The sequence below is a fragment of the Marmota monax genome, unplaced genomic scaffold (assembly GCF_021218885.2).
Source record: "Marmota monax isolate L192 unplaced genomic scaffold, Marmota_monax_Labrador192_F-V1.1 WCK01_AAM20220418_F8-fsc00051, whole genome shotgun sequence".
In the NCBI taxonomy this organism is placed as follows: Eukaryota; Metazoa; Chordata; class Mammalia; order Rodentia; family Sciuridae; genus Marmota; species Marmota monax.
In genome coordinates, this window is record NW_026695202.1 from 12705558 (window position 1) to 12830278 (window position 124721).

At 48.4% G+C, this 124721-nt stretch overlaps 3 protein-coding genes and 1 long non-coding RNA gene across 9 annotated transcripts in view; 2 read left to right on the forward strand and 2 right to left on the reverse strand.

The window, feature by feature from the left end:
- The first annotated feature begins 11476 nt into the window (after positions 1-11476).
- On the forward strand, positions 11477-64697 carry Zc3h7b (zinc finger CCCH-type containing 7B). Of its 4 annotated transcripts, none has more exons than XM_046429245.2 (23): positions 11477-11657; positions 32928-32986; positions 35376-35409; positions 35536-35733; positions 36767-36925; positions 40994-41074; positions 42097-42153; positions 44789-44831; positions 45399-45592; positions 45856-46177; positions 47129-47187; positions 47876-48035; positions 48493-48654; positions 50476-50681; positions 52035-52135; positions 53897-54078; positions 56811-56896; positions 60227-60360; positions 60516-60621; positions 60723-60831; positions 61101-61234; positions 61337-61500; positions 61884-64697. In XM_046429245.2, the coding sequence occupies exons 1-23, from the start codon at positions 11517-11519 to the stop codon at positions 62137-62139; spliced, it is 3147 nt and encodes a 1048-aa protein (XP_046285201.1). In that variant the 5' UTR covers positions 11477-11516; the 3' UTR covers positions 62140-64697. The 4 variants fall into 4 exon arrangements, with proteins under 4 accessions (XP_046285201.1, XP_046285202.1, XP_046285203.1 ...); XM_046429247.2 differs by having other exon boundaries at positions 11478-11657; positions 47936-48035; XM_046429248.2 differs by lacking the exon at positions 11477-11657 and adding an exon at positions 11746-12062.
- A 1426-nt stretch (positions 64698-66123) lies between these two features.
- LOC124083157 (uncharacterized) lies at positions 66124-69434 on the reverse strand. The gene is made up of 3 exons (XR_006848659.2): positions 68964-69434; positions 68621-68851; positions 66124-66352 (listed from the first exon to the last, which is right to left on the reverse strand). It is a non-coding gene; the product is annotated as an uncharacterized LOC124083157 (long non-coding RNA).
- A 306-nt stretch (positions 69435-69740) lies between these two features.
- Positions 69741-91861, forward strand: Tef (TEF transcription factor, PAR bZIP family member). Of its 3 annotated transcripts, none has more exons than XM_046429393.2 (4): positions 69741-69908; positions 81504-81821; positions 86765-86985; positions 88250-91861. In XM_046429393.2, exons 1-4 carry the CDS (start codon positions 69806-69808, stop codon positions 88463-88465), a joined length of 858 nt encoding a protein of 285 aa, XP_046285349.1. In that variant the 5' UTR covers positions 69741-69805; the 3' UTR covers positions 88466-91861. The 3 variants fall into 3 exon arrangements, with proteins under 3 accessions (XP_046285349.1, XP_046285347.1, XP_046285348.1); XM_046429391.2 differs by lacking the exon at positions 69741-69908 and adding an exon at positions 78126-78323; XM_046429392.2 differs by lacking the exon at positions 69741-69908 and adding an exon at positions 78576-78880.
- A 27510-nt stretch (positions 91862-119371) lies between these two features.
- Positions 119372-124721, reverse strand: part of Tob2 (transducer of ERBB2, 2) — a 12163-nt gene continuing 6813 nt past the window's right edge. The window contains exon 2 of the mRNA XM_046429510.2: positions 119372-123512. Coding sequence (XP_046285466.1) covers positions 122378-123415 — 1038 coding nt within the window. The 5' untranslated portion in view covers positions 123416-123512 and the 3' untranslated portion in view covers positions 119372-122377. The remainder of the gene's footprint in view (positions 123513-124721) is intronic.

Genomic DNA, 124721 nt, shown 5'->3' on the forward strand with positions numbered 1-124721 from the left:
CTAGCCGAGACCGCAGGGCGGTGTTTAGCCGGAGTGCCCAGAGACTACGGTTCCCGGCGGGCCTTGCGGCCGCCTAGCCACACCCTTCCGAAGAGGTCTGCGTTCCCGCTTGCACAACTTTATTGACAACGGCTGCTGCTACCTGAGAGGTGATGCTTGTTCTCTTCAGCAAGAAATAGGGATCCGTTTCCGGAAGGAAAAGACTCCCTTTCTTTGATCCCATGAAATTGAAAGGACATTGAAGGCTTCTACATAAGTAGCTGCAAATTACTTGACAATGAAAAAGGGGCAATAGTAACTCGATGCTGGAGAAACCCTGCGGACACCGCCATAACCAAGTGGTCCGCGAGAACTCAACAGCAGGAGAAACTGACATCCCTCGCAGCCTCCGGATGTAATCGACTGAGGACAGCAGGATCATCCACTCAGTAATGCATCAAATTAATCTGATGAGACGAGAAACCCAAGATGAGGGACATGCTTCGTAGTAACTGGTCTGTACCTGTTCTTTGTCTTCATGACAAAGAAAAACTGAAGAACTGTTGCTGATTAAAAGTGAAAAGTGAGCTGGGGTATAGCTCAAAGATAGAGCACTTGCCTAGCATGTGCAATACCCTAGGTTTGATCCCCAGCATCGCAGAATAAATAAATGAAATGTAAACTAAGCGCAATACGTGACCCTGGATATGAGTCTCCGTGGGGTGGGGGTTGCTATAAAGGACAATATTGAGACAATTAACAAAATTTGACTGTATATCAGATGACAGTATTACCCTGCAGTAATCAGTGACATAGCCGAAGGTCTACCTAACCCTAATCTTGCTTATTTTCGAGGGCTGTATGCCTGAAGGCCAGCACTTTCTCTTCCTGTAGGCTCATGAACCTCATTGGATCTAAGATGGCTGCCAGAGTGACAGCCAGACACCCTCTAACTTCGTTATAATTTCATATACATGTTAAACCACACACATGCCAGCACCATGACAGTTGACAATTACTAGGACAACAACCAATCGCAAAGAACCAGAAAAGGCTCAAAACAGAGCTGGTGCCTGAATTCCCAGGGAAAAAAATCTCTGCCCATTCCCAGAAAAGACATGAATATTTCTCCCCTTTGTTAGCCTATTCTTCTCCCTCATTTCTTTTACCCTATATCTATAACCTCCTAACTCCTAAGGAGTGGGAAGTTAATTTGAGAGGTTAGCTCCTGCTCCTATTCTTGGTCAATAATAATCATCTCCTGGGGCTGGGGATGTGGCTCAAGCAGTAGCATACTCTCCTGGCATGCGTGCAGCCTGGGTTCGATCCTCAGCACCACATACAAACAAAGATGTTGTGTCCACCGAAAACTAAAAAATAAAATGTTAAAAATTTAAAATAACCATCATCATCATCATCATCATCATCATCTCCTTCACTGCTCATTTAGTGCCTGAGATCTTGTTATTGGTTCCACAAAAATTCCCAGAAGGAAAGAAAACTCAGATGTTGGGGTCAAAAAATTCGTAATGATAATATTGTGTTGATGTTAAATTTATCTTGATTATGATACTGGCTGTATAAGTATGATGTAAAAAAAATGGGGGAGTCCATTTTCATCACATGGGACTCCTAAAATCCTTGGGGGACACCCAGCCAGTGTCTGCTGCAGAACCAATTGCTTGCTTGATGTGTGGGAGAAAACCCCCACACATCTGGAGTCACAGAAGTATTTTGTGTTGATTCTTCAGTGAGCAAATGGGAAAAGCACTTTGTTTTTTCCTCTATATCTCAACAAGATTGCTCTTGTTTTTAAGCAGGGAAATGCTTATATAAGTAGGGGAATGAAGTCTGCATTTTACCCTCAAATAGCTAAGAAAACAATGTGTGCATATACATACATGGAGAGATGCACAAATGTAGTCAAATATTAAATAAATCTGGGTGAAGAATATATGGGAGTTCTTTGAACATTGCAACTTTTCTGTAGGTTTGAATTGTTTAAAGTATAAAAATACAACAGCGGCCTGGGGATGTGGCTCAAGCGGTAGCACGCTCGCCTGGCATCGCCTGGCATCGCCTGGCAGCCTAGGTTCCATCCTCAGCACCACATACAAACAAAGATGTTGTGTCCGCTGAAAACTAAAAAATAAATATTAAAAAATTCTCTCTCCTCTCTCTCTCTCTCTCTAAAAAGAAAAAAAAATGTAATAGCTTTTCTTCTGTTTAGTTTTATTTTTTGAGGGTGCTAGGGATCTAACCTAGGGCCTTACTCATGCTAGTTACGCACTCTATCATTGAGTCACACCCCAACCCCTCTTCTGTTTTAATAAAGTACTTTGTTTATTTGGCATTGGGGATTGAACCCAGGACACTTTACATCCCAGCCCTCATTTTTTATTTTGAGTCATGGTCTCGCTAAGATACTGAGGCTGGCCTCAAACCCAAATATTCTGGCCTCATACTGAGTTGCTGGGATTACCGGTGTGTGCCAAACATGCCTGATTACAAAACACTTTTTAACCATTATATAAATAACATGTATTAACTATAAAGGGTCCAACCCATATAAAACAGGATAAAGATAAGTAAACACGGCCCTGAACTCTGGCTCCCAGAGTTAGTCGCTATCAACATATGCAGTCTTCTTTCCACAGTTACCTCTTACAACTCAGCCCACATTTGCCATTGCTTTACCTGCAACTCAGAGTTAAATAGGCATGGGCCAGATACTTTCATGCACAGCTAACTGAATATTTACAACCAGAAAAGAAGTGGCATCATAACCACCCCTCCCTCCCGCACAGAGAGGAGAAACGAGCTCCACAGGAAATGTAACCTTCCTATTCACACAACTTCTGAGAAGTGGGTCCTTTCCCCACCTTCCTTCTTTCTGCCTTCAAGGCCCATATCCAATGACACCTCATACAAGACCTTTGGTCATTGCTCTAGTAGAAATGAGTCACCCTTCCTCAGGTGTCCACAGTAAGCTGCAAACCCCACAACACTTGATCTGTATCCCTGAGGGTTTTTTCCATCAGAATTAGTATTTCTTTCTTTCTTTTTTTTTTTTTTTTTGGTACCAGGGATTTAGGGATTGAGAGTATCCAAAGGCACTTAACTACTGAGCCCACATCCCCAGTCTTTTTTATTTTTTCTTTAGAGACAGGGTCTTGCTAAGTTGCTTAGGGCCTCGCTAAGTTGCTGAGGCTGGCTTTGAACTCATGATCGTCCTGCCTCAGTCTCCTGATTATAGGGGAGCATCACTGCACCTGCCCAGAATTACTATTCTTTTTTTTTTAATATTTATTTTTTAGTTTTCGGCGGACACAACATCTTTGTTTGTATGTGGTGCTGAGGATCGAACCCTGGCCACACGCATGCCAGGAGAGCGCGCTACCACTTGAACCACATCCCCAGCCCCCTGAATTACTATTCTTGATGGCTCCCTCCCCAGCCAGGAAGGGTCTCTAGGGCAGGTACTTTATCTTTCCTTGCTTGTCATAGGTGCTTCAAGTTCCCTCATTTTTTAATGTCACCCTCACTAACTGAATATTTACAACCAGAAAGGAAGTGGGCATCATAACCACCCCTCCTTCACACACAGAGAGGAGAAAGGAGCTCCCTAGGAACTGTAACCTCCCTATTCACACAACTGCTGAGAGGTGGGTCCTCTCCCCACCTCACTGTGGAGAATTTGAATTCTAGTAATGGTCACTGATGTTTGCTTAAAATTAATCATCACCTGAGAAGGCTGAGATGCTTTGAAGTGAGCCTGATGCTATTCTTGTGCTGCTTCCAGCTAGGACCTGTTAGATCTATCTGGATTTTCCTTGGGGATGATCCTCAGGCACCCTTTTCCAGTGTTCATCCTCCTCCTTTTTCTTCTTCTTCTTCCTGGGGATTGAGCCCAAAGGGAGCTTAATCATTGAGCTACATCCCAGCCCATTTTATTTTTTATTTTGAGAAAGTTCTCATTTAGTTGCTGAAGGTCTTGCCAAATTGCTGAGACTGGCCTCCAACTTTCAATGCTCCTGCCTCAGCCTCCCAAGTCACTAGGATTACAGGAATGTGCCACCACACTCAACCCAGTATTATTTCTTAAGACTCCACTGAGTCCTGAGAATGAGACTTCCCAAAGGGAAGAGGAAGGTGGATGACGCAGGACATTTTAGAAGATCCTTCCTTTCCTCATCCAGCTAATGGATCATGGGATTTGCAGAACTGGAAGGGACACTTGTCATATCTCTCTCTCTCTCTCTCTCTCTCTCTCTCTCTCTCTCTCTCTCTCTCTCTCTCTCTCTTTCCTGCCCTTTCTCCAGCTTGCTTTCTTCCCAGTTCTCATCTGAGAGCTAGTCTGCCTTACCCAGAAGGGGAATCAGCCTTTGACTGAAGGATAGAGCATCCCAGGCCTCCCCTTTCCTCATTTCAACAGATGAAGAGCTGGGGCCCAGAGGGTCCAATGACCTGCCCAAATTACACAGTGATTTAGACAAGAGACAGTAGAAGCCAGGTCTCTGGGGCCTTTTAAACACACACATGCACACAAAGCAAGTCACCCTGTGAGTGTGAGCAGAGTATGGAAAGGACTGGTGAGGGTATGGTTTCCACGCCTTTTTCCCTTGTGAGGCTTTTACCCTTATTTCATTTTATTTGTTTATTTTTTTAAATGTTTTGGAGAGAAAAGCAGGCTGCCTTTGATTAATCTGGTTTACTTATGAGTGTTTTAAATTACTTATGAATGTTTTAAATTCCATTCTGGTGCCTGAAAGCAAACTTAATTGCCAATTGTAAATGGAATAAATAACAATATTTATCTTGGTTTCCTGAAAAACTACCAAGGCTGTAGACTTGCCATTTAGTCAGATCAAAAACAAATGGCTGAAATATGCCAGACACGTGAGGAATGTGGGAAGACATTCCCAAGACCCAACCAGAGAGATGGATCTGCAGGGGAGGCAGGAGAGTCTCCTCCAGGGTCACCTCCTTTCCTCTCAGAGGAGGCGGTGGCAACAACATCTGTGAAAGGCGCTCAAACCACATACACTCACTTCAGGCCCAGGACTCCTGATTAGAAAACAGTATTTTTTAACCTTAATGAATAACCATAATTAATTCATTCACTCCACAAAGAGTTACCAAAACATCTACATTCAAACAGGCACTGTGCCAGCTCTTTTGTTTTTTTAAACAATACCTTTATTTTTTATTTTTTTATGTGGTGCTGAGGATTGAACCTAGTACCTCACACATGGTAGGCAAGTACCTGCTGTGCCAGCTCTTGAGAATCCAATCATGACACAGAGAGAAAGAGATGGTATCAGGAAGGCATGGTGATACACACCTGTAATTCCAGCTACTTGGGAGGCTGAGGCAGGAGGAACACAGTTCAGCTGGTCAACTTAGTGAGACCCTGTCTCTACATAAAATTAAAAGAAAAGGGCTGGGGATGCGGCTTAGTGGCAGAGTGCTTGCCTTGCATATCCACAGCCATGGGTTTGAACTCCAGTACCACCAAAAATTTTTTTAAAAAAATGACTGATATTCATTTTTTAAATTAACATAAATTTTAAACAGCATAAAGGAGAAAATTAAAAATTACCTATGGGAACCTGGAGTGTGGCTCAGTGGCATAGCGCTTGCCTAGCATGTGCTAGGCACTGGCTTTGATTCTCAATACCACATAAAAAAAATAAATAAATAAGTTGCTGGGCGTACATGGCTATTCTTTTGATACCCCATTTTAATCCCAGCAGCTCAGGAGGCTGAGGCAGGAGAATTGCGAGTTCAAAGCCAGCCTCAGCAACTGCAATGCAGTAAGCAACTCAGTAAGACCCTGTCTCTAATAAAATACAAAATAGGGCTGGGGATGTGGCTCAGTGATCAAGTACTCCTGAGTTCAATTCCCAGTACCAACAAATAAATAAATATTGTTTCCATCTGCAGCTAAAAATATTTTTTAAAAATTACCTGTGGGGGCTGGGGATGTGGCTCAAGCGGTAGCGCGCTCACCTGGCATGCGTGCGGCCCGGGTTCGATCCTCAGCACCACATACAAACAAAGATGTTGTGTCCACCGAGAACTAAAATAAATAAATAAATAAATATTTAAAAAAAAAAAAAAAAAAATTACCTGTGGGTATTTTTTTTAATAACAAAAATGTTCTGTGGATGAATGACAGGAGAATGAATGGATGATAAATGAATAGATAGAAGAATATGTAATAAAGCAAATAGAGCGAAATGTTAACAGTGGTAAATAATCCAGAACATGTGGTGCGTCACTGTGCAGTGCTTTTGACTTGCTGTGTGTTTGAATATTTTCATAATAACACATTGAGGACAAATGAGATCATGTTTTATTGCCTACATTTCTTCCTTTGTATTGCAGTTGTCCATGACCAACCTCTTACACCCTTGAGGCTCATGGATTTTCCTTCTCTCTCTTTTTTTTAATGTCACCCTCATGTTTGAGAATCTGAATTTTATGGATTGGGTCCCAGAAAATAATTTATTTTTAAAATAATAATCACATGGGGCTGGGGTGGTGGCTCAGTGATAGAGCACTTGCCTGGCATGTTTGAGGCCCTGGGTTTGATCCTCAGCACCACATATAAATAAATAAAATAATAAAGGTATCGTGTCCATCTACAACTAAAAAAATTTTTTAATTGTTATAAAAAATTAATAATAATCACATGTATATCAATGCTTTGCATGTAACAGCTCACTGAATCTTTGTAGGGACCCCATATTAGTCAGGATTCTCCAGAGAAACAGAAACAATGAGATAGGTAGACAAATTTGTGTAAGGAATGGGTTCACAAGACCTTATCTTTTTTTTTTTTTTTTGTAATTGTAGATGGACAGCCTGACTTTATTTTATTTATTTATTTTATTTTTTATGCCATGCTAAGGATTGAACGCAGTGCCTCACACATGCTAGGCAAGTGCTCTGTCTCTGAATTGCACTCCCAGCCTCCTGACAAATCCTAAAATCTACATGCAGCAAAGCTGAAGAACTCAAGAGAGCTAATGGTTTTCCTCCAGACTGAAGGTGAGTAAACTCAAAGAAGAGTTAATGTTACACTTTGAGTCCAAAGGCAGGAAAAAAATATAACGTCCCAGCTCAAAGAAAAGAGGAAGAATTCCTTCTTATTCAGGGGAAAGCCAGCATTTTGTTCTATTCAGACCTCCCACTGACTGTCTGGATGAAGTCCACCCACTTTACAGAGGGCAATCAACTTTACTTAGTCTACCAATTTAAATGTTATACTCATCCAAAAAACACCCTCATGGAATTACCCAGAATAATGTTTTCTTGTTTGTTTGTTTGGTTTTGGAACCAGGGATTGAACTCAGGGGTACTCAACTACTGAGCCACATCCCAGCCCTATTTTGTGTTTTTTTATTTAGAGACAGGGTCTCACTGAGTTGCTTAATGCCTTGCAGTTGCTGAGGCTGGCTTTGAATTCGTTATCTTCCCATCTCAGCCTCCCAAGCTGCTGGGATTACAGGCATGCACCACCTCACCCAGCCCCAGAATAATGTTTGCCATTATTTGTTAAGTGGCACCCCATAGCCCAGTCAAGTTGACATTTAATATTACCATCACATGATCCTACGGGATGAGGACAGTTATATCAACAACAGCACACATCACATACACTCAGTCTATAGTAAACTGCAACCATCTGGGTTTGTGGAAATACATTCTATAATACCTGCATGATGACAAAATCACCCAGCAATACATTTCTCAGAATGTATCCTCATGATGAGGCAATACGTGGCTCTTCTGATGTTACCCCATTTTAGTTCAGGCTGCTATAACAAATGCCATAATCTGGGAGCTTGAAACAGCATAAACCTATTTCTCATGGATCTGGAGGCTGGAATTCCAAGATTGGGATGACAGCATGGTCAGGTTCTGCTTGGAAAGGGTTACCTTCCTCATTTACAGATGGCTATTTTCTTGCTGTATATGCTCCTGGCAAAAAGAGAGAGCTAGAGGTCATCTCTCTGGTGTTTCTTCTTCTTCTTTAATATTTATCTTTGTTTTAGGTGGACACAATCTCTTTATTTTATATTTATGTGGTGCTGAGGATCGAACCCAGTGCCTCATGCATGCTAGGTGAGCACTCTACCACTGAGCCATAACCCCAACCCTCTCTGGTGTTTCTTCTTAAAAAGACACTAATCCCATTGATGAAGGCTCTGCCCTCATGACCTAATTATCTCTCAAAGGTCCCATCTCCTAATACCATCACATTGGGATAAGGGTTTTAACATTTAGATTTGGGGGGATACATTCAGTCCACAGCACCCCAAATTTACACATGAGAGAAAAGGAACCTAAGCCTAAAATGCTGCATACATCTTCAGGGCCTTTCCCTAAACCTCAAGTTAAGATACCTTGCTGCAGGTACCGAAGGTGCTCACAGAAGAAGGGACACATGAATGATATACCTGTCAGTTCCTTCAGATCAGGAGCATGAGCCTCGGATTCCCATTCTCTAGCAACCCACTCCAATGACAAGTCCTTGGGGATAACTAGTGACAAATCCAGATCTAAGATGTCCACATTATGGTACAATGGTCCTGCCTTACATGTGAAAGGTCTGGGACTGAATCCAGCCTCTGCCTCTTAGATGCATGATCTTGACCAGGCCACTTAACTGCTTTATGTCTCTTGCTCACCTGAAAACAATTCCTGCCTACAGGCTTTTGAGAAGGTAAGAGAATCAACATATGCAAAGTCTTTGGCTCATAATAAACTGGTGGTGGCTGCTACTGACACTTCAGCTTTAATGTATGACACAGAGCCTTGCAGTCCAACATCAGAACTTTCTAGAAAATAACCTGTTGAGAGCCACAGCCGAGTCAGGATGGTGCCTGGCATTGCCAGAAGGAGTGGTTGAAAGGTGACGCCAGCGAGCCATTAAGATGATGATAATTAAGTTAAGCTGTGTATATTTGCTGTGACTGGATGATGCTGGATTGAAACAGGCTGTGTATTCAGTTGTATATAGACCCCTGCTGTCCAGCAATAGGGCGGCTCCTGCTGTCTTGTCGCCGGCTACTTTTGAGTTCTCAAAGAGTTCCCGTTGAGTTCCCGCGGAGCCCAGTGGAGGGGGAGAGTTCCTGGGGAGTATGCACGGAGGGCCGTGAGAGTTTGGGCAATAAAGGAGTTCCTGTTTGCACCTACAAGTGCCTCATGGCGGCTGGGTTATTTTGTGCCCAGCCAGGCTGCGGCAATAACCTACTGGTGCCAGGCCTTCCTCTCCAAAGCACCTCCATCTTTGACTGGGGTCTTGTAATAAAGGTCCCCTTTACCATCTTTGGCAGTCAGAACAGTTTAACAAATTGATGCCACACTGAAGAAATGAGGGGCTGGCATTCAGCTGAATCTCCCTTAAATGATGGACATTCCTCTTTTAACGATATGTGGTATTTCACCAGGAGCATGGGACTGAAGAATCTCCATATTTTTACCAGCTAATTCATTTGGGGTAAGATGTGGCAATCCAACTGGCTTCAGCATTTTCATCTATAAAATGAGAGTGCTTATAACAATGGTGGCTGATGTGATAGGCTGTCAAGAGTGTTCCACTGCAAATTTACACAGAGGGTGTGGAACTGACATCTATCTGGCCCTTACTGTGGACTAGTAATTGTACTACATACTTACCAGGCACTATTTCATTGTAACCAATCTTGAACAGCAAATTCTTGAAACAAACTTTATATTGATTCAGTGTTCTTATTCTTGTTTTACAAATGAGGAAATTGATACTGAAGGATTGCCTGGGGTCACCCAGCCGGCAAGTCACAGAGCTAGGGACTTGGTCTTCTTAATGGCACCTCGTTGACACCCTTACCACATCACCCAGCCACTCAAAGTCACCAGGCTTAGCTTGTCACTGCCTTTAGCCCATGATCCTTAATCTATCCCAGGTGGCACATGAACAGCAGTGATTTCTGAGGCCACTGCTTTTGTTTATGAGTATGTTCTCTTCCTGCTAGAGCCTCTTTTTGATTGTTAATCTCAGTGGTGAGGAGGAAGAAGGAAGTCACAGGGGAAAGAGTTTAAGAACTTCTAAAGGTGTGGTGCATTTTCTTCTCCAAGTCTCTCTTAAAGCAGAGGTGGTAGGAAGTGTCAGAGGCCATGCAAAGTACAGAGACTCTAGAGTCACAACTGTCACCTTGGACAAGCCAGTTAATCTCTGAGTTTCAGTTGCCCATCTGTAAAATAGGCGTGTTAAAACCAATGTTCTAGGATTCTTGTGAGAATTAAATAAGTCAACACAGCCTCATGTTCATGACCATCCTAGCATCTACCACTCCGTGTATTTAAATTTTATAATATGTCTCCCTGGGCTGGTAAATTTTATAATATGTCTCCCTGGGCTGGGAACGTAGTCCAGTGGTAAAGTACTTGCCCAGAGTGCATGAGAGGCCCTGGGTTCAATCTCCTGTACAGTCTAAATAAATAAAGAAACAAACAAATAAATTTTTAAAAATGTGTCCCACCATTGTATCCCTAGTTCCTCAGATCATGTCTGGCACAAATGTTGGTGGAAGAGATAACAGTTGTAAAGATAAAATCTGTGAAGCTCACAGCTGATCTGCAATAAATTAACATACACATAAACACTTGTGTGCATAAAATGAAGAAGTGGAAAGAGGAAGATTTGAGAGAACTCTCACCAGGATGTAGTTCCTACAGAAATTGACAGGGCCAGTAGTGGTTGTGTGGGATGAACTCTTATTTGGAATCAGAAACTCTGGATTCAAATCCCGCCTGACCATTACAGCTCTGAGGCAGTGCCTTGGGTGCTTATAGCTGATCTGATCTGACTGACTGGTCTGTCTGCTTTATCTCCCCCTACCTAGTGGGTCCTTTAAGTGGGCTCAAATCCCTCCTGGAAAGATTCCTGACAAGATGCTCTCCTTGGCCAAATTCTACTTAAGAAGCTTCCCTGAACTTTCCAGCTAGGCCTAGACTTTTGGACTCCGGTGTTTATCTCTGCATTGTCCAATTTTAGCAAGAATCCTGCCAAGTTAGTTTAGCTGATCATTCATCCTCCATGTCTGATCATTATCAATATCTAATCAGGTTCCTCCTCCACCACTATTCCCCCAGGTAATGTTGGATCACCCTGGTCTACCTTCATCAAGAATCCTGTTAAGTGGGTTTAGACAGAAACATCCCTTACTCTTCATGCTTCCTCTTAATAGTTTTCTATCTATTGACCCTCATCGTGCTCCTTCCCAGTTGCCCTTGCTGTGACAGGGGTTTAGCCCAGTATCTCTCCGCCATTGCAAGAGCCCTTTGCAGTGGTCCTTACACCCACCAGGAGGGCCCCCTTTGAATATAATCTGCCTGTCCTTCTTTAACAAGTGTCATTCATCCCCTCCCCCGCCCCCCTTTAACTTCCTGTGCATAAAACCCTAGCCAAATGAGATTCTGCTCGCTCTCTTAGTCCCGGTCCTCATCCAGGGAGCACAGGCAATCAGGGTCTTGGGGAACTATCCATGAAAGCACCTGGGAATCCGGGGCTTTTTACTCACATAGGGAAAGGTGGAGGCTCTGGATTTGTCCAGCATCAGCTCAGAAATGCAGAACTGCCCAAAGAAAACCCCCCAAAAGGAAGGGAGCGTTTAAAGAAAATAAAGGTGAATTCCAGGCATGAGCTTTACACGGGGGAGGGAGGCTCCCCACTCCCCACCCCTTTCTCCCAAGGTGCGCAGCCCGCGCCGCCCACCCCGGGCGCTACCAGGCGAGGAGCCTAGGAGCCGCGCTCTCTAGGACCCGAGAGGAAGAGCTGCAGGGAGACGGTGCCTCCAGTGGGTGCTGCCGCGAGCGGCCGGCCGAGGGGGCTGGAAATGAAAGTAAAGCGCTCCGGAGCCACATGGACGGAGCTGCCGGGGCGGCGGCGCCGGGAGCAGGATGCGGCCGCCCGTAATTAAATAGCATTTACTCTTATTATTACTAATAATAATAACGTAATCATACCTCTAGTCATAGCATACCATTTATCGGGCTCGGCGCAGGCCCGCGGGGAGCGCAGCCCGGCCGAGGTGAGTGCTTGGCGCGGCCGCAGCCCCGCGGGGCAGAGGCCGGGGCCGCGTCCCGGGAGGACCGCGCGCGGGGCTCGGGGCGCCGGGCCGGGCCGGGCCGGGGCGGAGGCGCGGGGAGCGGGGTCCAGGCCGGAGCCGCGCGCCGTCCATCTGGAAAGGGGGTTTTGGAAAAATAAAGAAAGAGCCCCTCATCCGCATTGACTCCTTTTTGGGGACCCCCCTGCCCGCCCCCGTATCCTGTCCCCAAAGTTTCAAAGTTATCGTGCGCCCAGGGCCACCTGCCGCTGGGGAGGTCCGGCCGCCCCTGCAGCCCCCAGGGGTGTCTTGGAATTTTCTTGGGGGGGGGGCTGTCCACTCGGGGTCTGCAGCTTTGGGGGTGTGCGGATGCTTTGCGGGTCCCCGCGCAGGAGGTCGAGGGCAGGTAGGGGCCCCTTCTCCTTTTGTGTTCGCCTTGGCTCCGCAGTGCCTGAAGTTGGAGGGGCCGTGGCGAGGGCCGGGTATCACGTCCGCCCCAGGGGCCACCCCTGTCGGCTGCGGCGGTCACGCGAGTCCGGGGATCCAGGGCCTGCGGCCGGGCCCTGGAAGAAGGGGCGTTAGGGAAGGGGGGCGCGGTCTGGGCCTGCTGGGCAGGAGGGCATTTCCGGTCGCAGGATCTGTCCCCCAGCTCAGGCCTGCGAGATGGCCGTCGCCGCCGGGCTGGCGGGGTGGGAGGGCAGTTCGTGGGGGCTGCAGGGTGTGGGGTCCGGCACCTGGGGGGCGCGCCGCGAGGCTGGGGGCCCTGGCAACGCTGAACAGACCTCAGGCACCCCCTTCTGCCCCCGGTGGGCTGGGGCTGTCCTGGGATTTTTGTTTCCAACTGTCTTCCCGTCCACATTGCCTGGTTCGGATTTTATACAGTGCCTGGTTTGGGGGTCCTCCAAAGAGACAGACAAAGCAGTTTTCCCGGTCCCGAGGTGGTGGGGGGATGGAATCATATACAAACCATTCACTCTGATAAAATAGGATGGCTGTGGTGCCTACCTGGTACCAACTGGGCAGACGGAGAGCTGGGGCTGCAAATGGAGTCTGGGGGTCTGAAGAAGGGGGCTGGGCCTGGAGTGAGGATCTGGGGCCCACAGCAAGGTGATCAGGGTATCATTTCCCCAGTTGCAAGCCAGCACTTTGGTTCCTAGGCACCAGACTTGGAACCCCAACTTCTTGCCATTTCCCTCAGTGCCTGCAGTTCATGTAGTCTGATGAAAATAGCAGAATGCAGATCCTTGAATTTTCACACAAATGCGATAATTATAGTACAGTTAGCAACTGTGTTGGACACAGACTCCTAGCAAAATCTTTCCTTCTACTACCAAGACGCCCCCACCCCCCAACCAACCAAACCCTTCCTGGTCTTCCCCACTTGTACCTCCCATAGAAGTTGGCTGTAAGCTACAAATAACACGGGGCCCAAACCTGGCACTTTTTTTTTTTTTTTTTAGAGAGAGAGAGAGAGAGAATTTTAATAATTATTTTCCAGTTTTCAGCGGACACAACATCTTTGTTTGTATGTGGTGCTGAGGATCGAACCCAGGCTGCACTCACTCCAGGCGAGAGCGATACCGCTTTGAGCCACATCCCCAGCCCCAAACCTGGCAGCTTTGAGACCAGAGGGCGCCTTGAGTTGGGAAGGAGAAACCTGTCTCCAGAAAAGATGAGATTTGAGGGTAGGAGAGGGATTTTGTGATACATGAGCTGGGATGGGGTTTATGCTGCAAGTACGGAGCTGTTGGGTTTTTGCTTAGGTTAGACAGTTCACAATTTGGTTTGTTGAATTATTTAGAGGCTAAGAAGTTGCTGGTCTCTTGAGTCTTAGGTATACAAAAATTGAGGTATCAGTAGTTTTGGGTTTGAGAAACTGAAAATAATTTTTTAAATGGCACTTTTTAGTTTGTAACAAAAGGGCTTTCACATGTTAGCTTACCTGTCCTCTGTAGAAATTATATCTGATAGACATTTTTTTTTTAAGAGAGAGAGAATTTTAATATTTATTTTTTAGTTTTCTGCAGACACAACCTCTTTGTTTGTATGTGGTGCTGAGGATCGAACCTGGGCCACACGCATGCCAGGAGAGCGCGCTACCGCTTGAGCCACATCCCCAGACCCCTGAAAGACATTTTTATTTATTTATTTATTTCTTTCTTTTTGAAAGACTTTTTTTTTTTTAATTTTTTTTTTTAATTTTTAATATTTATTTATTTTTAGTTATCGGCGGACATAACATCTTTGTTTGTATGTGGTGCTGAGGATCGAACCCGGGCCGCACACATGCCAGGCGAGCGCGCTACCGCTTGAGCCACATCCCCAGCTCCTTTGAAAGACATTTTTAAAAAAAATTTTTTAGTGGTAGATGGACACAAGACCTTTATTTTATTTATTTATTTATTTATTTTTATGTGATGCTGAGGATCAAACCTAGTGCCTCACACATGCTAGACAAGTGCTCTACCGCTGAGGCACAACCCCAGCCTCTGATAGACATTTTTTCAATCTTCCTTTTCCAGAAGAGAAACCTGAGTCTTAGATAATAGGGTGTCCTGCTTCCTAATTAGTTTTCTGACTCAGACCTTTGCCCAGAGTCCCGGGCTACCAAGCAAGTGCCTCTGGTGAGCTGCTGGGGGTCAGGTGTGGGGTTGAGCCATTTATAGTCTGGCTGGAAAGTGAGCCAATGAGAGAACCAAAAAGTGTTTAACTCTGAGGTCAGTGCACTGGGAGTAGAGAGAAGAGAGCTCAGGTTAACCTGAAAAAGTTAGGGAAGGCTTCCTGTAGGAAGCTGAATTTGAGTGTGAAAGAATGGGGAGGTTTGGCCAAGAAGAGCAAGGCAAGTCCTGAATTATTCCTGTGCAGCAAAGTTGATTTACATTCTAATTCTTACTGTAGTTTCAGAAGGGGTGGGCATTTTTATCTCCAGTCATTGAAGAAATTGAGGAACATAGAATTTGTGTGCCATCTTAAGGTCACTCTGCCAAATTTGAACACAGGCCCTCATGACTCTTGCATGTACTCCTATCCTCTATAGCCACCTTCATCTCAAAACAGAGATAAGAACAGGAACTGGGATGATCTGAACTGCTAAATGCAACAGGGCTCATGCTAAAAGATCAGCAGGTTCCCAAGGCCAGGGAATTCTACTGAACTAACTGTGTATCCCAGGCCCCTCAGAGCTGCCCAGCACAGAGGGCAGAAGAGGGTAGAGGGAGAACAGCCCTGAGTGTGGAAGTTCCTTAGTACCTGCTGGAGACTGGCTTGGACCCTGGAGGAGCCCTGGATGATTTACCCAAGCCTTCCGAGGACAGGAGCTGGGTCTGATTCACCCTCTGCCTCCAGTCCCAGTGGACATGCCAGGAGGACAAATCTAACCATTCTGTTGTCCAATTGAATTATATCCCAGTGTGGAGGAAGGTTTATTTTGCCTGGGGTTGAAGGTCTTCCTAGAAGAAGTGCCATTTGAACATTTGAAAGATAGGAATGAGGAAGGCCAGAGAAGGAGCATTCTAAGTAGAGACAGATGGACAAAGGCAGAGAAAAGGCCTGTGCAAAGAAGACACAGGCCACCTGGTACAGCCACAGTATAGGAAGAAGATGGGAGTTGCAGTTCAGGTCAGGCTCTGCCACTGAAGTCCCTTTGGTTCTCTGAGCCTTTCTGTTCTGAAAATGAGCCCTGAGATTTGTTGATGTTTGATGGTAACCCATGCCTGGAGACGGGAACAAGAAAACCAAATGAAGAGCCAGACACAGTGGCACATGCCTATAATCCCAGCAGCTTGGGAGGCTGAGGTAGGAGGATCGTGAGTTCAAAGCCAGCCTCAGTAACAGCGAGACACTAAGCAACTCAGTGAGACCCTGTCTCTAAATCAAATACAAAATAGGGCTGGGGATGTGGCTCAGGGGTCGAGTACCCCTGAGTTCAATCTGCAGTACCGCCTCCACCCCCAAAAAAAGAAAATCAAATGAAGGGAGCTAGAGGAATTTTACATTTTTTAATGAATCTAACAAATATTGGTCTAGCAATTCTCTACTGAGTAGGCCCAATTGTGAGTCCTAGATTAGTTTACTTAATCCTCATAACAGCCCTGTAGGTAGGCCCTATAATTATCCCCATTTTACTGATAAAGAAACTAAAGCACAGAGAGGTTAGATGACATTGCATAAGGAACAGAGAAGTGAAGCCGACCCAGGCAGCCTGGCTTTGGAGTTGGCTCCATGCAGGGCTAAGAAGGAAGAGGGGAGATGATAGGACCCGTGATGCAGGCCCAAGCATGGTTCAGACAGCAGAAGGTGGAGGTGTCCTCAGGAGGCTGGCTTCTGTGCAGCAGGAGGCCCAGCCTGGGCTGATGAAGTGACTACAGTGTCAGCTCCCTGGGGCCTCCACGGAAGCCAGCTCCTTTCATCACACTTAATGGTCCATAGAAAACGGGCTCCTTTTCCTTCCTCTGTCATCACCAGCCACAGGACTCCTTGCCGCCTTATTTATTTCCCCTGGTGAGTCTGTTTCTTTGCAAGCACCATGATGGCTTCTGCAGGTGTGCACTAGCACTGTTTCCCCAGCAAGCCGTGGGCGCCTGCAGGGAAGGAGGGATGCAGTGTTGCTGCCTCACTCCAGAACCATCTAGTTGACTTCAGTTCAGCATCAACTCCTGAGCCCCCAATGGGAGGCTGAGACATGATGGCAGCAATGACAGCAGCCACCATGACATTTAATGCCACCCTGTGCCAGCACAGTGCTTGGCACTTTCTTTGCTATCTCTTATTGAATCTGTTTCAAAACTCTTTGAGGCAGGAACAGTTATTATCAATCTCATTCTGAAGATGAGGAGAATGAGGTTCAGAGAGATTAAGGAACACACCCAAGGTCATACAGCTGTGGTAGAGCAGGGAGTTGGTTTAAGGTCTTACCAGCCATGCGGGAGTGATGCTAGCAAGTTACTTGTAGTCTCCACCAATCTGTTTTCCTCCCTCCCTCCTTCCCTCTCTACTTCTCTCTCTGTTTCTCTCTTTCTGGTATTGGGGATTGAACCCAGGATCTCACACATGCTAGCTAAGTGCTCTACCTCTGAGCTATGTCAGTAGCGCAGCCTGCTCTTTTCTTATCTGTCTGGAAATCCTTATTATTAGTAGCAGTGGTGGCAGTAGTAGTAGTAGTAATAGTAGTACTTGTGACTGAACCTAGGGATGCTTTACCACTGAGCTACATCCCAGACCTTTTTGTTGTTGTTGTTTTAATTGGTTGTAGATGACAGTAGAATGCATTTTGACTCATTCTACACATATAAGCACAATTTCTCAATCCTCTGGCTATACAGGGTACAGAGTCACTCCAGTAGTATAATCATACATGTATGTAGGGTAATAATACTCTATATACATGTCTCATTCTACCATCCTTCCCATCCCCACACCCCACCCTTCCCCTCACTCCCCTCCATCCCCAGACTTTTTAATTTTTTTTTTTTTTTTGTGATGCTGGGGATTGAACCCAGGGCCTTGTCCTTGCAAGGCAGGCACTCAACCAACTGAGCTATAAATATTTATATATACATGTACATACACACACACACACACACACACACACACACACACACACATATATATATATATATATATATATATATATATATATACACACATGTAATTCAGGGGTACTCAACCACTGAGCCACATCCCCAGCCGTATTTTGTATTTTATTTAGAGATAGTGTTTCACTGAGTAGATTAGTGCCTGGCTTTTGCTGAGGCTGGCTTTGAACTCTTTTTTTTTTTTTTTTTAAAGAGAGAGAGAGAGAGAACTTTAATATTTATTTTTTAGTTTTCGGCAGACACAACATCTTTGTTTGTATGTGGTGCTGAGGATCGAACCCGGGCCGCACGCATGCCACGCGAGCACGCTACCGCTTGAGCCACATCCCCAGCCCTGGCTTTGAACTCTTGATCCCCCTGCCTCAGCCTCCCAAGCCCCTGGGATTACAGGCTTGCACCACCACCAGGCCCAGCAGTAGGGTTATTTTTTAAATGTCTCAAATTAGCAACTCATCCTGTGGGTTGGGGAAGCTGGGGGTGGTGAGAGCCTGGGAGATGGGGGTTTGGACCTTTCCTGTACAAGTGGCCCCAGGTTGTAGGGAGGGTGAGGCAAGATTGTCAAAGTAAAAACCCTTTATAACCACATAACCACAGGAAGGAGGAGATTTTGCTTCGCTGCTGACTCTTAGTTTGATAGTGTGGCTGGGGGTGGTGGGGGTGGTGGGGGTGTGGGGTGTGTGTGTGGGGGGGAAGCCTGGGGCTGTTTCCTGAACTTTGGTTTCTGCCAAGCCAGCTGCAGAGAAAGCAACCTACAGGTTGCTGAGACCTTTGACATCTATTTAACATTCAGTCCTGAACCTGTGTTCCTGATGGAGCCTCTATTATAGGTGGCTTTGGGCCAGTCACTGTCCTGTCCAAGACTGTTCTGCAGACAGTAGTAGGGTCATGACACCTACCTTTGAAGTTATAGGGTAGGGCTTTTGAATCTCAGACCCTTCTCAAACCACTGTGTTTAAATGTATAAAGTGAAATACACGGGATTACAAAGGAAACTGGTTCTCTTCAACTAAAGCTGAATGTTTTTATCAATTCACTAAAAAAGATTTACCAGTGAGTCTAATGCAACTACCATAATTTTGAAGATTCACTGAGTATGAACATTTCATTGTCTGTAGTAATTGAAATGTGATAAGAACAGACCCCAGTGGTGACAGTCACCCCTATAGCTGCAGTGTATTACTTATTGCCTATGTTCGTAACTGGAGGGAATGCTCCATATCAGATAGGGGCTAATAGATGTTTTCCTATCCAAGTTTCCAGCCCCTGCTTCCTCCATTGAGAATCCTTAGTATAGATGCTCCTTGATGCTTGCAGGTCACCTGCAGAAGTGAGGTAAGACTCCTTCCTGACCTCTGGAGCAGAGGATCCTGGGTAGTTAGACATCCTCATAAGTATCATAGGGAAGGGATAAATGCAGACCAGGGTTGCTGACTAGGGTCAAGGATGAGGAAATTAAGCCTTTCCTGCTCTGAGAGAGCCATCAAGGGCCTGATGGGTCAAGAGCCATGCCAAGTATCTTTGGAGATATTGAAACCCCAGGCAGCATGTCTGCAGTCTTGATGGATGGCTGCTCTTTAATTAAACCTGGGCAGTGTGCACAGGAGAGGAGCACTGTTAGGTTGAGTGTGAGCCTCAGAGCCAACTGCCAGGGTGCAAGTACCAGCTCCAAAACTTGCTGTAATCCTGGCAGTAAGTTACTTCACCTCCTGTGCTTTGCTTTCCCCATCTACAAAATCAGTATATAATGGTTCTTTCTCTAATGGGATTTTGTGAGGATTAAATAATATTTAAAGCTCTTAGGGCAATGTATGGTAGGAGAAAGTACCTGTCAGTGATGACTGGTATCAGTATCTTCACTCTTGTCCTAGGATTCCTGGGCTACCCCTCAGAATAGGTTCCTGAGCACTGTTTCTCTGGGCTACTCAACTCTGAATCAGAAACAGCTTTTGTTTCCAAAGAGCTTATAGTTTAGAGGGAGATGGAGACTTGGGCATTGTGATTTCCAATAGCTAGATCAAGAACATTGGTTGTGGTGAGCATAGGATGCTGTGTTTGGGTAGGGTATGGGAAGGAAGCCTTCCTGGCAGAAGTGATACCTCAGCTGAGCTTTGAAGAAGCACTGGGTGTGGAGGATTTCCCACACAGAACAGGAAGCCAGGTGGTTGCTGGAGTGTGACATTCCTGGTGAGGCCAGGCCTGCCCTGCCTTGTTGCAGTCAGCTGCACAAGAACTTGGACTTTGTCCTCCTACTAGTGGTAGTGGTCTCACTGAATGTTCTATTTGTTTCTCTCTCTCTCTCTCTCTCTCTCTCTCTCTCTCTCTCTCTCTTTTGGTACTGGGGATTGAACTCAGGGGCACTCAACCACTGAGCCACATCCTCAGCCCTATTTTGTATTTTATTTAGAGACAGGGTCTCTCTGAGTTGTTTGGCACCTCTCTTTTGCTGAGGCAGGCTTTGAACTTGTGATCCTCCTGTCTTAGCCTCCGGAGCTACTGGGATTACAGGAATGTGCTCCTGCAGTACATATGCGGTACCAGGGATTGAATTCAAGGCTATACAAGCACTTTGCCACTGAGCTACGTCCCAGCCCCCTAATGGTGACATCTTATATAGCTGTTGTACATTATTAAAACCAGAAAATTGGCTGTATATGGTGGTGCATGTGTATAATCCCAGCAAATCAGGAGTCGGAGGCAGGAGAATTACAAATTTGAGGCCAGCCTGGGCAATTTAGCAAGATCCTGTCTCAAAATAAAAAATTAAAAGGTCTGGGGGGGGCTGGGGTTATGGCTCAGCGGTAGAGCGCTCACCTCACATATGTGAGGCCCTGGGTTCAATCCTCAGCACCACATAAAAATAAATAAATAAAATAAAGATATTGCATCCATCTATAACTAAAAAAAAAAAGAAATTAAATAAATAAAAGGTCTGGGGCTACAGCTGTAGCTCAATGGTAAAGGGTTACTGTTTTAATTCCCAGCACCACACACACACACACACACAGAGAGAGAGAGAGAGAGAGAGAGAGAGAGAGAGGTCTTGGTGCCTTACTGAAATAAAGAACTTATTTGGTCTTTACCTTTTTTTAGGAGCACATGCACGTGTGTGTATATGTGGAAGGATTTTGAGCAGGGGACCAACACTGGCATATTTGTTAGACGGTATCCCTGGCCCCTGAATGGCAGCAGATTGAAAGAGGCTTGTTGGAGGCTGTCAGCAAGAGAAATAAGGGCCTGTGAGCCATGATTGTGGAGTATAGGAGGGTCTCCAGAGTGGGGAAGAATTTAGGAAGTGACTGTGGAAGAAATTGGAGATTGACTGAGAATAGATAATGGACAGAGTGGGGGAATAATGGAGGAGGCAGAGGATGAGGGAAGATGCCTAGTTTAGTTTGGAATGTGTTTTGTGGGAGGAAGCCCAACCCAGCTAGGATGGGTACCAGGGAGGACTTTGTGGATGCAGAAGTGGGTCTTAAAGGATGAGTAAGAGTTGACTAGGTGTGTGTGGAGGAGGGCATTCCAGAGGCTGAGGGCCCAGGGTTAGGAAAAGCATGGAGATTATAGGTTGCCTGGGCATTGAACAGCCAGTCATGCTACCCAGGTGAGAGAGTTGGTCTGAAATACTGGGGAGGGGGTGAAGCTGGTGGAAGAAATGGATTTGTGAGTCATCAGCATGACTCAGGATATCATGAAATGCAGGAACTCATCTGGGGATAACACAGAGAACAGGATGGTTGTCCCTTAAATGGAAGCTTGGAGCTTCAGTCTTGAAACCTGGGCAGAGTGAGAAGAGCCCCATAGCAGAGACAGTGCAGGAACAGTCTGAGATGCGAGGAGGAGCCTGGAAGTGACAGGTGCAGCCAAGAGTCCAGGAAGAGTATAAAACTGCCCTTATGCTGGGTCGACCAACAAGGAGGTCGAGGTCCCTGGGTTGCCGGGGGGAGCTTGGGAAGCACCATGCAGTGGAGCAGGAGTGAAGATGTGGAGACAGTGTAGTCAGCTCTTTCATGAAGTGCAAATCAAGAAGGTGAGGAACATCTACGCACTATCCAGGAAGGGACCAGGGATAGGGGGAGGGAATTTGGGGGCATAGAATACCTGAGTGCAATGGCAGATGGAGGGATCTTGGAGCTGGGCCTGATTACTTAATGGGAGAGAGTAAAGGTGAAGGCTATGTGCGTGGGCTCTGGGGCCAGGATGCCAGGATTTGAATCTCAGCTCCACCATGTATCATCTCGGTGACCTTGGGCAGGTCACCTAATTTCTCTGTGCCTGATTCTTCCTCTGCAAAATGGGAATGATAATAGTGTCTCAGAGGGCTGATGTAGAGCCTTGAGGAAGTTATTATGTGCAAATTGATGGTGCAGCCCTTGATACATGGTAACCACCCAGCAGTTGCTAATATTACTCATTTTTGTTGGTGTCAGGTTTTCTCATTTACTTTTGGTACTGGAGATTGAACCCAGGGGTGCTTTACCACTGAACTACATCCTCAGACCCCACCTTTTTTTTTTTTTTTTTTTTTTTAAATTTTGAGACAGGGTGTCCAAGTTGCTTAAGGCCTTGCTAAGTTGCTGAGGTTGTACTCAAACTTGCAATCTTCCTGTCTCAGCCTCCCATGACTCTGGAATTACAGGTGTGTGCCTCTGCACCTGGCCCTCATCTGTTTATGCGATATTCATTCTTATAAAGTGGATGGTTGGATGAGTTGGTATTCATTCACTCATTTTACCACCCTTGACTGGGCATTTGCTCTGTGCCAAGCACAGAGCCTTGAGATTTTGAAAAGGCTGGCACAGACCTTCCTAGCCTAATGAAGATCTGAGTCTCTATAATTTTGTCATTTTCAAATCTCTCCCCAGTGCAGAAACAAATATGTTCCCTTTCCGATTCCCAGGTCAGTGGTTTTGTTTTCCCTCTTTCTCAGGAAGAACAACCCATTGACTTTTTGGCAGACCCTGTACTGGGTTTAAAATCAAGCACTATGGCTACGGGTTCCAACTTGGTCCCTGCGCTCCTGTGTTGGCCTCTAGTCAGTTGTCTTCTTTTGTGTTTCAAACAAGAATAATACTTACTCTGTGGGAAAACTCAACCATGAGGAAGGAAGCAGAAACAAAGTATCCCGTGCCACAGCTCCTTGTGCAGATCCCAGAGAGAACCAGATAAACTGCTTTCAAACCTTTTGGTTTGTTTTGTTTTTTGATACCAGGGACTGAACCCAGGAGTGCTTACCCACTGAGCTACATCTCCAAACCTTTTTATATTTTTTAATTTTGAGACAAGTCTTGCTGAATTACTTAGGGCCTTGGTAAGTTGATGAGGCTAACTTAGAACTCCTGATCCTCCTTCCTCAGCCTCCCAAACCGCTGGGATTACAGATGTGTGCCACCGTACCTGGCTCAAACTCAATCTGTAAACACACCATAATGTGAATATACAATATAAAATGTTCTGAAATCTGCTTGTGTTTTGCTGTCAGCCATGAATATAGGCATCACCATAAGCATACATATAGATTCAATAGCTACATTGTATTCCATGGTTGTGGTATGGGTATATTGCATTTTAATTAAGTTAATCCTTTACTGGTGGACATTAAGATTGCCTGTAGTGTTTCATTTGCTCTTAAAAGTAGTACATTCAGGGACTGGGGTTGTGGTTCAGTGGCAACGCACTTGCCTAGCATGTATGAGGCACTGGGTTCGATTCTCAGTACCATATACAAATAAATAAAATAAAGGTCCATCAACAACTAATATTTATTTTTTAGGTGTAGATGGACACAACACAATGCCTTTATTTTTATGTGATGCTGAGGAAAAAATATATATATATATATTTTTTTTAATATTTATTTTTTAGGTGTAGATGGACACAACACAATGCCACTTGCTGAGGATCGACCCTGGGTCCCGCCCATGCTAGGCGAGTGCTCTACCGCTGAGCCACAATCCCAGCCCAACAACTAAAAAATATTTTTTAAAAAAATAGTACATTCAGAGTTGTTGTGTACATTCATGTGGTTGTGGCTCAGTGGTTGAATGTTTGACTAGCATGTGTGAGGCACTGGGTTTGATTCTCAACACTGCATATAAATAAAATAAAAAATAATTAAAAAATAAAATAAATATCCATCAACAACAAAAAAAATACTTAAAAAAAAAAAAAAGGAATACATTCAGCTGGGTGCGGTGGCACATATCTGTAATCCTAGTTCCTCGGGAGGCAGAGACAGGAAGTTCAAAGCCAGCCTCAGCAAAAAGCGAGGTGCTAAGCAACTCAGTGAGACCCTGTCTCTAAATAGAATACAAAATAGGGCTGGGGATGTGGCTCAGTAGTCAAGTGTCACGAGTTCAATCCCTGGTAACCCCCCTCCCCCCAAAAAAAAGGATATTTGATAATTTGTAAGGATTTTGGGTGCAAGTAACAGAATTCCTACCTCAAAATAGGAATTCACAAAAGAAAAATGAGGGGGGACCGTCTCACGGGCAATTAATTTTTGGAGTCAGATTCGTCATTAAATACCTTTCGTCTTTCTGCTTTACCATCCCCAGAGTGTTTATCTTGTCAAATTTCTTTTCCCTGTCTTTGTCCTCTTTTTAAATTTAATTTAATTTTATTTTTTGCACTGTCCTGGGGAGTTCCACCCAGGACCCTGAGCATGCTAGGATAGCACTCTACCATTGAGCTACCTCCCAGACACTTGTGGCCCATTTTAAGCATGAAGAAAACCTTTTGGCTGACTTCTCCTTTCTCATTGGTCAGGATGATTTAATATGCCCTTGCCTAAGCCAATCTCTGATAAGAGAAAAGGACTGTTGTGATTGGCTGAGCTCAGTTAAACTTCTCCTGGGTGCCTAGGAGAGGAACAAGAGTGAAGTTTTGCCAGGAAGAAATAAGGGAAACTGGCTGTCTGCTGGGGAGGCAGCCAGCAGGATCTACCTTGCTTATTTTGGTAGAGGTCACCAAATTGCTTCACAAAAGTGGTTCCAGTTCATAGTCACAATGGAATTCCCGTTCCTTCACCTTCATCAGCCAGGCTTTCTTTGTAGTCTCCTGGGTGGAAGGGGGTGTCTTGTTTTAAGGGGTGGTTTTTTCATCATTGAGTCTGGATATCTTTTTTTTTTTTTCAGTTGTAATTGGACACAATACCACAATACTTGTATTTATTTTTGTGTGTGCCTCACACATGCTAAGCAAGTGCTCTACTTATGAGCTACAAACCCAGCCCTAGTCTGAGTATCTTTTATTAATGATCTGTGTTTTCTGGGAATATCCTACTGATGTTCTTTGCCTATCTTTCCAAATAATAATGACCATAAAATAACATTAATTAAATCCTTATCATGTGCCAGATACCTCATTTGTCACAACAACCCTATAAAGCAGATTTTTTTATAAGCAATATGATTTTATTTAGTTTGGGAACAACCTCCCCCCAAATAATGCCCAAACCCAAAGGTACATAAAAATGGACATTTTTGATATCAATATCCTTGCTTTTTTTTTTTTGGTGGTACTGGGATTGAACCCAAGGCCTTGTGCATGTGAGGCAAGGCAAGCACTCTACCAACTGAGCTATATCCCAAGCTTGTCCTTAGACTTGAGAGGAAGGAAGTAAGATACTGAGAAATAGAGTAACTTGTATATCATTAATATCTTTTGTGTGTGTGTGTGAATCCAGAGGTGCTTAACCACACTCCCAACTCTTTTTATTTTCAAAAGGGTTTCACAAAGTTGCTTAGGGCCTTATTAAGTTGCTGAGACTGGTCTTGAACATGTGATCCTCCTGCTGCAGCCTCCCAAGTACTGCAGATAGATAGATAGATAGATGGGAAACCTTGGAGCTGGACCAGGTGTGCACCTGGTTATGTAGTCACACACATTGAGAATTCTCTGCTTCACAGTTGTATTTCAAATGGGAAAGGCCCATTCAAGGCAGGTCTAGTATGAAATTCCTAAAGTTTAAGACCCTGTCATTGGGGTGAGACAGCTGCTCTGCCTGGCAGCAGGATCCTGGGTAGATCTGGGCTTAAGTTTCTTTCTTGGAAGTCCTAGATGGAGGTGCTGACTGACTTAGTTTCTGAGAAGGGCTCTCTTCTTGGTCTACAGACCTCACTCCATCCTCAAAAGGCCTTTCCCTGGTGTGTGCATGGGAGGTGAGACAGAAGGAAAGAGCAACCATGCTGATATCTCTTCTAAGGTCACTAATTCTGTTGGGCCAGGGGTCCACCCTTATGACCTCATTTAACTTTTTTTTTTAGAGAGAGAGAGAGAGAATTTTATATATGTATATATATATATATATATATATATTTTTTCAGCGGACACAACATCTTTGTGTTTTTTTTGTATGTGGTGTTGAGGATCAAACCCGGGCCGCACGCATGCCAGGCGAGCGCGCTACCGCTTGAGCCACATCCCCAGCCCCTCATTTAACTTTGATTACCTCCATTTGGGCCTTGTCTCCAAATGAAGTCACATTAGGGATTAGAGCTTCAGCACATAAATTTGGGGAGGACATAGACATTTAGACTATAGCATTAAAATTCATGCATGGAAAATACATTCATCTCATCCCAACAGCACCATCCCCTCAGTTTTTTTTTTTGTAGTACTGGGGATTGAACCTAGGGCACTCTAACACTGAGCTATATCCCCAGTCCTTTCTTTCTTTCTTTTTTTAATTTGAGACCGTCTTGCTAAGTTGCTGAGTAGTTGGCTTTCTAGGCGTGCACTACCGCCCTGACTCTTGTCTTCATGAGCTCTCTCCAGAATCCCCCTTCACATCTGTATTTCCACTGAACAGTCCCCTTCATGGCCATCTTAGGCTTTTTTAAGCGTGTACCTCAAAATGTCTCTACCTTCTGTCCTTCACCCAGCTCCCAACTACTTCTGCTTTTTTTAGTAGCAGTCCCCCCTTTTCAGTACTATTATCTATTAGTCTGTGAGATTACTATAACAAAATGCCCAATCAGGACCTCACCCTCATAATCTCATTTAACCTTAAATACATCCCGATAGGCCCTGTGTCCAGTGTGGATAGGGGTTAGGGCTTCAACCTAGGTACATGGGGGAAGACACAAACATCCAGTCCATAATACCATCTTTGATAAATTTCCTCCCAGAGGAAGAAAACTGAGGAGTGAAGGGTGTGGGGGGTTGGGTGCTTCCAGGGCTGGGGGGCAGTCTTGGCTGTTGTAGGTCAGGCTGTCTGGTGTCCAGCTCCCCAGTCTCTCTGAACCCAGGCTCCAGACTCACTGTGTGGCCCAGGGCAACTTTCCTAATCTCTTGGACTATTTTCCTGCTCAGGGTTGTTGTTGTGAGATCTAAATAAATCTCAGTTGGTTAGTGTTCACTTTTTTCTGCACTTTTCATTCAAAATCTACCTTAAAAGAGAAAGCCTATAGTCCTTGTCCCACCTACAAATCCTGCATATAATCTTCTCTGCTAATCTCTTGACTTTCCCATTTCCCATGTTCTCCACTGACTACTCCTATCTCCACAGTCTCCTTGCTCTTTAAATACATCAATCAGGTGCCTACCTCAGGACCCTTGCACCATTGTTCCCTGTCTAGAACACTTTCCCCCTGGATATTCAAAGGCCAAAGTGGCCATCCCTGATCACCCAGCAATTGTAACATCCTGTCAATCTCATATTTTTTCTTTGTTTGTGTCCTTGCTGTACTACATTGTATATTTATCCTGTGTGTCTTTCACCAGAACATATGTTCTTAAAGAGGTATTGTCAACTTTGTAAATTGCTAAATCCCCAGCCCTCTGAGGACATTTAAGGTAATCCTTAGTGCTTATTCCATGCCAGGAGTACATGGCTGGATGGATTGATGGACGCCTCCACTGAAGCTCTTTGTCCTGTCGTAGCTGTCCCACTGGTTGGCTTCTAGGGAAGGGATTTAGTGCCCAGATGAGGGCCGGAAGTGCCTGCTTGTGTTTAACAAGTGGATGGGATGACGTGGGTTCCCTCACTTGCCCTGGCTCACGCAGGTTACTGTCCTCATGGCCCCTCGTGGTTTTTCTTCCAGGCAGTGTGCTTTATTCCTATCTGTCCTCTGTCCCAGAGTCTGGTACTTTACAGGTGCTTGGCACTCACAGTTGTATTTGGGAGTCAGAAGTATCATATTTTTATGTAGGAGACTCCCTCCAAATCACACCATGGAGACATCTGCCTTCTGGGGTCAGGGGACAGGCAGTCAAAGAAACACAGGCTTGGTGTCAGGAGAATTTGTGAGATGTTCTGCTTCCCCCTGTGCCTTTGAGGAAGGATAGCATTAGAGTCTTCTGAGCTGAAACCACTTGTTCCACAGTGGCCCCATGGCTGGCTACATATCTTGTGATCTCCTTGAGATTTACTTTCCTCATCTATCAAATGTGGACCCAGCCCTCAGGGTCTTCAGTCAGACCTGGATGAAACATGGTACAGGACAGCAATTTCATAAACTCATATGTAGCTCACTAGTTGGTCTCCATTCTCTGGTACCAACAAACCAAATCCTATTAACCCTTCAAAGCCCAATTCAGATTTTCCCCATTTGGAGAACTTCTAATTAGTGACTTATCCTAGTCTATGGTTATGGAAGTCTGGTTTTGGGTAGAGCTGTTCAGGTACCTGTTCATGGCCAGGCAAGCCGTGGTGCACACCTGTATGTCCAGCAATTCAAGAGGCTGAGTGTTAGAAAACCCTTTCTTTATAGCTTCCCAGTTTTACTTACTTTTGATAGGTCTGACACAAATGTATATCTCCAGTTACATTAGAAGAATTATTACCTTTTCTTTCAAATGCCTATGTAGGACTGTGGTTTTGGTTATACTCTCCTTCCAGGTATTTAAGATCAAGTTGGTCAAAACTAACCTTTTTGGGGGGCTGGGATTGTGGCTCAATGGTAGAGCGCTCACCTAGTACATGCAAGGCCCTGGGTTCGATCCTCAGCCCCACATAAATAAATAAAATAAAGATATTGTGTCCAACTACAATTAAAAAAATAAATAAATATTAAAAAAAAAACTAACCTTTTTTCTTATCTATCGTTAAGAGTGAACTGAGATTCCTTAGAGATCACTCTTGGGAACCTGTGCGAAGCCTCTTGACTTCTTTTCTTGTCTTCCTCTATCAGTTGTGCCATCTGCCAGGAGGGGTCAGGGTCTTTCTGACTATGTGTGGCTTCCCTTGGAAGCATCAGGAACATTTCCTTCTCCAATGACCCTCCTCTTTGCAGAATGTGCACTGGTTGGCTTCCTGTTTTCTAGGGTCCTCTTGATCTCCCTGATTGGCAGATGGGATGACTCATGGGAGTTGCAAGGCCCAGAGAGGGGTCCTGTCATTCACTGGATCTTGGCTGACCCCAGAGGGCAAAGGCCAAATATTGGCTGTTTTTCTCCTTGGCCCTTTTACTTTTCTTACTTTAGTCTCCAATTTTTGGTTTGAAACATCCAGCAGGCCAGTTTTACCAGTCTTAAAGTGGGAGTCCCATGGGTGATGGCTTATTTTAAAATTTACTCAGGTTGTATCATTAGAAGGAATACTTTTTAAAAAAGTTTTTTTAACATTTATTTTTTAGTTGTCAGCGGACACAACATCTTTGTTTGTATGTGGTGCTGAGGATTGAACCTGGGTCGCATGCATGCCAAGCGAGTGCGCTACCTCTTGAGCCATATCCCCAGCCCCAATTTTACGTTCTTTTAAAATTTGATAATGCTACATGTCTTTTATAATTTACCCAAACCTTTACTTAGTTTTGTATTACATCCCTGGATTATTTTGAGATTTTAGTAATCTTTACAATAAAAATCTTTTTAACACAACTTTAAATAAACTTAAATTTAGCTTACTTTGGAGGCACCCTAACATGGAGTAGGGTGAGAGGCAGATTTATCTCAGGTAAGGTGGGGCCTTGACCAATAACACAATACAAGATTACATCTGAAACATGAATCAAACAAAAATTGAGAGTTCTTAACTTTCTTTATGTGTGAAAAAAAGTGGCAAAATGTTTCCATCTTTCATATTGTTAACCTTTAAATAAAATAGGCTGTTCTTGTTACTTGCCAAAAACATATTTAAATTTTCAGACTGGTATAAAGAGTAACACAAAATTTATATATCACTTATTGATGATAAGCTATTTTTACTCAATTACATTTACAAAATATTAAATATCAAATAAATCCTCAGCTAAACTTGTTATTTCTACTTAAGTCTGAGAGAGACTATAGCTACAGATAATTTTAGTTTGGAGAACACCAGCCTGGTAAAATGTTCTCATAAGCTTTATATTTTACTTGAAGGGCATGATTACATTGATGTCCTTATTAACCAAGTTTAATTGGTTAAATCCATAAGGTAGGGTTATAACCTAAAATAAAAGTTGTTTGTTTAACTGAAGTTGTACAAACCCTAATTCCTTTGAGCCTTAGCTTCCCTAAGTAATAAAACCTAACAGACACAAGAAAATTATTATTTTTTTTTATGGCGGTGCTGGGGATTGAAGCCAGGGCCTTGTGCATGCAAGGCAAGCACTCTACCAACTGAGCTATATCCCCAGCCCAAGAAAATTATCTTGATAGGTAAGAACAGATGAATGCTCAGACTTTGCTTTCTATTAGTACATAGAAATTCAAATAACTAACTGAAAGTGCTACTTATAGCCAATTTAGTCACATATGCAAACTTTTTGAGATATACGTTTCCTAAACTCCTGCAGCTCAGACATTCAACAACTGGTTTACATCCTTAGTTTTGTGCTCTTTCACCTTGGACTTAGGAACAAGAATATTTTACCATGCAAAAATGCTTTCTCATCCAGAAACATTTCTTTTACCTTGTAATTTAAAAAAATATATATTCTTACATCTGTAACTCTTTTAGTGTTGAAATTCACGAAGTCCTCGGCTGCCAGCAGTTTTCTTCTCTGTCCCCTCCAAGAAGACAGGCTAGCAAAAAGATAGGAGCAGCGGGGAGGGGGAGGTGGAGGTGACCTAAATGAAAGTTACAGAAAAATTTAGATTCAAAGATTAATAGGGCACAGTCAATTAGAAAATCATGGGCTAAGCCAATAGCTTTGGTACCTTCCCAATGCCTGTACAACATAGATTCCAATCATTAGCCCAACACTTAAAGTGTCTGTTCCATGTGGACTCTGATCAATGTCTTTACCTAGAAGCTCGAGGTCCCCAGACTAGTACACCTAAGTGGAAAAGGCTTTCAACACATCATGAGAGTCTGTCTCTTCAGTAAATGAGTAATGTTTACAGTGTTACACCTGTAATCCCAGCAGCTTGGGAGGCTGAGGCAGGAGGATTGTGAATTCTAAGTCAGCCTCAGCAATTTATAGAGGCCCTGTCTCTAAATAAAATATAAAAGTGGCTGCGGGGGGATGGGGGTTTGGCTCGGTGGTAGAGTGCTTGCCTAGCATGCATGAGGCACTGGGTTCAATCCTCAGCACCACATAAAAACAAATAAAGTCCATTGTCAACTAAAAAGAAAGTATTAAAACAAGAGGGGGTGCTGGGGATGTGGCTCAGTGGTTAATCGCCCCGGGGTTCAATCCCTGGTACCAAAAAAAAAAAAAAAAAAAAAGGAAAAGGAAATGACATACTTTACTCTTTACAGTACTTTAATCAAAACAGAGCTGAAACTTTTTGTTTGCATATAAAATTACATCTGTTAGAATTTTAATTCTTAGTAAACTTAGAAGGTTAAAACCTAGAAACGAGCAATCTTTTTTAAAAATTTTTTATAGCTGTAGATGGACACAATACCTTTATTTTATTTATTTATTTTTATGTGGTGCTGAGGATCAAACCCAGTGTTTCCCACGTGCTAGGCAAGCGCTCTACCACTGAGCTATAACCCCAGCCTGGTTTAGTCATTTTAAAGGCATCTTCATTCACTCTTAGCCAATCAGATTGACCCTTTTTGTTAAAGTTTTATGTAAGTCAGGCCTGCAGAGGCCTCTGCCCTTCTGCAGCTCCCCAACCAGTGCCAGGAGATTCTGTGGTGACTTCCAGAGCAAGGACTGACTGCGATCATCTGTGGCCCCCAGATTCCTGTATCAGAGGAGTGACTGCATAATGAGGTCACTTAAGGGATCATGAGGTGCTATAGGGAGGAGAGGCTTCGTAGGGGGAGGGAACTTCATGTGTAGGATGGGAAGGAGCCTGGAGGAACTGAGAGCAGAGGCTAGGAGGCAGGAAGAGTACCAAGTCCTGTGGTGGCTGAGGCCTGGAGCACAGGCCAGAGGGATGAGGGACTTATTTGGTAGACAGGGAAGCTGAGGACAGAGAGAATGACCAAGCAGCCAGGGCCATTGCTACTGCCTCCTCCTATCAGGACAGGACACGGCCTGTGTGTCTAACCCAAGGAGCACATGCAGAGTGTTTTGCAAGAGAGAGGACTAGTGTTGTGACATATTTCCCCACTATTGTTGCACCTGTCACCTTGTGAACTCTCATGCCAGTCAGTTCCCCTCTGGACACTGAGGCCCAAGGTCACACAGTGTGAATGCTGGGATCACACCCAGGCCTGTCTGAGTCCAGAGCCTTTACCCACAGCACCTCAAGGACAGTCAGACACATATTGGGCACGTGTCAGATGTCATAAATGGCAAGCACTGACTTCTCTGCCAGATGAGATGAGCACCCTCGCTGTCTGAATCAGGGGTCATCAGTGGTGTGTGGAAGGGCTGCTGGGGGTCGTGAGAGGAAGCATCTCCTGGGTTCAAGTGGGGCCTGAACCACCTTCAGCTCTTGGGTGAGGGGGGAGAAATGACACCTGGCTCATGGCATTGTTGAGATTCTTGTTCCAAGTGCTGGACCCAGTGTGGGTGGTCACTGATATAATCATTGCTCCTCACTTTGCATTTTCTGTGTTGCTTCTCACTGGGAGCAACACAGACTGCTTAGTTGGATGGTAAAATAAGGTTGTTCCTGTGACCTTGAGGGTATGCTGGGAAGCACTGTTGCCCAAGCCGTGTGTGGTGATCTCCATACAGCCTCCGTCACAGAGGACACCATGCATGCTCGGAGCCCAGGACCCACAGGGATGCAGGGTGACAGCTGGTCTGCTTCAGATGATCCGTGTAGACCCTGAGGTTGGCCTCACCCTTGAGACCCCCTTCCCAGCTGCAAAGTGGGGCCAGCGGAATGAGAGAGTGCCCACTTATGGCTGGCACGATGGGGTGGGGGGGCGACAGTGACCAGGCCCCTGCCTCAGACTGATGTGCTGTGCTCTCTTCCCCAGAGACTGATGGAGAGGCAGAAACGGAAGGCGGACATCGAGAAGGGGCTACAGTTCATTCAGTAAGTGTGCCACAGGTGGTGGGCAGGGCAGGTCCTCAGGAAGCCACACCCTCTCCTGCTTTCCTGTTTCCTGCTGGCTGAGCCCCTGTGGGTCAGGCTCCTGTGTATATTGGGGTGTGGAGAGGTGGGTGAGCTGGGTAGGGGCTGGCCAGGCAGAGGCCACAGCTCCACAGGTAGGAGGTCCCTGTGCCTTGCTACCTGCCGGTCTTGTCCAGTATATTACTCCACCCTCACCCTCCACATCACACACACACACACACACACACACACACACACACACCGTGAATTCTCTTGCACACCTGCATGCATCTTCTAACAAATCAATAGTCCCTATTTTTTGAGCTCTTACTGTCTCTCTGTACTGGGCCCTGTATATCTCTCCATCATCTTTTTAATCTTCACAACAGCCCAGTAAAGTAGGTCACTTTATTTCCATTTCTCAGATGAGAAAGTTGAGGCTTAGCTGTGTGTGGTAGTACATACCCAGTGGCGTGGGAGGCTGAGGCAGTAGGATTGCAAGTTCAAGGCCATCCCAGCAACAGCAAGGCACTAAACAACTTAGTGAGACGCTGTCTCTAAATAAAATACAAAATAGGGGCTGGGGATGTGGCTCAGTGGTCAAGTGCCCTTGAGTTCAATCCCCAGCTCCCCACTGCCAAAAAAGAAAAAGAAAGAAAGAAAAAAGAAAAAGAAAGAAAGAAAGCTGAGGCTTAGAGAGGCTAAAAAACTTATTTAAGGTTACACAGTTATTGAGTGACAGCGTTCAAAGCCAGGTCTGGCTGACTTCAAAACCCATGTTTTTCCATTAAATGTCCCTAGCACCCAAGTGCCATTGTTGTTTTTTCATTTTTTTCTTTGTATGAAAAGTATTTTTACTAACCTTTTTATTTTGTCTCCATTAAATAGATCCTCAGGGGCATATTTATTATGACAATAATGAAGCATATTTGGGGCCCCTCACTTACATGGGCCTTTCCTGAGGCCTTGGAGACACTCACACCCTAGCAATTCTATGTTCAAAATTTCCTATTCTTTTTCTTAAGTAGAGTTCCCTGTGAAACTGGAATTTGCCTCTGTAAACCCTTATAGACTCCCGGGTTTTGTTCCCTCACCTGAATTTACAAAGTACTCCCTGCCTTTTCTTACCCACATTGGCACCACAAACTAGGCCCCTTTTCAAGTAGTCACTCCATGTTGCTCTCATACAGTGAGGTTTATGTCAACACCATGCATCACTTCTCCTAGATCCTTCCCCAGGGGACCCTTTGTGTCTCGCCGCCTCGGGCCGTTGGTAATGCGTCCTGCAGCTGAGGGGCTCAGGCTGTCCTGTCCTCACACTTGAGCATCAGAGCAGCTGCCTCTGCTTTACTCATCACCTAGGCAGGTCTTGCATTTGGGGAAGCAACTGTTTGATTTTCAAGAAGTGCTCAGATTTATTCAGAGTCTGGTCTGGCGAACAAGGTGAGCTTTGCAACTACTGTTTTTCGTCTTGTAAGCCAGGCGTAGTGGCACACACCTATGATCCTACAACTTGGGAGGCTGAGGCAAGAAGATAGCAAGTTCAAAGGCAGCCTCAAGAATGTAGTGAGGTCCTATTTCAAAATTTAAAAAGAGAGAGAGGGCAGAGAATGTAGCTCAGTGATCGTGTCCCTGGGTTCAACCTTAGAATCCTGTGCCTTTAACCTCAGTCACTGATTTCTGTAGAGCTTATCGGTGTCCCAGTTCTCTGCTTCCTGTATGGTTTCCTGTCCCCCGTCTTGGCCTCTTGAGGCATGGCTTACAGGCCACACAGTAGGACCTGCTCCTGTTACAGTCTGTCCCACTGGCTTTGCCCCATTCTCTGACAGTTTTCACACATATGTATTCCATGTGTTTAGCAAGGGGCCTAAGGTAGATTCCCCACCTTCTGTGTGAGCCCCTGTGCTATCCCCTCCTCCAGGCCTTGAGCTGCAGCCCTGGCCCTGCCTTGGCCAGACTGCTGTTTCTCCTCTTGCCCTTTCCAGGGTGGGGGCCTCCTATGCCCAGCCTTGGCTCTGCCACCCATGTAGCATGGAGAGACTTGGAACCTGTGCTCTCTTATTAGGAGAGGGCTGGTTTCAGGCAGAGGACAGCCGCTGAGCCAGACCCGCTGCTGGCACTGGTCTGCTCTTTCTCAGCATCTATACTTGGGAGAGCCTGGCTGTTGGGCCCTGGGGAAAATGCAAGTCCTTCCATCAGAGTCCACCAACCTGCATGCTGTCCCCTCACCCCAGCCCACAAAGTACTGAGGTCCAAGTTGGAGGGGCCCTCTCCTGGTATGACCTGATGCTTATAGTTCTAGCTCTGGGGCCTCCATGAGTCTGAGACCCCTGGGCTCACACAGACCTGTGTCCCTCTCTTTATCTGCTAGGTCAACACTACCCCTAAAGCAAGAAGAGTATGAGGTGAGTGTCAGCTGCTGGGTTGGATGAAGGTGAAGGGCGAGCCCATCCAGGGAAGGGGGTTGGGGGCTGGGGCCAGGGCTGCATGGAGAAGAGCCCCTGAGTTCCCTGTGCACCCTGCCCTGACAGGCCTTCCTGCTCAAGCTGGTGCAGAATCTGTTTGCTGAGGGCAATGACCTGTTTCGAGAGAAGGACTATAAGCAGGCCCTGGTGCAGTACATGGAGGGACTGAACGTGGCTGACTACGCTGCCTCTGACCAGGTGGCCCTGCCCCAGGAGCTGCTGTGCAAGCTGCATGTGAACAGGGCTGCCTGCTACTTCACCATGGTGAGTCCGACTCCCCCGCCCTCTCTCCCGCTGCTCACCATGTCCCCCCGGATGCCCCCTCCAGGTAGTCCTGCACCCAGTGAGTACGAAGGCCTGGGGCTGGCCTCCTTTGTCTCCTCCTGTCTGACTCTTACTCTCTATTCCTGAGGCTCTCAGTCCCAGCTGCACAACAGACTCACCTGGAGAACTTTAAAAAACAGATAAGCCAGGTGGCCTATAGTTCCTGCTACTCCGGAGGCTGAGACAGGAGGATTGCTTGAGCCCAGGGATTCAGGATCAGCCTGTGCAAGTTCAGGCAAGACCCCATCTCCAAAAAAAAAAAAAGGAATATGGATACAAAATAAAGAGTTCTTAAAACATGGTACTGATGCCCTAGCCCTGCCCCAAATGAATTGAGTTAGAATCTCGAGGTGACATTGGACATTGGTGGGAGTCTAACTTGCCCCACTTCTCCCTCCCAGCCTCCTCGCTCTCCCCAAGCTCCTCCTTAGAGCTCCAGCCTCCTCCTCTTCCCTATCCCACTCCTACTCTGGCTCAGCTGCTGTTCAGGTCCTGTAGGAAGCTCTGCTGCAGACATGCAGAGGGTGAGACCTCTGCAATCCAGCCAGCTTTTCTAGATGGTGCATCTCTGGATGCCTAAGGATTTGGCCCTCTGCACGCTTCTTTGTGCAGAGCTGCCCTAGGATTTCACTTCTCAGAGGTGCCACTCCTCCGCACTTGATGATTTAAACTGAAGACAGATGTGCAAATATGTGGGGGAGGACCAGGCTCAGCACTGCACAACCTGCAGCTGTCCCTGCAGTGTCCTGCCAGTGCCCACTGCAGCCTGCCAGTTGCACCCACAAATGCCCCTACTCATTGTCTGATTGTGGCCTTTTCCCTGGGACCTCTCAAGCCCTGCTCCTGAGCCCAGCCCTGCCCCTGCTCCTGCTCTGCAGTGAAGGAACGCTGTTGTTCAGCCCTAGATGGGGTTAGGAGCCTGGGACAGAGTGCGCAGGTGCTGACTAATGGGTCCCCCACTCCTCTCCCACAGGGCCTGTATGAGAAAGCACTGGAGGACAGCGAGAAGGCACTGCTCCTGGATAGCGAGAGCATCCGGGCGCTGTTCCGCAAGGCGCGCTCCCTCAATGAGCTGGGACGCCACAAGGAGGCCTACGAGTGCAGCAGCCGGTGCTCCCTGGCCCTGCCACACGTGAGTCCCGACTCCAAAGCCTCTGCTCTGGCCCTCAGGTAGGCCAAGCTTCCACATCTTACTGAGCCTCGGTTTCCTCTGTGACATGGAGTTGCAGACACTGATAGGAATGCTGGCCATCATCTCTGAGCTCTGATTATGTGCCAGGCACTACGAAAACTGCATTATGGGTATTAACTCACCACATCCACGCAACAACCCTGTGAGGAAGATGCTCTTATGGTCCTCCCACTTATTATTATTATTTTTTTACTGGGAATTGAACTGAAGGCACTTTAGCACTGAACTACATTCCCAGCCCTTTTTACTGTTTATTTTGAGACAGGGTTTTGCTAAGTAGCTTATTATACCCATTTTAAAGGTGAAGTGACAGAGACACAGAAAGAAAGTATCATTCCTGAAATCACAACAACCAATGGGTGGCTGAGCTGAGATTTGGACCCTAGCAGTCTGTGGGTTGTGGTTTTTTTTTTTTTGTTTGTTTGTTTGTTTTTGTTTTTTTAATTTAAAATTTTTTTAGTTATAGAGGGACACAATATCTTTATTTTGTTTATTTTTATGTGGTGCTGAGGTTCGAACCCAGTGCCTCACATGTGCGAGGCAAGCATTCTGTCACTGAGCCACAATTCCAGCCCCCAGCAGTCTGGTTTTTGAGTCTGTGCTTTTGACCTCTACTGTGATGACTAGAGGGGTGCCTTATGTGCTGGTCCTGGTTGTCAGCACTCAGGAAAACAGCAATGGGAAATGGCCAGTAACGAGCCTGTGAGATGGCCCCACCCACAGTCAGCTGGACACATGTCCCCTCCCCACTCATCCATTAACAGTATTCAGGCATAGATCTATGTGCTTCAAGGACTCACAGTCCACTGGTGACAAATTAAAATAGCACTTGGGTCTAGGCCTGGTTCTGCCTTGTCTCCCAGTGTGCCCTTGGACAGAGCACTTTTTTTTCTTGTTTTTTTGGTACTGGAGATTGAACCCAGGGGCACTTAACAACTGAGCTACAATCCCAGCCCATTTTTGTGTTTTATTTAGAGTCAGGTCTCACTAAATTACTTAGGACCTCACTAAGTTGCTGAAGCTGGCTTTGAACTCATGATCCTCCTGTCTCAGCTTTCCGAGCTGCTGGGTCTACAGGTGTGCACCATCACGCCCAGCTGGACATTGCTTGCCACACCTCTGTATCAATATAATGCCCTTCGTACTTTATCCCTGACATAGTGACTGTTGAAAAGCTTAGAAAATGGAAGATGCTGCCCAGGAAGGGGGAGAGGGCAGGAAAGCTCCCTGAAAGAGGTGGGGTGTGAGCAGGGCCTGAAGAAGGCAGGCAGTGTGCGTGGTGGGAGAGGATGGCAGTGCTGGATGGGTGGCTGGGGTTGGGTTTATTCTTGGGTCTTCTACTCTTAGCTGTGTCTTCTTGGCCATGACTTAGCCTCCAGAAGCCTTGGTTTACACTCCTGTAAAATGGGACTAACAACATATAATGCATCATAGGGATGTGCTGAGGCTAGAATTAGCAGATCATACACCAGGACATCTACTGTTGTGCACCAGGAGATGTTATTATACATAATGCTTCCCTGATTCTGCTTAGTTCACTATTAAGAATGTTTCTTAGGCTGGGGATGTAGCTCAGTGGAAGAGTGTTTGCCTAGTTTGTGTCAGGCCCTGGTCTCAATCCCAGTAGGGCAAAAGAAAAAAAGAATGTTTCTTTGTGACAATAATCCCCTGATCCCCATAGCATTTTTTTTTTCTTAGAGAGAGAGAGAGAATTTTAATATTTATTTTTTAGTTCTTGGCGGACACAACATCTTTGTTTTTGTATGTGGTGCTGAGGATTGAACCCGGGCCAGACGCATGCCAGGCGAGCACGCTACTGCTTGAGCCACATCCCCAGCCCCCCCCCCCCCATAGCATTTTGTAGTGTCTATAGCAGACCCACAGCTAGGTCTTGTGGGGAGCTCACTTCTGACAGGGGCAGGGCAGGTCCAACCTACAGATAAAGAAGCCCCAGTGAGGGTTAGGAAATTGCCTACAGAAGTACCCCAACCTGGGATTCTTTATTTTGCATTAGGGAATTCCCCGCTTTTATGGTATTTACTGGGCAAATACTGAGCCCCTGTATCATGATGGGCATTGGGACTAGAGGTGGCTCAGATCCAGGACTTGACCACCAGGAGCTTGTCAGCAAGATAGGGAAAGGGGCAAGCTCACACAGTGACGCAGCACCCCTGGCCCTGCTGTGGCCTAGAGCACAGTGCATAGTAACCCATTTCTTTATTGACTGATTGATCTCCACTATTGTTCTGGATACTCTATGAGGCCTGTCTGCCCTGTGTACTGTGGTGCTGCTTATGGCTGGCACACAGTGCATATTTGGTGATACAGCCTGCAGGGGAGGGAGGAGCAGGTATGTTTGTCCATCACTCACCATGACCAGGTGCTGTTCAGAACTTCACATTCCCTTGCTCCTTGGGGCCTCACAGGAACCCTATGTGTGAAACACATGTCGTTTAGCAAGGGTTATAAGAAACTGTCTAGGACAGAAGCAAGTTGTAGAATAATTGGTTTATGATTCCATTTACATTAAAAAAAAAGAAATAAAAGAAAGAAAGGAAGGAAGGAAGAAAGAAAAGGAAGAAAAAGGTCTGGATGCATGCACTCCTAGGGAAGATCTGCAGGGAAATGCAACAGACCCACAACACAGTTCCTTCTGGGGAGGAACCATAGTGAGGCTGAGTGAGCAAGAGTACTTGCACTCACTCTAACAGTCTACCTTCTGCAGTTCGCTCTTACTTACTGAATTTTAGAAATAAAAAGGTAAGGACTGGGACCAGGCATGGTGGTGTACACCTGTAATCCCAGCTACTTGGGAGGCTAATGCAGGAGGATTGCATGTTTGAGGCCAGCCTGAACAACTCGGCAAAACTCTGTCTCAAAGTAAAAAGACTGGGGATGCAGTTTAGTGGCAAAGGTTTCCTGGGCTCAACCTCCAATATCACCAAAAAAGAAGAAGAAGAAGAAAGACACATAACTCAGTGGCACTTGCCTAGCATCATGTATGAGACCCCTGGTTCCATTCTCAGCACCCCCCCCCAAAAAAAAAAAAGAAGAAGGAGAGAAAAAGGAGAGGACAAAGATAATATTAAAATTAAATTCAAATAGCATGGTTTGAGCTAGGCATGGTGGCACATGCCTATAATCCCAGTGACTCAGGAGGCTGAGGTAGGAGGATCACAAGTTCAAGGCCAGCCTCAGCAACTTAGCAAGGCCTAAACAACTTAACAAGACCCTGTCTCAAAATAAAAAATAAAAAGGAGTGGGGATGAGGGTCAGTGGTAAATCACCCCTGGTTTTAATCCCTAGTATTCACCCCTCTCCCCAAAATAAATAAATAAATAAATAAATAAAAATGGTTTGAGTGAAGCACAGTGGTGCACACCTGCAATCCTAGCAACTCAGGAGGCCGAGGCAAGAGAACCACACATTCCAGGCTAGGCTCAGCAACTTAGCAAGATCTTGTCTCTTTTTTCTTTTTTTTTCTGTAGTGCTGGGGATGGTGCTCTACCACTGATCCACATCCCCAGTCCAAGATCTTGTCTCAAAATAAAAAGGACTGCAGATATAGCTTTGTGATAAAGTGCCCCTAGGTTAAGTCCTCAGTGCAGAAAGAAAAAGAAGAAAAAAAAAACCCAACAGTCAGGTGTGGTGGTACAGCCTACTCAGGAAGCTGAGGCAAGACGATCATGGGAACCCAGGAGTTGGAGACCAGCCAGGCAACACAGCCAGACCCTGTCTCAAAGACAGAGGGATAATTAAAATAGAATACAATAAAATAAAAGCCAAATTACTCCTTTGCTCTCCCCCAAATAAAAGGGAATATAGAAATAAAAACCTGTGTTCAAGGTGGCTTAGAAAGCCAGCACCACCTCCCAGGGCCTCACTTTCTTGGCTGAGACATGCACTAGCCAGGATCCCCCTTTCATGGCTCCACGAGATGTCCAGCAGCACAACTCTGTGGGCCCAGGCAGCCTGACTCACTGGTGTCCTGTGTCTTGTCTCCTCCAGGATGAAAGTGTCACTCAACTGGGTCAGGAGCTGGCTCAGAAACTTGGGCTGCGAGTACGGAAGGCGTATAAGAGGCCCCAGGTAGGTGGGCTCTGGACCCTGGGGCAGGAGGTAGGGAGAGGGATACAGGAAGGATCAGGTACCACTGGAAAGGTGGGTGAGGTGGCCAGGGCTGGGTGAGGACAGAGCAAGTGACAGCAGGTGATCTTTCTTCCTATTGGCTGAAAGCCCTGGGATGAGTACCAGGACCTTGTGGAAGAGGGAAGAACAGCCACGGCCCTTAGCTCACCTTAGACACCAGCTGTTAAAATGTGCTCCCTGCCTGCCCTGGCTGACTTTAACCACCCTGGAGATGGCCTCAGTTGACACCGGTGTCCTTCTGCCTGTTTTCTCAAATAACCCCGTGTGGTGCCTGTCTGAGGTTCCAGGACCTGTTTGGCTTCTTCATATCCACATTGATTCATTTGGCATCTGCGTGTGCCAGGGTACTGCTGCACACAGGAGAGCAGATGGCTCTATAGTCTCTGCCATGACCTTGAGCAAGTCAGTTCATCTTTCTCCACCTTGTTTCCACATCTGGAAGACGGGGGTAATTGTGCCCACCTCAGGGGGAATGTTTGAGATGGCCCCTAGTTCAGGGCCTGAAACACAGCAGGAACTTGCATGTGTGTGTGTGGGGGGTCTTTGCCCAGGTTGAGGTTGGAAGAAGAAAACACTAAAACCCAGGTAGACAGGGCAGGCCTGGGGACAGGGAACCTCAGATAGCACTGCAGACCCAGCAGCCTGTGTCAGGGCTTCTCTGTTGCCCCGGCTGGCAGGATACTGAGCATCTTTCCAGAATTTTTTCTTTTTTTTTTTTTTGTACCAGGGATTGAACTCAGGGGCACTTGCACACTGAATCACATCCCCAACCCTATTTTGTATTTTATTTAGAGATAGGGTCTCACTGAGTTGCTTAGCGCCTCACCGTTGCTGAGGCTGACTTTGAACCCACAATCCTCCTGCCTCAGCCTCCCAAGCCGCTGGGATTACAGGCATGTGCCACCACGCCTGGCTCTTTCCAGAATCTTGATCTCTTCTCACCTCTCTCCAATCCCTAACAGGAATTGGAAACCTTTTCTCTGCTCAGTAATGGCACTGCAGCTGGCGTGGCAGATCAGGTAGGATGGGGCCAGGACGCCAAGTCTCTTCCCCACCCCTGTACCAAACTGTCTTGGTTCATTCTTTATGAGAGCTTTGGATTCCCTCTCTGGGGTATAGATGGCTTCAGGCAGTGTGATGCCCTGTTGGTCTGCAGCCACTTGGACCACAAATGGCACCATGCCTGATGGTAGACCCTTTAGCCCCTGTAAATGTTTCATCCATTCCTGCGACCTTTCTGAGGCCCCTCCCACATTCACAGGGATCGGGGCTGGTCAGTTATGAGGTCCATGATATGCCCAAGCAGAGTAGACTGCACCACAGAGAGGACCAGGTTAGCTGTGCCTCCATGTCTCTCTCTCTCTCTCTCTCTCTCTCTCTCTCTCTCTCTCACACACACACACACACACAAACACGCACACATACAGAGTGATCTGAGAACACACGAGGTTTGGTAGAGTCCCCGCGAAGATCCTGGTGCCCTGTAGGTTGTATAGACCCATGTGAGTGTGGTCTGCTAAGATCCCTGCTGGCTTCTCTAACATGGGAGTAGCATTCATTCCAAATCTGTCATTCCAACAGCACCTAGAAGTGGGGTAGCTGGGCTGTGCCCACAGGCAATTATTGGGATGAAGGAGATAAGCAAAGGCCCTATAAGGCCCAGCTCTTTGCTAGAGCTGTCCCTTAGAGTGTGGGGAACAAGGGGCAAGGATGACATGAGTTCTAGGAACAGAGGAACAAGGCAGTCTTGTTGGAGGCGTGTGTTACGATCTGATAAACACCGAGAAAGCATTTCCTGTGTGCCAATCACCATCTGAGCTCTTGTATATATCAAGCTAGTTCATCCCTAGAGCCAGGGAGCAGGTTTCAGACAGGTGGAGAAGAGGGAACAGCATTCACACCCAGGGGAACAGCCTGGGGTTAGAAGAGAGGGGGATGTGTCCCAGACCCGAGTCCAGTTCCTTCCCAGGGAGTTCAGAAGAACCTGGCATCTGCAGCTGGATGCAGTGGGATTTAGAACCTGAGTGCTCCTCTTATTTGAGGTGGTCGCTCCACATCTCAGGGCCTTGGCTCCTTATCTTCACCTGCCAGTCGTAGGATTACAGTGAGTCATATCTGAAAGCTCCCAACCCTGTGCCTCCTGGAAAGATGGACTCCATAAATCTTTGCTGCTAAGGGAACATTACTAGTAGGGATTACGTGCAAAGGGACAGGAATAGGAGCCCAGAGAACCAGGCCAGGGTGAGATGGTGGGTGGGAGGGCTGGGGGGTAGCTTTGCCCTTTGGAGCCTAGGGAGGCACATATAGTGCCAAACAGAGAGAATCATAGATGCAATAAAGGTGATCATCTGGTTTTGCTCCGCCCCCCCTTGAGTATTTTATATACTTATCATGTGAACAGTAGCTTTCTGATCCAGTGTGACGGCCTTGGTTTATGCAGCTTATCTGTGGTGAGCAAACACACCCTGGAGGACCCAAGTGCACATTTTGCTCTGTGCTCTGTGGACAGGGTGGTTGGGGGTGGTGCTGGGAGACAGCACAGGCCTAGGGCAGGCCCTAGTCAAACAGCCCCCTCTGATCTGAGAACGGCAGGCTTGGCCAACTTCTCCTCTGTGCTGTGGGACAACAGCTTACAGAGTACCTGGGCCAAATGCTGAATGACAGTGAGGAGGGGTGCTGCCCAGGACCTGCGTGAGGTGAGGCAGGGTGCTGGATAATCTTATTATTGCCACTACTGACCCTGGGAGGGGTGGCTAATGGTGAGGGTCTGGGTCTTCCTCTATCCTCCCCAGAAACATGTAGGACACAGGAGCCACCCAGGGCCTTACCAGGTAGCAAGACTTAGCAGAACCATGAAGGGCCCAGAGAAAAAGAGGAGGATATCAGATTAGAGGAATGACTTGTGCCACCTGTGGCCTAGCAGAGGGAGGCCATCAGAGATGAAGTATGGAGGCTGGTGAACAAAACACCCAAGCCAACCTGATGGCGCATCCTAAAAATGTGTGTTATGATCTATAAACACTGAGAAAGCCCTTCCTGTGTGCTAGGCACTGTTCTGAGCTCTTATAAATGTCAGTTTATCCCCATAACAATCCCAGGAGGCTGGTGGCTATATATTCTCATTTTATAAATAAAAAAATAGGCCCAGAGAGAGTAAGGAACTTGGCCGAACCAGAGAGTAGACTTGGGCCCAACTTTCCATCCAACAGAAAGGCCATAGTGGCAGTGAGATCCCACTTCTGGTGATTGCCCCTTTCTGCTTACTAGGAGGCTAGGGCTGCCCCTAGGGGAGTCGACATTTTTGTCTTTGAGCTGTGAGATGTAGAGGGCTTAGTAAAATCCTCAGTGCCCTCCCCAGGGTGTGGATCCAACCTTTAGCAGGTGGGGAAACCGAGGCTCAGAGGTCCTATCCTATCCCCAGGGTCACTGCTGCCATGAGGTGCACCTGGGAGGCTTTTCTGACCCCACCCCACCCCTCCTAGCCAGAGTCTGTGTGACCCCTGGCTAGACCCCAAAGTCCAGCATGTGACAGGTGTTTGGTGTTTGAACCCACCCTAGGCCCTCCATGACTGGCCATCAGCATAGCCACGTTGGGGTGCCAGGCTATGCCTTCCAAGCCTGTGTCCCCTGCCTGACTGATGTACTTCTCCACAGGGAACTTCCAATGGATTGGGCTCCATAGATGACATTGAAACAGGTAGTAATCCCTGATCAACAGGACAGGGTGGCAAAGGAGCTTAGCTCCTGTCCCCAAGGTCCCCAGGGAGTCAGAAGTCAGTCCCCTTCCCATCCTGTAGACAGGGCTCCTGAGGAGAGGAGAGAAGTAGAGGGTTGAAGGTCAGTCCCACTGTGGGCAGAAGAGCTCCTCTCTAGCTGTCCTCTGCCCTCGCTCTAGGCCTGCCCGGACAGACACCCACTGCTTCCACTGCCCTCCTGGCCCCTCTCCTCCTCATTGGCTTCCAGGAAGGGTTCCACCTTGTCAGTGTCCCTTAGAGAGTGGGCACTGCTGACCCTAGAGAAGATGAGGATGAGAGATATTCAGGTGGAACCAAAGCCATCGGGAGATGCCGTAGGACTGAACCCCCACCCCAGGTTTCCTTCCTTGGCCATCACAGGCTTCTGCCCTGGGGCCAGCCAACAGGGAGACAGGGTCACTGGGAGGAGGGCAGGATAAGTGTTAGATGATCACCCTAGGCCCTGGGACCCCTCCTCCACTCTCATCAAGCTGCGCCCCTGCGGCTACTGAGTTGGCCCCCCTCCACAGACTGCTATGTGGACCTGCGAGGCTCCCCAGCCCTGCTCCCCTCCACTCCCACGATGCCCCTGTTCCCTCACGTTCTGGACCTGCTGGCTCCCCTGGACAGCAGCAGCAGGACCCTCCCCAGCACTGAGAGCCTGGATGACTTCTCGGATGGTGATGTCTTTGGTCCAGAGCTGGACACCCTTCTGGACTCACTGGTGAGTCATCCTGCCGTCCTCCTGCTCCTGGAGTCCATATCCTACTTGGGTCCTCGTTGTCCCATGAGGGGTAGAGGGAAGATTCCCATCCATGTCACATTTGGGGAAACAGACGCCTCATGAGGGACTTGGCAGAACAGACACAAGGCTCCAGAACGTCTCCCAGAAGGGACGGGCTCCACCTCTTCCTGGAATGCACAGTTCTGTCTAGGGCTAGGCAGTCACATTCCCCGCTGACCCCTGCCTCTGTCCCTATCTCGCAGTCTCTGGTCCAGGGTGGCCTGCCCGGCAGTGGTGTGCCTAGTGAGTTGCCCCAGCTGATACCCGTGTTTCCTGGTGGGACTCCGCTGCTGCCACCCGTGGTGGGTGGCTCCATCCCCGTCTCCAGCCCACTGCCCCCTGCCTCCTTTGGCCTCGTCATGGACCCCTCCAAGAAGCTGGCTGCCTCTGTGCTGGATGCCCTCGATCCCCCAGGCCCCACACTGGACCCCCTGGACCTTCTGCCATACTCGGAGACCCGGCTGGACGCTCTCGACAGCTTCGGGTCAGCCCGTGGCTCCCTGGACAAGCCTGACTCCTTCATGGGTGAGGCCCGGGTGGGCATGTCCCCCCCACACCCCACTTCTGCACCACATTTGCAAAGTGCTGTCATGCCTCTGGTTTCTGGAGAGCAGATGGGGATTGTAACTCTAAACTGCCCAATCCAGGCTCTCTCACCTCTCCCAGTCCAGGGCCACTAGTGTGTGTGCTGCTGTGTCTCTGTGGTGCTCAGTACTGTGTGGATCCAAGTCTCAGGCTGGTGTCCTGTTCAAGACTCATCAGTAGAGCTCTGATAGTTCAGGACTCCCTCACCCTAGTCTGGTCTCTCTGCCCAGCTTCCCAGGGCCCTGGGTCTCAGGCCAGGGGGTCCCACAACAATGATTCTGGGAGCAGGGTGCAAGACCACAGGCTCCTTCAGCACCACTAGATTGGGTGTTTGAGGAAACTGACCCATCTGGGCCCTGGTAGGACTGGCTTTCAGAGGTCAGACATAGTCTGGGACACTTACAACTGAGACATAAGGGGTGGAAGGAACATAGAAAGGCTGAGGGAGAACAATAGAGAGGTTGAGGGGGAAGTGATGGCGGGGCCAGGTCTTGCAGGTCATCAGCCGGGCAGAGAGTGTAGGGGCATGCCCTACGAGGTGGAGGGGTCAGGGGCTGGTCAATGATCAGAACAGGGGCCTAAGGGAAGCATGAGTAGAACAGGGTCTCAGGGGAGCTATGGGCCAAGCTGAGAGCTCAGGATTTCTCTGGGGGCAGTGGGGAGACCCAGAAGGCTTAAGCAATGGACTGGGGAGCATGAGGAGGCTGCAGCCTCTTTGCCCCAGGGCTACGCCATGAGAATAGAGAAGAGGGCAGAGTCCAGGAATCAGCAAGATTAGAAGAGGATGTATGGCCTGGGGGACTTCCCCATGGACACAAGGGGAAGTCCTGGGATGGCCCCTCATGGCTTTAGTGCCAGGGCAAGTGACCCCTGTGTCTTCTCCCTGTCCAGAGGAGAACAATTCACAGGACCATCGTCCCCCAAGCAGTACTCAGAAACCAGCCCCCTTGGTGAGTAACGTGGATGGGACTCCACTACCAGGCCTTTCATTCCTCCTGGGGGCCGGGGGAGGGAGTGATGTGGGCTCTAGAGTTGTGTTCTCTGTATGAGGTGAGTTGCTGCAACCCCCAAGAAGAGGCACCCTCAAAGTGGAGGAACCCAAGGTGGTCCCCTAGCCCTTCCTTACTAGCCATGTGCTGGGGGTACCCAGAACACTCCCTGTCCTGCCTGTTTGGAGGCCTCAAGTGATTTCCTTGGCATTATTCACAGCCCTGATCTCCAGACTCAGTCTGTTCTAAGTTTCAAAGAGCGTGTGACCAGGAGGAGGCCTATACGCTGACCTTAGCCTGAATAATGGTCATGTGAGCCTGGGGAAGTCACCCAGTCTCTGAGTTTTGTCTTCCTTCGTGCTAATGGCTGAGGACTTGGGAGGGTATATGCAGAGGCCTCCATCAGGGCCACTGCTCCTTCTCTGTGTTCACATTGACTTTTGATTCAAGGAAAGGTTGTAAGCCAAGATTACTGTCACCTCTGCACCTGCTTAGCTTGAGGACTTCTGAGGGTTGGTTCTGGTGTTTGGGCTCTTAGACCACAATAGAAGGGCAGGGAGGGTTGAGGAAGAGGGAGGGCCCTCGGCTACAATTCTGCTCTTGGGTGGGATGGTGGCATCATAGAGCACCCTCTACCTTCGGTGCCTAGGCTGGCCGTGGTGGTCCAGCTGTCACTCAGCCCAAGATGGCCGACCTCCTCCTGTTACAGCCAGAGCCCTCCATGCCCAACACTGCCTTGCTCATCAAGAACCCCTTGGCTGCCACCCATGAATTCAAGCAGGCCTGCCAGCTGTGCTACCCCAAGACAGGTAATGTCACATCTGAGGCCACACCCCTCTGTCCCCAGACATGCCAGGAATCTCAGGACTTGGAGGTCCAGAACAGAAGGACCTTCGTGTGTCAGTAGGAGACAGGAGCCAGAAAACGAAGTCCCTCCAAGGCGGGAAGGGAAGGTGTGGGTGCTGGTTGAGGCCTGTCCTCTGCTGAGCACTGTTTTCATAACTCACTCTGGAGAGACTCTGAGATGGGCAGGCTCACCACAGGTCGTGGTGGTGGTGGAAAGGAAGCAGGGAGAATGGACTCCTTGGGGCCCCCCACCCTCTAACACTGACCCCATCTTTAGGCAGCACATAGCAAGGAGGGGTATGGCAGGAGCTGGGGAGGCCCAGATGAGGGCAGCTTTTCCAGTTCCCACCCCCTGCCTGGGCCCAGTGGTCACCCTTCAGTTCTACCTGGAATCATTGCTGCTGTCCGCCCTGCTCACAGGCCCCAGAGCGGGCGACTACACCTATCGTGAGGGCCTTGAGCATAAGTGTAAGCGGGACATCTTACTTGGTCGGCTCCGGAGCTCCGAGGACCAGAGCTGGAAGCGGATCCGACCTCGGCCCACCAAGACCAGCTTCGTGGGCTCCTACTACTTGTGCAAAGGTGAGATTTGCAACAGGACCGGTGAACAGCCAGAGCCTGGCTCCTCTCACCCCAGACACTGTTGTGTGGCAGGCAGTGGAACAGGTGTGGTCATCACATTCGTAGGAGAGGTGAGGGGTCTGGGGCTGTCACTCAGTGGTAGAGCACTTGCCTGGCACATGTGAGGCACTGGGTTCAATCCTTAGCACCACATAAATAAATAAAATAAAGGTATAAAAAATACAACATAAGAGAGGTGAGGAAGCTGAGCTCTGAGGCCCAAGTTCCCTGTCAGAATGAGCATCCCCTATCCTGACTGGCTCCAGAGACCCATGGGAAACATTCAGGACATTGCATGGATCTGGAGCCCTCTGATGGCCTGTGCTCTCAAGTGCAAGGGTCCTACAGTTCATGGAGAACTGATTTCCTATCACTGTAAGAACCCAAAGGGCTACTAGGGGGATGTGGAGAGAATGCACAGAAAGCATTAGGTCTTGACATATGTCAGTTCTTAGCCAGCATGGTGGTGCACACCTGTAATCCCAGAAACTCAGGAGATTGAGGCAGAAGGATCACAAGTTCAAGGCCAACCTCAGCGACTTAACAAGGTCCTAAGCAACTTGGAGAGTGTCTCAAAATCAAAAATAAAAAGGGCTGGGGAAGTGGTTCAGTGGTAAAGTACCCCTGGGCTTAATCCTCAGTATAAAAAAAAGTCCTTTTGATTGATTACATTATTGTCACTATTCTCATTTCTGTCTCATGGAAGTCTGGTCAGTATTGGATGGACATTGTCATGTACCTGATTTGCTTTCTTCTATTCCCCAACCAAGCAATTTGGTTCAGTCCACATGGCAGTATGTGAAGTTGTGACATCATTAAGTGCTTTAGAGCGCAGTACTTCTTCTGCACTTACCAACTTGTGTCCTCACAGTTCTGGATGAGGCGACCGAGGCTTTGAGAGTCTGCCAGGCAGTGCCTTTGTCTCCTGACCCAGCCTGCGGCAGTCACCTACCCAGGCTTTTGGGACCAGTTCCCCATCCTTCCTGAAGCCCTGCTATGGTCAGTTAGATTGAGTCCAAATTGAACAGGCCTACGGGTACCCATGCCTGCTTCCTCCTACCTCTGTCCTGACCTCTCCCCAAACAGACTGACCCTCCCATCAACTCTGTGGCACATCCTCTATGGGAAACCCCTTCCCACAATGCTTCTCCCTGCACCTGTCTCACCTGTACCTGGGGATGTGACCCATTTCTCTGTGTCTATGTCCCATGTTGCCTTGTGGTATGGTCCAGTGGAATTTGGGTCAAGGCCAACTTAGAAAGAGGAGAAGGAAAGAAAACATCAGATCCACCCCAGGAAGGCAGTTTTCCCAGGTCTGAGCCTACTTCTCTCTCCAACTTCCTTGGCCTCAGTCCCCACAACTCAGTGTCCTCTGCTCATGGAAAAACAGCCAAAATGCAGGGAGTGATCAGGAGTCCCAGCGCAAGTTTCTCTGACTTGGAAGTCCATGCTCTGAACCATGCAGTGTTAGTTTCCTGGTGAATAATAATTAAAAAAAAAATCCTTTCCATTTACATAGAGGTTTGCATACTTCCATAAACCTTTTGAACGCTTTTTGTCCTACAGAAGAAGACACTCTGGGGGCAGGTGGGCAGGAGTGTTGGCCAAGCTCTGCAGGTGTCCAGCACAGAGGGGCCTGGTTGACATTTTGGAAGGTATCTTCATAAGGAGGACACCAAGCCTAGCAAAGCTGAGCCCTGCTGCCCACAGCAGGATCCTGGGGGTGTTGCAGGCTGCCGTCCCTGCCTGGCAGAACGTGTGTGTCCTGTTGCCTCTTTGCAGACATGATTAACAAGCAGGACTGTAAGTACGGGGATAACTGCACCTTCGCCTACCATCAGGAGGAGATCGACGTGTGGACCGAGGAGCGGAAGGGCACCCTCAACCGTGACCTGCTCTTCGACCCACTGGGGGGTGTCAAGCGTGGCAGCCTCACCATCGCTAAGCTCCTCAAGGAGCACCAGGGCATCTTCACCTTCCTCTGTGAGGTACCTGCCCACCTGCCTACACCACTACCTCCCCCACAGTCTAAGGCCCGCGCAGGGCTGGGGTTGCTCCTGGGCACCGGCCATTATGGGGGTCAGTCCTGGAACCTGTGGCTGTGGGAGGCCTGACTGCAGAATCAGTAGATCCCTGGACTGTTCTCACTAGAGACCGGACCCTGTCCAGTCCTTCATTTTAAAAATGTGGAAACCAGGGCCAGAAAGAAATAGTAACCCTCCCACCTCATCTTCCCTGACAGTCACCTGTCAGGCTTTAGATCCTCATTTCCACCTTGCCGGCCATGCTGGCAGGCTGTCCCTGTTTAAGCATGGTGATGCTGGGGTTCGAGGAAGCACAGAGCTGCCTGAAGGCCACACGGCTAGTCCAGAGCAGAGCTGAGCTTTAGACCTGGAGTGAGTCCCACCTCTCAATGTCAGCTGCCACTGCTGGTCCTCGTGGCCAGCCCCCCTGGGACCAGGCAGATGGGATGCTCATCCAGGTTGTCCCTGGATGTCTATGTGGGCCTGGTGTGATTAATCCTACTCAGCAAGGAGTTCATGACCTTGCGCCTCATGCCTCCCTCGACACGCTCTCCAGTCCAGCTGTGCCAGTGTTGACGCCTGCTGCATTTCCTGCCTGTGCCCTAGCTGACCACCCTGGAGAGCTGTCCCGTGTCTCTGCATCTCAGACCCCCTGGGCTCAGCTCTGATCTCAGCAGTTCTACTGAGCTGTCATCAAGTCCCTCTCCAGAGTGGTCACAGAAGGCCATGCTTGGCCTTGGGAGAGAAATTGACTCATCTTATTTGTTAAGGTCAAGGGACATTTTCATGTCCATCTCTGTGGAGCAAGGGCTCGGGGTCTGGATTGCTGGCAGGGTTTGGTGTGGCTCATCCATTGCACAGCCAACCCCTTCCCTGACCCTCAGAGCAGGTGTACTTGGGCCGGCAGTTGGCTTGGGACTCATGGCTCATAGCCAGGTGGCAGAATGCAGTTTATAGAGCACCTGTAGTTTCTTCTTATCTTTTTTCAACTTTTATAGTGAATCTGTGGAACAAAGCAGGTATGGTTATTCCCAGTTTACAGTTGAGGAAAATGAGACACAGAGATATTGAACAACCCCATGCTCCAGGCATTGGTAGGATCAGAGGGAGGGAGAGGGAGAGAGCCAGGGCCCAGGTTATCTGTAAACTAGAGCCAGAGACATGGGTGCCACCGACCCTGGGATTTCCTTCCTCACTCTGACCTAGGGCAGGGTTTTCAGGGACCAGCTGTCCTTCCCTAAGTGCCCATGTGGGGTCCCAGCCTACCCCTTCCCCAGGTGGCCTCGCAGGGTTCCAGCCCATCCCCTCCCTGGGCAGATCTGCTTTGACAGCAAGCCCCGGATCATCAGCAAAGGCACCAAGGATTCTCCATCTGTCTGCTCCAACCTAGCTGCCAAGCACAGCTTCTACAACAACAAGTGAGTAGGTCCTGCATCCTGGGGCTGGGCATGGGTAAAGTCCCCCTGGGGCAGCTCTGATAACTAGGGAAAGGCTGAGGACTAAGAGTAGACTTGGGTGTCAAAACAAAGGACAGTCTCCACCTGGAAGGACAGGAACATGTGTATTGAGCAGCTACTCATTCCAGCCATTGTCTTAGGTATTTGATTATCTCAGCAGTCCTCTGGAGAAGGAGTTACTGTCCCTCTTGTACAGAAGGGAAAGCTGAGCTTGGGAGCATCTTTAGTTGGCAGGCAAGTCGGGGCACCACCTTGACTCTTTGTCTGGCATCCATCATTGTTATGATGTCAGCATCAGACAGGGAATGGGAGGCATGGGGTTGGATCTGGCATTGCTGCCTTTGCTCTTCTTGCTTGCTGTGGCCCTGCCCCAGTATGCAGCCCAGGCCCTGCAGTCAGACACATCTGAGTCTGAATCCCAGCCTGGCCCATGGTTGGCTTTATGTTCAAGCACTAGCCAGCGCAGCCCTAGGTTTCCTCGTCTGTTAGATCAATGGCAATCCTATTCCTAGATTTCAGTGAGGGTCATTAAGATTCCTGGCCCAGGGCTGGGGCTGTAGCTCAGTGGTAGAGTACGTACCTGGCACACATGAGGCACTGGGTTCAATACTCACTACCACATAAAAATAAATAAAAATTTAAAAGAAAGGAAAAAAAAAAAACCAGATTCCTGGCCCACAAGAATGTGGGGGAAAGAAACACTATACACTGTTGGAAGATAAACTATAACAACCACAGTGGAAATCAATATGGAGGTTCCTCAGAAGACAAAGACTGGAACCAGTAGATGACCCAATTACACCAAGGAATTAAAATCAGTGTACTATAGCTGTGTATGCATGTTTATAGCTGTGTATTCATGTTTATAGCAGTGCGATTCGCAATAGCCCATTTATGGAACCAGCCTAGGTGTCTATCATCAAATGAATGGATAAAGAAAATGTGGTATATATACACAATGGAGTTTTACTCAGCCATAAAAAATGAATTATGTAATTCACAGAAAATTCGCAGAACTTAAGCATTAAGTGAAATTAGCCAGACTCAGAAAGTCAAGGATCCTGTTCTCTCTCACTTATAGAAGCTGTAGAGAAAAAAGAGAAGGAAAAAAAAAAGGTGGGAGGAATCTCATGAAAATAGAAGGGACAGCTATAGAGAAAGAGGGCCAGGGGAAGGAAAGGGAGTACTAGAGAATGAATTTGACCAAATTATGTTATGTGCATATACAAATATGTCACAGTGTACCCCACTAGATGTATAATTATAATGCACCAATTTAAAAGTTAATTAAAAGAGAAAAGAAAGAAAAGTTTTGGGGCCCAAAGGAAGGGCATCCAGCCCAAAACCTAAGGGAAAAGTTCCCTCTCCCACCCAGAGGCACTCCTTCTCCTAGTCTCATGACAGGTGGGGTCTGGTGCCCTCTGCTTCTGGGCAGCTCCAGATGATGCAGGCCCTGGATTGAAGCCTGCTCAATTGAAGCTTTACTAGGCCGGCACTAGTAAAGCAGACCTGGGACTTTCAGGCCTAAGTCTGCACAGGTGCAGGACCCCAACCCCTAATCTGCTGTTCCACCACGTTCTGGGATTAGAGAATGGGGCAACAATATCCACAGGCAAGTCTCTCCCCTCAGGATTGCCTGGCATGGGGAAGGGCAGCAGCCCAGGAAGGTGGAGGGTCGGGAGGGCTGCAGTCAGCATTGTGTCCTCGCCACCTGCCCACCAGGTGTCTGGTGCACATCGTCCGCTCCACCTCCCTCAAGTACTCCAAGATCCGCCAGTTCCAGGAGCACTTCCAGTTCGACGTGTGCCGCCACGAGGTGCGCTATGGCTGCCTGCGTGAGGACAGCTGCCACTTTGCCCACAGCTTCATTGAGCTCAAGGTCTGGCTGCTGCAGCAGTACTCAGGTAAGGGGCAGGCAGGACAGGTGAAGGGACGTGGGACCTGGCTGGGTGGAAGCCCCAGGGCATGATGGCCAATGGAAGCGATGTCAGGAAGCTGATACTAGGCAAACTCTTTGGAGCAGCTGGTGCATCCTGAATGTCACAGAGGAAACAAAGACCTGCTGTTGGGGAGCCTCTAGGCCTGGAGGATCCTAGGCTTCTCCCCACCTGGGCAGTGTCAGGGGAACACAGGTGGAGAGGGAGTACAAGCCAGGCTGCAGAGCTGGGTAGACCCGGCCCCTGCTCCAGCTCTCCACTTGCTGCATGGGAACGAAGGGGCTCTGTCAGGTGAGGGGGCTCTCCCTTAGCCTCCATTTGCTCACCTGGCAAGTGCCAGCCTAATCTCTACATCACAGATTACCAGATATTCACCCACTTGCTCACCTAAGAGGGATTTATTGAGTAGTTTCTCTGTGTCAGAGGACTCAGCCATGAACTGGTCAAGGCCCTTGCTCCAGAGGACTTACTTACAAGGGGGCAGGACACAATATCCAATTTGGGAAGCGCATCCTGTGTTCCATCTGACCTATGACGTGCACTTCTTCCCTGATTTAGTTAGCAGCATTTTGTGTGTGTAGGAAATCAGTGTCGTTGAGAATCCATAGTGGTATCATTTCAGATATGCATCGGTGCTATGAGGAAGGTAAAGAAGAGCAAGAGGACAGGGCCACAGGGGGAGCATTTTAGATCAGATGGGGGAGAATGGTTCTTTGAGAGAAGGGCAGAAGGAACAGCAAGGCAGAAGGCCCCCAAGGAAGGAGGAAGACTCTCTGTGGGGACTATGGCAGTGAATGGGGCAGGGTAGAGTTGAGGCTCCAGGGTCTGCAGGGACCCAAGTGTGTAAGAGTATCTTGGCCTTAAATAGAAATATAGGGGAACACAGGTGGAGGAAAAAAAAGAAAAGAAAAAAGCGATATTCTAATCAGTGATGGACTATATATACAACAGTGGTCCCGTAAGATTATTATGAAGCTGAAAGCGTCCTGTCTCCCAGTCATGACAGCACAATGCAACAAGTTTCTTAGTTGTTTGTGGTGGTGCCTAGTGTAAACAGACCTACTGCACTGTCAGTCGTTTAAAAGCAATGCAGAATTGTGTACATGGAACTTGATAATAAACAAAATGACCATGTCACTGGTTTATGTATTTCCTAGATTATACTTTTTACTGGAATTTTAGAATGTACCCCACTTTATTTTTTTTTTATCAAAGTTTGCTGTAAAGCAGTGACACTGGCAGAAGCGTCATACATCTTGTTTACACATCTCTTGATTACATCAAGAGGCCCGGTGGAGCACTTACCTCCACTCTGTAGGTCTGTGTAAGTACACTCTGCAATATTCAAAAGAAGAGGCAATCCCCCAACAGCACATTTCTCAGGGTGCAGCATCATTAAGCAGCGTGTGTCTGCAGTTGGCCTTGTCCTAAATGTGAAGCTCAGGGACTGTTTTAAATGTGATGTGCAGCATTGTTTTCACAATGCTTTAGCTGCTGGGTGAAGAAAAGAGGAGTAAGAGCAGAAGCAGAGACATGAGTGAGGGTGTGGCTCAGGCCAAATGGTGGCAGTGGAAGTGACAGAAGTAGTCATACTCCAGGTATATTTTGATAGTAGAACCTATACAATTTGTTGATGGACCAGATGTGAAGTATGAAACAAAAGATGGTATCAAGGTCAATTCCAAGGTCAGAGTATGTGGAAGAATGGAATTCCATGTTCTGAGAAAGGGGAGGCTATAGGAGAAGGAAGTTTGGGGGGTGACCTCAAGGCTCAGCATGGGACAGGGAGTCTGGGCTGCCTGTGGGACTTCAAGTGGAGATGTTGAGCAGGCAGCTAAATGTGGGAGGTTGGAAGTTCACAGGAGAGGTCTAGGCTATAGATACCCAATTGCAGATCATCAGCAAGAATCTGGGTATAAAGTGCATTGCGTGGCCCAGATGATTAGCTGCTTTGGGGCAGTATTCACAGAATAAGTGGAAAGCAAATTGTGGGAAGGCACTAGAAAGAGTGGAGGAGTTAGGAAGAGGTGCTGAGCCAGACCTCTCAGTGTAGATTCCTTGAGGAAAGTAAAGAAGAGAAAGAGGACAGGGCCATGGGGGGGAGCATTTTAGATCAGATGGGGGAGAATGGTTCTTTGAGAGAAGGGCAGAGAGCTGTTCCAGGCAGAAGGAACAGCAAGGCAGAAGACCCCCAAGGAAGGAGGAAGACTATCTGCGGGGACTATGGCAGTGAATGGGGCAGGGTAGGGTTGAGGCTCCAGGGTCTGAAGCTGATGGAAATCCAGGGAGGGTCCAGGCCACCAATCTGCAGCAATTGCCCTTTGGAGACTGGCAGTGAAGAGCCATGACAACTTCGTGAGCTGGTGAGCTAGGTGGGCTAGGGGCTTTAAGCAGGGTCAGGCCGGAACCCCCACTGAGGGAGGAGGTGGGGTCAGGAAAGGGTGCTGAGCAGCAGGCCCAGGAGAGGTCGATACCAACAGGGGAATGGAGGGGGTGGCCTTTGTTCCCATGTTGCAGATAAGCAAACTGACTAGGGAGGATGAGTGGATTCCCTGTATCCTGAGTCTTACTGTGGCCTGGCCTGATTGGGGTAAGGCTCCTTTACTTGAGCCTCAGGTGGCACAGGTACCCCGCAGATGCCTTACCCCTCCTTGCCAAGTCCTTTCAGGGACACCTGTGTCTGCCCCCACCCTCCCCAGGCATGACCCATGAAGACATTGTTCAGGAATCCAAGAAATACTGGCAGCAGATGGAAGCCCATGCAGGAAAGGCCAGCAACAGCTTGGTAAGGCCCAGGATTGGCACTGAGGGTGGGATCAGGCCCCACAAGGTCTAGCCTATTCCTTTACTCTGATGTAATTTCATTTCATATGTACTGGAAAGTTGTAAGACTCGGTATGAAGAATCCATGTACACCCTTTCTGAATTCCCCAGAAGCTAACATTTTTCCATGTCCCACACTTGCTTTGTAGTCTGTGTGTCTGTCTTTGTCATCTCTGTGTGTGTGTCTGTGCTTTGTTCTGAATGTGTATGTATGCATATACCCATATCTAGTTATATACATAAATGTGCACACCTTTTCACTTTACTCATTGGAGAGTAGGTTGCAGATATGATGTCCTCTTACCCGAAACGCTTCCATGCATATGTCTTAAAAATAAAGACACTAGCTAGGTGCAGTGGTACACACCTTTAATCCCAGTGACTGGGGGAACTGAGGCAGGAGGAACACAAGATCCAGGTCAGCCTCAGCAGTTTAGTGAGACCCTGTCTCAAAAATTAAAAAAAAGAGCTCTGGGTGTAGTTCAGTGGTAAAGCATCCCAGGTTCAATCATCAGTACCAAAAAAGGACCCTTTCTTACAGGAAAAATTGACATACAAAAGTATTATTCAGATTTTATAAATTATTCCTAAAATTCTGGCTAATGCACTGTGTGTGGTTGTTGTCTCTTTAGACCCCTTAAACTAAAACAGTTCCTCAATTTGTCTTCTGTGACACAGATGTTTTTGAAGAGCCAGTGGTTTTGTAAAAGGTCTTCCCCTGTGGGATCATGTGCAGCTTCCTCATGTCACAGGGACGAGGACATGTTCTCAGAGAATATTATCTCTGTTTGTCCTATTATTGGTGATAATTTGGTTAAACATTATAACCTGATTTAACTTTGATTAAAGTTCTCAATTTGCAGATGGGGAAACTGAGGCTTGCAGCATGTTAGAGACTTGCCAAGGGGCAGGTCCAGGTTCACTGACATTTTGCCTGGAGCTTGCCCTGCACCATTCCTTTCACCCCATCACCATCGGGTTCCTCATCATCAAACCTTGCCTCGCCCAGCATTACGGTGGGGGTGAGGCTTGCAGAGCGGATCCAAGCTGCAGCATATCAACCCCCTGTTACATGCTAGGCCTTGCCCTGCCCCTGTGCTTATGCCTCCTTAGGCTGTGTGATCACTGTAATTGTAGATGGCATTGTGGACACCAGTCTTAGAAGGGTGGTCTCAGGGACTAGGAGACAGTGTGTGTAAGGTGAGCCCTCTGTTCTGTCCACACCTGAGGATGATACTTTCATCCATGCCAGACCTATCCACTAACCAAACAGGGAGAGTTGGGTCCCCTAACTCCTTATGAGGCTTGCCTGAATGAGGAGCAGGCCAGGCTTGCCAGTACGGCTGCCTGTCCCCTTGGGCCTTCCTTTTCTAGTCTCCTTGTTCCTGGTCCTTTTCTCTCTTTCTCCACTTCCTGGCCAACCCCTGCTCCACCTGGTCTCCTTGCTCCTGGCCAGGAGCCCAACAGGAAAGCAGCGAGGGCTTAGGCAGAACCAGCCACCTAGCCTTCTAAAGAGAGAGCACCAAATCCCGAACTCTCTTTCCCTCTGACCCCACATCCCTCCTTCCTGACCAGTGGTGCTTCCAGGGATACCAGGGACAATCAGTAAACATAGGTGGCCACAGGTACCATGAAGGGCTTTATCCCCTTCTTGCTGCCAAATGTCCCACCCTGCTCACCCAAGTTACCATGCTGGGGCCTGGCTCAGAATAGGAAATCTATGCCAGGCCAACTGTGGCCCAGGCAGGAGGCTTTTCCTTGCTTATTATCTAAAGGATGAGGCCAGTGGCTCCGTGAGGCCAAGGACAGGTAGATACCAGGCAGAAGCAGCTTGGGCCCTGTGCTTGCAGCTTATCAGTGCCATCTCAGAGAAAGAAGCACAAATGCCCACCTCAGACCCAACCCCTGTCCTCAGGCCACTTACCTGAGGGAGTGGGATAACCATTCTGAGCCTGCCTCTGCTTAATCAAATGGGATCGGGAAGGATCCCACCCACTCTGAGAGTTATCAGGAAGCTGGTGAGACCACGTGGTTATGAAGTGTGGGCACTGTGCCTGAGCCTATTAGGAGCTCAGAACCAGTGTGGCTGTTCTTTGGAGCAAGGTCTGAGCCACCACACCCCTGGGCACCCCACTACCTCAGCTGTGAAATGGGAATAGTACCTTCCTCTTAGTGCTTCTTGTGACAATCAAGAGGAACATCCAGAAATCATGAGCGTGTGGGTAATCTGCCTGCTCCCTACATCCTAGTTATTCATCCCAGTCCCTCGCTCCTGGGATTAATGTGCATTATCCTGGGGCTGAGCCAGGCTGCAGCTTGCCCAGTGCCAGGCCAGGGGTCAGTCAGTATTGAGGACAGAGCTCTTCCCTGTTCCAGGGCAGGCCCTGGTCTGGGCTTGCTGGGTCACAGGGGTGTGGGCCATAGCTCCTGTCCTGGGGTGATTGCCATAGCAGGATACATGTACTTGCCAGTCTGGAGGAACATGGGCTGTCCAAAGGGGTAACTCTACACCCAAGGATCCCAGGAGAATGGGGAGGCTTTAGCTAACAGGAGGGAAGGGGGATGGCTGGAGGGTTCACAGAGCATCAGGTTGGCCATGGTCATGGGGTGGGCACTTTTCCCACTTCTTGACCCTTTGCCCTGTTCCAGGGGTGCATGACAGAGGATGGGGAAGAAGTATGGGGGAGGGGCCAGAGTCCAGGGCTGCCCAAGGTGGAATCCACTCTGCCCACCCCACCTTTGGGACTCCTGCTCTCTACAGGCTCAGCATTCCTGACCAAATCAGTTGGTCAGTGTGCAGTGGTCCATCAACTGTGGGAGCTCCCAAAAGGGACACCTTTGCCAGGAGGGCTCCAGGGAGGACTTCCTACAGGAAGTGGAGCTTGAACTGAATTTTAAAGGACAGTTTCTAAAGCAAATTGGACGAAAAATGGAGGCTTGGCATTCCCGACACAGAGAACAGTGTGTGCAAAGGCAGGAGGAGCCCCAGGAAATGCAGGAGCTTCACAGAGCAGGCTGCTCAGGGAGTGAGGAAAGGTGGGAGCCAGCCAGGGAAGGCAGAAAGATCCCCTGGTCAGGAAACAGGAGCCCCATTCTTGGCCTGGCTCCAACACCAAGAAGCCAACGGACCTACAGTTGGGAAATCACTGCTGTCAGTAGACCCAAGGAGTAGACCAGCCCATTCTAAGACTTGGGTGGCCCTAGCACTCCTAGAGGCTGCCCATGTGACAGACCCTAGGACCTTAAGCATGGTACCTGCGGTGTCACCAACCCCTCCCACATCCCTATACAGGGTGCCCCAAGGACACATGGGCCCAGTACCTTTGACCTACAGATGAAGTTTGTGTGTGGCCAATGCTGGAGGAACGGGCAGGTGGTGGAACCTGACAAGGAACTCAAGTACTGCAGCGCCAAGGCCCGTCACTGGTGAGCGGGTACCAGCCAGGGGCTTGGGCAGGATGGGGCCCACCCATGCACCATGGGTGAAGAGACAAAGACTCAGGCCAGGGCTCTCTGAGGAGATCACACAGCTCTGAGGCTTCACCCCAAGCTCTCTACTGGCTTCCTTCTCTGTCCTATAGCTGGACCAAGGAACGGCGTGTCCTTCTGGTGATGTCCAAGGCCAAGAGGAAATGGGTGTCAGTGAGGCCACTGCCATCCATTCGCAACTTCCCACAGCAATATGATGTGAGCTTGGGGGCAAGTACAGCTTGGGCAGGGATTGTGGGCCCTGAAGTGTTTCCTGCCGTAGGTAGGACTCAACGGGTTCTCCTGCCCCCTTCCCCCAGCTCTGCATCCATGCGCAGAATGGCCGCAAGTGCCAATATGTGGGCAACTGCTCCTTCGCACACAGCCCTGAGGAGAGGGACATGTGGACATTCATGAAGGAAAATAAGAGTGAGTGGCAGACTTGCCCCCGCTCCTCTCTGCTAGACATCCCTCTGGGCTTGCTGGGCTTCCCTCTGCCTCCCAGGGGTTTCTCCAGCTTCAGCAGGCCATGCCTCCAGTTGACCAGGCTCCAAGGGGTGGGTAGCTTAGCAACAGAGCCTGGAATCCCATGGCTCCCAAGTCCAATGGGGATCACGGATCCATTCTGCCCAATAGATCCATTGGGCAGAATGGATGTTAGGGAAGCCCCCTCACTAGGTACTCTGTCCCCTGGTCAGTCCTGGACATGCAGCAGACCTATGACATGTGGCTGAAAAAACACAACCCAGGAAAGCCTGGGGAAGGGACCCCAATCAGCTCTCGGGAAGGAGAGAAGCAGATCCAGATGCCCACAGACTACGCCGACATCATGGTAAGCCTGGGCCATGGCCTACACCTGACCCAGGAGGGCAACCTGGAAGGGTTGGCTGGCGGGCAGGTGGGGAGTTGGCACCCACAGCAACTATGCCCCCAGATGGGCTACCACTGCTGGCTCTGTGGCAAGAACAGCAACAGCAAGAAGCAGTGGCAGCAGCACATACAGTCCGAGAAGCACAAGGAAAAGGTCTTCACATCGGACAGTGATGCCAGCGGCTGGGCCTACCGCTTCCCCATGGGCGAGTTCCGGCTTTGCGACAGGTGCTCCAAGAAGGGCAGGGTGGGGCAGCGCAGCAGGGCCCGGTGGGATGCAGGTGGGCCTGAGGACATGGATACACTGGCCAGTTCTGGCTCCTCTTGGCCTAGAGATGGCCTCTAGGGCCTGGTATGTCTTGGGTTTGAGTACAGCCCTGAGTGGTGGGGGTGGGGCAGGATTGGGGGGTGGGCTCAGATCTGCCTAGTCCCCTTTTCTGTGGCCCTGGCTCACATTGCCAAGGGGCCAATCATCTAGGTGCTACTGAGCTGGGGCTAAAGCTACCCAGGGAAGGGCTTGTTTGGGGGGAGGTCAAGTGGCTGATCCCAGGTCCCACAGCTTGGAGCAGGAAGGCACAGAGCTTGGGCATTGAGCCTCCTGATGCCCACAGGCTCCAGAAGGGCAAGACCTGCCCAGATGGGGACAAGTGCCGCTGCGCCCATGGACAGGAAGAGCTCAATGAGTGGCTAGACCGGCGTGAGGTGCTGAAGCAGAAGTTGGCCAAGGCCCGCAAGGATATGCTTCTGTGCCCACGGGATGATGACTTCGGCAAATACAACTTCCTGCTGCAAGAGGACGGGGACACTGCTGGTGCCACCCCAGAAGCCCCTGCTGGTGCTGCTGCTGCCACCACCATCGGAGAGTAGGGTCAGGTCTTGGCCATGGGAAAATCCTGGGGTAGGGGTTGGGGATGGGGAAGGAGGGCCGGATGAAAGGGTCAGGGCAGGCCAGCTGGGGTGGGGAGCCACCCTCATCAGGCAACCCCTGGCCCCCTGGGGTGCCATCCTTCCCCCACCCCCACCGCCCCAGGTGTGCATATCCAGGTGCACGAGCTGCAGCCTCAAGGGTCCCAAGGTCCTCATCCTGCTGAAACCTGGGCAGACCCTCCCCCACCCCCACAACTCTCCTGGTTGGAGAGGGAGGGGCCTGACTGACCCCTCCAGTTTCAACCTACAGCTTTAACTTGTGTCTGCTCCTAAAGGGGGCTGCTCAGGGCTGGGGAGCCTGGGGTCCCCACTTGAATCTGCAGCAGGAGGGTCCTTCTCCCTCCCCCCCCCACTTCCTGGGGGCAGATCAGGACAAGGGCAAGAGGCCCCAATTAGCTTTAAAATGCAGATCCAGGATGGACCTGGGAACACTATAATGGTCACTTACTACCAGGGACTCGGTTTCCCCTCTGGTTGGAAAGGTGGGAGGAGTTGGGTAGATGATCTCTGGAGCCTGACTAAGGATTCTGGACTGTCACCCCAGCCTCTTTCCCTCCCAGGCCATCAGCATAGATTATACATCCTCAGCCTTCAGAACTGACCTAGCCCAAACCCCATTTTTCAGAAAAGGAAGAGTCCTAGCAGGAGGAGTGATCTGTCCAGGGTCCCCAGCCCTTAGCACAAGGCAGAGATGGATGAAAGCACTGTTCACTTAGAGCCTCTGTGCTCCTCAGTGGGTCTGGGACCGTCTCTGAATCAGTGTGTGGCTAGGGCCCCATGCAGTGCCCTTGAGGGCTAAGGAAATGTTGCTCAGAGAAGGGCTGGTCATGTCAGCACCCCACAGAGGGACAGGCTGTCCTGAGGATGGTCATTGCAGTGAGCAGCAGAGGTTACATCCCCATACCCACTCAGGGAAAAGTGGCAAAGGGCAGGTTCTATATAAGGCACAGGGCATGGGGAGGGGAATCGAATGAGAGGATGTAGAGAAAAGGGAGACTTGACCCTGGGCTCCATGGGCTGGCCACTCCAGGATAGAACATGACCCCTCCTTCCTGGACTTACCACCTCCTCTCCCCAAGACTTACCAATATGCCCATCTACCCCTGCCCCTCCCTGATCCCCTACCCTGCTGGCTGCCTGGGACCCCAGCTGATCTCCAGCCCCTGCCCCCACCCACCAAGGCCTCTCCCATCCTCTGAGATGTCTGTGTGTACCCCACCTCCATCCCACCCACAATGGGCAAACCCAGCCTCCCCTGGCTCCCCAGACATTCCAGTATCCCCCACACCATTGGCACAAGGAGTGGGGTATCCCCGGAAGGAACCAGGGGCTAAGGCTATGGGAAGTGAGATGGAGAGAATGGAATACCCCATATTTCTCCATTAGCAAGGATTGATAATGTGTGATGATACAATGTCGGGCACTGGAGGCCACAGAGGACCCTGTTCTTCATGCCACCGCTGCCCAACCTTCTCCCAATAATCATGGCATGCACCCTTTCCTATTTCCTGCCCCCTGTCCCCTGCCCCCAGCAAGCCAGCACTGCAATTTGGGTGCTGGTGGGGAGGAGAGACCATACCCAAGGTGGGGTGGTGGCTGTGAATGTCAATGATACTTGTTCTCCTGATCTGTGGTGTTGCAGTCTGTTGTCACCAGCCTTGTTCTTAGTGTGTATATATGTCGCCCCCGTGATGCATATATACACAGGTATTAAATATATCGCTCTATATAATATTATATATGTGTGTGGTATCCAAGGAATCACTTCTAATGAGGGCTAAAGATAAAGAATTTGGCCAGAAAATGCAGCCATCCTTGCGTGATTAGGAGGGTGTTTCAGGATCACTGGACTGTTTGCAAGGAGACAGGAACTGGAGCCATGGTTCTGAGGTGGTGTGGGCAGTAGGGGTAGCTGTGGCCACCACCTGCACCCTGTTCATCTGATAGTTTCCCAGACCACCCCTGTCTAATGGGAAGAGAGCCTGAGTGCTCAGGGAAAGAAAATTATTTATATTTGTCTCCCCCAAAGCCCAAGAAATGGGATTGGAGTTCAGAAATGTTATCTTCAGCCTGTTGTCTATCTAAGGGCCTGACCTGGTCAGAGCTGGATCCCCCACAGGGTAGGGAAGAGAGTGTGAGGCAGGGCAGGGGGTGGCAGTGCAGAAAATGCTTTTAATGATGAGGGTAACTATTTTAAATGTGACTCCTCCAGGGCCCCTGGCTGGGAGACTCAGAGTTCAACCTGCACTCACGCCCACCACAACAGGCAGGGATAAGATGGCATGGTGGACATGGGGCCAGGGTGGGAGGAGGAGGGATGCTGCATTTCTCAGCTAGGCAGTAATCAATTTAATGGTCCTTTTAAAATGTCTGTGTATTAAAATTTTAAGAATACCACACTTTAATATTAAATATCATAAGGTCTAGTATCTTGATAATAATGTAGATGTTTTAATAACAAATTTTTGTCCTTCTTAAAATAAAATGAAAGAAACTTGCTTACTTTGGCCTTTGTTCTAGAAAATAAATGTGTGCCCTTTGACCCCTGTCCTTGAGGTGTTACACTCCTGTTCCTCCCTGCCTGGCCCAGGACTACACTGTGCTCATGGAGTAGTGCTGACTGCTGCTGGCTATGGCTCAGACAGACATTTCCAGTGGTGAGGGGCAAGCATGTGGCCCTGTATGCAAAGAGGCCCACCAGTCTGGGCTCCCAAAGCCCCTTGGTGGCTTCATACATATGGCCCCAGGAAGGAGCTGCCCTTTGCCAGCTCTTCTGCAGCCTGCTTACATCTCTCCTAGGGCTGCCCACAGACACCCACACCTCCCTGCTTTTACCATCACATACTATGGTAGTTCTGTGTGTTTTCTGGATTTGGCCCCTCCAGGAGGGTGAGGGATCATACTGTGTTTTGAAATTTGATCTCAACTGCAACCCCGACTCCTCTGGGCCCAAAGACGACTAAGGTCACAAGGGCTCAGTTCCTTCCTCTTTAAAAGGAGCAGGTATGGGCTGGGGTTGTGGCTCAGTAACAGAGCACTTGCCTAGCATATGTGAAGCACTGGGTTTGATCCTCCGCACCACATATAAATAAATAAATAATAAAGGTGCATCAACAACTAAAAAAAAAAAAAGGAGCAGGTATATTAGATCAGGAGTTCTGTATCTGCTGCATGAGAGATATTTGTGTGTGTGTGTGTGTGTGTGTGTGTGTGTGTGTAGGGTACAGGTAGTGAAGGGGTTCTTGAGAGGAGGGTTTACACATGTTCCAGAGTGGGGGCTCCCCAGATAGCCTTAAACTGCAGTGGCCCCAGGAAAGAGGCCCAGGGCCTGTGAATTGCCCAAAGACAGGGAATTGTTTGGGCCAGGTATGGAGCAGACATCAGAGGCTTCATGAATGGTGGAATGAGGAACTGAAGCAGCCATCTTTATTAGGCACCTCGTTAGTGCCAGGCACTGTGCAGAAAGTACGTCTGTTCTCCATGCAACTGAAAGTCTGACCACACTTGCAGCCCAGAGAGGTTCAGAGAAGGTTCCAAGAGCCCTCAGGTTCAGAGGCAGAAAAAAGATCAAGAAACCCTGGGAACTGGAAATCGGCAAAGGTTCCTTTGGCAGTGACGTTCAGGCATTCTAGACGGCACTAGCCCCGTGGTGAAAAAGCCAAGTGGTGTGCCAGGTACAGTTCCCAAAAGAGAAACAGACCTGCCCTCAGGCTAGAGGGAATGTGATCTTGCATCAGGACCTTCCTTGAACTCAGAAACCAAAAGAGTAAGAGGAGCAAGACTTCAATGAACCCTGTGGACTAGATTCTTCAATTCTTGTAAATTTCCTTTAATTCTCTTAAGGCCTTTGATAGGCTCAGGTGGTAAACCTTACCTAACGCCCACCCCATCCCACACCCTGAGAATGTAAGACTACTTAAGAAATTAACTCCCCTGGAATCTGCCATCTGCTGGGGAAACCATCCTAAATGGAAGATTTTTGCATCATTACAGTCAATGTGCACTTACTATTCTGCATTTTTCTTTTTCGTTTATTTCACATATGTGGTTCCACGTATCTATGTAACCTGGATATTTACAGTCAGTGGCTGATATTTGTGCCATTGATTGGATCCCAGTAGTTGAACACAGGTCTGTTTCTTGGTCTTCAGCCCTATAAGTAGAGGCTGCAGTGAGTATCCCCAACACAGGGCATCAGCTCCTCCACTCTGGGAACGCTGCTTCCATGGAGAAGCCTGGGACAGGTTCAGGGCCTGGCAGGGACCTGCAGGCAGCTCTGTTTGTCTCCAGAGAAGGCTTTTGAGGGTTCTGTCCAAACCACATCTACATAATTCCTCACCTCCAGAGCCTGTGTAACCTCCTGGAAAATATACCCAGGCTGTTCGGGAAAAAAGTTATCTGAGCCATCCAACCTATCTGATTGGTGATCAGTAAGTTTGTGTCAACCTCTTCTGGCATGTTCATTTGGATCCTAGAAGTCCAATATGCCCTACTGGCCAAGGAGAGGACAAGGCACAGTGAAAAGTTCTTGACCCAGTCCTCCATTGGCTGGACCTTCCTGCTCAATAATCATAGGGTCGCCTGCCTGGGGTACAGCTTCCCTGTGGAGACATATCTGTCAGCACATAAAGGACACCTTGTTCCCAGTGACTCTCCAGATGTCTCCAGGTATGTATGCAACCTTCCCTGGCCCCACATTCTCCTGATGTGGTCCCTGCTGACTGCTGGACCTCTGCTTGAGCACAGAGTAGGAGATACCAATGTGGATTGTAAGTGTCATGGAAATACTCTAGGGCTGGGGAGTTAATGGCTGAGTGTGTTACTTAGCCTTGAACACTCACCAGATCTAGTCAGGTGCTACACTTATGATGTATTAATCCATATGTTGTTATATAACAAAATACCTGAGACAAGGTAATTTATAAAGAACAGAAGCTTACCAACTCTCAGGCAGAGCCAAAGGATTGCAAGTTTAAGGCCAGCCTCACAACTTAGCAAGACTCTGTCTCAAAAGAAAATAAAAAGTGCTGAGGACATATCTCACTTCTAGAGTACTTTCCTGGCATGTGCCAGGCCCTGAGTTCCATCCCCAATACTGCAAAAGAGGGAAAAACAAAACAAAAAAAATCCCAGCAACTCAGGAGGCTGAGGCAGGAGGACGCAAGTTCCAAGCCAGTCTCCTGAGGACCTAAGCAAATTGGCGAGACCCTGTCTCAAAATAGAAAGGGGCTCAGTGGTGAAATGCCCCTGTACAAAAAAAAAGAATGAAAGAAAGAAAAAAGAAAAAGAGAAGTTTGCTTGGCTCATGGTTCTGAAGGCTGGAAGTCCAAGAGCATGGTACCATATGGGCTCAGCATCAAGTTAGGGCCTTCTTGCTGCATAACAAGGTGGAGAATATCATGTGAAATAGAACAAATGTGCTAGTTCTCTTCTTATAAAGCTACATGAGCTTTTGGGGGACACATGGAAGCCATAGTATGTGGTGAGCATGCATGCATGGTCTGTGAGGCTTAGGACATTTGTGAGTCTGTAGGAAATTCACAGGAGTGAATCTCCAAGAAGGAAATGCATGCAGCAGGTAGGTGTTTTTGAGATATGTGGGTCACTGAAATCATGCTTTGTGGGTGTCTGCCCACTCCACCTTTGTACTAAAGCTAGTTTTATGGTAAAGAAAGTTCTTGGGCCAAGTACTGATATCACACCCAGCCCAGCTTAAGTCAGCACCACCTGCAAATCACAGGCCCACTCAAGGCAGCCTGCACACCAGGCCTGCCCTTACCCTTACCCACAGTGTGCAGAGCCACCAGGCTCTGGCTGGGAATAGAGCAGGAAGGAGAACTTCCCTTTGTGGTTACAAAGTACCTTCCACTGATCAAAACATATGACTCTTCAAAATATGTAATTAAAAATTTTACATATATACTTTCCGTTGCAAAAATAAACAGTGGAGAGAGAAATAATTTAAAATTTTAAGAGGAGAAGGGGCAGGGATAGAAATGATGTTTCTATTTTTTTATATTTATTTTTTAGTTTTTGGTGGACATAACATCTTTATTTTATTTTTATGTGGTGCTGAGGATCGAACCTAGTACCCCCACATGCCAGGTGAGTGTGCTACCGCTTGAGCCACATCTTCAGCCCCCAAAATGATGTTTCTAAAGTATACTTTATCAAAGGGTTTGAGCTTTAAGCCATGCACTGGGTTTTTTAATTCAAAATTAATTTTTAGTTAATTGGGGAAAACAACAAAATTTGGGGAGGATTATTATGGAGGAAAGGAAGGCAAATAGAAGTTAAGGATGGTTGGGAGGGAAGAAGCCATAAGACCCTCCTGGAGTACTTTTGATTCTGTTTAAAATGCAATATTGGAGAGTAGTGAAGGATGTGGTAGTGATCAGCCACAGAGCAGAAAAACAGATACTGCATCCAACCCACAGCCATGAAACTAAAATCAGAGAACGCAGTCAGTTGTTTTGGAATCGAGACCCAGAATTGTTGTCTGGCTTGTCCAAGATTCCACACCATGGCAGACTCAAGAATCCCTGGCCAAGTCTGGCTTCACTGTGATGCTGGTCAGAAGGATGGCAACATACCGATCCTTGGCTTCACCCACACATTCAAGTGCTGGGGACCACAGAGGTCAGACAGCATCCTAGTGAGAGGACAGGGAAAGGAAAACAACCAATTGCCAACAAGGTCCTCATGGCAGACTGGAAGCCTGACCCAAGTCTGCAGGGTTGCCCTCCTTTCAGTGCCCACCCTACCTGCCATCTCTGAACTCATCTTCTAGGGTCCTGCCTCTCGCCAGCCCCTCCTTGGAAGACAAGAGAAATTCAGGCTGCAGGTTTTGTCATTTCCAATTGGAGAACAGGCTTCAAGCTCTGCAGATGGTATAAAGCTCCAATTATGCATGCCACATGTACACTCGTGTGCTTTGAAGGCACGTGTGCATAGCACATACATACTGTCCCAACATGCCACAACCCCTTGAGGCACACAAGCTCACACATGAATGCACAATGCCATTTATGTCCCGGAACCTGCCACACATGCTATCTTTTGTGCTGAGCTGCCTGGGGTGCTGGTCTTGTCTACCATCCTTTCTTCCTGGGGCCTCTGGTCCCAGCCTGGGATGGTTCCCAGGGTGTGCCCTTCTCTCCCTTGCGCCTGGGGCTCCAGAACTCCTCTGCCCCACCCCAGTGTCATGCAGGTTTGATGTGGGCATGCTCCATGTGGGCGTGGAGCTCTGCTCACCGTTCTCATCTGGCAGCCCTGGTTATGGCTCCCAGCCTGGGGGAGAACTTCCCTTTGCAAAGTTAGATAACAGGCCGGGTTCTCTGTCAGAGGATTGGCGCTGTGGCTCCACGTGCTACAGCTGGCAGAGAGCCAGGTCCACCCTGCCAAGCAGCGGGAAGGGAAGGCCTGGCTGCACCAGGAGCTGGCAGGTGGCCGAGCTGGGGGAGGACGGGCGGGCCAGGGCTAGTGCTGCCCATTGGCTGCCTCAGGCTCCCACCCCGCCTGCCTCCCTAGTCTGCAGCTCCCCCTGGCCAGCCCCTGCCTCTCCAGCTGCTTCTAAACTCCCGGAGCAAGCACCTCCTGCTGGGCCATGTCTAGCTGTGACCGGATCGGAGTGGCCCCTGCCATGGACATGCCTGAGGTCCTCAAGTCCCTGCTGGAGCACTCTCTGCCTTGGCCAGAGAAGAGGACAGGTAGGAGAACAGGAGGTCTGCATTGGCAGGCTGCCTAGGTACCAAAGGGATGGGTTCAGGCACAGGGATAGTGGCAGGACAGACTAGGGAGGGCCCCCCAGCAGGGGTCTGCCCTTGGACCTGTTCTGGAAAGAAGATGGGCTGTGGTGCAGAAAAGGCTCTGGGGAGATGTATGGGTGCCACACCAACTCTGGGGCTATCCATTAGGCATGCTGGCTTTGGAGAGCTGCCGTGGCCAGCATGCAGCCACTGACAGGTGCTGTGCTCATATGGGACAAGGATAGAACTGAGAGTGCCCTGTTGAAAGAATCCAGCTGATGTTAATTGCTTCTTAAGCTCTCTCCCTCTGCACATTGGGGACAGGCAGAGGAGTGGCAGAGATGGTTGATTTGGGCAGCAAGAGCCTGTGTGTGTGGAGAAGAAGATCCACTCGCTGGAGGGCTGAACTCAAGGATGGGATGGAAGCTGTTATATAACAGGACCACAAGGCTCCTAGCCCCGCGTTCCTAGGATACCACAGGCAAACATGGGGCGAACAGAGGAGGGTGTGGAACTGGGGCAGCTCTGGCAGCCAGCACCAGGTGTCTTGCAAGTCCTACTTGGGAAACCCAAGAGGCCAGAGTGCTTAGATTTGGGGAGAATTGGGGACAACCTGTTTCTCCAAATCTCTTCTGTTCCAAACATCAGAGGCTCATTGCTGATGAGATTCTCTCATTACCTTAATCTGTTGGGTTTTTTGTTTTGTTTTGTTTTGTTTTCAGTGCTAGTGATAGAACCCAGGGCCTCACAGATGCTAAACACATTCTCTACCACTGAGCTACACTCCCAGACCCTCCTCATTGCCTTTAAAGGAACCCAGCTGATTTAGGAGCCCAGGATGTTCCCTCAGGAGAATTTTCTCAGGCCTCTTCCACCTGTTCTCTCTCACCACCCTGGTTGTCCCCATAAGACGTCTTTCTGCAGGACTCTCTTAGCCACTCCTAAACTTTGGAGCCAGAGGACAGCCTCTGGTCTCCTCTTACTGCTCTAGGGTCAGGCGTGGGCTTTAGTTAAGGAGGGACAACAGGCTCTGTTCCTGGGGAGACACTATCTGAGAGAGGAGGGTGGCCCCCAGAGTTCATGATAGGATTCCCTGAGGGCACTCTCATGGATAGTTGAGCCCAGGCCTCTTAGACCACAGCCTGTGGTTTCAATGTTGGATTCAAAAGGTGGGCATTACAGAAGGCGTTTCAGCAGCTCACCAGGAGCCCAACTCCTCAGGGAAGGCCCCTGCAACCCAGTCCAATGGACAAACCCCAGCTGGAGTCCACACCCACAAACAGGCCACAGCTGACTTTTTGCCATCTCTGGGGAGGGCCAGCAGGAAAGCTATCCAAAAGTTAAGGCAAACTGTATCCTTTTTGGTCCAAGCAGAGGGAAGGGTAGCATAGCTCCCCCCTGGCCCTATCTATGTGTCCCAGAATGCCTTGCTACACTGCACGGGACAGCTCCTAGCTAGGCAAAGAAGGGTTCTCGGAGGTGACTCAGGGTACTGCTCCTCAGATGAGGATAGAAGGCCTTTGAAGTGTGGCAGCAGCTGCCGACTGCTGGCTCTGAGCCGGTCGGTCTGCAGAGCCCTGCAACAGCTGAAGAGTCTCTACCCATCACTGTGGAGGGCAGTCAGTCCCAGTATTTAGGGAACTTATCCAAGATTTCAGGCAGAACTTTGCCAAGAGCTAACAAGCTCTGGCTAAGAAATAGTCAGGTGTGGTCAGATAGGTCTGATGGGTATAGGCCAGAGTCTCAGGTCACCTCCTGTGATACCTCAATGAAAGAGCACAAGGTCCCAGAGGACAATTGCCTGTAGCCAACTAGGGAGATAAAATGAGGGGAAGCAGGCAGAAGAGCCAAAGGTGTCACAAAGCCCCATCCACATTACTGCCCCCACCCTAAAATCACCACTTTCCAAAGCTCTCAGACTCTCCAAACCATTTCTAAAAATAAAAATGGTTTACCTGAAAGAGTAGATGAGAACACACCCATCAAAGTGAACTCGATTCTAAGTAGTTGCATGGGTACTTGAAAGGCTGAGGTCAAAGCATCTTCCTTCCCCATTTCCCACCACTCTGGCTTTGACCTCAATTGGAAGTCACAGCTGCTTCTATGTGAAAGGGGATGGTTTCTCCTGGGAGACTATTTACAAAATCCCCCTCTTCTCCTCCTTTTCCCACCTAGTGACTGCAGCCCAGTTACATCATGGGCAGAGTATATCTTCAGTGGGTCAGGTTTCAGAGGAGAGCCACACGGTGTGAGAAATTCTAGGTGTGCCTTTGCAGAACTGCTCTCCTGCAGCCTCATGGTGGTTTTCTAGCTCAAGACAACCCCTGAGGCTCACGTGGGGCCGCTCTCCTCCTTGCTGCTCCTGGGCCTCCTAGTGTAGTCTGTGCAGACCTCTGCCTCTCTCTCATCCTGCATTTGCAGCCTGACCAAACCTGGGATTCCCTTGGTTTCTTAGAGGCCCTTCCTCTGGGCCACCAGTTCAAATAATTTCCCTTCAGGCAGAGAATCACATGCCTAGAAAAAGGGTGGATCCATACCCTGACTCAGTTTCCCTTTCCTGGTTTCTGGACCCTGAGCCCTAATCATACTTTTCTTTCCTCTGCTCCCTCTTTCTCCGGAGAGTCCTCTTCTGAGAGTGATTCAGTCTCAGATGCTTACTCCATCATTTATTTGTTCCTTTCTTCTTCAGCTTCTGGAAAGACGCTGAGACCCAAGACTCTACACATACCCTTAGCTCCTTGCACCCCACCTTCTCAAGCCCTGGAGCCTTGGCTGTGCTCAGAGGCACCCCTGCCCATCTTTTTACCTTTTCCACTTATTCAGGCCTCCCTTTTAGAGAGCTGTGAATCATGAATGCATACTTTAAACAAGAACTTGAGCTGGGCAGGCAAGGTCCCCACCCCAGGGCACTCTTAAACCATGACCACATCTGGGCAAAGCAGAAAGATCCTAGAAAGACAGCAGAGAGCTTCCAGAGACAGGACTGCTACCCACTGGTTGGGTGGACTTGCCTCCCACTCTCCATCTCCTTTCTTTAAAGTGAGGAAAAGGATACCTGTGTCACAGTCTTGCTGCCATGACTAAATGAGTTGTCCCACATGAAAGTGGTATAAATTGTGAAGTGTCACGCTGTTTTCTCTGAAAGGCAAAACGCAGCTTGGCCTGGCACGTTCCTTCTACCTGCATCACATTTGCAATCTTACCCTCCCACCCTTCTTCCACCTTCCTTTGAAGAGTCGAATGTTACAACTTTGTGCACATACACAGGGCTGTCTCCTTGGAAATGCATGCTGAGGCTCCCAGGACATGGTGCCATTGGCCCTGCACCAAATAGGACAGCCCAGATGTGGATAACAGGCAGAGTAACAAGGGGACTTGCTGGGACAGAGGCAGAGTGCAAGGGAGGGGACCTTGGTATGATCCTCTGGGCGGATGAAGTAAATGGACTAAGGGTGGACTCAGTATGGCCCAGGCGGCCCTGAGCTTGGCCTTAGTAGCAGTCCATCTGGGGACCTCTACAGCCTGGGGGAACCAGGGCAAAACTGAAAATGTGTGGAGTTTGCTTCCAGGGAGAAGGAAATGGGATGGGATCTTCTGTGTGCTAGATGTGTTGACTCATTTAATACTCACTTCAACCTTCTAAAAAGTGTATTTTCCTATTCTGAAAATTAACTGAGAGAGATTGGCCACCTTTAGGCCAGTAAGTAGACTAGCCTTTTTTTTTTTTTTTTCCTCTTTCAGTGCTAGGGATGGAACCCATCCGGGCCTCATGCATGCTAAGCAAGCTTTCTACCACCACTAAGCTTCACTCCTCGCCCAGGGGGCCCGCCTCTTTTCTTCCCTCTTACCTTAAACCCTTTCTTCTGCCTATTCCCCCTCACCAATCAAAAATGTGAGAAACTACTCTTCACCAAGCTCCAGACACTGATGGCAGTGTCAATCACTGCCGCTTCCAGGTGACTTTGCATTGGACCGGACCCAATGCTAGGTTGCTGAAAGAATGACCTGTCAGTCATGTGCCAGGAATTGTGCTACACACTTCCGTCACTCTCTGTGCAAGAGACTGTGTTTGATTCTTCATTGTATGGGTGAAGAGATGGATGTTTGGAGATGGGAAGGTCACACAGTTGTCAAGGTGGTCAAGTCCAGTTCCTCCCCCTTCCAGGTTCACGTCTACCTATAGGACTCCCTGGTCTCTAAAACCATGTCTCTGAGCGGAACTTCCTGGTCATTCAATCATTCATCATTTGCTTTTTGAGCATTTGCTTCACTTGTGGCTCAGGTGTGAATGAGATGAACACTGTACTGGCTCAATGGTGTTTGCAATCTATTGGGGAGAGACAGTCAAGAGATAGCAACTGGGGTACAGTGTGCGGGGGCGGGGGGAGGCTCTGTGAGGAGGGACATTTAGGCTAAGGCCTGGAGGGGAAGAAAGAGCCTGCTACATAAGGAACTTTCAGTCTGGAGGAACATCATCTGCAAAGGTTCTTTCCTGGGTCAAGAAGGACTAAATTGACTAAGGAATAAAAGGGGAAGAAGAGCAAGAGGGAGAGAAGATGAGATGGGGTTGGAAAGACCCAGAAGGTGAGAGCCTACAAAGCCTTTAAGGTCCTAAAGTGAGACTGAGAAGTCCCTGTGTCTAAGAGCCCACTCACCCTCACTTATTCCTGGAGAAGTGGCTGGTGGGAGGCATGCAGTATCCCCAGAACAACCCAAGATGGAATTATGGTACAAGTTAACTTTAACTGACCATTTGCTTATGCACCATGCACTGATGGCAGTGTCAATCACTGCCCTCTTTCAGGTGACTTTGCATTGGATCGGACCCAATGCTAGGTTGCTGAAAGAATGACCTCAGCATAGTGCCTACTGACTACTTTATTTCTTACGCTTAGGCACAGAAAGGTCAAGTATGATGCCCAAGATCACACAGGAAATAACTGAAGTAGGAATCAGAACAGGTGGTCAGGCTCTGAAGCATGCACCCTACCACTGTACCACCAACAGCTTTGGCTGGAGAAACCAGGGCTGTCAGGTGGTGGCTGTTGAGAGGTAGCAGAGGCTGGAGGTAAGGGCTTCTCTCTGGAAAGAGCACTCCTACGGCAATTCCTTGTGTAATCTGAACCCTGGGAGTGCACAAAAAGCAAGCCAAACAGGAAACAAATCCTCTTGAGTGTCTGGAAGAGATGGGCAAGAATTTTAAAAGAGCCTCCACCCACCACTTCTCCCCTAGAACACAGTGAGACCTAAGGCATATGCACCTTAGAGCCCAGAGTTACGCAACCATAGGTATGCAGGCCAGAAAGAGCTGCTGGTGAGGATGGTGCTGGAGGACTTACGGAAAGATGGCTCACATTTGTTATTCCAGGTTCCACTGTGAATCACAGTGACTGTTATTTAACATTAATAACGCTCCAAATGTATGGAACTTGGCTCTGAAAGGTTTTGTTAACCCTCCTACCAGCACCAACCACAGCAAGCAAGCCAAGAAATATTTACTGCTACTACCCTGAACAATAGTGTGCTTGCCTGCTTTTGGTACTAGCAAGGACCACAGATGGCTGGGCTTTGTTAGAGCTCAGGTTGGGTTGGTTAGCAGGTTTCTGCACAATGAAGAACAGAATTCAAATCCAGTTAAAATCTGGAAAGCAAGACATTTTCTCATCCTGTTTTGGCTCTAACTTAGATTCTATAATCAAACCTTTGGTTGTCACACCCAAAATTATAACCCAACACAACCTGAAGGCAAGAGTGGGTGCCCACACACTCCATCCTATTTATTACTGTTCTAGTTGGGCATTTGACATTGTCTATCACAGATAATCCTCATAGCCGCCTTATGAGGGAGCATTTCCATCTGTTTCCAAGAGGAAAATAACTGAGACACTGAAATCATCTGCCCAAGGCCACATGGCTACTCAGTGGGTGAGGGGAGTCATTCCTCAGGCCTGCCTCCCAAATCACCAGTATCACCATTAACCCAGGACCTGTACTTCCTGAGAATCTATTGCTACAGAAGGTACCACTTCATTCCTTGAAAGTCCTAAGTAGGTAATGATGTTCTTTTTATGGAGTTTCTTTTCTTCATAGGGCTCACAAACACTATAGAAATTGGCTTCATTTCTCCACTAATAGAAGGCGCAAAACCAGAGTTATTCCCACACTACTGACAAATGTAAAGACAAGCAGTGGATTCTTGTTTTATTTGGGGGTACTGGGGATTGGATTCAGGAGCACTTGGCCCTTTGAAGTTTGTTTCGAAAGAGCTCTAGGTCAGTTTCTCCTAAAGAGTTTAGCCATATTGAGAAGTCCTGCTAACAACAATTTTACAACACACAGGTTTTTCTAAACACAATACTATTTCCACAGTGGATCTATACCCATCAGTTTTAGCAAAATTTTAACTATCATTTGTTGCAAGCTTGCAACTGTACAATTACATATTGGCCCATGGAAACACTCTAATGTAGATCCTATCCTTACTCCATTTAGGTTTTTATTCCTTATACAGGAGTCCAGAAAGGTGACACAACCAACTGGAGGCATCATATTCAGAAAGTGATCTAAGTCTAATTAGTATTACTATAAGAACCTGAGTTTTGGAGTCGAACTCCAGTCATCCTGTCCCTACCACTACCAAGTCCTCCAAATTTCTTGCTTTCTTTCTAGGCCTGCTCAGCTACTCAACTTTTTTTTCCCCTCAACTCCCAGGGAAATTCTGATTCCATCAACTTTTAGCCAGCTGTGCTGCATTCCTGCGTCTACCCCAGGAACCAAGGACTACCTTTCTGCTGTTCCCCAGCCCCTCCCACGGGAAGCCTGGATCCCTTGAAGGGACACAAGACAACAAGTCAAAGTCCCTGCCCCCTCTGGGTGTTTAAACTGGGAAAGTCTAGTATTGTTTGGGTTTGAAGCAGAGTATGATTTGTAACTACGGAGGTACAAAGTTCTGAGGGCTCCCTAGGAGCAGCTTCCTGTAAGGGCTTTACATCCGTGCGTTTCACACGGTTCCTGAGGAAATCCCAGGGAGTGTTTATATTTTAAGAGCGGGTGGTTCAGCCACAAAATGTGGGATGGGATCAATACCTGTGTAAAGATTTTTTTTTTTTTTTAATTTACGAAAAAGGTCGGGGCAATCTTGGAAAGAAGAGAATTCAGAGCTGTTTGGGTCTGTGGATACTCTAGCCCAACCTCCTAATTTCATGGTTGAGGAAACAGGCTCAAGTGGACCAATGGACTTTCCCAAGGTCACAAGCTAGTGGGGGGAGGATGGAAGCGTGACCCGAGCTCTGGCTCTGGACTGGGCCTCACGAACGCTCCCTCCACGCTAGTGTTTATCTGGCAGCCACGCCCGCTCCAGAAGCCAGGATCAGTGGGCAATCCGATACCAGTTTCAGCGGCTGCCAAGCCTGCTCCAGCCGACCTTACCGCCCGGACCCGAGACCCGCAGGCTGCCTGCCCTCGGCCAACCTCTGGGTCGCGTGGGAGGAGGAGTGCTGGCCGGGCTTTGCGTCCCTGTCCCACGACCCAGGGCAGAGTCCCCGGAACATTAAGGCCCGCCCAGCGCCTCCGCCCCTCCCCGCCGCATACCGCACGTGCGGCGCCTCGTGCACCAACGCCGGCCCCGCCCTCCACCCCCCATTGGCTGGTCTGTGCCGGCCTGGCTAGGCTGCGGCTCCACGTGACCCACAGGCCGGCCTTGCGCTTCCAGCCCCGCCTGCCTCCTGTGGTGCGTCGGGGAGGTTGCGAAAGTGGGATGAGAGGGAAAAGACTATGCGGTGGCTTGGGAGAAGGGCGAAGGTTACGAAGACTGGGAGCGAAGAACGCATTGGGGAACGGGCGGCCGCCGCGGAAGGCCTACAAAACAGACTCCAGCAGGGCCCAGCCAGGGACCCCGAGCAGGCTGGCGCACCTCACCTGGCCCCGCACGTGTCTCGCTAGCCCTAGCCTCCCGGCCAATCCCGGCCCGCGAGGCCGCGCCCACCCCCTCGCGGAACGCACCAATCCAAAGCTGCCGACCGGGACCGCTGGCCTGGACTCATGAATAATAAATGCAGCCCGGGCCTGTCCGCGGGCGGGGCGCGGATGAGGGAGGCGGGGGTGCGGCGGCGCGCCTGCGCAGGAGCCGCCCGTGTCGGCAGCTGCGGCGGGTCGCGCGGCTCCGGCCCATCTCGTGGGGCGGGCGGACGGGGGAGGTGAGGCGCGCGAGCAGGGCGCAGGGCACGATGTCCGACACGGGCGGCGGGAAGAAGCCGCCTGTGGAGCCGCAGGCGGGACCGGGCCCGGGGCGCGCAGCTGGGGAACGGGGCCTGCCGGGCTCCTTCCCTCTGGTCCTGAAGAAGCTGATGGAGAACCCCCCGCGCGAGGCGCGCCTCGGTGAGGGGGGGCATCCGCGCGTGCCTGGGGGCGGGGTTCCTGCAGGGGCGGGGCCTCGTGAGGGCGGGGCTGGAGAAATCGGAGGTCGGGGTGAAGTGGTCCAGCGGAGGGGGATGGGGCCCCGGGATGACGAGGGGCCTGCAAGACGAGGCCGAAGATTGGGAGAGGAAGACAGAGGGCGAAGCGGAGAGGCTGGGACGGGTGGGGCTTAGCGGAGAAGGGTCTGAAGAGAGGGGATGGGGGCGTGAAGTGGAGTTTGTGTAGGGGTTACAGAGGAGACTGAGGGGGACCGGAGCAGCCACTTACATGGCGCTCCAGGGCGCCTCCCCTGGGGCCGCCTGCATCAGAATACCCGGAACGCTGGCCTAAAATGCCGGTTCCTGGGCCCCACCCAGTTTGCGGATCCTGGATAGGACTCTGCATTTTAGGGAGCACCCCTCCAAACCTCTGTGGTTTCATAGTCCACCAAAGTTTGAAGAACATTGGTCTGCTGAGCAGATTGTCTGTGCATATGGCCTTGTCCCTTTCTGGGGGAGAACAAGTCTTCCTTCCAGGGGGTGAGTATTCCAGCTATTAAATCCTCTAATAGGTATCTATGGGCTGCTGCTGAGGTGCAGGTAGGGGAGTTGTGTGGGGCCAGCCATAGGGCACCTTCTAGCGGGGCAGGTTTGGGCGAGGCAAGGGTGGATGAGAGTCAAAATGAGGCCAGTGAGATCCTTCACCTGGTTGGTTTGGGCGACAATAGGCTTTGGAACCACAAATAGCAGGACTGAGTTTCATCTTATTGCCCATGTCCCAGGGGCCTTTGTGGAAAGCAGGGTTGGCCCTGGTTTTTGGCCTGGGAGATGAATTTCAGGCAACAGCAGGAGTGCTACTTATAGTGGGGTTTAGGTGCTTTAAGGTCTACTTTCATTCTGAGACCTTTAGATTGTTACATTGACCCATCAGTGTAATTCAGGGATTTGGGAAGGGATGGGCCTTTTGAAAATTGTCAGACCTGAGTAATTAATTTTCTTTTTAAAAATGCCATTTCTCTTCCTTTCCTGGATGAGTTCTGTGGCTCCCATTCCTATGGCTGTCACTGTTGGGTTATAAATAGCTTTAGCACATCAGGTGAAGCCAGGCTTTCTCCTGCTTCCGGACCTCCTGTGCAGACCTTTCTGTTTGTTTTCAAGATGATGCTTTGTTCCAAATCTTGGGACTGAGACAAACTTCAAGGACAGGTGTTCACATCTGGCAGGTTCTTGTTTAAGATTACCAGATAATAACCATCCATAACAGTAATTCAGAGTGTTCACAGATCAGTTTGACATGATCTTACTTCATGTAGACTTCCATCACAGCCCTGTAGGGTATTACCCTCACTTTGCAGTTGAGGAAAGTTGAGGTACAGAAAGGTAGGGATGCTTTCTCAAGGCTTTATGGCACTCAGTTTGTTCTTTATACTATAATGAACACAATCACTGGTGTCAATACTGTCACCTATTTGAGTGATGAACAAATCCTCTTAAAATTAAAACCAATTTTTAAAAAGTATTGACTTAAAATACTCTCCAATATTTAGACTAGGCAAAACCTGGAACCTACTGTTGCTTGTCCTTTAGTACAGCTGCTTTTTTTTTTTAATCTTCTCCCTTCTCCTGCTTCCATTGATCCCAAGTCCCCACCCAACAGAAGTCATTTCTGTGTAGAATATGGTGTCAGGATCTCAAGGGAGAAGAGCAAGAAGGTCATCTGGCCCACCTAACCCAGAAGCCATGGGCTTTTTACTTCCCAGTTAGTTGTAAACCAAGTCCTGGTGTAGAATACAGTTTCAGGAATTCAGACTAAGTCATATTAGAAGCCATGACCAAATTATGTTTGCTAAAAACTCCATCTTCTTAACTCACTAGGTGTGTCCATTTTTATTGGACCAACAGGCTGCTTTTTGGCTGATTGTGGTCTAGGAGTCCATGCATGACTCGTTTACATTTCCAACATAATGGTATTTGATTTCTCCTTTTCACTTCTAAATCCAGAGTTCAAAGTTGTCTCTCTCAATTTTGAAAACCCATTATGAACTTGTCATGATTTTTTCTCCCACTTCACTGATTAGCCTCTCTGTCACTTTGATTTCCTTTCAGTCTTGTCACATTTTTCTCTTGTCTTTTTTTTCTTAATTGCTCTCTTTTGGATATCCCCATTTATAACTTTTTCACTAAGATAATTAGGTGGAATCTGGTCCTTACTAACTGATTAGTTTTGTTTTTCATAGGAGCAGTATCATCTTCAGCTCCATGCTTCTCCTTTCTCCCAGAAAACCTGCCCTTAGTCTTTTCTGTTTATTCTGGAATAAAGGTCTCTTGAAATGGTTGCTCTGAAAAAGGTCCTGAAAAGACAGCTCCAGATTCTCTCAATTCAGTAAACCTAAAGTGAATTCTGTTTGTAAATTCAGTATTCTTCATTCAGTATACGCATCTTCCTTTGGTATTTGATTTCTTCTGTCTGTGGGGTAGACAGCCACTGTCTGTCTACCTCTTTGTTGGACCCTGTCATCCAGAACTGAACCATACATAACCCCTGCTTTCAGTGAGTTCACAGTAGTAGTGAGCACCTGCTGTTTGCCTGGACTTTATACCGATATTTTCAAATGTTTAATCTTCACCAAAGAGGCTGCTTTATCCTTATTTACAGTGGAAGATACCGAGTAACATGGCCAAGGTCATATATCACATAGCTAATGAGCGGCAGCCCTGAGTTGCTAAGGAGAAGCAGACTTAAGGAGGCAGGACAGTAGAACACAAAAGTTCTTGGCCTGAGGACCTCAGCCTTTTCCACACACACACACAAAAAAAAAAAAAATCAGAAAAAGGCAAAAAATTCTATACCCTTCCTCAAAGTTTCTCTCCAGCAGGTGCCGTTCCCACAGCCTATTCTGCATTAACCCTTGGTTCACATCAGGCCTCAGAGCATGTGGCTAGCATTCCAGAAAGGCCAGGCACAGGAGGTGTGATGCCATCTCTAAAGGAGACTAGCCACTGATTGAAGCACCAGATTGTAGCTGGAACACAGGTTGGGCCCTTGAAATGCATGGGATGGAATCAGACTGGAGAAAGATGGATCTGTCCTGAGGCTCACAGCCCACCTACTGGGACCGAGTTTCCCTCTTGTGTGGTGTCTCATCACAAATTTTGTTTGCAGATAAGGAAAAGGGGAAGGAAAAGCTGGAGGAGGACGAGGCGGCAGCAGCCAGTACCATGGCTGTCTCAGCCTCCCTCATGCCACCTATCTGGGACAAGACCATCCCCTACGACGGCGAGTCTTTCCACCTGGAGTACATGGACCTGGATGAGTTCCTGCTGGAGAATGGCATCCCTGCCAGCCCTACTCAACTGGCCCAGAACCTGTTGCTTCCTGTGGCCGAGCTAGAAGGAAAAGAGTCCGCCAGCTCTTCCACAGCATCCCCGCCATCCTCCTCCACTGCCATCTTTCAACCCTCTGAAACCGTATCCAGCACAGGTTGGTGACAGGCCTTTGGGCAGGGCCACCTGTCCCATCTAAGGAGTCCACTTCCCACTTAGGACGACTATGTCCACACACCCAGTGAGCCACTCCTCTGAAAGGAGATCCTGGTAGGCTGCAGTGTGGAGGAACCCTCTGATCCCCACCTTCCAGCTGTGTTCCCCGAGGCTGGAGATAAACTAGTAGTCACACCAGCAGCAGTCAGAGGTCTTCTATTGGTTGATGTGCTACAAATGATCAGGACAGTGAAGTCAGCCTTTCAGGTGTGAAGCTTTGCAGGAGGAAAATCCTGTTCTGTGTATCCTTGATGCTGCTGTTTTATCCCAATTACCTGCATTTTGCAACAGAACATTTAGGCAGTATCATTAATGCCATTGTTGTCATCATAATTATCATTGTAAGTGCTAGCATTTATTTTGCTTTATTCTGTGTCAGACAGTAATACATCAAAAATCATCAAAAGAACCATATGAAATTAGTACTATTATTCCTGTTCTGCAGGTGAGGAAACTAACCTGTGAAGCCCCTTCATATAGAGAAGTGCCTTTCCCAGGTCACATACTTGGTAGGTAGTGGAGGCAGCACTTGAGCGTAGGATATATGTCTCTATAGGCAGGTACTGCTTAGGTGGCACTGGTCTAAAGAAGGCATTCCTTACACCTGTAAAACATCTTCAGAATATGTCCTTCATCCTCTCGTTGTTCTGTTTTGCCTGTAGGGGTTTGTTTTTATGACCCTTGGACATTAACCTACCAGGGGAGACAAACTCCTGTCTCAGTGGGCTCTGCAGAGCTTTCTACAGGCTCAATTAGAGATTATACAAGCTGATATGTCCTGATTTGTCACCCAGGGAACCTACACCCAGGAAATTCTCATGCTCTTATTTTTTTATTTTTTTTTTAATGTTTTTCTTTTTTTTTTAATATTTATTTTTTAGTTCTCAGCGGACACAACATCTTTGTTTGTATGTGGTGCTGAGGATCGAACCCGGGCCGCACGCATGCCAGGCGAGCGCACTACCGCTTGAGCCACATCCCCAGCCCCTTATTTTTTTAAATTTATGTTTAGTATAGAAAATTTTTTAAATAAAATAACAAACATAAGGGGCTGAGGTTGTGGCTCAGTGATAGAGCATGTGCTTAGCACATGCAAAGCCCTGGATTAATCCCTAGCACCAAAAAACAAAATAGCAAGAGACTATAATAATTAATGACCTTCCAGTCTGGGGTTGTGGCTCAGCAGTAGAGCTATCGCCTTGCATGTGAGACCCTGAGTTCGATCCTCAGCACCACATAAAAATAAATAAATGAAATAAAGGTATTGTGTTCAACTACAACTAAATAATAATAACAATAATAATGACCTTCCATATAGCCAACTCCCAACTTCAGTTGTTAATTAATAACCAGGTGTTTCCAATCAAATCCTAGCTATTTTATCATTTCATCTATAAATATTTTGATGTATATTTAAAGTATGAGGGTTTTTTTTTAATTTTTTGTGGGTTTTTTTGGGTTTTGTTTTTTGTTTTGGTACTGGGGATTGAGCCCTGGTGTGCATAACCACTGAGCCACATCCCCAGCCCTTTTTTATGTTTTCTTTAGAGACAGAGTCTCACTCAGTTGTTGAGGCTGGCTTTGAACTTGAAATCCTCCTGCCTCAGCCTTTAGAGGGGCTGGGTTTACAGGTGTGTGCCACTGCCCCCCCCCTTGTAAAGGTATGAGTTCTTTTTAAAAACTTTTTTTTAAAATAACAGGTGTTTTTGCTTGTTAATGTTTGTGCTTTTACTTTTGAGACAGGGTCTCACTAAGTTGCTGAGGCTGGCTTTGAACTTGCAATCCTCCTGCTTCAGCCTCCTAAGTTGCTAGGATTACAGGCATGCACCATTGTACCTGGCTTAAAATACCAGTTTTATAGCTGAAATTGACAATAAATCCATTGTGTTCAGATTTTCCAAACTAGGAAACTCTGTAGATGCTCTTCAGCTGTAGAATGGATAAACTGGTGTGTTCAGGTAATAGAGTATTCCTCAGCATTGAAAATTAAATAATTGTCATGAGCAACGTGATGAATGATCTTCACAAAGTTGAGTGAAAGATGCCATACACAAAAGCAGACACTGTTAAAGTGTACACAGTGGTTGTATCCATTAGTATATGGGAGTTCTAGTTATCAGTCTTTGATTTTAATTTAGAAAAAAAAGTTTAACTGTAACATAGTACCTTTTTTTTAATAACTTTATTTTATTTGTTTTTTATGTGGTGCTGAGGATTGAACCCAGTGCCTCGCACACGTGATGTGTGTAATCATGTCATGCCTCACGTGTGCGAGGCAAGTGCTCTACCACTGAGCTACAACCCCAGACCTGATTTTAATTTTGAAAACCTTATATTGACAGATCTCCAAAAATAGTGTTTCAGTCAAATTAACAACAGAACTGTTACCTTTCTCTCTTCTTAAGTTCCTGCTATGGAAGTCATGTTAAGTAACTTGCTAGAATTTGGTCAATAGAGCTATCCACAGGGAAAAGGGAATTCCTCAAAATTCTTGCCCCCAAGCCTTATTTTTATGCACTTTTTGGAAAGTGTCCTCTTTTGTTTACTGAAACTCTCTCCTGTCTTGTCCTTGAGACTTAAACACACCTCAGCATTTGCTTGCTGCTGAAAGGCCTGCACACATGGTGTCACTTTGAATAGCAATTTCGTTTAGTGGATACCTTGACTGTCTTGCAAGTATGGAGTTTGGCATGCCCCTGTATTCCCAAGTTACCAAGAGGTCCCTGCTTATTCACTCCTCTGTTGCTCGGACCTCTTGGTATTTCACCTACTCTAGCAGAATACAGTGAGTTGATGTGTGTAATCATGTCATGCCTCTCTTTGTTCCGAACTCTCTAGTGGCTTCCCATCTCAAGAGAAAAGTCAAAATCGGCACCATTGACACTTAGACCACAAAATGTTTTGTGGTTGTTGGGATTGGAGTCGGAACTTAGATTTTAATTTTTATATCCTTTGCACTGTTGGACATGTAGCTGCCTCCCTGGCTTCTGCTCACTAGATGCCAGTAGCACCCTTCCAGTCATGACATGGCCACATGTCCCTTGTAGGGCAAACCCACCCCCTCTTGAAAACTCTGATTTTATTGGAATTAAACATATGTTTACCTTTAATCATATCCATGTTTCATATCCATCTTATTACTCTTTTATTCACTCTAGCTATATCATCATCCCTGCCATTCATTTTTTGAACATACCACCCAGCACCTACCTCAGGGTCTTTGCATTTGATATTCATGCTTTCTGAAATATTCTCCCAAATGTCTACATTATTCTCACATTTTTATACATGTTTTAAAATGTCATCTTGTGTAGCCAGGCATGGTAGTGTATGCCAGGAATCCCAGTTACCTGGAAGGCTGAGGTAGGAGGATCTCTAGTTTGAGGCCAGCCTAGACAACTTAATGAGACACTATCTCAACATAAACTTTTTTTAAAAAATGAAAGGAAATGTAGTTCAGTGGTATATCTTTTGCCTAGCATGTGTGAGGCACTGAGTTTGATCCTCAGTACTTAAAAAAATAAATTGTATAATGTCAGTCATTCCCACTAGAATAATATTCCATGAAACAGAGATTTTTTACCAGTTGTACTGTTTTGTCATTGTAAGACAGTACCTGAACCACACACAGTGGTGCATGCCTGTAATCCCAGCAGCATGGGAGGCTGAGGCAGGATGATGAGTTCAAAGCCAGCCTCAGCAACTTAGTGAGGCAGTAAGCAACTTAGCAAGACCCTGTCTCTAAATAAAATATAAAAAAGGGCTGGGGGGCTGGAATTGTGGCTCAGTGGTAGAGCACTTGCCTGGCACATGTGAGGCTCTGAATTTGATCCTCAGCACTGCAAATAAATAAATAAATATCCATTGACAAGTTTTTTGTTTTTTTTTTTTTTTGGGGGGGGGTTTGTTTTGTTTTAAAGCAGGGGCTTGATGTGGCTCAGTGGTTAAGCACCCTGGGTTCAATCCTCAGTACCAAAAAAAAGACAATACCTGACAGTACCTGGCATATAGTTTGTGTTCATTAAATATCTGTTGACTGAATATATTGTGCACTCCTATCAGTAGCATTGAACAAATAGGCCAAAGGTTTAGTTTGTTTTTAAAAATATAACACTTATCTCTAGTAATACACAACCTTTGAACTCTAAAATTGACTCTAATCCAATGTTCACTATAAAGTGGCAGCCAGATGGGGCAGGGAAGAACAAGCAATCAGAGTCTTCCAGGCCAAGATTCAGATTTTAGTTCAGTCATTAATCTGTGTGATCCAGAGAAATCTTTGAATTTCCCGAGCCTTAGTATCCTCGTCTATCAAGTTAACAGTCATTTTTCTTTCAGAGTTGTATGACGAGCATAGTGACAAATGTGTCTCAGGGACTCAAAAGTGGAACCCATGTCCATGTCCTTGGCCCATTGTAATTCACAGAGAAATTCAGCTGTTTCTCATTACTTGAGACACAGGAAATGGGTATAATGATTTAATGTTTTGCTTAATATATCTTGAGAGGAAAAAACAATTGAAAAATCCTGTGTATTTTGAGAGCCTCTGTTTCCTTTAGAGCATTCTGTTTCTAAAGGGAGGAATTCTTGGACTGTGATATAGCTCAGTGGTAGAGTGTGTAGTTAGCATGAACAAGACTCTGGTTTAATCCCCAGCACAGCAAAAAAAAAAAAAAAAAAAATCTTGTTTATGTTTTTGAATTGTACTACATGCACCCATCTCCCACCTAACTTAAGAGCTATGGTTTCATGGTCTTCTTCCTGCTAAGTAGCAGTAGTTTGTGCAACCTTGAGATTCCAGCAGATGTCTGGGTGGGTGACACAGAGACTACTCTCTCTTGTCTAGTGAGCTACTTCCAGATCACCTGCCTGTGTGTCTTTCAGAATCTTCCCTAGAAAAAGAGAGGGAGACTCCCAGTCCCATCGACCCCAACTGTGTGGAGGTAGATGTGAACTTCAACCCTGATCCTGCTGACCTGGTCCTCTCCAGTGTGCCAGGTGGGGAGCTCTTCAACCCTCGGAAGCATAAGTTTGCCGAGGAAGACCTGAAACCCCAGCCCATGATCAAAAAGGCCAAGAAGGTGTTTGTCCCTGATGAGCAGAAGGTAACCCGGTGTCCTTTTATAAGTATAGGTGTAACAGTTGTTCAGGAATTGGGGGTGGGATGAGGGTGTAGCTCAGTGGTAGAGTGCTTGCCTATCATGTATCAGGCCCTGGATTCCATCATCAGCACCACACAAAAAAATGAAGGATGTTGGAGCGGGGGACTGGGATGGGGGACAGGACTGGGAATTGTGTTTCCTCATATGAAATTTTACCTGGAGAACATTTCCTCCTTGGGGACACATGAGTTCAGTGTATAGAACCACATCATGCAGCAATTTGGTAGAAGGAAATGTAGTCAGGTGGTGTTTGGCTCCAGTGACTCCCTGTAGTTGTCTCTCATTTCTGTTGCCTCTGGGTGTGTCAGTGTCCTGCCTCTCTGGATTTAGCCCATCCATTGGGCAAAAGCTCACTCCACTGGAACTGGAGTTGAAGGAGTCTCCATTTGAAGGACAAAAGACAGCTTATATGTTGGCATTTCCAGGCAGCTCTCAAGCTGATGGTTCCATAGGAACTGATGGGAAGAGGGAACTTCGCAGTTTTTCCATCCTCTCCTCTGAAAAACTGAGAGAAAGGACTCTTCATCTGAACTTGGAGTCAGGCAGACCTGGGCATAGGCCCCACTTTACTACCTAGTACCCAGGGTGCTTCAGATTCCTCATCTGTAAAATGGAAACAACTGTACTTACCTCTTGAAGAGGTTTCTAAGACTAATAATAATGGTGACAATACTGGTTCTTGGGACATTAACATCACCTTTAGGCCAGGCATTGTTATAAGTACTGTGTACATACTAACTCATTTAATCCTCAAACAACTCTATGAGGTAGTTACTATTGTTATTCCCCTTGTAGAGCTGAGACACTGAGAAGTTTGGGCATTTGCATGGTTTTACTGCTAATAAAATTGCAGAGCCAAGATTTGAATTTAGGGGACTGGACCCAGGTTACCATCCTTTAACTATTGTAAAACACTAAATGATGTGCCTAAACATGCTTGATGCTAAAGCAGCACTCCAAAACGACTGGTAAATAGAGACTCCTTCCCTCCATGATGCAGCTGCCTGAGGACTTTGTTTCTCATTCTGCCCCTCTGAGGACAGGGCAGTGCCCTTCAATGTTTCTTGGCACATGTAGCTCCTTTCCCAGGGTCCCAGCTTTAGTTCTGGCTTCATCTCTGAATTATAAGGGGAATCTGGGTGGCAGGAGGGAAAGATTGGATTCCCTAACAGGGAAGATGAAACCCACAGAGGCTACTCTCCCACAGGATGAAAAATACTGGACGAGACGCAAGAAGAACAATGTGGCAGCTAAAAGGTCACGGGATGCCAGACGCCTGAAGGAAAACCAGATCACCATTCGTGCAGCCTTCCTGGAGAAGGAGAACACAGCCCTCCGGACGGAAGTAGCAGAGCTACGCAAGGAGGTGGGCAAGTGCAAGACCATCGTGTCCAAGTATGAGACCAAGTATGGGCCCTTGTAACCCGTGCCCCGCCCAGGCTGGGCACTGCCTGCCCCTTAGACCTCTGCCTGGGGGCTCCGTGAACCCCACACATGCGTGGAGACTTAGGACTCGTCCTGGGCGCATAGTGGAGCACCTGCTCCAGGAGCGTTCACGTCTCAGCTTCATTATAACACGGCCAGCGCACGTGGCAACTTCCCAGGGGGGTCAGCCTCCTCACTGACAGGGAGCACGAGAGAATCTACGAAGATGGGTGAATCGGCCTAAGTTTCTATTCTTGGATGTCCTGGCTGAATTGGAAGGGGACCTCTGGAGTACACATCTCCTTTCACAGGGCGCTCAGGCTTCCTTCGACTCTCCCTCGGTCTCCAGCCTGGGCTGCCGAGGGCTGCCTCTGCAGAATGAGTCATGATCATTGTTACCATTATGTCTTCTCAGGTAGCCTGTGGATTTCCACTTGGTGTGTGTCTGTCATGCACCTCACCCTCCCCAGAAAGTCTGTGAGATAGGCCATCCCCATCTCCCTTGGAGGTAGAAGGGCACACTTGCTCCTCTGTTAGCATACACAGGGTGCCAGGCCACAGGAATGGGTCTCCACAGTCTGGGATGGGGTTGGGGTCTGGGGCCTTCAGCAGAAGTGCACTCAGCCATTCTTAACCCTCACACCCCTTTTCTCTTGGGGCTTTAAGGCCTGAGTTCTGGATGCCAGGGAGGAGGCCCTGGGGACTGGCTTCGTCTACTTGCTGTGGAGCAGCTTCCTGGAGACTGGTCTTTGGGCCTTCTTTGCCAGTGCAGGGGAGACCTTTTTTTCTCCTCCTCCAGGCCAATCCTGGAGGCCACCTGACTCTCTAATTTGTCCCACTAGACTGGCCTGTGGGCCTGTTGTTTCTTTCCACTTGGTAACCATTGTCTTGGATTTAAAAGAATCACCCCCCTCACTTGGGAAGCTTTACCTTCCTGGACCCAAGGTGTAGTTTCCGCATGGTGTTTGGAAAACTGGTCTCTATATCACCTTACACTGTGAGTGTGAGAGCTGGGGCCTGTTTCTTGAGAAGCTCCATTTTTTTCTTGCTCTGCTCACCAGTGTGGCCCAGGCCAGATTCTACTCTCCCTGAGGCAGAAGAGATCCTCTCACTTCTTGTATCAGGATTCCTCCTGTGCAAGCTATCAGGTGTTAGCAAGGCAGAGCACCTAGCCAGGAATCGTCAAGGTCACAATGCAGCTCCCATGGGATAGCAGGTTCTTGGGACATTTGCATGGACCTTGGTCCCCACAGTCTTGGTCCCAGAAGTCAGGCCACCTACACCGCCTGGCCATAGTGTGGAGCCATTCTTACAGCTATGGCCTCCTCTGCCTCACAGCTGCTCCTTTCTCTTCTGTCCGCCTGGATTTATCCTTTTGCCCAGAAGATGAACTGAGGAAACTTGTGGAACCCTCTGCTCATTTGGGCCAGTTTGGGAACCCTCAAGATGGCTGTTTGTTTGCTCAGGGCGGGCAATCTATGTGAAGAGGAGACAGGTGACAGGTGCACTTTGTCATACTTAACACTGGCTTTATTTACAATGGTGGCATCCTGGGCCTGACCTCTAAAGACTTTTTGTAACAGATGTTAAAACCGGGGAAGCTGTCTGGCTGTGGACTGCACCCAGGGGACCCTCCAGGGATCTGCACACCCACCTCTTCGGGGGACTTGACAAAGGTCCCTGAGGCCAAGGGAGGTCTCCCCTGCCACTGGGCCCCTGACTTTCACTTTGTGGTTCTATAAAAACCATGTGCACACTTTTCACTCTCTTGTGACCACACAGGGCAGTTGCATCCAGCATGTCCGTGTCCTGCCCGGGCAGCTCACCTGCCCGCCCAGCGCTCCCTCTGGGCTGGCTGCTCACCCAGAGGGCAGTTCATTTTGTTATTGGTGGATGAGCCTTGAGCTGAAAAGCTCTTCATTTTCTTTGGCTAGAACAATATAAGGTTTGTGTTTTTTCAGTTTTTTTTTTTTAAAGGATGGACACTTTATCTCTGGATTGTATCTATGTTTGGACCCCAGGGGGTGGGATGGGGGCTTGATGTCTCTTCTCCATCCCACCTGCCATCTGTGAAGTGCGCTCCTCTTCTTCCTTCGTGGCAGAGGATGACTAGTTCCTTCCTTAGAAGGAATTTGGTCATTGGACTTTTAGAAGAGCCCCTTAAAAGTTAGGAGCCTGGCAGGAACAGGAGGGAGCATGTCCAGAGGTTGACATTTTGGGGAAAGAAGTACTTAGGTAAGCTTGTTTCCTCCCCTGGCTTAGGAACCAAGACCCTACAGAAAGAGGGTTAGTGCCTGCCTAGTTGCTCTTGGAGATGGAAGTCTCTCTGACTCCCTCCTGGGCCCTCTTCCTCTAGGGTCAGTGCTGAAGATTTAGGCTCCCGTGCTCAGATCTTTGACATATTCTGGAGAACACCTGGGCGGGGGGGTTTAAAAATTAGCATTGGGGCTAGAGAAGCTGACTTAAACTTGTCTTTCCATGGGTTCACCTTGGGCCAGGAAGTGTTGTCAACTTCCTGAGCGTCTTGTCTTCAATTTCCTGGCCACCCCTTTGCAACCTCAGAACAGACAAATCATGAATGAACTAGAATGTTGCAAGAATGTACATAAAATAAATGTAAATCTAGATATAGAAAACAAGTTTAGACAGCCGGCAGCCTTGTGGAGGACCTGGGTAATCCTGTCCTCTGTCAAAGGAAGAGATTTGCCTGTCTGGCTCCTGCCAGTTGGGGAAGGCATTTAGTAGTGAACTTTAACTTTGGGTCTGCACACCGTGCTGTGAGGTCTGCATACTTTGCTGCAGACGCCTCCCCCCACCCCCAAACAGGCAACTTGTGTAGTCCTCCAGCCTGAGGCCGGATGGCCAGTGTGGGAGCCTGTGGGAAAGGCCCCTTTGTGCTGGGCAGCTCTCCACATGGCCCTGGAGTTTCACTCCCTATGACACAAAGGGCCGAGGAGCTCCTAATTTTCATGGCAAAGCTCCATCCCAGCTCCTTTAACACCTGTTAATTAAGTGCAATAAATTTTTCTAGAAAATGGCAAAGATGACTTCCAGGTGGAGATTGCTATCTTGTGGTGCTGGGGATGCCAGAACACCACTTGGTCTTATTTTTCTAAGTGCATGTGATGTGATAGAGTGTGTGGGGCTCTGCATCCTCCCCTGGGAGCTGGCATTCCAGTGGGCCCCCTTTCTCCTTTACCTTTGTTGGGGGAAGGAGGCAAGGAGAAGATCTCTTCTTCTCAGCTGGAGAGGGCAGAACAGAGAGCAGCCCATTGGCCTTATGTGCGTGTGTGCGTGTGAGTGTGTCACTGTTGGTGGGCCGGAGTGATGTGGTAGGGAGGGAAGCCGGGAATGTATCCTTTTCAAAACAAAATTAAATATTTTGAGACGACAATTTTGCCATTGCCTTTGTCGTTCCCATTCTTTCCTTGTTTTCTCTGTGTGTGGGCCTGGAGACTAAGATTCAGGCCAAAGTTCCTAATTTTTATTAGAATCCCATTTCTGGCATAACTTGTCACCAGCCAGATGCCCTTATCTAGGACACCTAATCCCTGTGTTTCTCAGTTTCCTCAAATGTCAAATGATCCTCCTGCCCTGTTTACATTGAGGAAGAACACAGACCAAAAGCAATTTGAACAGATAAAACTGTACAACTCCAGTGAAGTGGGAGGCTGAGGCAGGAGGATCACCAGTTCAAAGCCAATCGCAGCAAAAGCAAGGCACTTAGCAACTCAGTGAGACCCTGTCTCTAAATAAGATACAAAAAAGACCTGGGGATGTGGCTCAGTGGTTAAGCGCCCAGGGTTCAATCCCTGGTACCAAAAACAAACAAACAAAACAAAATCTATACAACTAATAGAAAGATAGGACTGCTTATGAAAAGTGTTCCCAAATACTTGATGGCAATTGTGTTTAACCAAAAAAAAAAAAAACAGACTGGGGCCAGGCACAGTGGTGTACCCCACTGTAATCCTAGCACCTCAGTTTCCTGAGGTGGAAGGATCACAAGTTCAAAGCCAGCCTCAGGAATTTAGCAAGGCCCTGAGCAACAACCAGACCCAGTCTCAAAATAAAAAAATAAGAAGAGCTGGGGGGTGTGGCTCGGTGATTAAGTGCCTCTGAGTTCCATCCCTGGTACCAGAAAAATAAAATTTATTTATTTATTTTTTTGGTACCAGGGATTGAACTCGAAGGCACTCAACCACTGAGCCATATTCCCAGCCCCTTTTTGTATTTTATTTAGAGACAGGGTCTCACTGAGTTGCCATTGCTGAGGCTAACTTTGAACTCACAGTTCTGCCTCAGCCTCCCGAGCCTCTGGGATTATAGGTGTGTGCCATCACGCCTGGCTCAGAAAAATAAAATTTAAATTAAAAAATAATAATAAATAAAAACCCTGGAAAAAAAATAAAACCCTGGAATTGTTGGGTCCTGGTGATGAAAGTCTGGGACTTTTCCTTTTCTCCTTTGGGCAAGTTTTCTGTCTCTGGTCACGACACTTTCATAACTAAAAGACAAGTTTAGCTAGGCCCAGTGGCACACTTCTATAATCCCAGCTACTCAAGAAGCTGAAGCAAGAAGGTCCCAAATTCAGGGCTAGCGTTGACAACTTAGACTGACTTACACATACCATTACACAGAGAGGGTACAGCCACTTGCAGGGCACCAGTGTTGTCATTGCCAATTGACTCAGCATTGGGGTCCCTGGGTCCCCTGCTCAGGCTGTCCTGAACTCTCCAGCTGCTTCCATCCAGAGTATGGGAGTGAATTGGGCTGCGTCACCCTTGGTAGTTCCTCCTCTCTCCGGTCCCATCCTCCTCTGCATCCCTTTTCCCTCCACTCCCTGTGTGTGGAGCAGTGACTACTTTCTAGCTAAACCTGGAGCTGCCCTTCTACAACCAAGGTTAATCCTTCCTGGCCTTCCCACCCTGCTCTGCGTATTGTTAGTTTGGTCCCTGTAGGTTGAGGGACCAGGAAGCATTTATAAGTTTGTAAGAGGGGGAAAAAGATGTATTTGAATGGCAAGGTAGACTATTTTTTTTTACTTTATTTATTTATTTGTATGTGATGCTGAGGACTGAACCCAGTGCCTCACACATGTTAAGCAAACACTCTACCCCTGAGCTACAGCCCCATCCCGCAAGGCAGACTTTTTTAAATGGCCATATTACAAATTAAAGGAAGCTAAGAAAGGCAAAGTGATGTGTCTCAAATTATAGCAGCAGAACTAAAATTCATACCCAGAGTAGGGATGGGGTAACAAATCTCCAGAACAGCATCTCTGCCCTGGGATCACAGCATTGTCACACAACTTGTTGACCAGCTGCCCATCTCCTGACAAAATCCTTTCTCCTAGCTGGGATTGTCCTCACCCCAGTCCAGCTCCCAGCACTCTTAGCACTTACTACTTCCCAGTCCTGAACTGGATACTTGAGGGCACTGTTTTGGTTTTTAAATTTAATGGGGAACATTGTCATCCCATTAAATGCATGAGAAATCAAAGCTCGGAGAAGTTTTATGCAGTGCATATTTACTAAATGTCACGTGTCAGTCCTGCCGCCTGCCTCTCATTTCCACTGACAGTGAGTGTTAGAGAGTGGCACTAGAGAGTGGCGGGTCATGGTAAATGACATGATGGAAAAGACTGGGAACTGGGAGGGTTCTGGAAGACCCCTCTGTGGATAGCATTGAAAATGAAACCGGGAAGGCAAATGGATGTGACTTGTCCCCAAGTTTCATGTTAGGTGTACAGCCATGAGACCTACAGGCAGCTTCTGACCTGGATCCATACATCCAGTGTCGACCCAACACACCAAACAATGAGGCACAAGGAGAGGAGTTATGAAGGGATCCAGGATGAGTGGAACCTGATACCCCCGGTCTCTTGTCCCTGAGGATTGGAACAGGATCCCAAGAAGTTAGGTTAAGCAGAGTAAAACCTTTGGGCCCAAGCATCATATACTAAGGGAAAGGTCTGGCTGAAAGCCTTGCACACCCCCCAAGCCCATTCTTGTAGTCTTTCTGACCCTAGCCTGAGACACATTTAGTCAAGGAGTATGTGACCCAAAGGGCTAGGAAGTCCTTCCCTGAGATTTGTCAACCTGAGGTCTCTCTATACCCAGCAATGACCTGTTGTAACCCACTATGTTTTCAATGCTGCATACAAATGCTCCCACTCCAAGCAGATATTTGTGCAACCTGGAGAAATGTAAGGGCCATAGACCTGAAATGTGTCCAAACACTGGTTTTGGACAACCCAAGTTCAAATGCTGCCTCCATCACCAATTTCAGGTATGATCTTGGGCACATCACTTGGGCATGCAGCTGCTGTCATGATGATGGTGTAGAATGTTCTGACCTACACTGATTGAGGTCGCCCCCAGTCCTAGCAGCTGTTGCCATCAGTGAAGGGTATCTGCTGGGCAGCATGTGGCCTTGGGCAAGAAACTCCATTCCCCTGAGCAACTTCACTCTGTGTGAAGGGGATTTGCTATGCAGACAACATGTGCAGTGCCTGACACAATGCAGATCATTAACTCTTGTCCTCTTCCACTCCAGCTCCTGGGAGGACAATTTTCCAAAGCTGGATATAGGTCCCCTCCCTTGACTGTACCTCACTAGCAGACAACCCCTCCTATACTGCCTTGTCTGTGCCAGTTTGCCCCAGCTGGCAGGTCCTGATGTCAGCAGTTAATCTGGGACAACTGCCAGCCAGAGACAAGAGTGAGCAGCAGAGTACATCAGAAGCAGGCTTTCAAGTTGGGGGCCCTAGCCTTGAGTTCTCATCAGCTTCTCACTGCAGCAAATCCCCCCAGCCATTCAGGCTGACACCCGGGCTCCTTAGGATTAAGTCAGGGCAGAGCAGCACCGGGGACAGACCAGTGAGCCACTGCTTAGCCTTGTTTCAGGTTCCTCCCAACTTGGTCAGGGCATCCACTCCAGCTGGGAATCCAGGCTGACATCAAGGGTGCAGGCTGGTGGGGAAGGGTCGATGGTCCTTGGTCTGCTGCCTACAGCTGGCACTGCCTCTCAGAGCACAAGGCTTGTACACCATTCCTTGATATCCTCATGTCCCAGCCTCAGGCACCGTAATGGACATCCTCGTTTTACAGAGGAAGACATCAAGGTTCAGGGAGGTCTTAGGCAACTTGCCCAAGATCCACTAAATATCAGAGCTGAGATTCAAACCCAGACCTAGTGACTCCTACACCCTGGCTCTTTTTGTCACCTTATCTGGCTGAAGCTGGCTCTCCTGTGCCTGTCTGTGCTAGATAGCCCCTCCCTCCAACTCCCTTGGGTCAGGGGAGGTCAAGTCGACCAAAGCAGCCAGACCAAGTTCTGATCTGACATCTCCCCATGGGCTGCCTGAGCCACCCTGGCCAGCAGCAAGGAGAGGAGAAAAAGCCTGATGTTTGTCCTTTGTAGTGAGCCAAGATCTTTGTGGTGACCACATTTGATCTACTTGACCAGGTTCAGAGAGGGAAAGTGACTTTCCTGAAGCCACACTGCTTTTCCACCATAAAACTCCTCCTCGATCCTGTCCATCCAGCTGGACCCTATAACCTCAGGTCCTGTGATCTACCCTCCTCTAGGTCCATCTCTCTCCTTTCTTCCCTCCCTCATGGCATGTTTGGGTGCCAGGGTCAGATGCCTTAGATAACAAAGGCCTTGGAAGTCATCTCATCTGGACCTCCCTGCCTGGATGGGAAGGTCTGAGACCTAGAGAGGGAAATGAGCTACCTGTGGACACAAGCAAAATGGGGCTTGGGTTGGGAGGCCCTGCATTGCCACACCCTCTGCTCTCCTGAACTCAGGCCCAAGCTGGGGGCCTTTCACTTGGGTAGAGCATTGGTTGTCAAACCTGAGCTCATACACAACTAGAAATCAGCCCTAGCCAGGGATCTGTGGTGCACAGTTGGTTAGGTGCCTGTTCAATCCTTGGTACAAAAAAAAAGGGAGAGGAAAAAATATCATGCAGGCATGGTGGCACACACCTGTAATCCCAGTGGCTCAGGAGGCTGAGGCAAGAGGATCATGAGTTCAAAGCCAGCCTCAGCAACAGTGAGATGCTAAGTAACTCAGTGATACCCTGTCTCTAAATATAATACAAAATAGGGCTGGGGATGTGGCTCAGTGGTTGAGTGCCCCTGAATTTAATCCCTGGTATCCCCCCCCAAAAAAAAAAAATAAAAATCAGTCCCAGCTCCACCTTGCTGTGTAACCTCACAGAAACCTATGGCTCTCTGAGTCCCCTCTTTCTTATAAATACTATGAAGATCGGGACTCCACACCTGCCCACTTGTCAGGGTCATTGCAGGGGTCACAGGAGAAAATGACTAGAACCCCCCTATGGAATGCATGGGATGGGTCATGGGACAGTCTTATTATCTATAACCCACAATATGATGTGCCACCCTTCCCCCCACCACATGCACAGACTTACCTATGCCTGCAATTCTGTTAGAAAACGCTGACTGAAGGGTAAAGAGGGGGTTGGAAGAGGCAGGAGATGAGACTGGAAAGTGGTAGGACAAGGCCACTCCAGGCTGAAGAACATGGCCCCAGGACTGTGAATCTGAGAACTTGCTACCTAAGCCCAAACTGTCCTAAAATCCTGCCCTAAAGCCCCAGAGAAGCCCCACGTGTTAGCCCCGGGGGTGTGACCAGAGTGCATGAAGGCACCCAGAGCTGGGCCTGGAGTCCTGAGCTGGCAGTTTCCAGCCCTCAGCCCACCCTGACTCACCAGCGTCCTCCCTGCTCCGAGCCTTTCCCTGTCAGGGCCAGAGCACTGGAAGTGTTCTGACTGTAATCTACCAGGTCCTTGCTTGTGCTGGAGCCAGCCCAGTGTTCCCTTTCACTTCCTCTCTGTCTCACAAACTCCTACTCATCCCTTCAGGCCCCAGTTTGTTGTCACTTCCACCAGAAAGTCTTCTCCAATGCTCTTGGGGACTTGTGGCCCCTTCTGCAGGCCCTGAGCTAGGCTTATCCCCTCCCCCACACCTCGGTGGCAGATTCATTGAGTTGAAACACGTGGAGTACTATGAATAGTGGCCAAGCACTGAGCAAGTGGCCATAGATGTCAGCAGGTATTCTCATCACCACCCCTGCTCTGCAGAGGAGGAAACGGAGCTCAAGGCAGCAATAACTTGTCCTGATCCCACAGCGCATCAGTGGTGGAGGCAGGATTTGGACCCCGACTCCAGGGTCTTCCCTCCCAGCCCTCCTGTTTGTCCCCACCTTCCTGTCACCACTAAACTCAACCCCCCATGCCATTACCTACCTGCTCCTATGATTCTTCCTTCCTGTCATCACATCACTCCTTCTGCTCCAGTATCTTTTCATCATCCCGTGTACAGGCTATAAAATCTCTAATCCTACAAAATCTAAATACCATCACCCATTGCCCTCCAGCTGCCATCATGCACCTGTCCCCTTTGTAGGAGCTCTTGGAAGTGCTTACACTCACAGCCTCTACTCAGTCTTCTCCAGGTCTCTCCAGCCTCCTCTAATCAAACTTTGACCTTCCACTGAAAATCTTGAGCAGAAACCATTTTTCTCAAGGTCCCAGGTGACCTTATGTTGCCAGATCAGCTGGACTTGATGCTCAAGCTCATTTTTTTCCTCTTCTAAACTGTGTTTGAGCCAGGTGTGATGGCACACGCCTGTAATCCCAAAGGCTCTGGAGGCTGATGCAGGAGGATCATGAGTTCAAAGCCAGTTGCTGAGGCGACTTAGCAAGGCCCTAAGCAACTCAGTGAGACCCTGTCTCTAAATAAAATATGAAAAAGGACTGGAGGAGCTACGGCTGTAGCTCAGTCGCAGAGCGCTTGCCTAGCACGTGTGAGGCACTGGGTTCCATTCTCAGCACCACATAAATATAAATAAAATTATTATTTATATCTACAACAACAACAAAAATGAAGGAAGGAAGGAAGGAAGGAAGGAAGGGAGGGAGGGAGGGAGGGAGGGAGGGAGAGGGGGGTGGGTGGGGATGTGGCTCAGTGGCTAAACACCCCTGGGTTCAATCCCCAGCACCAAAAATAAAATAAAATAAAATAAAACTGTGTTTGACCCAGTCACTCATTCCCTCCTTCTGTGTTCTTTTCACACTGGACCCCAGATCCTCCTCCCTCCTGAATGCTCCTGCTCATCTTCCTTTGCTGGTTCTCCTCATCTCCCCAAACTCAGAAGTCCACAGATCCTCCCTAGTGCTCTGCTCCACCCACATTCACTTCCTGGGTAATTTGCCTCAGAACCTGGAGTGTTCACACCTCGACCACATCTAAACTTGTCTCTCTAGCCAACACCTGGGCCCTGAGCCCTGTGCATATAGCCAGCCACCTACCTGCTCAGCACCTCCACCTGGATGACCACAGGCACCTTGATCTTAACCTGTCAAAGGCAGCTCCTGGTCTCCCCCAAGCCTGCTCCTCCCACATTTTCCCTTCAAAATAGAGAGTCCTGTGAGCCAGGTATGGCAGCACACACCTGTAATTCCAGCTAGTCAGAAAGCCAAGGACAGAGGATCGAAAGTTTGAGGGCAACCTCACCAACTCAGTGAGACACTGTCTCAAAAAGAAAAAATAAGGGCTGGGGTTGTGGCTCAGCGGCAGAGCACTCGCCTAGCACATGCGAGACCCTGGGTTCGATCCTCAGCACCACATAAAAATAAATAAATAAAATAAAGGCATTGTGCCTAAAAAAAAAAGAAAGAAAGAAAAGCTTGGTGCAGTGGCGCATGCCTGTAATCCTGGCTGAGGCCCGAGGATCATTAATTTGAAGCCAACCTCAGCAACTTAGCAAGGCCCTAAGCAACTTAATGAGGCTCTGTCTCAAAAAAAAAAAATAAATAAAAATAAAAAGGGCTGGGGATGTGGCTCAGTGGTTAAGCACCTCAGTTGTTAACATAAATAAATAAATATAGAGATGGTAGTGTACCCCTGGATTCTATCCCCTGCGCGTGCACATACACACACAACTGAGTAAAGGGCTCACCATTCACACATTAGATACTCACCTCAATGCCATGAGCTCATTCTTTCTTATATTATTTTTTGAGAGTATCTTCTTATGTTACCCATGCTGGTCCTGAACTCCTGGGGTCAAGCCATCCTCCTGCCTTAGCCTCCCCAGTAGCTGGCTAAGACACAAGTGGACATCATTGTGCCCAGCTTCACCTTGCTATTCTTGATACCCTGCTTTATATCATAGCCCCCTCCCATCTGTCTGCAAGCCTCTCAGTTTTAGAATCATATATACCCAGGGGTGCTCAGACACACTCTCTCTCTCTCTCTTTCAAATACAGACACATGGGCACTTCACGTCACAGGTCTTAGGGAAGGGGAAGCCCCAGACACTTGACAAAGTAAGTCACTGGGGCCCCAGGGGCTGCTAGTTTCCTGTCCACCTGCCCTTTCCTCAGCTCACACAGGACTCACCTGCACACACCACCTACCACTAACAAAGCTCCTCGGGCCTGTTCTGATAGGGCAGGCCCACCTCATACTTCCTAGCATCACACCACTGCCCCCTGGTATCTAAGCCGCCATCAGCTTCTGCCAGAGGTCCATACAGCAACCTCGTGTTTTCCCTGTCCATCCTGAAGTCTGTCCTCACAACAGCCAGCATAGCCATGGCTCCCATCACATTCCGAAACAAATTTAAATGCCTCACCTCAGAAGCCCTGCCAGATCTGCCAACCTCTCTGCCCCCCAATCCCCTCCTTCTCCACCTGGGCACTGAGGGTTCAGCTCTGACCGGTTTGCACCTCCTGGGTCACCCCACCACCCTCACATCTCAGAGCCTTCACACTTGCTGTTCCATCTGTCAAGTGCCCTCCCAAGATCTCTTCAGCCTCCTTCCCCTCTCAGTGCCTGGTCTGCCTGTGCCTGGAACATAGTAGCTACTCACTCAATGTCTGCTGAACCCCTCCCTGGGAATGTTGGGCCTCCAGCCCAGCTGTGGCATGAGTGTTGTATCACCACCAGGTGGCGCTGCAGACACATCCTGGGCAGTGACCTCGGGTTTAGGCTGATTTGACTTCTCAGCAAAGCCCGCTGGGGCCTTTAATGCCAGGTGGTACTGTGAGGCACCAGCTGATCAGTCCCTGCCCCATCAGCCCTCCAATGGCTCCTGGTAGACGCTCTTGGAGTACGCACAAAACCTGGAAGGAAGGGAGAGCTAGTTGCCTCCCATGGCCTGAACTAAGCTCTTTCTGGGCAGGCACCAGAAAGTTCAGGCACCAGAGAGGGGATGGGGAAATGGAGCTCAGCCAGAACAGGGATATGAGGTCTTGCACTTGGATTCTTCTTTTCCTGGATTTGTATCTACTCTTCTCCAGGGCTCTGAATGCCTTAGGCATACCTACCCTGGGCCAGTTTCCTCATCTGTCAAAGGGGATAATAAATGAGAGCAAGTTAAAACATGGGGGAGGGGCGCCTTGCTGTATCAGGTTGAGGAGCTTCATGGTGTGGGGAGGGGCGGGGTATGTGTGCAGATGAGCAGTGCCCTGGTTTGGGGAAGAAGCAGGTGGACAGGAAACCAGGGGCCCCTGGGGCCTCCCCTGCCCTGAGGCTTTTGTTCCATGCCAGGAGCATGATCAGAGTACCTGCTCCATCAGTAGCAGAGCCAGTGCCCTGCGGGGGCATCAGGCCACTGTTCTAGCCCACCATTCCCAGTCCTTGCTAACTGAATCTTCCCTCCCTTCTTCCCCCACCCTCCCTCTCTCTTTCTCCATTTAAACCCCATACACATATTAGAGTCTTTGTCCTAAGGGATGGGGCTCCATGAGTCTCACTCCTGCAGCCTGGTCAATGAGGCTGTGGACATCCTTAGGGTGAGCAGAACTAGGGATTAAGCTTCCCCATGCAAAGATTCCTTATCCCTTCTCCACAGATTGAATTGTCAAGTGCTTATGTGCCAGGTGACACATTTATACCTGTTCATTTCATCCTCACAAAAGCCCTTTAAGGTTTTGGGGCTTTTTTGATTATTCATTTGTGGTGGTTGTTATTGTTTTTGTGTTGCTGGGGATGGAACCCAGGGCCTCATGCATGCTATGCACACACTACTGAGCCCACTTTAAGGTATCTTTACAACCATTTACAGAGAAGAAAATTGAAGTTCCAAGAGATTAAGTGACTTGGCTAATATCACACAGTAAATGAGATTTCAGGCCCAGCTCTGGTGGATTTTCTGCTGACAAAACTGGAGTGGATAGGCAGTAGGCCTCGTCTCCTTCTTCCTTAGCTCCTGCCCTCCTCCTCATTTGCCTGCCTGCCTGGTTCCTGTTTTGGAGGCTCAAGGGTCACAGTGTCCCCTGGGGAGATGAGGTGGAGGTGGTGGCTCAGAAGAGGAAAGGGCTGCTGAGGTTTGGGGGCTCTTCTTCATAGCCCTGAGTCCACACAGGGGTTTTGTCTGCAGTTTCAGACTGAGGAGTCATCCTTGCAGGCCCAGTGTCAAGGCCACTTTCCCCCAGCCCTCCCAGACACTGCCAGAGATAGCCCTTCCCTTATCCCCCACCCCCACCACCACATCTTGGGACTTTTGAGCCCCAGGGCACAAATTGAATGCTCCTGTGGTGAGGTAAAGGACAATGATAAAATCAGCAATTGGTTGAGCATTCACTAGGTGTCAAGCCGGTGCTCAATGCTTTTCTGCCTGTTCTGGAGAAGTCTTTCCCAGAACCCTGCTGGTGAGTTATGTCCCATTACTGACCCCATTTTTACAAATGAGAAAACACAGAGAGGTTAAGAGACTTGCCCAAGGTCAAATGGCTAAGAAATGCCTCAGGCAGGATTCAAACTGAGATCTGTCTGGGTTCAGAGTCTGTGCTCTTATTCTTCATGCTACAATGAACTGTGAAGAAATGGAAAAATCTAAGGGCTTGTCCTCCCTGGGTGCTTCAGGCTTCAGGGGTGCCTAGGCCAATCCTAAGTGCCCCTGTGGTGCCCCAAACCTCACCAACTCTGGGCTGGGCTGGGTAAGGTAGGTCAAGCTTGCTGCTCAGGGGGCTGGAGGTCAGACAATTCCAGCCACAGCAAAGTCACTTCTCCCCTTTAAGCCTTAGTTTCTCAATTTGCTAAAAGAATCTGGCCCTTTGTCCAGCTTCTCAGAGTAGTTATAAGGAAAGAGGAGTCAAGCCTATCATTTACACACACACACACACACACACACACTCACACACAGAGTTAGGACCCTTGTTTTCAGTCACAATCTTATCCACAAGGCTAACACATAAAAGAGATAAAAGCTGTGCTCCATCAACATAAATCCCTAAGCTCAAGGTGGTGATAGATCCAGTCACCACTGGAAAGGGTGAGTGTGTGACACTTTGTTGTTTTTAGTTATTGATAGAACTTTATTTTTATTTATTTATATGTGGTGCTGAGAATCGAACCCAGTGCTTCACACATGCTAGGCAAGTGCTTACCTCTGAGCTATAACCCCAGCCCAAGTGTGTGACATTTATGATGGACACACGTCCTTCCCAAGATGTTGGTTAGAATCCTGGTGCTACTTGGAGCTATCCAGCACCCAGCCTATTTCTGCTGCTTGTCTGAGCTATACAGTATCCAGAAAAACTTGAAAAGCCTGTAGACCAAATGCTGCCCTTTTTTGGAGGTGGGGGCAGTCCTGGGGATTGAACCCACAGGTGCTTAGCCACTGAGCCACATCCCCAGCCCTTTTTTTATTTTGAGACAGAGTCTCACTAAATTGCTTAGGATTTTACTAAGCCGCTGAGGCTGGCTTTGAACTTGCCATCCTCCTGACTCAGCCTCCCAAGCTGCTGGGATTACAGGCATGGGCTACCATTCCTGGCAAAATGCTGGTTTTAGAAATGAAATATTCAAATCAAGTTCTGGGGACTGTTCTAAGGCCCAGCCACAGATTCCAAGCATCTATAGAGCTATTAGATGACCCCTAAACCTAGCTGTGGGACTCTGGGCAAGGCCTTTGCATTCTCTGAGCTCCTCAGGGTCTCCCCGCAAGTACAAAAAGGCTGGGCTTCCCCTCCAGGGGTCCGTCTGTTTACCTCCACGGTATGGATTCAGTGACCAGACACATTTAGTCAGGCCTGGCTTCCTCCTGGCTGTGCTTGTCAGGCAATGGAGTTGTGGGGACAGGCTTTTAGCACTAGCCTAGAGGTTCAAATGCAAACGTGGGAAACTAGGAGGCAGGGTGAGTTAGGGTAGGATGGGTGGAGGTAGGGAGCTGGCCAAAGCCTGAGTGTTTAAAAATAAATCATGTTAGCTACAGCCTCAGCTCTCAGGGCCTGGTGACATCACTAGGGCACAGGATGTCCCTGGCAGGGGCTGGAATGGCAGAGGAGACAAGACCTAAGAGAGGGCCAAGGGGGTTCTTTTCTTATCTGCCCTTTCTGTAGAAGTTGTGTTTGCAGAAAGCCTGCCTGGGTTGTTCTTGGGCAGAGGGGCTGCCAGCTACCTTCTCCTGATACTTGGTGGGCATTTCATTCTGCATATGAGAAACTGAGGCCCAGGAAGGTCATAACGTGCCTGATGCCCCACTTTGAGAGATGTGGCAGTCCCAGGATGGGTCAGGAAAGGAACCAAGTGAGCAAATGCCTAGCCCTGGGCTTGAGTAGCTTTTCAGGAAAAATAAGCTCTTCCTGCCTACCCACTGCCCCTGTGCCTCACTCTGACCTGGTGAAGGAGGACTGGGTAGAGATTAGCACTTTTTTTTTTTAATTTGCTTGTTTTTTTTTTTTCTGTGGTGTTGAGAATTTAATACAAGACCTGGCACATGCAAGCATGCTATCACTGAACTGTACCCCCTACCAGCGTTTATATTTTATAGCTAAGGAAACTGAGACCAAGAAGGACAAAGCACATCAAGCATATTCTGCCCAGTTGGGATGGGATTGGTCTCTCCCAGCCATCTCCAGTTCAGCTGCCTATGGGGAGGGAAGCATGTGGTGTCAGGCAGGGGCTTCGGGAATAGAAGGAGGGGATGTGAGGGCGCCCTGGCTCTCTAGCCTTCCTCCCACCACCCCATCTCCTCCTCCCCTTCCCTCTGTGGTGCTCAGAACAAAGTCCGGCCCCCTTGCCTGGTCAAGACTCCCTGCCTCCTCTCTCACTGAACCCTGTGCTCTAAACCTCACCCAAGTGCTCATAGATCCCTAAAGCGCTTGCTATTTCAGGACTCTGAGCAGCTGAACAAGCTGTTCCCCGCTGCCTGGAATGACCCCTTCTGTAGCTGCCAAGGAAACTCCTATGCATCCTTCAAACTTCTGCTCTGAGCCATCACTGTTCCATCAGAGCGTGATGTGGTTGTGAATGTTATGTTCACCGCCTGTCTCTCTTCCTGTACCAACAACGTGTTAAGGGTAGGAACTGTATTTTATTCATCCCTTCATGCCCAATGTCTAGCCAGTGACTGGATAAAGAAATTGAGTCTTGATTTTGTGCCTTCCTTACCATGGATTTTATCCAAGTCACATATCCTCTTTAGAATGGGGACAAGGGCCAGGCAATGTGGTGCACTCCTGTAACCCCAGTGGCTTGGGAGGCTGAGGCAGGAGAGAGTTCAAAGCCAGCCTCAACAATTTAGTGAGGGCCTAAGCAACTCAGCAAGAACCTGTCTTTAAATAAATTATTAACAAGGGCTGGAGGAGTGGCTCAGTGGTTAAGCACCTGGGTTGTTCAATCCCAGTACTAAATTAAAAAAAAAAATCAAAGGGGAAAAAATGCAAACAAATGGGACAAGGCCCACTTTGCAGGGCTGCTGGAGGAGGCTGCATATCCCTTAGTAGGCATTAAAGGGCTTTGCTGGTGGGGGAGGTGCTGTGAAGCCAAGATTGGGACATTCTCTGGCCAAGTCCCCTCATCTGTCCTCCAAAGAAGCCCTCACATGCTCTGCTCTCACCCCTCCCTTCTACCCAAACTTTCCATCCTGCCCATGAAATCCAAAGCAGGTGGCAGCCCTAGCCTCCCTCTAAGGGCCTCTATGCTCCCAAAACTTAAAAGAGTTTTTTTTTTTTTTTGGCCCAGGTCAGCCTCGAACTTGAGAACTTTTTGCCTCAGCCTCCCAAGAATTACAGGTGTGGGTCACCACTCGCATATCTGCACTCCCAAACATTAGAAACCACATGGAGATGGGCCCTGCTGTGCACACCTGTAATCCCAGCGGCTCTGGAGGTTGAGGCAGGAGGATGGAGTTCAAACCAGCCTCGGCAATTTAGAGACCTTAAGCAACTCAGACCCTGTCTAAATAAAAATTTAAAAAAGAGCTGGGGAGGGCTGGGACTGTAGCTCAGTGGCAGAGCGCCGGCTTCGCACGTGTGAGGCACTGGGTTCGATCCTCAGCACCACAGAAAAATAAAGATATTGTCCACCTACAACTAAAAAATAATTTTAAAAAGAGCTGGGGGGACGTGGCTCAGTGGTTAAACACCCCTGGGCTCAATCCCCGGTACCACTGGTGGAGGAGCCTGGTGCGGAACTCTGGAACCGGTATTGTTAGGCAGCCTCCTTCCTTGTGGCCCGAGAGGCGGAGGACGATTCCTGCCCAGCGGAAAGGGGAGGGTGGGCAGCGGTGGGTGCGCGGGGGACGGCTCGGTGGCAGCGGCTCCCCGCCCCTCTCCCGCCCCTCCTTTCCACCGGTGAGGCGCGCCAGGACACCCAGCTCCCACCCGGCCACTCGCCGGGGGAGCGGGCGCCTTCCAGCCAGGACCTGTAGCTGCCGCCCAGCCCGGGGCGCAGGGCATCCGCTGCCTCCCTCTAGGGCCGTCGGCCGCGAGCAGCTATAAATAACGCGGAGGCGGGCGATGAAGTCAGCGCGCCCCGGGAGCCGGGACCGCCACGGGGGCAGCGGGGGCGGCTGAGGCGCGCTCCGGGCGGGCAGGGCTCGCGGCCCGCCGGGCCCCCCGGCTCCCGGCGGCCACAGCCGAGCAACCGTAGGCGGTCCGGGCGTCGCTGCTGAGCTGGGGGGGAGGGGGGCGGGCGAGAGGTGTGACAGCGCCTGGCCCTAGGGAAGAGCGAAGGGCGCCTCACGGCGGCCCCTGGAGCGATTGGGGGCCAGGAGATAGGGACTGTCCCCTTACTTCGTAAGCCGCAGGCTGCAGCGAAACGGTCCCCAGCCCAGCGCCCCTCCTGGCCTTGGGGAGTGCGCAGAGCTGGCGAGGCGACCCCTGTCAGGCCGCGGGCCCAGTCTGCGCCTCCGTCTCCCCGGCGTCCTCCCCTCCCCCGCTCCGCGGCAGGCGCGCTGGCGGGGGTGGGGGGGCGCTGTTCCGGTGTCACGTGGGCGGAAAGCAGTGCTCTTCCCAGGAGGGGCGCCCGCCGGCTACCCCTCCCCTCCGCATCCGTGCGCCGACGCCCCACCCCCGCGCCGTGCGTTACGTAACCGTCCCCTCCCTCTTCCCCCTCCCCACTGCACGCGCTTCCCCCGCTGCCTGACTGCAGGCCCAGAGAGGCCAGGCCCTTTTCCGCTGGAGTGGCCACGCCTACCCTAACCTTCTCCCCTTCCTCTTAGCTCCCATAGGGACAATGAGACTCCCTCCAGTGGGACACACTGGGGGTAAGGGGTAGCTCGCAGGCATAGGGATGACTGTCCTTGCTAGGAATTTTGAGCCCCCAGGGAAGCCCAGACTGTGTGTGGGGGGGTACCCCTGCTAATGCACCACTGTGCCTGGCCCTTGTCCCCATTTGGAAGAGGGTATGTGACCTGGTTCAAAGGGCTGTTACCAGTGCACAATAGTTTACCCCCTGACCCGGACTTTGGGGACTCTGTAGGTCCCTGACGCCTCAGGAAGCCTTCCACAGCCTGGGCCACTATGTGTCTTAAATTGTAAAGCTGTGAAGCCCAATGGTAACTGATTCTTTGCCTACCTCTGGGTGACCTTGGGCAGACTTTGTCTCTCTGAGCCTCGGTATTCACATCTATAATGTCTCCTTGTAGTGTCATAGGGAAGAACAGAGCCATGTCAACACCGGTGAGTACTTAGCCCAGTAACTAGGAATTCTCCTTATCCTTCCCTAACTCCCTCCTAGGGACCTGGCCAGGCCCTGGGCTGGTAGGTGGTGTCTGCTGGACCAATCAGTTCCCTGTGAACCTTGGTCTTTGCCCCAGGGAGCTGGGTGTCCAGCCTGCCTTGTGGCATGGCTATAGCTGCAGGTGGAGCTAGTGCCCTGTGGGCTGGTGCAGTGGGGAGGTTTTCCTAGCCATCCCCTTCAAGACTCATAGAAGCCCTGATAGTCCCCTGTAGTCCTTTCCAGGTCTCACTTGCTGAGATAAGCCCATCATTACCTGTTTTGAGCACCTACCAAGAGGAGGTGCTGGGATGAGGGAGACATTTAATTCAGTCCCTCTCTGACATTGGGAGGTCCTTCTCATTTGCAAAGGGGGATAACCACCCTAATCCTAACCATCCCCTCTTGCTTGGCCTTACTAGCAGGACATGAATGACACTATCTCTGCCTCCACTTGCTGGCCTGGACTATGAACCTAGGACTTTATGCTCCTGTTACCATCAAACAATGTGAAGGGAGAATTAGTGTCCTTTTACAGTTGAGGAAATCAAGGGGTGGAGCAAAATCCTCCAGCTAGGGTAACCAAGTGTCCTGGTTTGCAGGAGGTTCAGGTCTCAGTGTTAGAGCACTTGCCTGCGCCTAGGAGGTTCTGAGTTCCATCCCCAGCACTGATGGAAAAAATAAGTCAGTGGGAAAAACTGGAAGTCACCCTACCTTCCCAACCATTACCTCCAACCCCTTTGATACTAGTGCCAGGGGCACTCTACCACTGAGCTATATCCTAGCCCTTTTTAAAATTTTATTTTGAGACAGGTCACTAAGTTGCCCAGGCTGGACTCAAATTTGTGATCCTTTTGCTTTAGCCTCTTGAGTTGCTGGGATTACAGGTGTGCACCAATGAGCCTAGCCTGAGCCAGACTTTGAATGTGAATACTGTCACTTGCAAAGTATGTGGTTTTGAGTTGGGTGTGATGGTGCATGCCTGTAATCCAGCAATTTGGGAGGCAGAGAAAGGAGGATCCTAAGTTTGAGGCCAGCAAACAAGTCTGACTTTAGGTCCACATAGAGTAGTACCCAACTCTAATGCCCTCAATAAATATTTGCCACATGAGCAAAGGAATGATTGCACATACACCTCTTGGGCCTTCTTGGGTGCTTAACTTTCATGCCTGGATCCGAGTTTGGATTCTGCCAGGAGTGTCCTATCTGAGGTTAGGAGACTGGATTCAGCTGATGTCCCAAGGAATCCTTCAGCCTCTTCATTCAGCTTCAGTCTTTGGGAACCTCCCAGGGTCACCCAACTAATCCTTACCCTTTTGCCCACAAGGGAAGCTGGGTTCCCATGTGGGGAGCCACTCAGCCCCCTAATATCAACTGTATGGCTTTAAGCTTGTCACTTTGATTCTTGGAGCTCAGTTTCCTCACCTATAAAATGAGTGATGAGACCTACCTACAAGATTGCTGCCAGAATTTGGGACAATGCAGGTAAAGCTCTTGGCACACAAAAGCCTTTAATAAATAAATGTTGTTATTGTTGTTTATTCATGTGGTGATAGCAAACTTTTTTTAAAAAATTATTTATTTTTGTTAATTTTTTATGTGGTGCTAAGGATCAAACCCAGAGCCTCACACATGCTAGGCAAGTGCTCTGCTACTGAGCTACAACCCCAGCCCGGTGATAGCAAACTTTACTGCATTAAGCTAACTTTCTCTGTGATGGTCACTGTCTTAACTGATTTCCATGCATTCACACCCAAAGAGGTGGTAGATGCCTTTTTTTTTTTCTGGCATCAGGAATTGAACCCAGAGGCACTTAACCACTAAGCCACATCCCCAGCCCTTTTAAAATTTCCATATAAAGACAGAGTTTCACTGAGTTGCTTCAGGGCCTCTCTAAATTGCCAAGGCTGACTTTGAACTCACCACCCTCCTGCCTCAGCCTCTCAAGCAGCTGGGATTATAGGCTTGTGCCTATGAAGAGCTGAGTTTTAGAAAGGTGGTGACCTACCCAAGGTCACACAACTAGTAAGGGGACAGGCCAGCATTTTCAGAGTTCTGCAATGTTGTAGAACTCAGCTCATATAATGGCAGTTATTGATATTCTGGGGAAATACAGCCATGAGCTAGAGAAGAACTGCTGAGGTCCCTCCTGGGGCCAGGCCCCTGCCTCCAGAGAGCTGTCCCTCTCCTTGCCCAAGGTGGCAGGTGGCAGGACAGGTTGTAAGCACAAGCCCTTTGCTCAGGCTGACTGCCCCTCCACCCAATCAGCCAGCTGCCCATACCCTCTGCCAGCCACTGTTCCTTGTTGGCCAGCCAAGCTATGGAGCAGTCCAGGACATTGTGTCCAGAGAGAGGTCCTGGCATTCCCCCCTCCCATGACACTAACCTGCCCCTCCCCTCCAGGCCTTGGGCCAATCTGGCCTGTCCCCAGCCCTAGCATGAACAGGAGACTAGAGCTGCCCTCACAGAGGCCAGGACAGTGTCTGGCTAGGTCAGCCTTCCCTGCTTCCAGCCTAGCTTGAGAGGAATGCCCTGCACCAAAGCATGTGCTCTGTCTGGAAGACAACCCCAAGTCCTATGGGTCAGGTTCCCAGGGTGCCCTTGCAGGACAAATTAGCTAGGCTCCTGAGATGCCTCTTGCTGCCCTTGGCACATTTTCTCTGCCAGTTTAGTATGCAAGCTGATCCAAGGTGAGAGGCCTCCTTGAGCCAAGAACAGAAAGGGCTGGATTCATGCAAAGCCATAAGTTAAGACTCCATAGTGTCAAGCAGAAAGGGGGCTGAGGAACAAGGACAGTTGAAGGGGGACAGTCTAATGGGAGGGAGCCTACAGGAAACAAGGTGAGCCCTTCTGGGCTCTTTTGTATCTTTCTGCCTGGGCTTAACTGCCACCTATTCAGAGGTGCCTCTCTGACCCCCTCTTGGAGAGGAGGGCTCCCTGACTCAACCCGCTGTCTTGTCACCCTGAGAATGAATCTCTACTTGGATTTCCTTGTTTCTTTATCATGTTTGTCATTTCTTTTGCCACTAGAATTTGTGAGTCTGGTAAGGGAGGAACTTTGCCTTGTTTTTTGCTGAGAACAGGTTCCGCACATAGCAGGGCTGGTAAATATTTGTCGAATGAGTATTTGAATGCTGCTGGGCCTTTAAATCCTTTGGCCCTCTGAGCTTCTGCTTGCTTATTCTTTTTTTTTTTTTTTTTTTGGTGGGGGAGGGTGTGCTGGAGACCAAACCTAGTGCCTTGCTCATGCTAACTAAGCATTTGCTCTACCACTGAGTGACACCCCCAGTCCTTCTTTGTTTTTTAACAGTGTTATTGAGGAATAACTGACATATAATGTACTTACTACACACAACTTTAAAATGATAATTTGATAAATTTGGCATATCTTTTGAAGCTATCTCCACAATCAAGATAATGAACCGGTACATTACTCCTCAAAGTTTCCTGATTCCTCTAAATCCCTCCCTCCTTGTCCCTCCCCCTTTTCTGTCCCCAGGCAACCACTAGTGTACTTTTTGTAAGCTTAGTTGACATTTTCTGTATTTTTTTTTTTTAGAGAGAGAGAGACAGAGAATTTTAATATTTATTTTTTAGTTTTCGTTGGACACAACATCTTTGTTTGTATGTGGTGCTGAGGATCGAACCCGGGCCACACGCATGCCAGGTGAGCGCGCTACCGCTTGAGCCACATCCCCAGCCCCATATATTTTCTTTTCATATGGGAAAAACTTAGGAATGGAATGGCTGGATCACAGGGTAGGTATATATTAGATTGAATCCAGGGCCTTACACATTATAGGCAAGAGTTCTACTTTTGAGCTACATCCCCAGCCTTTTCTTATATTTTATTAGAGACAGGGTTTCCCTGAGTTGCTTAAGGTCTTGCTAAATTGCTGAAGCTGGCTTTGAACTCACAAACCTCCTGCCTCAGCCTCCTGAGTTGTTGGGATATGTCACCATGTCCAACTTGTAATTAATTTTTATATTTTTGATTAACATGTATTAATTGTACATAATGGGGTACAGCATGATATTTCAGTGCATGTATATAGCATGCACTGATCAAAGCCTTTCCATCTCATTATGTAATTGAGGTTTTTTTTTTTTTTGCGTTGGGGGATTGAACCCATGGATACTTTACCACTAGTTATATTCCTAGCAGTGTTTTAGTGTTTTTATTTTGAGACAGGATGTCACTTAATTGCTGAGGACCTAAGTTTCCCAGATTGGCCTTGAACTTGTGATGCTCCTGATTCAGCCTCCCAGTCACTGGGATTACAGTCATGCACCACTGTGCCCACCCATACAGTTGAGTTTTTTTTTGTTTTTTTTTTTTTTGTACTGGAGATTGAACCCAGGAGCACTTAACCACTGAGCCACATCTCTAGCCCTTTAATTTTTATTTTATTTTAATTTTGGGGGAATAAAGGGAGTGAACCCACTCAACCACTGAGCCACATCCCCAGCCTTATTTTGTAATTTATTTAGAGACAGGTTCTCACTGAGTTGCTTAGCATGTGGCTTTTGCTGAGGCTGGCTTTAAACTTGTGATCCTACTGCCTCAGCCTCCAGAGCTGCTGTACCACCACACCTGGCTGTAATTGAGTTTTGAAAGTTCTTTTTATATTCTGGATACTAGCCCTTTATCAAATATATGATTTGCAAATATTTTTTTCAGTCTGTGGCTTATCTTTTTATTGTCTTAACAGTGTATTTTTGGAAGTTCTTTTTTTTTTAAATATTCATTTTTAGTTTTAGGTGGACACAATATCTTTATTTTTTTTATTTCTCATGGATCTTGCCTTTGAAGGGTATCTTAGAAAAAAATAAAAAGAATTTAATTCAAGAAAAGTGTATAACAAACACAATTTCTGTCCTCATATTTTCCTCCTAAAATGGACCAGTCTTCTCCATCCCCAGCAAATGGCACAACCATCCATTTGCCCAGTTTTTCAAACCCAAAGCCATGAAGTCATCCTTGATTTCTTCTTTTTCTTTGGTCCTCACATCTGACCTGCTTGAAGTCTGACCTACCAGAAGTCCCATCAGAGCCACCTCCAGAATCCATCCTGAAATAAAACTCTCTATCTCTCTGGCCACCATTCTACCCCAAACTATTTCCACTACCTTCTGTTCAAGTACTACAACAGCCCAGCTGGTATTCCTGCTTTTACTTCAGTGCCTATACCAGAGTATCCAAAGACTAGGCAGAGTGATCTGCATGAAATATAAAGCAAATAATTTTTCTTTCCCTGTGCAAATTCTTCCAAAAGCTCCCACTTTCAGATTAAAAAAACAAAACAAAAAAAACTACATAATCCTTCCATTGATTCCCCCCACCCCCCCGCCCCCCTGGGGATTTAACCCAGGGGTACTTAACCATGAGCCACATTCCCATTCCTTTTTATTTTTCATTTTGAGAAAGTCATATGCTAAGGGTCTTGCTAAATTGCTGAGGCTGGCCTAGAACTTTCAAGAACTCAACCTCCTGAATCCCTAGAATTATAGGAGTGTATCACCAAGCTGGCTTTTCCATGGATTTCAAGACACTGTTATTCTAGCTCCTGAGACCTTTCTGTCCCTATCTCACTTAGCTTCTCTCATGCTCTGCCCCATATAGGTCATGCTTGTGCTCCTTTGTGGCACTATGAATTTATCTGGAGCTGCCTGGAATGATCTTACCTCATATCTGGCCTCATGGGTCCCCAGAGAGACTCCCTTCTGCATTCACTCTATCCCACCCCATTCTGCAAGCAAGTTATTCAGGTTATTTCCTTCATAGCACTTTTTATGATCTAATAAAAAAAATTAACCTATGCTTTCATCTGTTACTTCATTCCCCCACATTGGATAGGATATACATTTCCAGAGAACAGGAATCTCACTTCTCTTGCTTGCTAATGTATCTAAGAATCCTAAAACACTGCCTGTGAGAAATTCAAGAAAAACTGAATCTCACCTGGACACACGGGCCTATGGCTGTAATTCCAGCCCAGCTACTCAGGAACTGGGGCAGGAGGCTTTTATAAAGTTCCATAGCAGCCTTGGCAAGTTCAAGGACAATCCTGGTTAACTTGCAAGACCTTACCTCAAAATAAAAAATAAAAAGGTTTGGGAGATGTAGCTCCAAGGTAAAGCACTCTGGTGTTCACCCCCAGTGCCCCTCCCCTCTGCCAAAAAATAAAAAAGAAGTTGAATCTCCAACAAGGGTCCCAAGTGGTACACTGTGCCTAAAATTTTATGAATTCTGTGTTCTTGGAGGAACCCTGATCTTTGTGGCCCTTACCTTGGTGGCATTTTACTGTTTGGATAAACAGGTTCCTATCCTCTGGAAAGTCATATTTTGCTGCTGAGACCTACAGTCGTAGCAAGTATCAATCAATTAGGACTGGTCAGGATGACTATCCTTCTGAAGGGTATCTTAGAAATCTGCCTAATTCAATGTCACAAAGATTTCCTCTATTTTCTTTTAGAGGGTTTATAGTTTGGGGTTTTGCATTTCTGCCCTCTGAACAGTTCTTGTGGCTTCTTGAAGAAGCTCTCTACACTCCTCCAGCCCAGTCATGTTCCTCCTCCACATCCCTGGGGCTCCCTCAATATTGGGGCACCCTCAATACCAAGTCTGGGTGACCTCCACTTGGTCAGCAGCACCTGGCATCTGTGTCTATGGGCTATTCCCTGATTCTTCAAACCCTTCCCTCATCTGCTTCTCTCAACCCTCTGAAAAGCCTTCCAGCATCAGATCAGAACCTGCTCTGGACTCCTAGCTCCTGGGCTTCCTTCTGGTATGGGCTCATTGGAGTGTTGAAGTCAGGATGACTTGGGTTTGTTTCCACCATTGGAACTCCCCTGAGAGAAAGGCCTGGGTTTGCTCCTCTAGCCAGTCCATGTGCGGGGGCCCAGCTCATGGCCTGGCACAAAGGAGGGATTCTGGAAAGGTTTGTGGATTCAGTGTGTGAGAGAAAGCTCCCCTGCTTCTTTTGTTGTTGTTTGGTACTGGGAATTGAATCACTGAGCTACATCCCCAGCAGCCCTTTTTATTATTTTGAGACAGGGTTGCTAAATTGCTGAGGCTGGCCTCAAACTCGAGATTCTCCCTCAGTCTCTGGAGTCACTGGGATTATATGTGTGCACCTGGCTATGATTTTTTTTTTTTTTTTTTTTTTTTTCATGGCAGTGCTGAGAATTAGAGTCAGGACTTCAGGCACAGTGACACACGCCTGTAATCTCAGTGGTTTGGTAGGCTGAGGCAGCCTCAGCAACTTGGCAAGGCTCTGAGCAACTCAGCAAGACCCCATTTCTAAATAAAATACTAAAGAAAAGGGCTGAGGATGTGGTTCAGTGGTTAAGCACCCCTGGGTTCAATCCCAAACTTAAAAAAAAAATCCAGCCTTAATCACACTAGGCAAGTGCTCTACCATTGAAGTACATCCCCACCCTGCTATCCCACTACTTGGGGCAACTTGGGGGGCAGATAAAATCCCAACTTCCCATCCAGTTCACAAGGCCCTCCATGTTGCATGCATGACATGCTGTTGGCTTGTGCTAAGGCACACCAGTCTTGTTCTTGTCCCTCAAGTCTTGTGAAGCTTCTTGTCCTTCTGCTGATGTTGGTTAAGCATGTGATAAGAGATTTTTTTTTTTTTTTTTTTTTTTTGGTGGTGCTGGGAATTGAACCCAGGGACTTGTGCATGCTAGGCAAGCAGCTGTACCAACTGAGCCATATCCCCAGCAGCCCAAAGAGATCTTTTAATTCAGATCACATGATGAAAGCCTTGCCTTGACCACCCAGTATAAGGATTCATTAGGTTATTAGTTACCATTATTGTGATAATTACTTTTCCATTACTGGGAATTGGACCCAGGGATGCATTACCACTGAGCTACATTCCCAGTCTTTTCCATTTTTTATTTTGAAACACATAAAATAAAAGTTGCCCAGCCTGGCCTTGAACTTGCAGTCCTCTTGTCTCGGTCTCCTAAGTAGCTGGAAGTACAGAAGTGTGCCATCATGCCTGGCTGTTGTGATTATCTTAATAGCACATCCTTACCCTGTGACACTTTCTCATTTGTGATCAATAGAACCTTGCTTTAGGAGAGCAGGGACTTTGCTCTTCTCCCATGTTTTCCTTCTGCCTAGGACAATGTCAGCACTTATAAAGGGACTCCATGTGGCTTTATTTATTTTATTTACTTTTTAGTCCTAGGTATGGAACCCTGGACCTCATGCACACTAGGCAAGTACTCTAGCAACCCCAGGGGGTCATGTTGAATGCTGACTATTGAATACAGTAGATCAGGGTAGAGAAAGAAGAATGCAGATATCCAGGCCACTAGGGCAGGCCTTTCCCCCTGCCCAGACTTACCTAGCCTTGCCACAGTTTAGCAGTAGTCAGATTAGGTTCTTACACTTTGGGGATATCCCAGCCATACCATGTGGCTGCCCAAGGCCTCGCTGGTCATTTTCTTCCCCTCTCCCTGGGAAATATACCACAGCACAGGGCCCTAAGAAGAGGTACCAGCCCAGGGAATATCCTGAATGGCCTAATTAGACAGGGGCCTGACTCCACTGTCCCTCACTGTGCAGTTGGGCCAGATGTCAAGAGACATTCAAGGTTACACTGAATTGGCAGCTTCAAGAACCTAGAACCCAATTCTTTCTGGCAGTGAAATTTTCCAAATTAAAGCCAGAGAATGAACAAGCTCATGTTGCCCAAGGCCTTGGAGACTTCCCCGGTGGGCCCAGCCTGTCCACAGGCTACTCAAGCAGGATGTGGCTGGCCAAGCTGGCCAGGCCCCTGGAAAGGAGGAAGTGTGTCCCTCCCCTCACCCCACTCACAGGGAGGTGGCAGTAGTAGGGACCAGACAGTGGCATTCACTTGGCCTACAGGTGCTGACTGAGGCAGGCATAAAGGAGGGAGCAGAATTTGCTGTGTGAATCACCTCTACCCACCCATGTGCCTCTTCAAGGAGAAACTCCCAGAAGGCTTTGGACTTACAAGTCGGGGACCCTTCCTATGCTGAGGAGCGAGACAGGCCCCTGGAGGAGAGGGGAGTAGAATGGGACATCCTCTTACTGGAGGCAGCTTGCCACCTACGGGCAGCCAGACTCTAAAATGAAATTTTATTTTCAGTCCTAGCCTGGTCCTGTTGCTGGCAGGCCTGGGTTTCGGCCTGTTTGCCAGTGCAGAGCAATAGACCGGATGGGGCTGGCTGGTGGCCTTTGAGGATGGACAATAATGGCCAAGTTGATGAAAATGATACTTATTTACCTCAGATCAGCCAGTGCCTCAACATTCCCTACCCATTATTCTGTTGTTCACAAGGAAGTGCTAGTCACTGTTCTCATTGTAGAAGTTGGGCAACTGAGGTGAAGTAGGTGGGGTGGGGGGGCTGAGGTTGTGGCTCAGCGGTACAGCGCTCACCTAGCACATGTGAGTCCCTGGGTTCGATCCTCAGCACCACATAAAAAATAAATAAAAACAAAGGTATTGTATCCAACTACAACTAAAAAAATAAACAAATAAAAAAGGAGGTGGGTGGGTAGCTGGAGGTCCCCCAGCTAGCAAGCAGCAGGGCTGGAATTGGTACCTGTGCTCCTTTTTTTTTAGTCCTGGGGATTGAACTCAGGGACACTCGACCACTGTGAGCCATATCCCCAGCCCTATTTTGTATTTTATTTAGAGACAGGGTCTCACTGAGTTGCTTAGTGCCTTGCTTTTGCTGAGACTGTCTTTGAACTTGTGATCCTCCTGCCTCAGCCTCCCTACCCACCGGGATTACAGGCGTGTGCCCCATGCCTGGTGGTACCTGTGCTTCTAAGAAGCAGGGTCCAGGCTTTTCCCCTACCCCTGATGGGTGTCTTCCTGATGGGGCTCCCCTGGGAGGGCTGTAGCCTTGCCTTTTCTTTTGTGGCTGACTTCTACTCTCTTCGCACCTCCAAGAAGCCTTCTTGGTTCTGTGGGCTCTAGGCCCCTTGTGTATAGTATCCTGAAGGTGCCCCCCCCCCCACACACACACACACAACTGTTTCCAGAACAGAGTGGATGGATACTCAGGGATGGTTTTTAAAGTGCACAAATGATGCCCTTTTTTGGAGGAACTCTCTTGAGTCTGCCAAAATGTTTTCTTCCCCTGCTGCAGGGCAGGGGTCCCAGGCAGCCCTTTACCTCTCCAGGTCTCCAGCTCACTTTTCATCAGAGCCAGTGAACAATTGGTGAATAAAACACGGCATGAATGGAGTGAGTTACTTCTGTGTCCATTCCATGGAGGAGTTGGGGGTTTGTTCAAATATGTAGTGTCCACACTATGAGCTGGAGGGACTGGCTGTCCCAGAAGTTAGTCTTGGCATGTGGGTAGGAGCTTGCCCTGGCCCTTCAGATCTGAGTGTGACACAGTGGGAACAGGTGATCCTGGCACTTGCTGAGTCAGGACCTATGTTTATAAATAGAAATGAGGTGAGGGGCCATCCCACCTCTGCTCTGGGGCCCTTGACTGGTGGACAGCTTGTATACAGGACAGGTTGGCTTTCTCTCTGTTGGGATAGAAGTATGAGACCCCTGTTAAGTGGTTTTGTGTCTTGACCAGGGGCTTTCCTCTGCTTGACACTCTGTGGGAAGCAGCCAGTGGAAGGAGCCAGACACCAGGGCTCCTGGGACGCTGTCTAGAGGCTGGACGTTTGGCCCCAGAACTTCTAGATACATGAAGTGCACATGCTTGCAGGGGTTGAGGGGAGGGCTGTATTGGCTTATTTGTAAAGCGAAGAGCCTGGGGACACCCCACCCTCCTGATGCACCATAAGATCTGCTTGCCCTCTGCCCCAGTTTGAAAGTGTTAATGTTCCCCATCCCCATCATCATACCCCGAAAACAGTATTACAGCTTATCAAATATTTGTGAGATCAGCTCTGGAAAGACAGGCACTGGTTTGTTCTCTGACAAGGGCCTAACACTGCTCAAGACCACTGGATTGAATAGGACACATCAAATCAAAATCTCAGCCTTACCACTTACTAGTTTTGTGAATTTAAGCAGGCAATTTAACTTGGCCTTTACCACTGGCTGCTATGAGGGTGAGATAAGATTCAACAAAAATAAGCCCTGCACGGTGGAACAGAGGAATACGCGGCTAGGGAGGCTGAGGCAGGAGAATCATGAGTTTAAAGCCAGCCTCAGCAACAGCGAGGCTGTCTCTAAATGAAATGTAAAAAAAGGGCCGGGTATGTGTCAGTGGCTAAGTGCCCCTGAGTTCAATCCCTGGGATCCCTCCCCCCGCAAAAGGTTCAACAAGTACCTTCACAAATACTCTGGGCCCAGTTGGGCCCAAAGACCTTGGGCAGCATTAATGAGCCCTGACCTTGTGAAGAAAAACATGGCCCTGGGGTCCTGGGAGAAGGAGGTGGTGGCTGAAATCTCAAATCAGTGGCAGAAAAGTGGGCTGCTTTCCAATCCTGGGCTCAGACAGGTTGTCACCTCTAAAGCAGCCAGGGAGGTGTCTGGCCCAAGAAAAGGATAGAGAACCCGAGTATCAGGTGTTTGGACAAAACATGGCTTAGGTGGGCTCTCCTCATTCTGGCCATATCCAAAGAGCAAGTGGCTTGGATAGGCAAATACTATATCTAGAGTAGGCTGCAGGTGGGCCTCTCCCTTTTTCTCCAAGGAATAGGCAGTTCCTAGCATAGCCACAAAGAGGAACCCCAATCTTAAGGCTCTGCTTCCAGTCCTGGCCCCAGCAACTACCAAACAAGAAAATGTCTATTAGCCTCAAGGAACCTGTCTGCAACATGGAAAAGGACAGTGGTAGTGGGCATACCAAGAAGTCAGTTATGTCCACCCAGGGGTAGGGGTTGGGCTACTGCCATTCTCTCCATCCCAAGAGACCCCATAAACAGAACAAGTTAGGAGCAAGGAAAGGGCTATTATATATCATGCTTTTAATACAAACTTAAAAAAATCTGGAACAATATAAACTGTACAGATTTGATCAATCTTGTTTTTAAACTAAATCTCTAACACACCAATGTCCCATTTCAAAATATTGCACAACATTCTGAATACAAAACACTTGATTGTATTCCTCCTTCACTAAAGAAAAAAAAAGTCATTACCCTGCTCCCCTGGCTCCTCTCCACAGTTGCTTCAATGCCCCCTCCCACTCTTAGGGAGAATTAGAGAATCTATAGCTCCCTGCATTGAGAAAAAGACATTCTGGATTGACAGTTTACATTCTTCACAAGATAATCCATCTTTAGATTTGTTCCTGGGAAAGAGGGATAGATAGAGGATGGGGAAAGGGGAGAAAAAGGTTTATTCTCCTCTTTTTTTATTTTAAAGTTTGTTTTTCCTGAAAAAATATCAATTTCTCTCCTCTTTTTAAGAAAAAACCTTGAAAAGAAAAAATTACGTTTCTTACGTTAGAAATATACATATATTATATATACCTCTTACATTTTACAAATGTAGCAAATTATTCAATACAAAGGGACACCAAAAAATGTAAAAAATAAAAAAAAATTTCCTACGAAACCAGGTAAATTAGTGCAGATTTTTGTTTGTTTTCTTAAAAAAAATAAAATTGAAGCAAAAATGCCTAGATTTGAGACAAGACAGACCAAACCAGGCCCAAAAGCCCAGTGTAGGAGACATGCTCCTGAACACACATTATTCTTCGTATTTCAAGAGACAGGAAGGGATTGGTCTCCCCCTCTCCCTGCATGTGGTGAAAAATGAGCTGGCCTGGGTGCGGGTGGTACCAGTGTGTGTGTGTGCACAGGAGGGGCCAGAAGGGGGATAAGGCAGCATCCAACCTTTCCCAGAGAGGAGCTATCTGCCTGGGCCTGTCACCTGCATGGGAGCTAAGGATGAGGGACAGGGTGACCCAGACTGGGCTGGCCCAAGAGGTCTAGAGGAACAGATGGTGCTGGGCTGAGAAGCCAGGGCCTTGCCCTGATGGGGAGGTAGAGCTGGTGCCCATTATAGGGAGGGGAGGCCGGCAGTGTCTGTCTGGGCCAGACTCACTGCCACAGCAGTACCCACTTGGGGTCCTGGGAAGAATGGAATGGGGTGGGGTACCAGGACTTTGGTGCTTTCTGGTGATGGAGCCCTGATGCCAAGTGCCCCATTACCAAAGCACTGTGGCTCAGAAGCTATGCCATGGATTGGAAAAAACCCTTTCTTCTGCAGAGGAAGGGGAACCAGTGACCTTCTGTATCACAAGTACAATGGCTGGGAGGACCACATGCCTGTCCAGCCTGGCCTACCCAGGAGACCATGCCTCATAGCATCAAGGTCCAGGGTAGGCAGGGTAAGGGCAGTGAGGGGGATGACAAGAGAGAGGTACCGAGAAACTATCAGGTAGGGACACAGATGGAGTGAAATAACACAACCAGAAGACCAAAAAGTCATAATGCAAGGCTCAGGACTGCCCGCAATAGGCACTGACTGACTCTAAATGTGGGTCCTATCTCCCCACCCCCAACTCCCCACCAATGGAACTCAGGTAAGCAGCTCCCATCCTGGGTAAGGTTGCACAACAGGGTCACTGAAGTCCAGGGACTTCTCTTAGGCAACAGAGGCTTGGATATTCCTTCTACCCTTCAGAGCTTATGTGTGTGTGTGTGTGTGTGTGTATATATATATATGTATATATATATATATACACACACATACACACATATGTATATTGTATGTGTATATATATTTTTTCCCCTATATATATGTGTATGTATGTGTGTGTGTGTGTGTATAATTCTTTTTTTTTTTCCCTTTCTTTTTTTTTTCTTTTTGGTCAAAAACAAACAAAAGTGCAGATCCCTCTGCAGTCTGGAAACCAGTTCCTTCTGCAGTGCTTTCCCCTGGGAGTGCCTTAGGCTCAGTCAATGTCACCCCCTCCATACTGCCTTACAAAAAACTGACAATCCACCCCAGCCCATCCCCAACCTCATACATAAATAAGCACTTGCTGCAACCCAGAATCACATCCAGAGGGAAGTTTCACATGGCTTGGAATCCTTTAGAACAGGACAGCAAACCACATATACTCACAGGGGTGTACACACACACACACACACACACACACACACCCCTTATTCCCACCTCCTAGCCCGCAGCCTCAGGCCCAGGGAAGAAGGGCTGCATTAGAGAAAGAGGCCATGCTTATAAAGGATGCTGGGTGTCCAGAGCCATGATAATCGTCTAGGCCTGGTGGGGTCGGTGGGTGGATGGGCCCACAGCACAGAGATGAAAGGATTTCAACAAGACAAAGTGCAAACCTCCCTGTAGTCACAGACATTAGCTCTTGGGGGAGGGTGTCAAGTGGCTAGCCAGAAACTCCCTGTGGCCCAGCCTGAGAGGGAGTGTGGGCTGGGGTCAGACCTATTTGGGTGGCAGGGCCCAAGAAGTCCTGCTGAGGTTGGATGGCTTTGAGTGAGAGGATAGCTGGAGGGCAGGCAGTGAAATGGACCAGCCTCTCCCTACTTGGGGGGGGTTGGCCCCAGCTGCAGCTCTTCCTTCCCTGTGAGCTTGGACACACCAATCATAAAGGAGTGTGAAGGAGGGAGGAGGGAACAGGGAGCAGCAATTCACATCTGGACCATTCTTAGCACAGGAAGCCACTAATTAAAGATGTTATATAGAAAACTACATGTAAAAAAAAAAAAAAAATACAAAACCCAAACCAACCAAATAAATCAGAAGCAGGCAGGAAAACGGTCGGGGTGGGGGGTTGAGTTAACCACGATTCGGTGCTTCAGGAGCCCCCTCCCACTCCATGCCTGGGCTGGATCTTTTTTCTAGAAGCGAGAGTGAGAAGATTGGAAATATTTTTGTACAGTTTTCTTTTCCTCTTTTTTTTGGCCTTTCCTCTCCTTTCTTTTTTCTTATCTGTGGTCGTGGGTGCTCTTGGCCCTCTGGGTGGAGGAGTGGTCAGTTGGCCAACACAACAGGCTGGAACGGCTGGCTGGGGTATTGCATGGTGTTCAGGTTGTAGCTCAGGCCTTCCACAAAGGGTGTCTTCTCCAGGAAAAGGCTGTTGGTGCCACCTCCAAATACCTGGGCCATATCGAAGCTGCTGCTGTTACAGGTGCTGGCCCCACCACCCGCAAAGGGTGCTGAGGTGCCACTGCCCTGGCCATCAGCCGCATCAAAAAAGAGGCTGGGCGAGCCACCACCATTGTACACGAACTCCTTGGCATTGGGTGAGAGCTGGGACTGAGGCGCCGAGGTGGCTGTGATGAAGTTCAGTGAATGCATAGACAAAGAGAGGCTCTTGTGCTTCAGCAGGTTGTTGGTGGGCGAGCGGACCATGCGAGGCTGTTGCTGTGGTGGCTGCTGGCCACTTGCCCCACTGCTGGCCACGCCCCCAACACTAGATGCCCCACCACCCTTCTTCATCTTGGTAGAGCCAAATTTGGTGGCAGCGAAAGAGGCGGTGGTGAAAGTGATGGGCTGGGCAGAGCGAGGGATGAAGGTGGGGCTGGGTGACTGGCCGAAGGACGGCGAGGGGGAATTGGACAGAGAGCTGTCCTGGCTGCCAATGGGCACAAATACCTGAGCATCAGGGTTGAAGCTGCTCTTGATCTCCTTGTCCAGCTCTGGGGCACCACTGCCCTCACTGTCATCCAGGTACAGCACTTTCACAGCCCCCTTCTCACCAATCTGGTAGGACACCTCAAAAGGGTCAATCCAGACACTCAGTTCCTCAGGCACGTTGGCCCGCACATCCTCCACTGCCAGCCCGCTCCGCTTGGCAGCCAGCTCTACCACAGGGTCCACCATCTCCCCAATGTGGACGCAGCGGAAGCCAGAGCCCTTGAGTGGCTTATCAGGGTACCAGTGGCCTTCATATTTCTTTTTCAAAAGTCGCTCGAGCTCCTCTCCAAACAGGTCTGCCCGGCGCCGGGGCAGCTTGTTGTATAAATAGGAGATGATGAAGTTCAGGGCCACTTTAATCTCTAACTGCATGGTCCTTTCCTAGGCAGAGAATCAGTGCAGGGCACGTGCACAGGCCAAGGGAAGTGGTTGCAGATGTAAGATGGGCAGACTTGGGCTCCAGATGGTTCTGGGAAATGAGAAAGAAGGAAAGGAGTATCATGAATATATATATGCAGACAGATGGAAGTGGCCAAAGACAGACAAAAAAACACCAACTCTGGATCAACTACCATTCTACCAGTGGCTGGGTTCAACTATACAATTGTAGACAAGTTACTTCCTTCTGAGCCTTAGATTTCTCACTGGGAAAATGTGTCTGACATGGAGTTGGAGGATATAAATTGTCTTATGCTACACTTGGCATTAATAGACACTTGATAAAGTTAGCTATTTTTTTAAAATAATAAACACAGACGGAATGCTGTTTTCCACCATTATGAGAATTTGGGTCCCTGTACGAATGATACACACACACACACACCCCAAGCAAAAATAAATAAATGAATAAATCCAGGCTCCTAATTCATCAGAAGAAGGGAAGGACTTTGCTGTCTCTGTAATATCTTGGTGAAGTCATGTCCCCAAACTGTCACAGGCTAAGATGTAAGTTTAAAATTTTTAGTTCTCCTCCTTACATGGAAAGGGATACAGGTCACTGAACATGAAGGAACACTGCCAACTTTTCTCTGGGGCTTGGACTTCAGTCATATCCATCTGTTACCCTGGGCCCCATGGGTGTGAGGCTTTCAGGCTCAGTCTGGGTTTGCAGAACTGATTTAAGAACTACAGTGTAGGGCTGGGGCTGTAGCTCAGTGGCAGCGCACTTGCCTAGCATGCGTGAGGCACTGGGTTCAATCCTTAGCACCACATAAAAATAAACAAGTAAAATAAAGGCACTGTGCCCATCTACAACTAAAAAAAAAAAAAGGTGGGGAATGTACCCCTGGGTTCAATCCTAGTACACTGTTGTGCGCGCGCGCGCGCACACACACACACACACACACACACGAGCAGCACTGGTGTGGCCTGAGGGAATCTCTGTAGTTTCTGTAGAAGGTGTAAGTGATGAGGATGATGGCAGAGGGAAAAAAATTTCCATCACCCTGTAGTCTCCAGCTGGGGACCCCATCATCACTCTGTTTCCCAGGGACTGTCTGACCACCTGTTCTCGGCACTGGATCAGATTTATCAAGTGTTTGGAGATGCTGGAGGAGAAGGCAGCCCAAGATAAACACTCAGATTGTTATTTTGGGACTCTCTTACAGCCAATCCCACTGAGGTCAAAAAAGTTTTACCCCATAGGTCTGGGCCAGCCTCATGTTTCAGGAACATGATC

Bases quoted from the DNA above. Each gene is read 5' to 3' on its own strand.
- Zc3h7b (XM_046429245.2), top strand. From the start codon at position 11,517: ATGAAAGCACCTGGGAATCCGGGGCTTTTTACTCACATAGGGAAAGGT. The intron at 60,361-60,515 runs GTGAGCGGGTAC...TCTGTCCTATAG, and splicing joins AGCGCCAAGGCCCGTCACTG to CTGGACCAAGGAACGGCGTG. The intron at 61,501-61,883 runs GTGCTCCAAGAA...TGATGCCCACAG, and splicing joins GAGTTCCGGCTTTGCGACAG to GCTCCAGAAGGGCAAGACCT.
- Tef (XM_046429392.2), top strand. From the start codon at position 78,694: ATGCCGGTTCCTGGGCCCCACCCAGTTTGCGGATCCTGGATAGGACTC. The intron at 78,881-81,503 runs GTGAGTATTCCA...TTTTGTTTGCAG, and splicing joins ACAAGTCTTCCTTCCAGGGG to ATAAGGAAAAGGGGAAGGAA. The intron at 86,986-88,249 runs GTAACCCGGTGT...ACTCTCCCACAG, and splicing joins TTGTCCCTGATGAGCAGAAG to GATGAAAAATACTGGACGAG.